This window comes from Phyllostomus hastatus, unplaced genomic scaffold, assembly GCF_019186645.2.
Source record: "Phyllostomus hastatus isolate PE091 unplaced genomic scaffold, TTU_PhHast_1.1 phas_contig_80, whole genome shotgun sequence".
Lineage (NCBI taxonomy): Eukaryota > Metazoa > Chordata > Mammalia > Chiroptera > Phyllostomidae > Phyllostomus > Phyllostomus hastatus.
The window spans coordinates 26,617,192-26,761,370 of record NW_025333960.1 but is presented as its reverse complement, the minus strand read 5'-3'; the positions used below and the strand labels follow the sequence as shown (position 1 = coordinate 26,761,370).

At 40.5% G+C, this 144,179-nt stretch overlaps 3 protein-coding genes and 1 long non-coding RNA gene across 5 annotated transcripts; 1 reads left to right on the top strand and 3 right to left on the bottom strand.

The window, feature by feature from the left end:
• Positions 1–11,198: 11,198 nt before the first annotated feature.
• Positions 11,199–17,669, bottom strand: TTR (transthyretin). The gene is made up of 4 exons (XM_045850120.1): positions 17,517–17,669; positions 16,502–16,626; positions 14,621–14,756; positions 11,199–11,451 (listed from the first exon to the last, which is right to left on the bottom strand). Exons 1-4 carry the CDS (start codon positions 17,583–17,585, stop codon positions 11,344–11,346), a joined length of 438 nt encoding a protein of 145 aa, XP_045706076.1. The 5' UTR covers positions 17,586–17,669; the 3' UTR covers positions 11,199–11,343.
• Positions 17,670–47,402: 29,733 nt separating this feature from the next.
• Positions 47,403–84,489, bottom strand: DSG2 (desmoglein 2). 2 transcript variants are annotated; one of them, XM_045850124.1, is made up of 15 exons: positions 84,038–84,489; positions 74,659–74,694; positions 73,075–73,209; positions 70,044–70,205; positions 69,754–69,898; positions 68,890–69,056; positions 66,591–66,728; positions 66,288–66,473; positions 61,990–62,255; positions 59,067–59,209; positions 58,543–58,770; positions 55,864–56,091; positions 53,260–53,381; positions 51,735–52,082; positions 47,403–50,174 (listed from the first exon to the last, which is right to left on the bottom strand). In XM_045850124.1, the coding sequence occupies exons 1-15, from the start codon at positions 84,074–84,076 to the stop codon at positions 49,122–49,124; spliced, it is 3,396 nt and encodes a 1,131-aa protein (XP_045706080.1). In that variant the 5' UTR covers positions 84,077–84,489; the 3' UTR covers positions 47,403–49,121. The 2 variants fall into 2 exon arrangements, with proteins under 2 accessions (XP_045706080.1, XP_045706078.1); XM_045850122.1 differs by lacking the exon at positions 84,038–84,489 and adding an exon at positions 83,882–84,010.
• LOC123826174 lies at positions 84,489–101,757 on the top strand. Its single transcript, XR_006787010.1, has 5 exons — positions 84,489–84,710; positions 90,875–91,070; positions 91,375–91,493; positions 91,760–91,830; positions 101,657–101,757. It is a non-coding gene; the product is annotated as an uncharacterized LOC123826174 (long non-coding RNA).
• A 669-nt stretch (positions 101,758–102,426) lies between these two features.
• DSG3 (desmoglein 3) lies at positions 102,427–132,517 on the bottom strand. The gene is made up of 16 exons (XM_045850127.1): positions 132,294–132,517; positions 123,605–123,640; positions 122,962–123,093; positions 122,475–122,630; positions 121,887–122,031; positions 121,105–121,271; positions 120,117–120,245; positions 119,639–119,824; positions 116,901–117,172; positions 115,532–115,671; positions 114,228–114,455; positions 112,246–112,497; positions 108,189–108,328; positions 107,833–107,896; positions 106,242–106,501; positions 102,427–105,040 (listed from the first exon to the last, which is right to left on the bottom strand). Exons 1-16 carry the CDS (start codon positions 132,339–132,341, stop codon positions 104,423–104,425), a joined length of 2,973 nt encoding a protein of 990 aa, XP_045706083.1. The 5' UTR covers positions 132,342–132,517; the 3' UTR covers positions 102,427–104,422.
• Between the last annotated feature and the right edge of the window lie 11,662 nt (positions 132,518–144,179).

The window sequence follows — 144,179 nt, the reverse complement described above, 5'->3', positions numbered from 1 at the left end:
ATTAAAGTACTTATGCTCTGTCCCAGAAATCCTTTTTTAGGCTTCTACCCTAAGGACACATCCTACAGATATGAAACAACATATGTACATGTTTATTCATGGAGGCATTAGAGTAGCAAAATGGAAGCACCTGAACATCTGGAGGGAGCTGGTTGAACAGGCTCTGGCCAGCCCCACACTGGAGCACTCCTCGGCCGTGTGAAAAGGAGGCAGGAATTCTATGCTCAGATATGTATTGGTTTCCAGGCTGATGGTGCCCCGTGGGAAAAAAATAAGGTTCACACACTATATAAAGTGCTTGCTTTTTGTGAATGAAAGAAGGGGAAATAAAAACGTGTATATTTGCTTTTTTTTTTTTTTACAAAAGAGTGACTGGCAGGACAAACCAGAAACAAATGCAAATGGTGGTCTTGGGTTGGCAGTTCTCAGGAACTGCACCATGTCCCTGTTTTTCTATAATCAAAAATTAAAATTTAAAAACAAACCCTGATACTGATTTTAAACAGAGACACATTTTTAAAATTATTTGGACAAAAGAGAATGAATGTTTAGTGTGCTATTCTTCATTAATTAAAGATTGACTTTGGCAAGTAGAAAGAAAACAAATCGTATTTGGTCATTGTTCTTGCTGAATTATATGAATGTCACTAATTCTGTGATCACATGTTTTATTGGGTCTTTTTTTCTTCCTATTTTTAGTGTGCTTTGTTGTTGTTGTTGTTCACAGTTTACTTTGCATTGTTAATGTGGGGAAAGTAACAGCTACCCTTTTGTGGCAGCCCTGCCCCTGGTCCTTTCCCAGAGAGCCTGCCTTCACCACCTCCTCAGAGGAGGAGTCCCACACACCCTAGCTTGCCTGGCCACAGCTCGCTGGACAAGGGGTCCACCAGAGCGAGCACAACGGTGGGCAAACAAAGCCAACCAGATTCTCAGCAATTTGGAGGGGCACAGGGACTGAGGCAGTTAATTTGTGAGGGGAGAGCTGAACCCAACTTTTCTTCTTTATGGTTGAGCAGAGAAGCTGGTCTGCAAAGAGAATGAAAAGAGGACTCACATGGGGAGTCAGGCAGCCCAGAGACAGAGAGAGAAAAATGTAGTTACTTCAGCTCCTGACAGCTTTCCAGCCCTGGTCCCTGGGGAGGCCCAGCTGTGTCCCTGCCGTTTGTGTTCTGTGAGATACATATGAATCCTTAAATGAATCCATTGTCATTCAAGCTAACTAGACTGAGAATGTAATCTTAAATCAAATGACCCCTAGTTGAGACACTGCATTTCTCTTTTAGAAAGGTTTTTGACCTCATTAAAACCAATTTTGATTATGCCAATCAAAGTTACCAACTATTTATAATCAAGCGTGTTCAAGCATACATAAAAACAGCCCTACCGGGGTGAGATGTCTTTGAGGACGAGGACCGTTTCTTTTTCATCTTTAGCTGGCACTCTTAATGGGAGTTCAACAAATATTTGTTGAATGAAGCCTTTTTTTAGTTGTAATAGAGTATGGCTTCCACCTTTTTTGTTTTAATTGCTTTTTTCTGAGGCAATAGAAGGTAGAATCTCAGGGGATACATTTTCAGTGTGAATTGGATTTGAGGGGCTACAGGTATTCTGGAACAATTTCCCAGGGATCTGGTACCCATCATTCCCTGTCCAGGAAGTTCTGGGAAGCTGATTCGGGGGCCATGCAGAGCCTGGGAAGTGTTGGATGCATGGTACTCTCAGCTGCTGGGTCCTGGTGCTGACTGACATTTAATCCCTTGGGGAGGTTTTAAAACTATAATCCCACTTGGGCTACACTTCCAGAAAACTGATTTAACTCACCTGGGTATGGGTATTCTTTAAAATATTTCCAACTGACTCTAAAATGCAGCTAAAATTGAAAACTGACAGTAGATACTACCTAAGCCATTCATGTGGGCTTGCAGCTGATGCGAACTCATGGGACTTTTCAAACAGATGTAGATCTTGGCCCAGGCCTGATTATTCGAGATCATGGTCTTCAAAACGTTTTGGGCCATTAGTAGCAGTACATTAATATTAATGTTCACCAGAGGAAGCAAGTACATACAATGTACTAAAGGTAGTTTATTCAATAAATTATGATGGGGAAATTGGACAGATATGTGAAGAAAATGAAACTAGACCACCTTCTTACAGGACACACAAGAATAAATTCAAAATGGGTCAAAGACTTAAGTGTTAGACCCGAAACCATAAAAATCCTAGAAGAAAACATAGGCAACAAAATCTCAGATATTGCTCATAAAAATATTTTATCAGATATATTTCCTCAGGCAAGGGAAACAAAAGAAAAAAAAATAAATGGGACTACATCAAACTAAAAAGTTTTGCACTGCAAAGGAAATCATTAACAAAATGAAAAGACAACCCACAGAATGGGAGAACATATTTACCAATACACCTGATAAGGGGTTAATACCCAAAATTTATAAATAACTTACAAAACTCAACACCAAAAAAAACAACCCAATTAAAAAATGGGCAGAGGGCCTGAATAGATACTGCTCCAAAGAGGGCATACAGATGGCCAGTAGACATATGAAAAGATGCTTGAAGTCACCAATCATCAGAGAAATGCAAATTAAAACCACAATGAGATACCATCTCACACCTGTCAGAATGTTATCATCAAAAATCAACAAACAAATGTGGGCAAGCATGTGGAAAAAGGGGAACCCTTTTGCATTGTTGGTGGGAATGCAGATTGGTGCAGCCACTGTGGAAAGCTGTATGGAGATATCTCAAATAATTTAAAATGGATCTGCCTTTTGACTTGGCAGTTCCAATCTGGGAATATATCTGATGGATCCCAAAACACTAATACAAAAGAACATAAGCACCCTATGTTCATTGAGGCATTATTTACAATCACCAAGATATGGAAGCAGTCCAAGTGTCCATCAGCAGATGATTGGATAAAACAACTATGGGACATTTACACAATGAAATACTACTCAACCATAAAAAGAAGAAAATTTTACCCTTTACAACAGTATGGATAGACCTGGAGAACATTATGCTAAGTGAAAAAAGCCAGTCAGAGAAAGACAAATACTGTATGTTTCACTCATATGCGGAATCTAATGAACAAACTGAACTAACAAGGAGAATGAGGATGGACTCAAAGATAGACAGCAGGATGACCGCTAGTTGAGGAGGGGAGATGTTGGAGGTGGAGGGATTGAGCAAAAAGGAAAAAGGCCTCGTGGACATGGACAACAGCATGGTGATTGCATGGAGAGGCATATAAGAGGACTAAATGGTAATGGGAAAAAATGCAATAAAGATTTTTGAAAAAACCATTTTCTGGAAGTAAATGTATTTTTGTTTTTACTCTAGGCCTCAAAGCTATAGTATTATAATTATCAGCCCCACTGGGAGAATAAATTGAATAAAAATAGCGAAACCACAGAAATTTAGAATAGGAATGGAACTTTAAAATTATATAGTTCATTTCCTTTCCTTTCTGTTTATTTTATTAGATATCAAATTAAAACAAAAATAAATAAAAATAGAATTTCCCACCCTTCCCCTGGAAATTGTAACAGCGTTTAGAATCCTCTGTTCTCCCTGCCTCAGCCCCGTGACTGGGCTGTAGAGAACACTGACCAGGTCATCAGGCTTCTTTACTGTCACTGGCTTCTCCATCACCCATGGATTCTTTAACTTCTTAGCATAACCCTTCAGTCTTATGTCATTCAGTATAAAATATCCTAGTCACGAACTAAATCAAGTTACTTGCCTTTCTCTGCATATTTAATGTACTCCCATCTTTGTCTCTCTGTAATTCAGTCTCCTCTTCAGGAATGGTTTTTTCCTATTTATTTCCCTAGTGCCCCCTACTTAGCTTCAAAGAGCAAGCTTGGGTGCCCCCTCTTTTGCAAGGCCTCCTGGCCCCCAAGATTCAGAACAAGTTTTTTTTTTTTACTATTTATTTATTTTTATTATGCTACCATAACATTTTAAACATTTTATGGTAATGCTTTCTTTCCTTCTTCCTTTCCCTCCCTCCTTCCTTCCTCCCTCCCTCCTTCTTCTTCTTCCTTTCCTCCTGTTTATTTCTCTTCTCTCTCTTTTTTATCTTTCATGTCTGTCTCCAATTTTAAAAACATTTCCTTGAAAAGAGACCCCAGGTCTTAATACATTCTCATCACTCCAGCACCTGATACAGAGTAGATGCTCAACAAATGTGTATAGAATAAAACAAATCCATGTACACTGTCATGGAATGAATAATGCCCCTCCCCCACTCCACCCAAAGACAGCCATGTGCTAATTCCCAGAACCTGTGCAAGGAACTTTGCAAATGTGATTAAATTAAGGATCTTGAGATGGAGAGACAACCTGGGTTATTTGAATGACCCAATGTAATGCATTCTTCAGGAGGCCCCACATTTTCATCTCACCATGAAAGAGAAGTCCTGGGTTTCCCTCTAGTTGGGCCCTGTTAGATCCCCTGAGCCCCTCCCTCTAAAGTATGGACCATGATGAGATTTCACTGACTGATTTAGACCAACAGGCTCCTCCCTCCTCTTCTCCTGGAGCTCAGGGTGAGAGCATTTCCATCACTACTCAGTGTAAGAGGCACGAATGGAAAGGATGTTGGCAATATCGCTAGAATATTCGTCATAGAGTGTACATGGATTTTACTGTGTGTTTGCCTCTAGAAACCCCAGGCAAGAAGGGCCTTGACTCCTAACAAGGCCCCTGCTTCCCACTGGGGGCCCCCTGCTCCCTGTGAAGAACCCGACCCCCCGGAGTGCTGGTTGCAGGGAGAGTCCCGTTCCATGCCAGTTCTCTGGGACAAGGGCTGGGATAGCAGGGGGTCTCTGCCTTTCAAGACGCTGCAGCAAAACCCACTCAGCAGGCTTTAGTTGTCATTTTGAATGACCCTTTTGTTCTTTTGGCCCTGGCCCTAGGCAGAGGACATTTTAAATAGACTTTCTATTTTTAAACATCCTCAGTGACAAAGTTCTTGAAATCAATCCAAAGATGCAGAAGCTGGCACTTGGTATTTGAAGTAGGTTATTTCCGAGAGCTGGTCATCTCTCAGAGTTTCCCAACAAACTGACCCACTTATTGTATGTTGGTAGGTCATGGTGCCATTTCTCACATGTCAGTATGAGGGGACACACCACCCTGGTGAAACCCAAGGGGGCCGTAAAGGCTCAGATGAGAACTCTTTGCCTATTCAGAGCCAAGCCTTTCACTCATACATTAAGAAAATATTTATTGAGCTCTGCTGTGTGCTAGACACTGCCTTCCAGATACTTGGAAATCTGTTCTGATATATTTTCCAAGTGCGCTTTCCCAGGGAAGACCTCTGAGTAGAGTTTGTTCAGCTCAGCATGAGCTTTCATCCAGGGAGCTGCCCAGGGCTCTCCCACCAGCCTCAGCACTCTCTCCCTAAGCCCACCAGGGCCCTTTCCCCATCACGTCTTAGAACCAGTTTCATAACCTTTGGCCTCCCGGGGAGTGACATTAGTGGCAGTGACAGCAGGTGGGTGACTCTGGAGCCAGGAGGGAAGCCCCACACCTCAAGTGTTTCTTCCAGCAGGCTGCCTGTCACCCCTCTCTCCTTGCTGGTTGACAGTGGTTCCAGAACAGACCTCCAGCGTCTCATTGATTGCCAAAGATGAATTACCATCTGCTTTGGCTTTAAATGAACTGGGACAGTTCTAACCTACAGAGAATGGAGAGCTGAGAAGATGGAATTGATTTTAACTTTATTTCCATTATGAAAGGCAGTAAGAGGTAAGAGTACTAGGGGAGGAGGGTGTTCTGTGAACTGTCAAGTGAAAGGAAGGAATAGGCTGTAAAACAGGGTTTGCATGAAATAAAAATTCCTAGGGAGGACTGTCTCCGTGGATAGAATACAGTTTAAGGCATAAATGCCCCAAATGTCATTGTTTGACAGGTGCTGTCCAATGCTAGGATGTATTTTAGTATTAGTGAGTTTTGTTTTCTGCCCGTACATGTACACGCAATGCCAACTGCCAAGGTATAAGATTGAAAATGTGTTTGATTACTTCAAGCTTGGCGTGGCCAAAATTGAGCTCACCATCTCTGACTACAAATCTGCTCTCCTGCCCATGTTCCTGAGCTCAGTTACTGCCTCATCCATCCACTCTGCCAGCCAGGGTGGCAGCCTGAGACTTCACAGCCTCCTCTAAGTCTCTCCCATCCCGCAACAATGCTGTCAATGCTCTCTGCTGATTTCTACTCTGAATTCCTCTATAGACATCGAGGGACCAGGCTGAAAAGCAGCTCCTGATATCTGGAAACTGGCCTCAGTGTTATACAAGCCTATCTGTGACATGTTCAATTGGACACGACAACCTCACAGAACATCAATATCAAACAGGCCCCTCTGAGACCACAGCAAAGTAAGACAAAAGTGAAATCACTGTGAAATCCACAAAATCCCAAACTGCCCCTCTCACCTAAAGGACTAACTGCTTCTACTTTAGCAATTATAGTTTTATCTCTGCTCTGGTTGACCCTTCCTACAGATAAACGGTTGAGATAATGAAAGCATTGTCCCCGGTGTCTGATAGAATCCAGTCTAGAGGGAAGCCCTACTTCCTTAGTCTCCCCCCACCCCAAGTTACCCAACCAAAGCTCAGATCCTATTAATAGATTCTTACTAACCTGTTAGTGAGAGTGTACCCATCCTGGTGGGACGAATAATAAATCCAGCCTATTCAAATATGTGGATGTGTTTCTGATGGATTTTGGCTGGAGAATACTGACACCATTCTCATCTCTCGATTTCTGGTTGAATCCTACTCTTTATCACAACACTGTGGTTTTTTAGGTTCCAGGGTTCTTCCTCTCTATTACTTTCTCACTGCCAGAGATGGCCTTGTGAGCTGTCCACTGTCCATCCCTGCTCTGCCCAGTGTTTTCCAGCAACACGGAATGTTTGACTACACGTTCTCCTTTCCATGCCTTCTTTCCCCACTGTGGGAACTTGTATGACCCTATTCTCTCATCATCTCTTCTGATACTTTCCCTCTTGTTCTCTGGCAGCATCAACCCCCAGACACTCCCTACTAGGCTCCCAAAGCACATCACAGGGCTCTGAGGAGGGAGAGGAGAAGAAGGCTAGACATATGAATGCGATTAGAGGTACATACGAAGTGAGTACTCCATTCTCATTCAATGTTTACATCATGAAAGGTAACATTCATGTGATGAATGTTATGTTACCTAATGTAATCATAGTAATCTTTTCACAATATGTATGTAATCAAATCATCAAGTTTTATACCTTCAACTTTACACAATCTTATATGTCCATTATATTTCATCCAAGTTGGGGAAAAAATGTTAATTGTGTCTAAAAATACCTTCACAGCAACATCTAAACTGGTGTTTCACCATGGGTACAATGGCCCAGCCAAGATGACATAGAAAATTATTCATCACACTTCCCCTCTGCAAATTTATTCATTACAAGGTGACATTTTTAGCCTCACCTTTATTCCTGAGATCACTGAGAAATTGATAAAATGTGATGAAGATCCCTCTCGCTCTAGGGAAGTAAGTGGTGCCTATGTTTCTGATTAGTGTGGAAGGCCCTGAATGGGATTAATTAACATATTTATCTTTTGGGCAAAGAGATTTGGGCTGACAGGAGGCCACCAAGGTTGATGTTGGTTTATTGGCAGGAATTTCTTATTAGCATTCATCACTATTTCAAGGCTTTTGATGAGCAGTACCTCACTGTCTAAACTAATTGGGAGGCCGTGGACTACGTGACAAATCTGTTTATTCTCTGCCTTTCAGTGCTTTCCCAAGCTGTCTGCATGGCTTTGAGCCAGTTACTTAACTTAATGTATCTCAGCTTTCTTATCTCCCGGTCCTGCCCCCACCCTGAAGCCTCCGAAACCCAGCATTCAGGGATTCTTTAACCTGAGCCTCATGTACCCATCCAAAATTTCCCCTCAGGATTTTTCAACTCTCTGTTTCTTACGGCCTAGTTCCCAGCCTCTTCTTTGCAATTATCACACTAACTTCCACCAAGTTATCTTGGCTGATGTGGTTTTCTACAACTTGACTAATTCTCTGTCTATCACATGCACTTTTCAGAGACAACCTGTAATATCTTTAATATACACAAAGCTTTTATAAATCAGTACTAAACTAATGGACCTCCTGTGTAATATAGTTAAATCGTGCAGACATATAGTTCACTAAAGAGGTGCAAATGGCCAATAAATGTAAGACAATATGTTCAGCATCACTAAGGAAAAAAAGAAATAAAAATAGATATTAAATGTAAATTTGACTTTCAGAATGGCAAAGGTTGCAATGAATACAGACCAGGGTAAAATTTGGAAGACTCCAGTAGAAGGCGATATTAGTTTCCCAGGGCTTCAGGGACCAAGTACCACAAGTCAGGTGGCTTAAAGTAACAGGAATGTATTGTCTCACCATTTTGGAGGTGAGGAGTCCAGAATCAAGGTGTCAGCAAAGCCGCATTACCACCAAAACCTGGAGGGGAGAGTCCTTTTGTCAATCTTTGATGTTCTTGGCTTGTAGCTGCATCGCTTCATGCTTTGCCTCAGTCATCACATGATGGTTGCCCCGTGTGCCTGTATTTTGCCCTTTCAAGGACATCAGTCATGTTGGGGTAGCGCCCACCCTGATGACCTCGTGTTTGCTAATTACATTTGCAAAGACTTATTTCCAGGTCATTTCACAATCACAGGTACTGGGTGTTAGGTCTTCAACGTATCTTTTTAGGGGACATAATTCAACTCATACTAGTGGCCATAAAAGGGTGCAAGTCAAGACACTAACATATAACTAGAAAGACTAAAGGAGAAAAGGGTCATTTCAGTGGAGGCAATGCAGACAGAGAACTACAGGGACCAGACGACACATTCTACTTTATCACAAGATGCTACTACATAGCTTCCAGAGGGTAGGCAAAATTTAGAAAGGAAGGAAAAGGCTAAGCATCAAACTGGAAGCTGAATTGATTTCAATGGACGAGATTAAGTTAGCTGACAGCAATAGGAAGTGGGGGCTGGAAAGTTAAATTCAATTCAAATATGTATATGTATAAATATTTGAAGATACATATGTTCAAACTGCTTGGGTAATAAAAATCCATAGCTATTTAATAAGAGCCAAATGGAAATGTAGCATTTTATAAACAGGCAAGTCAGAGACCAATACAATCACTGTAAGTATTAAATTAAATCTCATGAAATTGCCAGTATTTGGCCATTTAATTTACAAAAATGACAACTTGATATGCATTAACCCAATATACATGGAAGAAGAACTTGCTAACCTTATTGAACAGAATCAGACATTGATTTTACTGCCTGTATTTGTGGGAAAGGTCAGTACATGTTAAAGCGTCCAAACTACCTTCCATTCTTTTGCAATGTCTTACTGTCCTTACCTGGTTAACTAGAGCATGGAAAGACTTTAGATTTGAACTTGGAGGAAGATGGGAAGATTGTTTTGTTTATGTGTGTTTAGGCCTATGCCTTGGGTCTGACCCAGCTTTTCTTGCTGCGTCCTGGTTGGAGATTATGCACGGGAGTAATGGGGGATGACAGATGCCAAGCTTCTGTCCTTGGATCCTTACTGCTATCAAATAAATTCTCAGCTCTAACAGGTAGCTGGTAAAGCCCCCTTCACTCCAGGCTCAGTCCCCACCACTCCCAACCCTGCTGTGGCAGAGAGGTGTGTTGGCCTACAGAGATTAGCATTTGTTTTCCAGAATGTAGGGCTGTTCTGAGAAGTGATTGCCAGCCAGGAGCTGCATTGCTCAGTGCATCTAAAATGACGCCATGTAACTATTTCTGGCCAGTGAAATGTCACAGGGAATCACATGTGACATCTCAGCAAGAGGGGCCTAATACCATATGCTTTCTCTTTTCCTCTAGTTTGCTGATTAGATGCCCCCTGAAGGCACAAAGTAAATCAAACTGGGGCCCTGAGCCACCATCTGGAGGAAAGTCACTCTGAGAGTCACCCAGCCAAGAAAGTCTGCATCAGATTTGGCGTGAATGAGAAGTGAGTAAACTGTCTTTGTGGAGCCACAGTGACATGGGGTTGTCTGTTACAGTTGCACAACCTTGCCCACCTTAATCTCCCTTACATTTCAATATTTTGGGTTTTTTTTTAAGATTTTATTTCTTTATTTTTAGAGAGAGGTGAAGGGAGGGAGAAAGAGAGGGAGAGAAACATTGATGTGAGAGAGAAACATAGATCGGTTGCTTCTCTTATGCAACCCAACTTAGGACCGAACCTGCAACCCATACATGTGCCCTGATCAGGAGTCAAACTGGTGACTTTTCTCTTTGTGGGATGATGCCCAGCCAACCAAGCCACAATGGTCAGGGCCACTTCAACGTTCTGAATCCCCATCTGTTGCCTCAACTAATCAAGTGGTTTCATTTGGCCTGGCCTTGCAATTTCTGCTCCCTCTACCCAGAACACCTCCTTGCTTTTCTAAGTGACAAACCGCCAAGATCCAGATTAAGTGACGTTTATTCTGAGTCCTCTTCTTTTTTCAAGCTGTCTGATGCTCCCTTTCTTATTTCTGCCGTGTATTGTGCCAAAGACTCTGTCCAATCCCACCGGCATAGTTATCTTCCCAAAAGAATGTGAGCTCTTTAAATGCAAGCACTCGATCTTATTCTTCGTGTTCAGAGCACCTAAAACAGTGATCTGTAGATAGTTGTCTCTCGATACATGAATATTGGCTTCCTCTAAGTGATGGGGGCAGTGAGGGTTCTCTGATTACACCCCTTGGTCAGCTGACTGGGCGGAGGGCATAGTTAGTCTGAACAGAATCAGAGGGTCTGAGTCCCTTCAGGCCTGTCCTGGTGAAGCTGTGCTACTCTTGAAACCAGGAAAGCACTTAAAGGGGACACACAGAGTAAAGAAGTAGGCCCTTAGAACTTGTCTTTTGCTACTTACTGAAGGCTGTAGGGAAATAAAGCTTTCTCATTTTTGGAATGTGTATTTTCAATGGTTGCAGACCATGTTGAATATGTGTTTAGCTTGAAAGACAATGGAAACTTAGATATTCCTCAGAGTTCACTAGAGACTTTTCTGAGGTCCTTTGTTTCCCTGTAAAACTTGAAAATTGGTTTTTGAGAGGACAATAAGGGAGTGAAGAAAGCACATTCAGATGAAATGGAGAGTGCTTTAATAGGAAGGCTTTATTGTCCCTGCCTGGGTTTCTAACAGAGTTCATAAAGTGAAAACACTGTTGTAACAAAAATGGAATACTATCGGTTACATGAAGTCTTATCTCCCCTCCTTCAAATTGACAGGGGGAGGAGTCCCTCATTCTTTGGGGGTGCTGACGAGGGCTGTGGTGGAGTAGGAGTAGGGGCTGAGCAGAGCAGCGATGGTGTAGTGGCGTGGACCCGAGTCATTAGCTGTGAACACCACCTACAAGAGAACACAGACAGGGTGCGTTTCCAACCGCCCGACAACATGAGTCATGGACAGAACCGCTGGAAGTCCTGTGCCGAAGTCATTATTCTTATTTTATTATTTTGGTTTTGGAAACAGTTAGGACAAAAGGCAGAAATCCAAAGCTGACCAGCTGGAGCACCATGCAGTCCTTAGAATGAGAGTTCCCTCAAGCCTGGATGAGTAGGACTTTGGTTTCTCAGACCTGTGCTGAAAATCAGGTGGCCCTAGCCTGACTGAGGGAGATCACAGAGAGCCTACGTGCTCTTGTCTATTTTCTTGGGTTTAGAAAAGGAGGGGAGAATGTAAAAACTGGCATGCAATGACCTGAAGTCTTGAGAATGGTTTCTGCCAATCCCACTGTAGGCTTAAGAGACCTAGAATGTTAGAACTGAAAGGGAACATTCTTCTCATTTTACGGATAAGCAAACCAGAACTCTGAATTAGAGTGCTTGCTTCAAGTTCATCCAGGGACAGAACTAGACTACAAGTTATGGCCACCGTGTCTGAAGCCAGAGAATTTTATCCCATAATTCCTTTGCATTTTCCACGGTGAATATCAAGTGTATTTTAACATTTATCACAAGCAGTGAAATATGGGGTAAAAGCATTAGAGGGTTCTGTTTATGGTTCAAGCAGAATGTGGAAGATCATGTTGGAATTCTGAAATATACTCACCTATTAGAGTTCATTTAAGCTTTCTAATTGGGTAAATAATGGATTAAAGTGTGTTCTGGTCAGTCACATACTTCAGGCAAATTTAATGGAGCTTCTGGGACTCAGGTATTGGGACAGTTAGGTGTCTGGACTGAGGCAAACAGGAAAAACTTTGGTTTGGGAGATAGAGGACCGTAAGGAGGTGTTTGATTCTATTTATTCTGAGTACAGACCCTGGACTGGGGTTTGGACATGCCCTAGAAAAATAAATTTTGTTCCAAATATGAAAAAAGGAAACCTTGGTTACTTGGGGACAGGAGACAAAAAGATGTGATTGAACTATACCAAAACCAAAAATAGCATCAGGGCAAGAGGTGGTGAGAGTCACTTAAGAGTCAATCTGAAAGAGAAAGGGAATTCCTTAAAGGCCTAGTTTCTGGAATCAAATCGGGAAAACTCATCCCTTAGAGTGGCATTGGCTTCCATTCCCATTTAATTCTTTGTGAAAATTGTAAATGGCATAATTTGTGCTCAAAATTCTATGAAATGAAGAGGACTAATAGCTCTGAAGTAAAATTCTAACCTTCTTTGTAAGTCTAATGTGGCCACTTGGGTCATGGGTCAAGGAGGAGGTGACCGATGCTACAGGACAGCAATGTCCTGGGAGGTCCTGATCGGAAGAAGCTACCGAGAAGGGAACTCGTGGCTGAACTTGGCGTGGACCCACCAGTCACGGAAGTGCAGCAGTGGGGCTCATGCTTGACTATTTGCCCACTGACAGTCCCCACACCCGTTCAGGATCCAGGGTGGCTCATGGTCCGGCCTGATATGTCCCAAAGGGACAGATGTGTTTTCACTTTTGAATATCTAGCAGAATGTTCAACAAAGTTTGTTTTTTTTTTTTAAGATTTTATTTATTTATTTTTGGAGAGAAGGAAGGGAGGGAGAAAGAGGGGGAGAGAAACATCAGTGTGTGGTTGCCTCTTGTGTACCCTCCACCAGCGACTTGACCCACAACCCAGACATGTGCCCTGACTTGGAATTGAACTTGCAACCCTTTGGTTTGCAGGCCAGTGCCCAATCCACTGAGCCACAGCAGCCAGGGCAGGTTTTTATTTTTAAATGTTTGTTGAGTGAATACTAAAAAAGTGAAGAATAGTTTAATGGATAGGAGCAACATCATGGGTAGTAAGGAATCTTCTCAGATCGTCTCATCAGGCTGAGATCTAGGGCAGACCAGCATTGAAGGGAGGCTGATCGGTGCTCTAGGGTAGGGCCTGAGACTCTGGGAGCACATGTTTTGCGGTGGGCGCCATCTAAACCCTGCACCTGACTGTGGCCGGGCTCTGGGTCTTGCTGCCTGGCTGACAAGAAGCCAGAGACTTGCTTCTTGGTAGATTCGGCTATTTTGGTGACTTGTGGCCCCTACAGATTCCCTGACTACACTGTCTACTAAAAGAACTGTTTTATGCTTTTGAAGGTCTAATCCATGACTAAGCCAGAGAGAATGGTTCTCTTTCATGCTGAGCTATTTTTGATGCAATTAGTTGATCTTTAACTTTGAACAACACGTCTGGATTCTATTTCCATGACAGCCATCTGTTTTAAATGACTTAAGAAATTACAAAGAGGAGGCAGGGAGATTGGGCCTATGTATAACTTTGAGGTTCTTTGTAACTCATAAATAGAGGAATAGAGCATGCACTAAGGGTTAGAAATGTGGTATTATTATTATTATTATTAGGTTGGTTTCTCATGAGAAGAAAGCTGAGACACACCTGAGTCTTAATCCAGCCTGGGCCCTGTTGGTAAATATGCTGCTTCTCCCCTCATGACCTTTGACAAGTTAAATAACTTCCCTGAGCCTCATTTTCTTCATCTGTACAATGGGCATAAAGATCAGACTCACTCCAATGGGTTGTTTACAAAGATTAAATAGGTTAAATATAGAAAACACAGCAGTGTCAGGCATGTGTATGCTTGATATATATTATCTGTTGTGTTGCCAGTGTTATTTTGAATTCACTGTCCCTATGAGCATTGCCCCAAAATACTTATCCAGACCTCTGGGCTCCAGATGTATTTGGAATGAAGAATTTTTCAGATTTTAGAGAAGTAAAATAATACATCTACTTTTTGTTATGTAACACCCTAAGTTGGTCTGGAGGGCTGCTTAATAACCACATATTGATAGTTCTTCAGCAAATGACAGTAGAATGAACGCAGACTATAAAGAGAATCATGTAAGCTGAGGTCTTGTAACTAAATGAGTTTTCACCAAACTTAGTGAGAAAGTTTGCTTTTCAGAGTTGCATGCATTTCTGGTTATGGAAATGAGAGAGAATTGTGCTAGAACTGTGCTAGCACAATGACGTGTTTATGGTATGCATTTCCATAGTGTGCAAAGTACAAAATGTGCATTTCCTGAGATTAAAAACGACAGCCAAAAAATTAAAATGAAAAACAGCTTAAATGTCTATATACTCACCTCTGCAGATTCATGGAACGGGGAGATGCCAAGTGCCTTCCAGTAGGATTTGGTGTCCAGCTCCACTTTGTATATCCCTTCTACAAACTTGTCACTGGTTGTGAGCCCGTGGAGCTCCCCAAAGTCACTGGTTTTCCTAAAAGGTGAAAAAGTCCAGGTTAAGTTAGGCAGTAAGGGCAAGTTCACACACACACACACACACACACACACACGCACACACGGGCCATTTGAGTATATGAATATATATTTTCTCAACCAGGTCGGGAGAGAGAAAATTCTACTAAATTCCTGAAATAACTGACAGGAAATTTGTCAGAAATATTTCGAAAGCTTACTGAAGGTATTTTTGTCTTAGGAGAACAAGATAGAGGTATAATGTTTTTCTTCAAAAACAGTCACTGGGATTCAGGGTTGGTGTTGGGTAAGGCTTCCTAACACCCCATGGAAGGGGGCCCTCCATCCCTCGGACTCCCGTCCCCCGTGACACCGGGACCTCACCAGTGATGTGAGGGTACCTTTCAGAAGTGGCAGCAATTGTACACAGAGTGGGGACCCCAAAGTTTGATGAGAAACTTGTACCTGACTCTTCCATTGTTTATATATCTAATTTCTTTGGTAACTTTTTGCCTACAACAAATACTAGGCAACTCCTTTAAGTTTTTTTTTTTTAATTAGGCAATTTCTATTTCCTGATAAGTACAAGCTCAAAAGCTGTGGTTTGAAATCGCTCTCCATCAGACTGCAGAAACTTGGGTAAAAATGGGAATTTCTTCACTGACTCTGACCATTGCCCTTCCACCTTTCTTCCCTAAAAATTTACATAAATTTTTAATTTCCTTTTTTTGTCTTGTCATAAAAAAGCAGATTCACACAAGCATCTGAATGTTTTTGGTGTCCATTCCATCTGTTACTTAGAATAGTCTCTTAACTACTTTCCACATTGCACTTGGCATTTTTATAAACGTAAATGAATTAAGAAATAAAAACTCAGTTGGAACCACACCAAAGAAAATGGTCTGCCCAATGAGGGGTGAAGAAGCATAATGTGGTCCTTGGGGTTCCATTAAAACCCACAGAAATGTTCCTCCCAGGAGACAGAAACACTTAGCAGATTACTTTCAGCAGAGGGTTCCTTTCTTTCAAGTAGCTCGTTTAGGTCCACTCATTGGCATTTTCTTAGAAATTTGTGCCAGTGGAGGTGTAAAACTCCCTAAAAAATGTAAAGGACCTGATGAAGGTGAGAAGTGATTTTTGCCCCTGACAGTGGGTGATCCCAAGCTTGGCCTGTGGCCACACTGTGTGTCATGCATCCTTGTATCCTGTGTCCTTTCTCACCGAGTGGAACAGCCCCCAGCCTCACAGAGTAGGTAGGTGTTCCACAAGGCTTTGCTGGACAAAGGCCCTGGATTCTGGGTGATCCTGATAAACTACAGACAGGTGCCTGGTCAACGCTGCCCCTCAGGTCCTTTCTTCATTAATAAATGGATACAAATTGTATGTCTTCCCTCAAATTCCAAGACAATGACTCAGCTTGAGTGTTATGACAGGGCACCAAGAAAAAACCCCCTGAAATTCCATACGCATTTTTATATGTGTGAATGTGTGTGCATTTTTCTGGGCAGGGAGTCCATAGTTTTCATCACCTTCTTAACGGCTTCTCCTTTTCCCACCGTCTGCCTTAAATGCCGCTCAGGTTCCCCATCGCTCCCAGCTACGCAGACAAGAGAAGGGCATCCTTCTCAGGGCTCACTTGACCTTTGCCCAAATTTTCAATCTATTTGTAGATTTTTAAGTGAATGATGTGAGCCCCCTCTTCAGCACCTGGCAGGCAAATGGGAAAATAAAACAAAGACCCACGTCTGGGTTAGTTGGACAGCTTACCCAGAGGCGAATGGCTCCCAGGTCTCATCATTAGCCTTTTTGAACACTTTCACGGCCACGTTGACAGCAGGGCTGCCTCGGACGGCATCTAGGACCTTGACCATCAGAGGACATTTGGATTCACCCTGGGCGTGGAGAGGACAAGTGAGAAGTCAACAAACCTGGTCTGCATGAAATGGTCCATGCTTCACGGTGTTAGAAATCTGGAGCAAGGCAAGCAGTACACGCTAATCCCATTTCCAGCCTCGAAAGTGCTAGCAGTTAATGAGCTTCCCTTACTCAGTGTAACACAGCCGTGATTGTTTCCAATGCAAGAATGGTTTCTGCCTCCAGGCACACTGCGATCACTGGGGGCATGTGTAATGAATGTAAGGGGGAAAATAGGCCTTCTGAGAACAGTTGCTTTGTTAAACCTCACCATATGAGTGGAATTACTGAAAAGATGTAATGTGCCATCGAAGCAAGTAGTTTTTCCTGCGAGCATGTTAGTCAGTTGTTGCTGTAGTAAATCCCAGTTGTTGTAAATTAATGCCAGGTTACCTCCCGACCCGTTTTATAGCATTAGGTAATTCTTCTAGAGCACTTAAGAATCACATATCTGACTAGAATGTTGTCTGCCAAGCATTTCAGAAAGTAATCAATAAATACATTTTTATTAGCTAAGGGGAAGTAGACTCTATAAGGGGATGTGTTTCTAAAAATTCAATATTAATAGCTTCATCAATACCCTATCTTTATGTCTACCACCCACCTGGGGAAACTGAGGCACCAGACATTGCAACCCCCGAAGCACCAGAGCAGTGGAGGAGGGCACCCAGAATCCAAGCTCCAGTTCAGTGAGCTCTGCAGAACTTCATTCTTTTTGAAGTTTGAATCCATAATGCTTAAAAATAGATGCTGGGTACCCTGACCCTAGTCACAGGAGCCGACTGGCAAAGCTGGAGGAAGTCACTTCGACTTCATTTAGTGTCCATAGGAAATGGATGAAAGGGACTTCACAGACTCAAACACTCACCACAGGGCCAGCCTCAGACGCCAGTACCAGTCCAGCGAGACAGAGGAGCAGCAGACGATGCGAAGCCATCCTGCCAAGAACCAGTGGGTCTCTATGATGGTCGCTCCGAACTTGGGGCTTTTATACTACCTTCTCGCAAGCCAGGCTGCGGATCCCTGCCAACCCGACTCCAAACCTGCTGATTCTGATTATTGACTTAGTCAACAAAAGGAGAATAAGTAACCCACTCAAATATGAACCTTGCCTAGAGAGATTAGCGCATAGCACATTAGCACTATGAAATATTCTTAACAGGCCATTTGACCAGCTGGAAGACCAAACCCATAACAATCTAAAGAAAAAAATATTCTGCACTCTCCTTGGCTGAATGCAGAGACATTCTGGGGATTATTTTTCTCCTTTACCTATTTCTATGCATGTTTTCCATTTTCTATACATTTTATCTTTCATTTTAGATGATAGGTACATGCTGTAATAATTTACTTCACATTGAATGATATTTGGCTGTGCAGGCTTAAATATAGCACATTAGAAAACATCATTGCCCTTGGTATACGTCCATAAGTCAGCAAGAAAATAACTCATTACTGCTTACATTTTAAAAACTCCATGTATTGCCAAAATAAGTTATTTGGAAGCTTTCTTAGTCAACATTTTCTCCTCAATTTGCTCTTCTTCCCAGACAAGGCTCATGTCAACCCAAAGAATAATGACACATTTCATGCTGGCACTGATGAGCCTGAAATACAGAGAACCAAATCCTGTTTATAGCAGGAGCAAGGTTACCCAGTTGGCTTCTGTCCGAATCAAAATTTCTGGCAGGAAGTAGAGATGACAGTGAGAAGTAGAAGCCACAGTGGACGACAGATTCTCTCCCTCCTGGCCAACTTAAAAGTCCAGGAAGGGTAATGATTTTATGATGCAGAGATCAAGGACCAGCTCTTGTGTGTATATGTATGTGCATGCACCTATGTGTCTTTGTTCATAGATTTGCTAAGACAGGTTTTGACCTCGTAGAGACAAAAATGCAAAAGACATAAAGAAGATAGGCCAACATTTTGGACAAATACATGTTAAGGGTGAGTCCAGCTTGGAGCACTGGGAGTTAGAGGAGCATTTCTATGGCCGACAGAGCCAGGTTAAATAAACTCAACCAGAGATCATGAAGGAAAGGGAGTGGGGGGAGGGACAGAAAGGCACTCAGGAATATGGAAATGTGCAGGAGGAGACCTGGGGAGAGTGGGTCGACCACAGGGAGGCAATGAGCAAGGGCAGTTTTGAGCATAGTCAGGCCCGGGATCAGGCCTTGGAGTCCGAGGTAGCACTGGAAAGCACTCTGAATTTAGAGGTAGATGACCTGAGCCATCCAGTTCCTAGTTCTGCTGCCCAGTTTCCCAGATGACCTTCTCTGAGTTATTTAATATTCAGATACTCAGCTTATTCACTTGTAGAATAGAAACCACCTGATGTTTCTACTTGAAGAACTGTTCTAATGACTTTTTAAAAGATTATTTATTTACTTGTTTTTATACAGAGTGGAAAGGAGGGAGAAAGGGAGTGAGAGAAGCACCAATGTGTGGTTGCCTCTCGTGCATCCCTTGCTGGGGACTGGCCCTCAACCCAGGCATGTGCCCTGACTGGGAATTGAACGGGAGACCCTTTGGTTCGCAGGCTGGTGCTCAATCCACTGAGCCACACCAGCCAGGGCTGTTCTAATAACTTTTAATATGATTTGACATAAAAACTCTTTGTAAATTGTAAACTACTTTTCGTGGTGCAAAGTATACGATAATTATAATTGGTTCAACATCTCTGCTAAGGAGAAAGGCCTTTCTCTAACATTGCTCATATATTGTCTTCCAATATTTGCTCGACGATTTCCCATTGCTCAGAACTTGGATGGAAAACCTATTTTCTGTATGAATTCCAAACACTTGCAAATTCTCTTCTCTCTCAGATAAATCTTCCCTGCATGCATCATAAGGTTACATTCTGGTGACACTTAGAAAGGTAGACGTGAACTGGCACTCCCAGGCTGCCACCAGTTCGTAGATATGTTATATTTGGTCTGTGGAATGTTTCTCTAAAACCTGAAATAATTATTAAAAATTAAAAATTGGGGCACATTGTCTAAAATTTTGGATTTCTGACTTCTCTTGAGAGATCAGAAGAGGTGGCAGGGCGAGGCTGCCATTCACACATGAGGATGGCGAGTGGACTCTCGTCCTCAGACCCGAGGACTCTCAGACGTGACAACTCAGCCTCATTTCCAACTCAGAAGCTGAGGCACATTTCCATGGGCACCATCGGGTTCGAGTTTTGTTTTCTTTTTTTTAACCTTAATGTTTCTGTTTCTCTCAACTATGTCATGCCTGCCCTCTTGGAAATTTGGGTTTGCAGTTGCTGATCCTCTCACAGCCACTGAAGCAGTGAATGACAGCTTATGTTTGTTTTTCTTGACAAATAGACATTCTCACTTCTTTGAACGATTCCTCTTTTTTTATTTTTATTTTTTATTTTACTCACCTGCCATCATCCCAGTCCTAAAATTTGCTGGGTTGTGAATTTCAGAGAGCAAGAGGCCCTCCAATCATTTATTTACCCTTTAAAAATATAATTTAAAAAATCCTATTCCCTTATATCCCTCCCTGCTGACAATTAATAGTTTATTCCTTGTATCTATGTGTCTGTTTCTATTTTGTTTTATTTATTTATTTATTTAATTCCACATATAAATGAAATCATACAGCATTTAAATGGCCCCTCTGTAGGTATAGCTCCTGAAACCCTTACCACCCAGGACTTTCTCCTCACATACGCCCACTGGGCAATATTTCTCTTCTGATGGGATGTTCTGAATGGGACACTGAAATGTCCATTGGCAAAGGGACTCTACTGCCACTGACGCACCCTCTCCTACTTGATCCTAACTCTACTCTCTGTGACCTTGGTCACAATGATATAAATTCACCATATTATCAATCATCCTGTGCTTTTCTCATTTATAAATATTATTTATTTTTCAGCTTTATTGAGGTATAATTGACAAATGAAAATGTAAGATTTGATATATGTGTGAAAGGATTCCCATCATCTAGCTGACACATCCAACACCTTATATATTTATTTTTGTGTGACTAATACTATTTAAGCTTTACTATTTTAGCAAACTTCAATTACATAATATAGTATTATCAACTATAGTCATGTTTCACATTAGATCCTCAGGATTTACTCATCTTATAGCTGAAAGTTTGTACCCATTTTCAATGTCTTCCTATTTCCCCCACTCTCCAGTCCCTGGAACCACTTTTCAACTTTCTGTTTTTATGAATTTTTCTTCCATTTTCTTTTAAAGATTCCATATATAAATCATACCATGTAATATTTATTTTTCTCTTGGCATAATGCCCTCAAGGTCTGTCCATGTTGTCACAAGTGGAAGGATTTCCTTCTTTCTTATGACCAAGTAATATATAAATCATCTGTTAGTCACTCACTCATTTGTTGTGGGATATATAGGGTTTCCCCCCATATCTTGGATACTGTAAATAATGCTGCAGTGAACATGGGAGTGCAGATATCTCTTCAATATCTTGTTTGAGTTTCCTTTGGGTAAATACCCAGAAGGGGGATTACTGGATCATGTGGTAGTTCTATTTTTAATTTTTTGAAAAATCTTCATACTGTTTCCATAATGTCTGCACCAATTGATATTCCCTCCAACAGTGCACGAGGGCCCCCGTTTTCCCACATCCTCTCCAACACTTATTTCTTTTCTTTTTAACAATGACCATTTTAACAAGTATGAGGTGATATCTCACTGTGGTTATTCATCACTGATGAACTATAGCCTAAATACGAAATCTTCATTTATGCCTGATGCATCTCATCCTGTTGGTTCCACCTCACCACTCCATCCTATCTATCCACACTGGTTAATAGTTAATTCTGTAATTGACCCCATTAGCATGCCTTCCAAGCCTCATGTGTTGGCCGCTTTGACTTGCTTGCCTTCTGAACTGTCATCGATCTGGAAATCATGAATAAAATTTGAATTTGAACAAGACAAGAAGGCGAAGGGTGAGGCCATTCAGAGTACAGGGAGCATACCAAATCTGATTGTTGAATCACTAATAAACTAACAGAGCTAGAGATTCTTTTTCACCTAAAAAGAAGAGAAAATTTTGGCAGAGTAAAGGTAAGAGAGTTTTAGGAGAAGAAGCTGACAGTGTTTTAGGAGAAAGGAGAAGGCTGACGCAGGAAGGAAGAAGCAGAAAAGAGAGTGGGAATGCATTCCTGGCCAAAGGCATGTTTGAATGGAACAAATGGCAATCACAAGTACAAGAAAAGTCTGATGTTTCCTGCTTGAGCGGCAATTTGTGATGAGAGAGGGTGATGTGGATAAACATAGACTCCCAAAGATAGGGGTTTGCCTTCTTGTGTTTATTTGAGTTTGTGAAAGCTCTTTTAGATAGACAGCTACATGGGATCTGCCAATGAAGGTCAAGGGTCACCGCATTCCTGGAGCCCTAAGTGGTTGCTGCAGAGACTCTTCTAGAGTGAATGTCAGCAGCAGTAAGGATCCAGTGCCAGAAAACAAAAGGAGCATCGGGGAAACATTTACACAATAAATTTATGTCCTTCCCTAGCCACGTACTTTCTTTACATTTTGACCATGAGACTATAGCTTAGATGTTTAATTAAAGAGAAAAAGGCTGATCTGATGATGATGTTCCTTCTCCTACTACAGTATATGCAGTGATTAATGAATTAACTCAGGCCTGTTCTTAGTTTAAGGTTCTGCTTTCTCCCTTATAATGGATAGGCTTATTTGTTAATTTTTAAAATATCATAGATAAATGATTTTTCTTTCATTTATTTTCTGAGGGTACATATCATCTGCTAGCCAGTGATATGTTCACCTTGAAATGCCCACCGAAATTATTTTGAGTAAGCTGATTAGCCAGAGTACAGAGTTCTTGGGTCAAGTACTTGAACTGTGTCTCATGGGGATTGGGACCTTAGATCTTTGCAGGTTAGAGAATTTAATTTTGTTAGCTCCCCTCGGAGTTAATAAGCCCTGGGGGTTTGATTAATGGTAAGCAAATCATAAAAGACTCATTTTAAAACCATAATACCTATTTAATTAATAGTCAGATGGTTGCTGAGTAAGCAAGGAATTAGAGCAAAGGGACTTGGCTAATTTTTGGAATTTTTACTTCACTATAGAGCATGCTTTTCTTGTGCTTGGAATGCTTGTGTCCGCCTTACCCAGCATGTCCTCCCTCCAGGGACTGGTGAATAAAACACTGAAGAGCCCTTTCCCTTGTCTCCCCTTCTTTCATTTTCTACATGGACAACCATCCAAGTAAAGGCAAACGTTCTGTAGACTGTGCTAATTAGATTGCATTTTATTTTTTATTAATTGTAATTTTAGTTTCATGGTTGAATCTTAGTGGCCAACCTAGCTGGGAGCAACAGTTGGAATCTGCCTAGTATAAGAATCTGTGCCAACTTTTATCCTGCAAGCTGCCATATTTGGGGACTTTATAATTAGGAAGAGCCACCTCAGCCCCAACCCAGCTTAACAACACACCTTGTCTCTACCCACGGGACTTTAATTTGCCTTATGTCAGTAGCTCAGATCATTCAAAGTCAAGACACCCATGGTTTGGCCCGAATTTACATCAGCCTCAGCCATCATAAATGTGTTAAGGATTTTTATCTAGAATTAGCCATGAGATGAAGTTAGAGTTTTGGCTTCTAGAGTTACACAAAGCTCACCCACGCATGAAGGAGAGAAATGAAGACAGAAGAAATTCAAGGATCTTTATCTAGTTGGAAGGTTTTCTTTGGGTTTCTCTCTGACTTCCCCTGTAGCTCTCATGCAAGTTATGTGGCAAAGCAGGGCTGAAGTCGGACACCCCTCAGATGTGCCAAGGTGGCCATGCCCTGTGAAGGACAAGCAGGAACCAGGGTGTGGCCTGGTGCAAAGATGATGCGGAACAGACTCTTCTCCTCTCCAAACACATCCTTGTGATCACTTTATAGCTCAGTTCCATTTACCAGGAGACTGCACTGAGGTTTAGGTCAGTTGTACCAGCTAGAATTAAAGAGAACAGATTTGATTGATTTTTATCTCTGTATGGATAACTTAGAATCAGCTTAGAGCCATCATCCAGGACTCATGTTTTGGGCACTTCAATAAATATGACTCATACAAGGATATTTTAAATCATCAACTGAGTAAAAAACAAGCAACTATTGGGCATCTTTCAAAAGTAAGCCAATGTGTTAGCCATCACCATGGGTGATATCAAAGAAGCATGTATCTTAAAGTTTCTCACAATTCAATTACTAAAATATATTTGCTCACTCAATGGGAACAAGTTGAGATGGATATTAATTCAGAGAAGAAGGAAGTCACTTTTGAGCTCAGGGAAAGCTTCTGTAAAGAGGTGCAATTTGAGCTTGATCACCAAGCGTAACTATAGTCTAGATAGGAAAAAAGGAACAGTGTGTGCAATTCCTTTCCCTTGTGTATGAGGAAGCATTCGAGAGCTTCAGTTGGATGGGGTGGAAGGAGAAGTTAGTAGCATGCTTTGTGTCATATAAAACAGAGGAAAATCCAAAACTCAGGATTAGGGACCAATCCATAGAAGAATCCATAGAAGTGCCCATTTTAGAAGGCTAAGAAGAGAGGTTAAGAACAGGCAAGAGCCAATGAAAGAGTAATTGAGACACTGAAGCAAGCACGTTAGTGGGGGGTAAGAATTCTAGAACCTGAGGTCTGATGGAATCTGGACCCTAGAGGGTTCCAGATGCCTTGCCTCCCCAAATTTTCCCCACACATAAAAGAAGGATGAGATATATAATAGTGCTTAAGGGAAATAGAAGGGGCTTTTCAATTTGGAGGTGATGAGCCCAGGGAATCCAGACTTCCCAAGCCCCTCTTGGCAAATCCAAGGGCAGAAGGGACCATCCCTATACATCTTATAGATCCCACTTGTAACACATGGATTGAGAATTTCAGCCATATCACTCTAAACCCTAGTTAAAACTGTTTGGTTATGATATTTATTGTTGTTATCATTGATTTTATTGGGTCCTTGGAACCTCTTTAGTTAAGGATAAGGGATCTACTCTGGGCACTAAGCTCTTAGGACAGGATAATCTTTCCTAATAAGCTGTGAAAACCAGAGAGAGCAAAGATGGAAGAGCACCAAGCATGGCCTGAGAACAGGTGTAGAGCAGTGTCTAGTACATAGATTATATAAGCTTAAGAAGATGAGCTTATTATCTGGAGTTAGGTTGTGCAGGCTCTTCAATGCTCTCCTGAGAAGCTTGAATTTTCTAACAAGCAAGAACATAAACCTTTCTGGTAATTTATGGCAATTCCCCATGGAGTACACTGCCTCATGAAGTGGGTGACCCCATTGCCCCTAGGGTGTCCATGTGAAATCTCACTGACCAGCAGTCAGAGGTGTTGGAGAGGGGGTTGCACAGTGGGTTTGAGATGGGAATTCATGACCTTCAAAGTCCCTTCCAATAACAAGTCTACATAAAGAAGTTATTGAGAGCTCTGAGTGATAGTGACCGGCTAAAAACTAGGAAGATGGAGCCAGGAGAAAGGTGTGCAGTGGAAGAGGAAAATCTACAGGCTGAGAGTCTACCTAGGAAGCTAATATAGTTGTTTATTCCGAAGGGTCAAGGTTACCTGCACCCCTGTCCTTCTGGAGTTATTGCAGATCCTCGAGTCTACATGCACACATGTATTTCTTAACCTGGGGCCCATGAACTAACGGTTGGTATCCATGAGTATAATTTTCAGAAAACCTACGATATTGGATGGAGAAAAATTACACCTTTATTTATATAAATCTCTGATTGAAATTTAGCATTTCCTTAAATCATGAATATGAACAACAAACTAGAGTAGTTATTACCAGTATCTGTGACTTGGTCACCAATAGAAATCATAAATATTTACATATACATCTAGCTGATGGCTGTATTTTCATTTATTTTTAATAGTTTATTTCAATGGTATTTTTTTCCATTACCATTTATTCCCCTTATACTCTCTTCCACCCCCACCCTGTCCCTTCCCCCTCCACAATTGCCACACTGTTGTCTATGTCCATGAGTTCTTTTTCTTTTTTGCTTGATTCCTCCATAAATATCCTTTATGCTCATCACTACTTTGAAATTTGGTGCAAGATTTTGTAATTAATAAGAATGCACACATATTACCATACCACAACTTGAAAAATGTTTTAATAGTTGTTATTTCAATGTAATTCACTTTCTTTGTAATCCTCTGTATTTAATTTTGTGCACAATGAAGTTAAGGACCTGGACAAAGAGACAGAACAGACCCCAGGCCAGTGTGGCTTGGCTGCAATCTAATGGTAGCTACTAGCATACATAGAAATAGAAAATAGCAGCCATCCTTGAGATTGTTTAGCAGTGGGAGGAATTAAAAGGCAAGCTGTAGTCTTGGCTATTTGGGTTGAAGATTTATAGCCCTGTGGACAGGACTTTCCCCAGAGTAGGAAAAGGAGTGCTGCACAGGCTTCCCGTGCAGACAGACAACACATGAGTCATTCCGACCTGTGTGGCTGCTGGATTTCTTATGGAATTCATTACTACACTGAAATTCTTATTTATACTCCAGTGTTTGTGAGTTTGGTTCCTGAGAGTCCATCTCTGAGATTTTAGAGCCTACATAGTTGACTTTGGTCAGCCCATGTGAATTAGCGGCTTCATCTTGGTAGCACCCCCTGGGGTGAGGGCCACCTGGGCTCCACTTAGAGACGCTGACCTCAGCCAAAGCCTCCCCTGCAATGTCAGCACCAGCATTGGGCTGGTGTGGTGTTGCTGGTTTAGTGAAGTTGCCAGTGTGGTGAAGTGAGAGATGGATGCCAGACAGATTGCCATCACTGCCAAGCCTGATGAAAGAGCAGTGGCAAGGCCAAGCACTCTATAGCAGTGATAGGAACCAGATGGGTGGAATCACAGTCAAAGTAGGGGGGCGGGTGTCAACTAGGGTGACATGAACGAATTTTCATGCACAGAGAGAGGAAAAAGGTGGGGGAAAAGTCAATGAAAGTACAATAAAGAGTATCTAGTAAGTAATCTTGGAAGAAGGCATAAATTAAGATTGAGGTCAAAGTAGAAACATTAGTCTAAGAAAAATAGGGGGTAACCTCCCCAAAACAATGAACTTTTTTCTTAATAGGGAGAAGAAAGCACAGCAGGGTTAGAATTAAATAGTTCACAAAAGAAATGAAAGTTAAATATTAAACTTAAGTCTTTAAGAAAAAGCAGAGAAGGAAACAAGGAGTCTATAACATATGAATATGAATATAAAAAATTCAAACTATAATGAACATTATACAATAATTAAATGAATTTTTTGAGGAAAGATTAAGATAATTTTGTTACTTTTTCAAAAAGAAGTAATATAAATTCTATTTCTAAAACACTTCCCCCATTTCTTAGTTTCTGTTTCTACAGCTACCAAATGAATTAAAACTTCATTGCTAATTATGTAGCCTTTTGCAAGTATGTCTTAGCTGGTCTCCTTTTTGTTAATCTATTTTCCATATAATTTTTTTTATAAGCTACTGCCAAATTAATCTTCTTAATGCATACTTCTGATTACATCACATCTCTTTCTTCAGAAGCTTTCCCTTACTCCCCATGGCCAGGCAAATAAAATCAAATGTCCTTTACTTGACATTCAGACATGGCCAAGACTGGGTTCTGCACCATATTTATTTATTGCTATGGTCCTTCAAACTCCAGCTGAGCTTTGGGCTGACCCTCTGACTTGCCACCCCTGGGCCCTTACCCCTTCCTCAAGCATCCTCCCTCATAGTCCTGACGAAGCTCCCCAGATGCCTTTTAGGGTGTGAAAGGCAACATCCCATGGAAGAGTGAGACTTAGGCAGAGGTTACAGAGAGGAGGAAGTTTCAGTAACCTAGTGAAGTGGTGGCAAAGGCAGTGATCACAGAGAGAAAAGGCCAGAGGAGAAACAGTTTGGGAGGTCGTCGTGACATGAGGAATGGAAAGTGAGTGAGAGGGAAGAACCAAGGACAAGTCAAGTATTTCAAGTTGAGAGGCTATTGAATGACAAAATAATTCACTTATACAGTTAGAAAAATGAACAAAAGTGAACCTAGTGTCCAGGTGTCCATGTCTAGATAGTGTTATGGGAGAAACTCCTAGAAACTTGGTTCTTTTTGCCAACACAGTAAAGAATTACAGGCCAGTAAGCCTACTAGCCTGCAAGCCAAGTTTGACAATGCTAAGTTCTAATAGGAAAGCAAAAGTAAGGGTGGCTAGAGCAAGGTGGCCAGAGGCCAGTGACCAGCACCCGGATGGCCAGAGGCCAGGTGGCTAAAAGCCGGGTGGCCAACAGAGAGAGAGAGAGTCCTTTGTTCTGAGGACTTATACAATTGATGGGGTGGGGGTGAAGGTGGTCCCAGCTTTCCCGGGGATATATGACCATAAAAATGTAGGTGTGGGGTCTGTTAGGCTGAGTCCTTATCTTGCTCCAAACTCTATTGTTCATTTTGCAAATGTGACAGGGAGCAGGAAGTTAACCAAATGGGCTAATTGGGCACTGTAGACCCCCTCCCCTTCTCTCTTCCAGGCCTTGGGATGAATACACAGTCTCAAGGTTTTCCTGTTCCCAGCTAGTGGAAATGATACTCATAGACTTTCAAGGGTTCCCCCCTTCCTGCACTATCATAGCTTCCACTTGTTTGAGATGCCTGGCAGCCTTATTGTACGAGGCTCAGGATTACTGGGTCAATGTGTGAGCTTTTGCTTTTAGCCTCCTGTATTAAGTTCTTTGTTAGATTGCAATGGTGAGGGCCCTGCCTTTATTTCCTCTCAGGCTGCTCATTCCACCGTAACAATAGCCATTGGAAATGGTAGCCAGGGAGATGGAGCTTGGGAGAAATCAGGCTGAAGATGAAGATTCCTGGTCTCGAGCATGCAGGTTGGGTGGATTTGAGCATTTGGAGGTCACCAACAGACATTGACAACAACTCTGAGGATAGAACTCTGGGGGAAACTAACATTTACTCAGTGATAAAAGCAAGAGGCAACTTCTCAGGCAGAAGTGACCCTCCCCCTTTTGAAGTGCTCTGTACCTCTCTTAAACATCTATGCTGTTCATCAGAGTTGCTTATACTCCCAATGCTTCTTTCTTGGGGCCTAGTGTTTGAGAGCAGAGGCAATGCCATCTTATTTTTGCGTCCCCAGTCCCTACTACAGGGCCTGGTACAGAGGAATGTCCTAATAAATATTTACTGAATGATTCAATAAATGAGTAAAGAGTCACTTCCAGTTGCAGCTAAGGTTTGCTTTTTCTCAGTGAAACAACTCTTGCATTTTCCTCTACATATGACTCAATGTTTTTGATCACAGCTCAGCAGTCTAACTGCCACTTTATGTTCTTAACTGCATATGTCAGACTAAGCCAGACTGAGTCTGCGCACCAGTGCTCCTTGTTCATCCCCTGCCCAGGACCTTTGTTTTTCTGCCCACAGGCTGGGGCTTACCTTCCATCTTCATCCGGGTTACTTTCCATGGGCCTCTATCTGGCTTCTGTATTTGCCTGTGGATTTATTTCTTTATCTTTGATTGGAGACTGAAACCTAAACTCCTTAACTGTGATTCAGCAGGATGGGCAGAGAAACCTTTTTCTCTGACCTTTAACTGTCTCCAAAACGTGCATTCTAGAAGACAATTTCACCTAACTTACTTGGCCCAGGACAGATTTGGAAATTGGAATGAACTGTTTTATTTGGAATTTTTAGATGAATCTCTTGGATTTTCGGAGTGAGGAACAATTTCTTCTTCCTTCCCACATACTCTAGATCAGCGAGGGGCCCAGACTAAGAGAGCCCACATTCCCTGGGAATGTGTTAGAAGTATAGATCTAGGGCTCCACCTCAGACATACTAAATCTGTAATTCTTGTGGTGGGCCCAATAATCTGTGATTTAACAGGGCCTCCGGGGGATTCTGATGAGCTTTAAGGTCTGAAAACCATCGTCTTAGATACAGCTCGTGCTGTACCTGAGGTTGCGCCATGGAGTCTGGAGCCTGGTTTCTCTAGCAGCTCTGCTGCTTCCTAGCTGAGTAACTTTGGACAAGTGACTTAACCTCCCTGGACCTTACCGTTTTCCTCTGTAAGATAAACTTTTTGAGTCAGTTGATCACAGACAGGAGTCATAGTGTTCTACGGCTCTGCGAGCACCTGCGAGGACAACAACACAAGTCTCCTGGCTTCAGCTCACAGGGCAGAGCTTCAGGGCTGGTGAGGCTGGCTGGTGACCAGGTGACGGCTACCTTTAGTTCCCTCTAACCTTGCTCAGAAGCAGTCCATTTGGCCAGGTGTCCTTAAGGCATATAAGAACCATCTAGCTTCCTTGCCAAAGTTCTGTGTTGAGAGATGATAAGCACATGATCTATGACCTCTGGGTTCTTTTGAATCAGGGTCTCTTGGACCTGTAGAGAAAGAACTATTTGCAGGCGTTAGCAGCTTAGGAAGACTGATGATACACAAACAATGATCAACCCAGAGTTCAACCCAAATAATGGCTTAGTGCTGGTGTGTTTTTAGTTACTTATGAATTCAGCAGAGGAGCTTGTTCATTGTGTTCTCAATTTAAAGAGTTTAAACTACAAGGTCACTCTGAAAATGAGTGCTGATTCTTCTAGAGAAGTAAACCATGTCATTACTGCCTGTACAGACAATACAGTGCCCTCAAAACACAATTCAGCTTCTATTCTTTTAATGTGCATTCATACCAACACTATAATTTCTCCAGTTGGGACATATGTTTGCAACAAAAACAAAATCAATTTATCCCTAGCTTGATTTGAGTCATGCATAGCCCCACTCGGCTTTCTTCCCACTGCTTAGCTCCGAAACTGCTCCAAAGTCACCACGAAGATAGCTGGTGTTGCCGCTGGTTTGCTTGGCAGTTTTCCTCATAGCACAGCTGCAGTCAGCCTACAGCCTTGGCTGTTCCGCCATTCCTAACGCCCATCCTGGTGGGTGCTGTGGGGCCGAAGCCAGCTTCTGAGTCTGGAGCACCGCTTCACCTTGCAGCATGCCCCCCCCCCACCCCCGAGCTCTTCATTGATTTAGCCTCCATCCAGAGACCTCGAGGCCTATTGAAATGGCATATGAACTCAGAGCTCCATAGTGGGGACTCACTGCTAATTTTCTAGAGAACATTACAAATATAAGTCAGTGTGCATGTCTGCTCATATTGGGTTTTTGAAATCTCTTCTTTAGCAGGGACAGATGAGAGAATATTGATTTAAAAACTTAGGCGGGGTCTCTTATCTCAAGGAGAGAATTTGAATTTTTGGTGCCACACTTCTTTAAGCCTTCCAAGCATCTCCTACTCTCTTATATGAGGGGCATAGCCAAATCTGTCTATAGCTGTCCTAGCCGTGAGGGCTCCTACACAGAGAAATAATGTTTACCTTGAGAGACAAGGCAGCATAGTGGAAAATGCATGCACTTGGAGTCAGAAAATCTCTGTGTTGGGTCCAATTTCGTTCAACAGCACTAGCTGTTTTACCTGAGTTTTCTTATACAACCTGGGAGGCTCAATGTCCTTACCTGCTAAACAGCAATAAAACTAGCATCTGCCTGTTAGGGAGTATTTAATGCAATCATGGATAAGAAGCTCAGCACTGTTATTGGCACATAGTAATTCATAAATGTTGGTTTAATTAGTAGCGGTGGATGGAGAGATTGGCAGGCCTGCCTGAAATTTTTGTTTAAGCAACTTAATCTTTGGTTCTGTTTGTTGTGGACACTCTGCAAATAAAGTTGCAAACCCATGGCCATCTCCTTTCATGTCCCAGCTTTTTGGAAAGGGACCCCAGTTTTTTGGATAGGGATCACTACATCACGTCTCAGTTTAAGATCCATTCCATTTTTTTCCCTGAATACAAACATTGTCATCATAAAATATGGAGTCCTGCCAGAATTTGGATATTTATTAGTTAACCTGGTAGCTGCCATTTAGATTATGAAACATGTAGAGGGGTCAGTAATTATCAGGGCATTCACAGGATGTCCATTTAAGTGGGACCCACTATACCAAATGACTATGACATGCCAGACAGTTCATGGAAATACAGGTAGTTAGTGAATTAGATCAAGGAGGGAGAGGAGCCCTATTGTGTCTATTAATGCCGGGAAATATGGTGAAGCTTGGTGGTCTCCTCCTCCTGGCCATGTAGCAATGGGACTCTGAAAAATTTGCATTGTAACAGGGAGGACTGGAACTGGGCTTTGTTTATTGTAAGCTAAAATAGAGCTGTTTGCATTACATTTCTAGGCTGCATCTGGTTGCAGCCCCCAGTAAGTAGGTCAAGGTGATAGTTGCATCAGTAGCATGTAAACTTTGCCCTAGGCTTTTAGCTTCTGTGAATTCATAAATTCATTTTTGGCAGGCTCAGAAAGTACCCGTTCAAAGGAGCTCACTCTGCAGTGGGTTGAGTTCATAAATGGAGACCCTGGACCCTGGGCTCCAGGTAGCAGAGCACTGCCTGACCAAATGGGGAAGGCTTCAGCATTGGGTGTGTAGCTCAGTGGTTCCAACCATTCCTAATATGATGTAGAAATTCTTTTTTTAATGTAAAAAAATTCTTGGAATTTTTCTACATTAAAAAAAGAAAAATTCTTGGACTTCTTTTACATGAAAAAAAGAACTTTTAATATTTGCCCATTTAGAAAAAAAAATCTATGATTAAAAGTTCATAAAAATCAGAAGTGCCTTGAAATGATTTTGTATTTTATAAATCAAGTGTGTGTGTGCATGTTTGAAAAATAGTAACTGGATGAGTAGCTGGATGAATCAATGGTAATGAAATCCTGGATAAAATATCCATTTCAACCACTTTCTACAGCTGGGCCAGGGATTGGCAGGTCCTTGGCCATCTAGCGCAGACGGAGGTCCTGAAGGGGGAGCTCTTGAGTGTTCTTCTGCCACTGCCTACACCTGCGACAGCGTGTTGGCAGGAGGCAGCTTGATCAGTGAGTCAATGAGTGCCCTGCAGAGAAGTGCAGTACTAGGTCTTAGCTGCAAGAAAAGTTTTAAACATAAACTTGTCCTCAAACAACTAAAACCTCTTGCTGGGAGAGTGTGTTAGGCTTACACATTGGAAACCAGAGGTAATAGAGAGCTTAGCAGAAAATGAAGAGAAGCATAGAGCATGTCGCTCTACCACAGTAGGTATATTGGGGTCAGCCACTAAGAGCTCTGGAATTCTCTGGGCGACCAGATGAAGGTGGGATCCTGGGAAGAGGGGTCCTGTGGACCATTCTGGGCCTAAAGTCCCCAGGCACGCTGCTCAGTGTTTAGGACCCTAAGGCACATTTGCTCTGGAAACCAACTCTAGCTCTTTCTTGTAGCTACTTCTTGGTTGTACCCTGCAGTGATTGTGCTGGATGCTTTTTTCCCTGAGCAGCTTTTACAGACAGATCGGAGGTTAGATCCAAACCTCTGGGGCAGGCAGCCTGGGCTCTGACCTGGGCTCATGGGAGGGGGCCACACTGCACCTGCTGCCCTTGTCCAGACTTCCTCTACCCAGAAGTGGCTCCTTGCTTTTTCTGGGTGTGTGTGCGCAGGCCACGACCGTCTGAAGAGAAATGGTGCTGGGAGTTGGGAGCTAGTAGGGAATGAGGGAGGGGGAGACAGGACGTCCTTGGGGCCCAGGCACCATGTTTGGTTGAATTCTTGGCTGAGATTTGACATTTAAACCCTCACCTTGCCAGTTTTTTTCAATTTAGAGCTCTCTGGGAAAGCAGTATTTTTTTTAAGTGGTGCAAATGAGGTTGGGGGATTATCTGGGGATTTCCACACTGGACGATGCCCTATAAGAAGGATAATGTGGCACTGGAATGCATGAGGGTTGCAGGTTTAAGTCTTACACAGGGGACTGACCACCTGCATGAGTGAAAGCCAGTGAATACAAGGGAAGTGAGGCCTACACAAAAAGAGATGAGTCTTACCACCAGAGCTCAGGAAAATGGGCTTCCTCTTAGCTGTAGGGCTGGAGCCGCTGGTTCAGTGTGGAATCAAGGGTGAGAGGCTCTTAAAAACACTGTTCTCAAAAAATAAAAAAAAGACACGCAGACTTGTTCAGTGCTTGCTGTCTTGCTGGTGCGTCATTAGGGCTGTGAACCTGTTTGGATGTTTGTATCTCTATATACCTCTGGGATTCCTCTCGTTCATTAGTAGGATTTATTATGCTCTGTTCTGGCAGAGAAAATCCCCTTTGGCACTCCATCATATTGCTAGGTTGTTCCCACTATTTCCATGCCTCTCCCTGTCCCCAGTGGAAGACAAGCAGGGCTCTCAGAAGTGGATGAGGGTAGCATGAAGTAGAGGAAAGAACATGGGCTGTGGGTCAGACAGACCTGTGTTCAAACCCTTCCCTGACCATCTTTGGGGTGAGTGGAGGAGTTTATACCTCTCTAGTATAAGAGAGACGACAGCACCTGTATCCTGGAGATCAGAGGACACAAGGTTTGGGAAACGCTGGCTTAACCAAGAACCAGCTCTCATTACATGTCTATTCCTTCCTTTCCCCTTTGAATGGCTTTTCATAGCACCTTTCAATGCGTTGACTGACTTCTTTCAGCCAGGCCTTGTTCCCCAGCTGTGGAATTACAGAAACCTAGGATGCCTGGCCTGGAAGGCACCTTAGCCATCCCCAAGCATTAGCTTCCCACTGTACAGATGAAAACACTGTGGTCCAGAGTGGTTCAGCAGCTTGCTTGCCTAGAGTAATATCTAGAAGGCATCTACTGAGGGCTTGCTATGCGCTAGGTGTTGCATATTTAATGCTTACAACAGCCTATGAGAGCTACTCTTTTTTAAAAATAATTTTTTATTTTTCAATTAGTTGACATACAACATTGTATTAGTTTCAGGTGTGTCTGCAGCCCAGCGCTTAGACATTATATAACTTACTACGTGGTCAACTTTACCTTTTACAGCTGAGACATGAAGAAAGATTGGGACAGTTAACCTACGCTATGCCACTCAAGGCCACGCCTGTCTTCAGTGAGGAAACTGCAGCGGTGACTAAAACGGACTCTCCAAGTTTGACCTTTTTTCTATTTGAGGATGCCTTTCCAACGCCCTCCATGGAACAGTTTACCTCAAACTTATTACACATCCTTTGAGACCCAGAAAGGTCCTTAATTAAATTCATGAGAGCATCATTTACAGAGAAACACCCAGAACTTTAAAAATTTTTTTTTAAGAAAATGAAGGGTTTATTTTTTTAGAGCACTTTATTTGCTTGTTGAAGGACATCTTGGTTGCTTCCAAGCAATTATGAACAAAAGCTGTTTTAATCATTTGCGTGCAGGTTTTGTGTGGTAGAAATAATTTTTGTTTGGCAACTAGAATGACTTATCCAGCTTTAGGAATACTCCCAACTTTTCCAATTATGCTCAGTTGCTATGATGTGGTTTGCGTCACCTGCCACGCACAGGGACCCCTTGCTGCCCCAAGCACATACTCCCCTGTTTGAGGAGGAACAATCTACATCACGTTACTGGCAGAACTCTGGAGCCTGGGAACCTCTCAGGGCCTCAGTTTACACAATGCCCCCTGGACGCCCAGACTTGGTTAGACTTAGAACTCATCACTCCCAGGAACAATTAGCAACCATGGAAACTTGACCCAAAGAGGACCTCACACAAAGGATTCTGGAATGCTGCAGGCCATTTGTGGCATTTTGGGCACAGGCAAGATTCTGAGTGACTTTCAATCCCACTGTTCCTTCTTCCAAAGTTGGCTCAGGAAAGAACAATTTCTCAACAGCTACACACACACACACACACACACACACACACACACACACACACGACACTAATGCCATCCACGTCGGTAACCAAACCACACTTGACCTTCCTGTTCCCCAGCTCAGGTCAGCCCACCCAGCCAGGGATCAGGAGGGCTGGGCAGTGGGTTTCTCTGACACTCTCACTCCCCCCTTTGTTTTCCATGTTCCTCCCATAATTGTGGCAGGTCTCTTACTTATACTTAATCTGACCCCATAACCCTCAGGGTGGTTCTACTTTTCTGAACACAACCTGGCTGAGACATATTGTTACTCAAACACACATGAAGTTGGTCTTCATTTATTTCCTATGACCCATGTGGAGCCCCCATTCCTGTCAATGACAGGAGTGGGGTGGGATACTACTTTAACTTGCCAAAGAAAGACAATTCTGTCTCATAGTTTAAAACAGTAATTTCTGGGTTAACTTAAGCTGTTCTGCATTCTCTCCGTCTTTACTTTTTCTGGGTGCAATGCCCCTGGGCCCTGGGGGAAAGGTGCCTGTCTTTCCAGCAGGACAGCCCCTCCCACGTGCTGACTCCGCTGTGGCTCACCCAGACTGTCCCTGGATGCCCTGTGCTGCTCTCCCTTGAGATGTGGCCAAGTCCACACTGTCCTTTGGGTGGATGGCGGAACACCAAGGCCCCTGACATTTGCCTCCAATGATGAGGTGGCCACTGTGCCTGACCTCATTTCCTGACAGCCCACCTGTCCTCTCAGCATCCCCCTCCCCACCCCACCAGGGCACTCTGGGTTCCTGAATTCCATGCCAAGGCTGTGGGGCAATCAGGGTGCTACTTCAGGACCATGTAGAGGGCTCCCACAAGGGTCTGGGGAATCCACATGCAGGGAGGAAAAGGCTTCTAGAAGCCTCCAGAAGGCTGGTGAGCACGTAGTGGGAACGCAGACATGCCCTGGGAAAGCCAGGGTCTGAGATGAGGTTTCTGAGGTGGAACAGTTCTTGGAGTTGACAGGCACGGGGACCATTCCCTGGGAGGGAGGAGCGTAAGTGGAGTACAGGGAGAGTCTACTGATTAGAGAAACCAAACCTGTCCGGTGCGCCTGGGGGAGGGTTCAAGGGGAGCAGCTGGGAATCCTTGGGGTTTAGGGGAAATGTAAAAGGAAGCTTAGGAGAGTGGAACAATCGTGGACTTTATAAGTCAACCTCCTGAGTTTAAATCCTGGGTCTAAGGTCAAAATCAGATCCTTCCTTTGAGCCTCACTTCCCCGGGGTGTTAAATGGGGACAATGCCACCCCTTCTTCAGGACAAGCTGAGGTGTTCAGCATACAGCAGGTACTCGGTACAGTGAAGTCCATCATTAGCTGCACTCGTCTCTCATCATTAGCTGTCAACTGTTAGAAAGGAAAATCATTACACTCTACTGTATTTCCTTAAGAAGCCCCCGCCCCCCACGCCCTGCCTTGGATCCAGAGGATGTACATACTTATTATAGTTATTCCTACTTCTGACATTTTTGTTCTCTTATTAAAGCAATAATGCATCTTATAACTTATGGTACCTTGAATCTGGGAAATGCATGATTTATTTCCAGTTCATGTAGGTGCAAGGCTACGAGATACATTCTGGTGTTCCTTTTTCTCTCGGTTTGCTGCTGGATGGCAGAGAGCAACTGAACTTCACACAACACTCTGAAGTATTTCTTTAAATACTTCACCTGATGAAAACGTAGGCTTCTTGCAGGCCAGGACCATGTAGTAATAATGCTCTCTGTACAGGACATAGCCTAGTGCCAGGTCCAATATATACATATGTTAAGATTTTATTTATTTTTAGAGAGAGGGGGAGGGAGGGAGATAAAGAGGGAGAAAAATATCGATGTGAGAGAGAAACATCTATTGGTAGCCTCTCTTATGTGCCCCGACTGGGGACTGAACATGCAACACAGGCACGTGCCCTCATCAGGAATCGAATCAACGAAATTTTCGCTTTGTGGGTCACCACCCAACAAACTGATCCACACTGGTCAGGGCTGCAGTAGATGTCTTTCTAATAAGGGATTTAAAGATTGAACTTGGAGAAGAGAAAGATGCACTGAATTTATGATGCATGTCAAGTAAATAAAAGACTAAGAAAAATATTAAGAGAGAGAGAGAGATGCCTCTATTATGGAGAGAGTGTGAGAAGGGATTAGCATGAAACAGTAGCACAGAGGATTCCAGTGAGACGTAAGGAACAACTTCCTGATATGGAGGCTGTGAGCATGAGTGGATAAAAAGAATGATAATGGTCCCTTTCCCCACTTTCATGGGTGGGGGAAGTACCTCTGAAGGCAAGGTTAGGGTAGCCGAACTTCCAAGTTTGTTTTCATTCTCATTGAGGACAAATGTGTTTTCCTTATTGCAAATCCTTGTTCTTTTCCCCACGGGTGAGAGTTCGCCTTGACAGGTTGGACTTCAAAGCACGTCACAACTCATCTTGAGCATCACGGGCGGGGGTGAACTTTTGTGTACACAGAAAGCGGAGAAGCGGCAGAGGCTGCGGTCTCTCCAGGCTTCAGACACCGAGCGAGCGAACTGGGGACTCTCCCCACTGTCCACAATCTGGTCTGTTTCAAAACCACCTGAGTTTTTTATAAACCCCCAAAACAAAGAAAACTTGTTTTGCACTAAAGGAAAAAGAAATCAAACCAAGCCAACAACAGCTTTACCTGGCCTTTAAAACCCTGCAAGCCTCGGGGCTGTTGGCTGTGCCAGGTGGTAACTGTGCTCTTTGAGAAGCAGGGCTCCTCCGCCAGGCTTCGCGGGCCTTGTTTGTTGCTCGTTGCTAAGGGACCGCTAAGAAGATTAGTCCATCATAGATCACAGGTGAACGGAAATTTCTGCCCTGTGCTTTTGTTTGCGGTGATGAAAAAATAATTTAGGGTATTTTAGAGGGGGAGCAGAACAATCCTCTTCTGTGTCTTTGGCTCTTGAATTGTGTTTACAGAGCCTCTTCCTGTCCCAACAAATCCAAAGATAGAGGAAATGATAAATGGTTTTCTGCTGTCCTGAAGCACCCCTCACTCTTGGCCTGTCTCTTCTTCCTGCTGTCCTTTCTTTGGCCAGGGCTGCGTGTCTGATGGCGGAGGAGGCACGGGACAGGTCACCGGGCTGGATGTATGGCATACCTGCCATAACCCACAGCTTACTCCCCCATAAAAATGGGAGATAACAATAGGATGTATTTCTAGGATTGGGGTGAAGATAAAGACAGACAATAGGATGACACAAGCTTAGTTAGCATAGTGCCTGACCCTACACGGTGCCCAGGAAACATCACATGCTATTTTTATCACCACCACTATCCTTTCTCTGTTGTATTTTCCTAAAGGGAAATGCATGTTTATTTTCCTCCCTTCCAGACTGATCGCAGTCACAACAGTTTTTGACCAGGGCAGGGACCACTGAGTGAGAAAGGCCACTGTGCCTGAAAGCTGCAGCTGGCAGGGTGTGCCCTGGAACCACACCCCTGTGAGCTCTACCTTTGCTCTTCAGAAAAGTGGGCCATGGAGCCAGCTGTGGCTGATGCAGTCAGGAAGCTCGGACGGATGCACTAGTCCATGTTCCCACGTATCCATGCAATTACTAAAACAGTTCAGGAGTCTTGCCGTCTGGTAACTTGAAAGTGCCTCTTTAACCCACATGTAGCATTGCACAGAGCTGATTTTTAATGAGCTCTATCAGTAACCTGCTGCTTACAATTTTTACATGATAAACAATTCTGTGATGAACAACTATCTGGTCATAATTATAATATTATCTCTTGAGGTGAAATCTTAGTAGCCAAGTTGCAGAGTCTGGTGATCTTTGAGAACCACTCGATTGTCACAGGCTGTATGTGGTAGCAGGCGCTCTTCATTCCCCATGCCCAGGGCCGTGTTAGGGTCGGGGGGATAAGAACTGGAGAATTGGTTTCTCGTGATGTTCCTTCTACTTCTTTTATAGTTTTTCTCAGTTCACCCTGCTTCTCTTTCCTAGCCCCTTGATTGATACTTAAAGCCAGATATTACTGGCGTATGGGAGAGGGGGAAATCCTGTTTGTCTTCATCTCTATTTCATCCCAGATGTTGATGGTGGATCTCTAAACTGAATTTTTAAGACTTTACTCCCTGATATAGCAAGAAAAACATGGATGATACTGTCCTTTCTGAGAATGCTCCAGACTGCATGTGTGTTTTATTTCTATTCATTTGCAAGGGACTCCTCTGGATGAAAAAGCCCATTCCTTGGGAAAACATGAATCCCCGCCTATCTCTAAGCCGTGGATGTAGCTGCTCTCAGAGACATGGGGAGAACGCTTCATGTGTTTTTTCCTTCTGTATCCACTTCCAACTCAATGCTTCTTTCCAGGGCACCATTTCATTGTACATGATTTCATCTCAGAGATACAATGTAAGCGCATCCTAAACTCTAAAGATATGTGCACTGACGTATTTGAGGGGAGAGTGTGTTTCAGGCTATACTTTTATTTGAAATTCATAAAAAGTTAAGATGGATTGATGGACAGATAGACAAATGGGTGGGCAGGTAGACACGTGATAAAGCCATCGCGGTAAAATGACAGTGTTGGAAGGCAGGTGATGGGAGTATGGACGTTCACTGAGAATTTGTTCAGATTTGCTTGTATATGAAGTTTCCCAACAGAACGTGGGGGGAAATGTCCAGTGACACAAGGCATGCCATTCAGTTAATTTCAATAGTTCTGCTTACTTTAAGGGCAGTTCCACGACAACAAAGAGTAATTGAGTACCTGCCACCTATAAAGCGTTGTTTTATGTACTGAGAATAAGGGATGAATTAAGACAATGTTCTTGGTTCAGAAAGCTGGTAATTTCACAAGGGACGCCACAGTGAAATCAAGCTTTCATGGGGGCAAACATATGTTAACAGTTTTCTGAAGTAGTCTAATTTCAAGTACGTTTATTATTTTTAAATGTAAGGGATTCATTGAGCAAGTGACTCAATATTATTTTGATTGCTTGACTTAGTAACACTTTTTATACAAATAAATTCACAGGTCAGAAAAAAAGAATATAGCATTTTGCCAAATGCTATATTCCAATTTTGTTTAGGGAAACATTTTTGCCATAACTGTATCTACTTTTCTGCTGGTTTGGTGTCCTTATTGACATAGCATTTAAAATTTACTTGACAGCAAGGAAAAAGGCACTGGTCCATGCAGAAATCAATGAAGAGCCAGAGGAAAAAAATAAGAGGTTAATATTTAACATTCACAGGGGTTGGAGTTACCTCCCACTTTCTCCTGCTCTCTTCCTTCAGAATTTCCTGCCTGCAGCCCACTCTTCAGGACAGCCTGAGGATTCCTTCCCAAAACCTGATGGTCAGATGGTCCTGCTCGGGATTTTTCAGGGGCTCTCTATTGACTAGACTCTGCTCCCCCAGCGTTAGCCTGTGGTCTGCACCCACCTCCTCATCCATACCCTACACTGCATCCAGGACCCCCACTTTTCAAATACTGGTGCTCTCACCTGTGTGACGTCTCTATCAAGCTGATCCACATTCACGTAGTCTTCACTCTTCATGGAAAGCCCACCTCTCTGACACTTCTTAGATATTCCACATCTGGGACCTCATCTAGAAATTCATCTTCCAAGCAGCCTTGGCATTTTCTCTCTTCAATGTTGTTTATTATCGGTTGTATTGGTTTTCAGACTACCGTGTTTGTAGCTACCGCCTATGCTACTGTGCTGGACCCTGGAGGGCAAGTTTATTCATCTTGGAAGAAATTTGAAGCCACTGAACTGCTCTGCACAAATGTTTGCTTCATTGAATTTAGTTCAGCAGGAAAAGTCAACGTCTGTTCTTAAAATCAGCCCACACCAGGCTGAGTGTGTTATCTGGAAAGCCACAAGCCAGGATCATTTCCACCAAAGTGCAGCATTTCTGACCTTCAGAAAGACGTTTGTATTTTGCTAGGAGAGGAGCAGATTCTATTAAACTTCCATAATTTGGACATCATTTTCCAGGCAGTCCCAAAGCATATTACACTGTGTCTGGGAGAAACTCACTTAGCAAAGGCAGTTGGCAAAGGTAAATATTGCCTTTGTGAGTTTCCCTTGCTTATGAACTTACTTAAATTGCTTCGTTTTTTTCTTTCCTAGCTTTGATACAGGTGGACCTTGCATCTTTTGCTGGGTACACAGTACCATCTGGTGGCCAGAGAGCATATAACACTCACTCCCATGCCCCAGAGTCCATGGTTTGGGGAAGTGCCGAGGTTTAGATACCTGTGCTTCTGTTGTTCCATATATTTCTGTCATTCAGAGGATCTGCATGTGGAGGAACATGAACAGGTCAATGTTCACATAGTTTACTGCTAAAGCAACTCAACTTGGGCTTCAGCTAGCAGGAGCATATTTAGAAGATTTTATGATTGTATTTTGTGCATGTCCCCATTTTTCCATAGCAGTATTCCCAAGGGCTACACCCAATTCACTTCCCCCTATGGTGTGGTATTGAACATGGTATCAATTTGAATCTTGCATAAGCTATGGTGTTTTCCCTGAGAATAAAATCCAGGTACAACTGCAGTGACTGACACACCTCGAGGTTGCTCCAGTAGGGCCCAACTCAAGAGGATTGTGACACCAAACTTTCTGCTAGAAGATGCTGAAAGCAGCAGAGGAGGGGAAGCTGGGCACCCAGGTCCCATCCTAAGGTCAGCCTTGGGCCACAGGACAGGAAAGGTGAGCTGGGGACCTTTGCTGCTGCCAGCAGTCCCCAGGCCCACGATTCAGGGGTCACGCCACCAGCTGTGCTTTCGCTTCGGTCACCTTTGAGGTTCCTCTGAAGGCTCGTTGGAGCTACAGGCTCCTCATTCAGGCTGCTTTCAACCCAGGTTAATTGTCGTTACTGTGAAAAGTAATGTACATTATTAATCAAATAGTTGGACAAAAAATTCATGACTTTCACGGGGAAAAAAGTAGCACAGCTTTTCAAGCTCAGTCTGTGTGTGTACTGGGTATTATTATGGGCTAAGTTGTTTCCTCAAAGTGATGAGTTGAAATTCTAACCACCAAGTACTTTAGAATCTGACTATATATGGGGCTAAGTTGTTTATGGAGGTAATTAAGTTAAAATGAGGTTGTCAGGATGGAGGAGGAAGTTGGGCATAGATGACGCTGGGAGGAAGGCCATGAGAAGGTACTGGGGGAAGAGGGGCATCTGGGAGCCAGACAGAGAGGCCTCAGAAGAAACCAGCTCTGTCAACACCTTACACTTGAAATTCTAGCCTCCAGAATTGTAAGAAAGTGAATGTCTTGTTTGAGCCACCCAGTCGGTGACACTTTGTATGGCAGCCAGAGCAAGTTAACACAACGGGATTTTTAAAAAATTATTTTACTTTTGAGTTTAGAGAGAGGGAAATGTAGGGAGAAAAAGAGGGACAGAATCATCAATTGGTTGCCTTTAGTAGGTGCGGGGACTGAAGCTGCAACGCAGGCATGTGCCCTGATCAGGGATCTAACCTATGACCTTTTGGTTTGTGGGACAATGCCCAACCAGCTGAGCCACACCAACCAGGGGCTAATACAGTGAGATTTTCAGAGGGGGAGTTCTTATGATTTGTACAAATGATTCATTATTTAGAAACTGAATGCTGGTGTCAGTGATGGTCCAGAGGAAGCAGGTAGAAGTGAGGAGTTCAGTGGATCATTTACAAAAGCTGAGCTCAAGGGGTGGTCCTGGTGCTGGACTCAGGCTGGCAGCGGTCGGGGGAGGGGGGCAGCCACCACCAACAGGCCTCCCTGAGCATGGAGAGCTAGGAGGTCCTGGACCTCAGAGAGGGAGCTGCTGTTTAGAGAGTGGCCCGCAGAGAGGGACACGAGAAGAAACAGCCGACCTGATCTGTCTCCTTCTCACCAATCTGCAGCCAATGCCTCCCACTGGCCAAGCCCGACTAGAGGCCCGAGGGCTCTGACACCCGGTGAAGCAACCGATAAAGGACTAGCTCCTGGGGCGTGGAGCGGGGTGCACAGGCGTGGAGCGTGGATAAGAGGAGGCACATGGGAAACCTGGGGCCGAGGGCCTATCTGGATTTTTAGCTGAGGTCCACATTCCTCATATCATATTTCAAGTTGGCTCCTGGGTTGGTGGGGAGTTGGTGGGGGGGGGTCTGTTATCTGACCAATGAGTCCATTTAGACTTAGAACTGGACTTGATACAGGTTTTAGAATATTCATGCCAATAACACACTAAAGCCAGTGGGTGGAGGGTGGGGTGGGACTCTGCTGGAAGGTGTGGGGGAAGGGAGGCGACGCTGGAGGGCCACTTGGTTAGAACATGGGTGTGAGGATCAGGGACCTAATGACAGCAAGGTCCACAAAGCAGATGTTCAAGATTTACGTAGAGTTTTGGTGAAATAGAATACGTAAAGGTAGGCTGTGATATTAAAGTTACATAGTATAATTTCCACAGCTATGTTGCCAAAAATACATCTTTCCATAGTGGTGGAAATGGCCCGTATTTGTGCTGTCCAGCGGGCCACCGCTTACCACACAGAGCGTAGCCCCGGAGCAGCGGTTTTCGGCCGGGTGCTGCGGGAACTTCTACAGCGTGCGGTGCCCCACTGTTTAGTCAGGGACACTGCCCTCTGTTCCCTCAGACTGTCACATACAGGAATGATAACAGCCAGCACAAGAGCCGTCAGTGTGAACAAATCAAAGTTATACCTTTTTTTTGTCAGATTGGCAAAAATATATTTTTTGGTGTGCTACAGAATTTTAATAGTTTATGTATGCTGTGGGATGAAAAAATTTGAAAATCACTGCCGTAGAGTGTAAGAACAAATCTAAAATAGGAAAAATTTTTCTTTTCCTGGTGACAAAGGGAGAATTTCCTTCCCCTCTCCCGTCTTAGTGTTTTGTTAAAAAAAAAAACAAAAAAGCAAAAAAAGCCTTGTAATTGTTCTTTCTCTGCCTCTTTCAGATGGTCCACACACCTTTTTAAAACTGCCAGATTTACAAGATGGAATGTCTTTCTCGAAGGCCTGAGGCTCATCTCTTTGAACATCAAGGGAGATCGCACCCTCTCTCTTCTTCATGGTTGCCTGGACCCAAACTGTGGCCAGCCTCCTGTCACAGAGATACTAGACTGTTGGGAACCGCCCTGACTGGTATCAGAAGCTGAAACCCTCACCTAGGCTAAGGCTAAGGGAATGCCCTTGGAACCGTAAGCCAGCAAGGAGACAAAAGCTTATCTCCCTGGCAGGAATGCTGCTTCTGCTGCTTTATTCATAACTGAACCCCCAAAATCTTGGTCGGTTAGCCAAAGACGGGTAAGATTCCCCAAGAGGGGAATGACCTAAGACAGGCACGATCACTTTGGGAGGCCCCCCAAAAGAAGGACTTGGGGGGCTGCAGCAAAAGGGGGCAATGGACCCTCACTCCTCGGCTTTGACATAGCCTGAGTTCTCATTGTCTGGGAGAAAATCTCCTTATCTCTTGGTTGCCTTAGTTCCCGTGCTCCACCTAAGCCTGAAACAATGACAGGGTGGTACAGCCCTGTGCTGAAAAGGGCGGGTTCCCCGGGTGATCAGGCCTAAGAAAGAATATGTAAATTACTGTGAAACCTTCTTTGTTTAGAATGCTCTCAGTTGAATGAGAGGGGTCCAAGGAGGAAGTTAGTTTGTTCCTCAAAGTCTTACAGCTCTTTGATCCCGACTGAAAATAGACCGGCAGAGTTCCTTGTTTTCTATGGTTCCTTACTTCCCCCTAATGAGTACTGTACTTTACCTGAATTATTATGCAAAATGAGCCCAATAAAAGCAGGTATGGACGGTAAATCGGCGCGTTCCCCACTGCGGGGGGGGGTGGCCATTTCGTCCCTACTTCCCCACAGAAACTAGTTTGTCTCTGTGCATGTTTTTTCTCGCGTGTTTCTCGTCGAGCCATCCACAGCGTTCCATGGTCACTGCTGGCCGGGGACCCACGCATCAGCTGGCGCCCAATGTGGGGCAGCGATTCGGGACCACAGAAGTGTGGGACCCCGTTCGAGACCACTTGGAACCAGCGGCTACGAGCCGTCGCTGTGGACAACGCATCAACTTCGGGTGGATTTGCGCGCTTGTGGATTTGTGCGCTAACAGCCCAGGTAAGGGCCGACAACCCTGTACTCTTTCTCGGGCATGTCGTAGGATGCATTGAATTTTCAGGGAAGTAGGTGTTTACGAGCCATCCACAGTGTTCCGTGATCACTGCTGGCTGGTGACCCACACATTACTAGATGTTTGTTTCATTATCTCTTTGGATAAAGGCAGTCAGCACACACAATAACCTCCCCAACTGCCAGGTGAATTTATGATGAGCTACGGTCCTAGGAAGTCTCGTCTGAGGACAGTTTCTCACGTATCTTGGTGTGAACAGATGTATAATGGCTGTATCTTCCTGGCTATACAAAAATGTGAGATTTTTATCTTTGCCATTTCTGTATGAGGTGTCTGTGATGCATGTATCATTCTGGTTTAATGTGTATTCAATAATAAAATTGTTTTCTCTATGTTTGTGTCATCTTTCTAGGTGGGCAGGAGATTTTGTTCTTGATTACATTTCCGTAACAAGAACCACCAGTTACAGAATGAACACAAGGAGGTAGGGTTAAAAGGTCAGCAGAGCAGTTACAGTGGAACCTAGAAGACACAACACACGGAGGCAGGCAGGACAGGAGCAGAGAAGTGAAAGAACAGATGGGACCGTGAGAGAACACAGACGAAGGTGGTAGGCTTGAACTCACCCACAGGAATAGCTGCTGTTAAGTAGATTAAAACCTTCCGGGAAATATCAGAGATTGTTATAGTGGACCAGAAGGCAAGACCTATCTAGATATTTACAAGGAACACATTCCAAAGGCACAGACTGGTGCAGAGTAAGAAGATCAGAGACACATAAACACTAGGCATGAGAAAGCTGGTGTGGTGATGTTGATTTCAACACCGAGAATATAACCAGAGAGAGACAGAGACATTACACAATGATACAAGGGCCACTTCTGGGGGGAACACACAATAATCCTAAATGTGTTTGTGCCTAATAACACAGGTATAACATGTTTCAAAACACTTAATGGAGCAATGGGCAAAGCCACAATGTTGGAGATTTTAACATCCCTCTTTAATGAAAACAAAGTAGAGAAAACAAGTAGTAATGATGGAGAGGATATGAACTATACTTAACGAAACCAAGAAATTTTGAGATGTTAAAGAGTTAATTATCTGAAAGTTATCTGAAATACATGATTTCTAGGCAATACTTGATAAGCAGTGTTTTCTTGTATAAATTTTGATGTAGCGATGATTGGAATATGGTCGGCAGGTTCATGAAATCAAACGTTGCCCCCATGTGCTACCCGGGGAAGCCCCGGGCTCACAGCAGTGCAGCACTGTCTTAATGCCGGAGGGTGTCTCGGTGTGCCAGTGTCGACATTTATTAACGTGACATCATGGCACAGCCAGGAACTTTGATCTTTGCCCCTGTAAACTATGACAAGCAGCTAAAACAGCCCTTCAACATTGGTTGAATTTCATGATTTTATCTTTTTGGGTCAGACATGCAAGCTCTCTGCAGTCGGTCCTACAGGTACCTCCTGTGTTACATTCTGGACAGGAAGTCAACTTCGGTCTCTTAAGAACAAAGTTGCCAGACTTGGCAAACAGAAATAGAGCACCCAGTTAAATCTGAATTCCAGGCTACAGACAACTCTTTACTAAGGGACATACTTACACTGTAAAAACCTACTCGATATTGACCTGAAACTCAAATTTAACTGGGTCTTCTTATGTTCTACCCTGCTTAGGAAGGGGAATGTGCTCCCCCAAGGGGCTGGCTGAGCTGCACATCAGCAGTTCTAATTAAAATACTCAGGTCCACCCGGCACCTGCCCTCAGGACGTGACCCCTGGCTCTCGAGCACCAGCTACATTCCTTGTAAAACAGGACAGAGCAATAAAAAGATACGGGCAAAGAGTTGCTCTAAAGGTCATTTTTTTTAATTTAAATATTTTGATGACACACAAATATAGTTTTTTCCAGGAATGAATGTAAAAACGAATACAAATCATCTTTTTGGGAACAAAGAAATCATTTAGAAAATGTGATTTCATGAGACACATTTGACAGGCTAGAGTTTTCAAGGCTGCTCCAGGAAGCTTAAGACTACGTTTTGTTCGAAGTACTGTCATTTTTACCTTTCACACAGTGGTGCCATTCCTGCTGCATTCCTGGCAAAGTGCAACTACTAAGTCTACACTGAGAAGAAACTAACAACACTTACTAAGTAGAGAGCACAAAATTTAGATGGAAGAAGGACCTTCACTTTGGCCACGGACTTATGATATCTGAAAATATTTGTCTTTTACTCACAGTCTGTGGGAGCAAAAAGTATCAATATTTTACATTACACAATTCAAGTCAACAATATTTCTATAAATGTGCTATAAAAATAAATTTTTAAAGATTCCATTCCCTAAGCAAAATATTTGGAAAACTCACAAAATTACACAGTATTTAAAATCTATGAAAATTATTTTGTTGTGAAGAATATTTATATAAATTGTTACTCATAGGCACATATACTTTGCAACTTGAAATAAGTTCTTTTTTCAAGGAGCAATAGAAATAAAATCTATTTGGTCAAAACACCCAAATCACTTCAGAAAGGGGCAAGGGTGACATACAAATTCACATTGATTACATATTTGATGTGTTAAGTTTGAGACATAGAGTAAAATCATAATTTCAAACTCATCATTACAGAAGTGATAAGGTCTTTCCATGTTTTGAAATTGTAAATTAAAGAGAATGGCTTCCATCATCCAGTTTAATTCTACAACTACTGCTTTGGCATCCATGTTAGACACTGAGGATTAATAACAGCATTGAAATAAGCATGGTTCTTCTCACAGTGTATATGGTCTAGTGGTCAATTTAGCTGTACAAAATGAGAATATATCCTGAGGTTTTATAAATAGTATAGTATTACTATAAAAAGTGATTTTATATTTATGAATTTTCCCCTGGATTATTCAACTGACTTGGAAATACTCAGTATTCTCATTATTGAGACAAAGGGAGGATATGTTATTTCTAAGGTCACACAACACACACAGTTACATGCACAGAAACATATGTGTTTTTACCAAATCAATGTTCCAAAATTCGATCACCCTCACACAGACCGGAAGGCCTCTGGTCTTGAGGAAAACAAGTGCAGCATCACCCGAACTGTGTCTGTGTCTTTGAATAAATGAGTGCTGACGAGCTGCTGGTGCGGTAACAACGGGCTGAGAAGAGCAACGTGCAACGCTGGCACGGTGCGCCGAGGCCCCGAAGGCTTCGTGATTGCTCTACTGTATGGCTGGGGAACTGGGCGCTCTGTATTGTGCTGGGAAATCCTTAGAAGCCAGGCTTACTCTCTGTTTAACTTGCTTTGTGAATATTGTGTGGCCACAACTCACCGAAAGGCACTTAAGACACAGCGTCATGGTGGCGCCCTCGGGAAGTCCAAGGGTATTTCTGAAGTACTCTCCTGGATGCTGAGCAAGGTCCATGTCTGCCAGTGGCTGAGAAGGTTTTACTTTTGTGTATGTACCTCTTATGTCTGTAAGCAGCAAGGAAAGGCAGGTCCATTGAAAACATGAACTCACTCACTGCTTGTTCAGCTCTGGGTCCGACTGTGGCTGACCATTTAGGAGAAAGAATGCTGCACTGTGCTGTGCTTGGAGACTCTGGTGGACGACGTGGTTACAGTAGAGCTAGAACGCCCAGATTCCTCGAAACTGAAATTTGGCAGAGGGCCAGGGACTCCAGCTCCAGAAACCACGGTCTTTCTGGCCGTCATGGAGGTTTCAGCAGCAGCCGGGTAACTGGATTGCAGGGTGGAAGCGGGTGTTAGCACCCTTTCTGTAACCGTCACGTTTTGCCCTGCTGCTGCACTGGATGTGGCCAGAGTGGGCTGCACACCTGAGCTGGCAGTAAGGAAGCTCTCTCTCTCCCTGACCATAACATAACGCCCATCCGGCAGGTGCGGAGTGCCTTCCAGAGGACCAGACAGGCCCCCATTAGGCTGCACAACCCTCTCAGTAACCATGACATTACCCTCATTAGCATAATGCTGGTCTACCAAGGTAGCAGCTGGGGCATACACCCGCTCCGTCACAATAAGTCCCTGCGGCTGTCTGGGGCCCAGGATCACAGTGCTTGGTGGTGGCACAGTGGAGCCTGTGGCAAAGGTTTCTGTCACTATGACACTACCAGAAGCCAATGAATTAGGGAGCTGTGTAGCTACCTTTTGACCCTGCTTAGAAGACACAGACCTTTCAGTGACTACTTCCTGAGTTATTTGCTCTGCATTAGCTTCATGCAAATGTTTTGGAACTTGGAAGCCACTACCAGAGGAGTAGGTATTCTGTGAATTAACCTTTGTTTGCTCGGAGAGTGTATGTGTTTGCTCAGAGAGTGTATGTGTTTGCTCGGAGAGTGTATGTGAAGCTGTTTCTCTCTCAGGTATTGGCCTCTGCTCCATTTCCACATCCATATCTATTTTTTGACCCAAGCAAACTTCAGCTAGTGTCTTGAACTTAAACCCTAAATCATTCAAGAAGTGGTCATCTAGCTCTCCTTCAATGAAACTGCAACAACCAATGGAACCATGTGGAGACTCAGTTTCTTCCTGAGAATAAACCAGAAGGCAATCTTTGGCTGTGTGATTGTCATCTTCTTCAGTACAACAGGCAGCTTTCTAAAATGGAAATAAAAACAGAGGCATATGATTGGTGACACACCTTCACTGAAGAACAAGGCAATATTCCTGGGCGAAATGCACAGCCTGAGTCTAAATGCAAGGAGACATCAGAGAAACCCAAACTGAAGGACATTCTATGACATGGCTGCCAGCTGCCTTAAAAATATTAATATTGTAAAAGATAAGAAAGGCTGAGAGGAGACTGATCCAGATTAAAAGAGATTAAAATGTCACAACTAAATGAGACGCAGGACGCTGGGCTGGGCCCTGGACAGGAAAAACAAACGCTACGTAAGACGTCATCATGGTTGTCTGGGTACACCGCAGTTTGGATGTGTCACTGCTACATCTCTAAGTTTGCTCACTGTGCTGTGGTCGTGTGAGAGAACATGCGAGTGCCCACGTGCATGTGTGTGTGTGTGTGAGACCAGAGGATGGGGTGGGACAATGTGGCTCTAGGTGCTAATGTTTGGGTCACCTGGGTAAAGAGTACGCGGGAGTTCAAAATTTCTCTTCTTGCCTATTTTCTGATCAGTTTGAAACACTTTCTGAATTAAAAGCCGCACATGCATACATAACCAAGGCTGCCTAGAGCAGGGTTGGAGCAGAGAGGAAAAACGTATCAGGATACAACAAAGAGGGCACCAGAATGGAGCTGTGCAGGGAAACAGAAAGGGGAGGCTAAGTGGTTTCCCCTCCTGACACTGACCTATCCCTTTCTCCTGGTCAAGTTAATACTTAGGGGGCAGGCAGATGACATGAAGAGAAGGACGTAGAAGGAAAGAGAAAGTGGGAAAGCACTCCAGTAATGTGTAACCATTTAGGGGAGAGAGGACAGAAATAAACTGGCCTCCGTGGAAGACATCACCTTACTTCTCTTAAGTATCCTCCAGATGAGTGTCACTCCGACTCTGCCCATGGGACACATGGGCTTTGTTCTCAAGAAAGGCACCCAGTTCTGCTCCTAATTCTTAATTCTGGAAGTGAGCTTCCAGACTGTAACCGATCATCTTTCCTGCAACTTTCCTCCTAATTTTTTATGAACCACCTCCACAGAGAAGCCAAATGCTCTCATTCAGAAGACAACACTTAAATGGACATCACAGACTGTGTTTTTTAGGTCTCATATTTAAAGTCTGGGGAGAGATTATACTTTCTGCCCCACTGTCATCCGGCTTGGTCCATGTGACTTGCTCTGGCCAATGAAATCGGAGTGCAAAAAAGGCAGCGGCTTTAGGAACCACTGCAAGATTCTATGTTGCTATGTTCCCTGCACCCCAAGGATGGTAGCTTCCCAGGTACAGTCTGCTCTCTCTGCCTCTTGGAATGAAGAGCAGAAATGCATTCGGAGGCAAAAACATGAATGTGAAAAAAGCCTTTGTGAGAAGTCAGATTGTGGGGTCATATCTCTCTTCCCTCATTAACTGTAAGCATTCTCATAAACATAAACAAAAAAACCCCAAAGTCCTATCCAGATCTGAGGCCAATGATCACCCTAAAAGTACCACATTAGCATATAAATGTTTTTTCCCCTTGTACCTAAAAACCAACACTTACCTCAATGAAATAACTTCTTAAGAATTCCTCGTTCACTGCAGTAGCAGCTGCTCGAGCTCCGGCCATGTCTCTGAAAGCCCCCGTGGTTCTTGTGGTCCTTATGGTTTCACCGCCTATGACAGCTCCTGCTGTTCCTGTCACTTGGGTGGCACCCCCAGAAAGGTGGCTTCGGTGTTCTTCCCACCTCCCATCCACCTCGGACATGTCATGCTGCACTCTGGTAAAGGAAGCCGAGCTACTCCCTTTCACGGTGGACTCCTTGACTGCTCCAGCCCCTACTCCACCTCTTGCGCCACTGCCCACTGCTACACTCTCTCTGTGATCTGCCGTCAGAAGCGATGGCACCACCTGTGAGGGCAAATACAGTTGAGAACTGAGCTGGAAGGATGAAGGGTCAGCACGTTTGTAGCATCTGAGCTAAGTGGGTATACGATGGGAATAAGCTATTTCCGCAGAAGCAAATTAGGGAAACTGCTTTGGGTTGACTGACTTCTGTTTGTGGCTTCTGAAGAGCCATTCTACCTTCCTGTTTTGTTAGATGATTATCATCCAAAAGGAAAACAAGTTATTTAAATATAGACTTGGCTCATTTATTCTATTGGCACCAATTGTATTTCAACTTTCCTCTGGCGTTTAATGTCTTCTTTTTGGTTATACAATTGTTATTTTTTGTCTAACTGGATGCATGTTCATCCCAAATGTAAACTATACTTTTAAGACTCGATTGCCTCTAGAAATTGCCACCCAACGAAGTTCTAGTTAGTGTGAGTTCAAGCAGAGTAGAAATGGAGAATGCACGTTTTGGGACGTGTTCTTCAAGAGCGGATCTTCACTTTTCTCCTATCGACTTTTTGGAATGTGGGCACAGCAGGCAGTGCCTGTCTGGAGCATGAAGACAGCAGAGAATGGAACTCATCCATGGAGGAACAACGAGGAAAAAGAAGCCTGCGGCCATATGAAATCAGCATGATGGTCTTGGACCGCCCATATATATATTTAAGCCACTGTTATTCTGAGTTCTCTGACACTTGGTGCTGATCACATCCTATGAGATATGATGCTCACTACAGATGGTGATGAGAGACCCAGGGTGAAGATGCAGTAAAGAGACAGTGGGAGGTGGTTGTTATGCAGGTAGAACAGGGGATTTTGTGATCTTTTACAACTGTTATGGGTGGTGGGCATACCTCTGCCAACCCTATGTATTAAGGGAAGTGAAAATGCAGAAATACCTGGTTTTGAAATACTGTTAATAATAAATATTTTCATCCTAAATCTCTACATACTCTTGCTCTTTCTAACTTTTGCTTTGCATTCTCTGCAACATGAGACCTGTCACAGAACAGCAACACCACCTCAACTCTGCCCTGGCAACAAGCACAAAATAGGTTTTACTCAAAGGCATGTGAATGAAATCTGTAAGGCCCACTTGACTCTCTCATGACCTAAAATGTTAGAAACACTTCCCAAGGCCTGTTTAAAATAAGAAAAGGAGACAACTTCCACTGATATCTGATTATCTGACCTTGTCTTCCGGTGGCGCCCCTTCATTATTCCAAGGATGTAGCATCTCTATGGTGCCAGGAATGGGGGCAAAGCCTTTGGCACTCTTTCCACAATGGCACATCAGCAGAAGAAGGGGTACAACTGGAACAAAACAAAATTAAACACAAATAAAAGGTGAGTCCTGAACTTTAAAAAAAAATGTATGTTATATAATTTTGCAATTTGCGTATCACTTCCTAGAGTTCAGCCTTCACTTACTACAGCATTATTTCTATTTTTCTTTTCTTCACCCCGATCCGACCTCACCTGCTTGTCTGGGGGCAGCACACCAAAGTCGACAGGCAGGATGAGGGAGTTGGGCAGGTTCAGAGGCCTTGTCCCTTATTAAGAGGCTGAGCGTGGTTACTGGGTGGGACACCAAGACTGAATTCGATAGTATCCAAACCATCAAAACCAACTTAAAGGTTAAACTTTTTGTCTTTTTAAACCACTTTAATTTTTAATATGAGAATATTCACTATCCAAAATAAAAATATTTATGTGTTAAAAAAATCAAAAGCTCCTCAGGGTAGAAACATTTTCCTATGTTCAAGCGCACTGGAACTTCTATTCTTTACCAGTTAATCCGACAGTAGATTTTGGCAAAAGGCTGACTCACTGAGGTACAAGTTGACTATTTGCTAAAACAATTCTATAGTAAAACCCTTAGAATAGATCTAGAGTTCAGTCCAATCTCAGAGCTCCCTCCTTAAATTTGATTCTACCTCCAGGAGGAAGTGAAGGCCAGTGTTGGCCTCTGGATCCGGGTAGTATAGAATTAACTACACCCTGCAAGCAGTGGGCCCCAAATCACAACAGGTTTTATTGCCACTCCCATTTGGCATCTTCCAGTGACGAAGTGACTACCCCCTAGACTCTTTATGCACAATCGTTGACAACACAGTCACAACTACTGTGAATAATGAAAAGACTAAAATCAGCTTGTGGCAATCCAATATTTACACAAATTCAACAAACATTTATCAAGTGTGTACCACGTGACAAATACCCAAAAGGCCCTGGGGAATGTGCGATGAGAAGGTGGTGTAAGGAATCCCCACATAAAAGATGCAGCCCCAGCTCCAGGACCTCCCTGCAAACTTGGGAAGCTGAGACAAGTAGTTTGCTGTTCTGTGCCTGTATCATAAAGTAGAAAGACGGTATAAAAGTACACTGTACATTGTTGAGTGCTGTGCATTCAACTGCACATCTGCTGATGGCTTTAATCAGCTCTTCCTCTGTCACAGAGAGCTGGGGCTACCTCGAAGATGGTCCTCCGCCCATGCTCAGTGGTCAAGTGGAGTGTTGGCCACGTGACCCCAGGCTGCAGTCCTGTGTTCTTTCATGAAAGGGAACCTGAGGTCTTTGGAGAACATGCAGGGCAGGCAGGACTGGCTGTCACTGTGAGGGGGCATGGATGCACTCAGAGGTCTCACTACTGTTGGCTCAGGTGAAGGGCAAACCCAACAGAGTATATGGGGCGGGGGAGGGTGGCTCTGACAAGTTGAATGTGCAAAGCAAAGATCAATGAACATAAAATAAGTTCATAAAATAACGTTGTATCCATAATCCAAATTCATGCAGCAAACCAGGTCTGAGCGCCTCCTGTGGGCAAGGCTTGTTCTAGGCACTGGACACTAGAGACAACATTCCTCCCTCGCAGAGATTATCGAAATGGGGGCACTGATTAAGTGAAGTAAGTCAGTCAGAGAAAGACAAGTACCACATGATTTCACTTATATGTAGAACCTGAAGAACAATATAAATGAATAAACAAAACAGAAATGGACTCACAGATCCAGAGAACAGACGGATGGTTGCCAGAGGGGAGGAAGGCTGGGGGGATGGGTGAAGAAGGGGGAAGGACTGAAAAGTACAGACTGGGAGTCACAGAATAGTCACGGGGGTGTAACGTGCAGCACAGGAAACAGAGTCAATAATATTGTAATGACTACACTCGGTGCCAGGAGCGTGCTGGAAATATTAGGGGGAACACTTTGTAATGTAAATGATTGTCTAACCACTATGCTCTCCACCTGAAACTAACACAAAATATTATTGAATGTAGACTGTAACTTAAAAAAATGTTTTAATAAAAAAAAAATTTAGCCCTGGCTAGGTAGCTCAGTTGGTTAGAGCATTATCCTGACATGCCAATGTTGCAGGTTTGATCTCTGGTCAAGGCACATACAAGAAGCAATCAATGAATGCATAAACAAATAAGTAGAACAACAAGCTGATGTTTCTCTCTCCTTCTCTCTCTCTAAAATCAATCAATAAAAAGAAAAACAAAAAAAATGGGGACACCAACAAGGTCTGTGTTAAAAGGTGGCGGAAGATCATTCACAATAACCTTGGTTATTTAAATGAGGAAATAACACATTTTTATAACAAAGTTCTGAGGAGCGCTATAACCAACTTCAGTGAATTTATCCGTGATCAATTCTTGTTTCCCTTCTCAGCCTCAAGTGTTCCAGTGGGGTGAGCAGTAACTGTAAAGAAGTCAATAACAGCTAAGGTAACTAAACACTAGTCGAGCCCTTAATTACTAACAGAGCCAAAGACTGGCTTTAAAAATACTTACGTAGCAAGAGCAGAATTGCAAAAATTATTAGGGCGATTGCTGCAGGCCCCAGGCCAAAGTAGCTTTCATGCAGCGCTTCCACACAGCCACTGCCATCCAGGCACTTGCAAACCGTGAGTTTAAGGGTCTGCGCTTCAGGGCAACTGAAACCCTGGTTATCAGAAATCAGGAACTGAATTTCACTTTTCCCAAGCTTTCGTTCACTTTGTTGTAGCAGTACACTGGTACCTATAGTGGTAAGAGGCAAAGAAAAATGAGTGATTACCAAGGTAGAGGCAAGATTAAATTATAAAAACATTAACGGCTCATAATAATTAGCTCCAGTTAGAACATTTCTTCTTTCTTAACTGCTCTCCCTCTCTCTGGGGTTTTTTTTTTTTTTTTTTTGCATGCCACAATGAATTTTAATGTCTCCCCTGCAGGGCAGGTTAAACTACCCAATTTTGGAGACACCCCAAAGGTGGTCTGGCATTTTGGTATGGAAAAGATTTGGTCTGGGGCCCTGGCTGGCGTAGCTCAGTGGATTGAGCGCGGGCTGTGAACCAAAGCATCACAGGTTCGATTCCCAGTCAGGGTACATGCCTGGGTTGCAGGCCATGACCCCCAGCAACCGCACATTGATGTTTCTCTCTATCTCCCTCCCTTCACTCTCTAAAAATAAATAAATAAAATCTTAAAAAAAACTCTTTATATAAAAAAAGATTTGGTCTGTTCTCTTGCTGGCTTAGGATACCAAAAAGCACATAAAGTTGGTTTAGCTGCCCTGGGCCGGGGCAGAAGGGCAGCCTGAGGCTCAGGCTGGGTACAGGCCACGGGGGGCTTCATCTGTCCAATCCACCAGGTCACTGCTCTGGAACCACAGCTGGGTCTCCGTCTGGGCTCCCTCCACGGAGTTGCTGGCAGGAATGCTGTTTCTACTGATGTGGAAGCTGAAGTCTCCCTGGAGGATGGTGCCTGGGGCAGCCTCAGTTGAACCAGTGGGTCCTACATGGCACTTGAGGTGCAGACCACACTGGGGCCTTCCCAGACCCAAAGCGTCTTCATCCCCTCCAGCTTGAAGCCCCTCCTCTCAAAACGCTGGATCACATCCCTAACAAGCTGCCACTGTACCCTGTCTCGCTTCATGGCCACCAGGGTCCACTTCCAGCCCAGGAGGGCCCTCCAGAGTTGGGGTGAGTGAGCAGGCAAGGAACTGTGGCCCGTGGGCCACACCACAGCCCCTGCAGCGCGGGACGGGCTGCTCCTGGCGCCCGGCCAGCCCACAAGCACTGGTTGAACGCTGCTTAGCTGCTCTGTTGAATTCACGCCGTGTGCTGGCTAAAATTGATCCCGACACTCCAAATGTGCGGGTCAACTGCAAAGGATAGGATTTGGACATGCCTTACTTTCATGAGGATTAATCTTAACAAATGTGTGTGGTTTGCCAAATGCTAGGAATTGTTTTATGTACTGGAATACAGTGACAAACAAGTGGCAAGTTAAATGACATTCTACTGCATGTCCTTTATTTTATAATTTCTTAAAAAAGTTATTAAGGTAATTTAAACAGACAATAATAGAGAGAAGAGCATAATTAATCCCCATGGTACCCATCACCAACTTTAACATTATTAAAAGCCATTTAAAGTGATTGCAAAAATTGTTAGACTTAAAATAACAATAAAATCATAAATTAAGAAAAACTTTGAATAAAAAAAGAGAAAAACTTGGGTATTATAAATGAGACTTTTCAGAAATGAACACAAATTGTTTAGAAAAAAATAGCCTTTTGGACAGGTTTTTGTACATTTAAAACCACCCTGAAGGGCACCCAAAGGCCGGCATCAAGAAGGCAGATATGCCCACGAGATGGGTATCTGCACGTGGCCATCTGGCATGGAGGGGTCAGACAGACCCTTCTTAATGCTGTGTCTGTGACACACCAGCCTATGACCTTGAACAAGCTATTTAGCTCTAGTTAAGTCAAGGTTTCCTCAGCCATAAAGAGGGAATGATGTTATGGAGTAAGAATTAAACAAGATAATGCATATGAAGGGGTAGCAGAGTGCCTTGTACATGATAAGTAATCAATAAATGTGATTAGTTTTTTTAAAAGATATTATTTATTTACTTTTAGAGAGAAGGGAAGGTAGGGAGAAAGAGAGGGAGAGAAACATCAATGTTTGAGAGATACAACCATCAGATGACTTTCAATTGGTCGCCTCTCACAAACTCCCAACTGGGGACCCAGCCACAACCCAGGCATGTGCCCTGACTGGGAATCGGACTGACGACCTTTCAGTTCTCAGGCTGGGTGCTCAGTCCATTGAATCACACCAGCTAGGGCAATAAATGTCATTTTTCATGAAATTCTCATCATACTTCAAGATTTTTGTTTTAAAAGGCACCTACTCTTGATTGTTTGCCTGGACAGACAAGGTACTCCTCAGCTTATGGGACACAAACAACATCTTCAAGAGCAATTTAGAAAACACCCAACTATCTTTAAGACATTAGGTTGTTTTTCTTCTCTCTTTTGTTGTTCCAAATGGGCTATTTATGACAGCCAGATACAAGACACTATGCCCAAGCGTTTAAAACCTCATTTTATAATCCCCCTGAAAAACTGTATTGAAAATATAATATAAAGGAATCTATATTATAGAGATTTTAGATATGTAGTCCAATGACTTTGCTTACTTTCTCTGTGTACAATTTTCCATTCTCCTGCCCTCCCGGTGGGATGGTCGACGAGGACGAAAGTCAGAGGGTCACTGTACGGGTAGCCATCCAGGTCCTGCGCGGTCACGTTCACGTACTGCTCATCCTCGCAGACATTCTGCACCGGGTTGACCAGTGTGGGGCAGTTGTCATTGATGTCTTCCACTGTGATGACAACAGTGCCAGTGATGGTTTTTCTAGGAGAGTCTTAAAGATAAGAAAAAATACGTATATTCTGGTTATGTTGCTAGTAACAAACATAGTTTGAATTCTTTTGCCATTTGGGTGAGAAGGGCAGTAATGAATTAGGACCCTTCCTATCCTAGATATGTTTTCATATTCAGATTAAGCGATGTCTTTTAGTCCATTAAATAAGTAGAAATGTGAAGGTTTATCCATTGGACAGATTTGGTTTTTCTGTAAAATCAAAAAGAAGGTCTCTAATGTTGGAAAATAATAGCAAAATACATCCAGTCAAGAAAAATACCTATTTCATAACTTACCTTCTGAAATAGCCAAAATCTTCACAGTGTATGTACCATTTTGGACATATCTGGATTCAAAATCAGGAATTTTTACAAGTTTAATTTCAGATGTGACAGAATCCACGGAGACCCAATTGTCTCTGTCTTCCAATTTGACATATCTGTTATAAAACAAAATTAATTTTGAATTATGGATAAATAGTGAATCTCTAACATTTAAAACTCTTTCAAGTTTAATTTTTGCTTCACTGTATAAATTGTTGTTACCAGTATTAGTTTGGAATGTTTTTAATTTCTTGAAACCAGCCTAAAAGTGCCTCTCTTTAGTGCATATCACTCTTACTTGGGAACCTTCCTTAATCCTGTAACACACTCATGACATCCGTGTCAGGGTGACCATCCCTTGCTTACTAAGCTAGGAGGGCTGCAAGTTACTCTGTGGTCTGTCTTACAGCTTTCAATTTAGTCTCCCTTAAATTTGGGGTAAACCTTTGGAGAATAACTTAGTACTCAACAAGACTCAGTGGATAAAAGTAGTCTTACATTCTGTTGTTTATTGGCATGTTACCAGTATTTTAAAATACCGATTTTAAAAATCAATGGCTGCCTTAAAATGGGAGTACTTGAACATTTTGGAATATTGTTAATTATTGAGAGCAATATTCCTTCAGTTAGAAATGGTTAAATGTAAAAACAATGCTGATGAAGAGATTTCTGGGCTTCTTGCCTCAAAGCAAGAATGATTTGGAAGGAATTAAGTTTGGGAATGGTAAGATAAATATCATGCCTTCAGAAATGTATGTAATTCAATACCATTGAGTTTAAATATCCAAATTATAAGCCAAACATATGAGCAACTGGTTCAATCAACCAGATTGATAATTTATTTTCTATTAAATGACTGTTTAGGTATATTGAGTGGCTAGTTTATAGCAATATTTGTTTATGGTGCTCTTTAAAAAATGCCACTGTACACTTTAACTAAATTTTCTGCCTTTTAATATTTATACCAGTAAGTGATAATACATTTGGATTTTCATGAGTGTTTCTGAACTTCACATTTGGAATTATAAAGCCTGGACTCTGTTGCCATCAGTGGTTCCCACATTCGTACTTATAATAATAGAGGCAAGCCCTGGCTGGTGTAGGTCAGTGGATTGAGCGCGGGCTGTGAACCAAAGTGTCGCAGGTTCGATTCCCAGTCAGGGTACATGTCTGGGTTGCAGACCATGACCCCCAGCAACCGCACATTGATGTTTCTCTCTCTCTCCCTATCTCCCTCCCTTCCCTCTCTAAAAATAAAAATAAAATAAAATCTTTAAAAAATGTTTAAAAAAATAATAGAGGCAGAGTCTTAGTGATAAGGATCACATTTCACATGTGGCCTCATTTAAGGAAGTTTCTGTTCTTCTCTATGATAAAAATAAGATGCCATTCAAAGTCGGATGGCAGCTCATGTATGCCAAATATCTACAAGCAATTGATGCATATGAATAATCAGTAAAATAGTAAGTTATGACAAAGTTAAGGAAATAATTCTTCTGCTGTTCTTGTCAGCATTTCTAAATAGCAACCACTAATTTGTTAGGGAAACATCAGAACATTATTTAACTTGGCTGTGCATCCCATTCCTTATGTGTAACACAGCAGGTTTGAATTGATCTTTGAGATCCTTCTCATTCTAAAGTTCTTCAATGGCCTGGTAAAGAATTAAAAAAGTAAAGAGATGTGGTTCATGATTTTTCCAGGCAGAACATAACTTTTGATATATTCATCACTCTTAATAAAAACAGCATCTAAAATTAAATAGTTAGGTGGGAACAGAAGTTTCAGTAAACAGCCACAGTATCACTACAGGATAATTAATTAGAATGGATAAGCCTCAAAGTAGACGGCAGTGAGAAATAATCCAGCAGTGAGGGACTGCCTTGTTCGGGTTAGAGCCATGAAAGCAAAAACTGGACTGTTAAACGCAGAAGCAGCAGGCTGGTCACTAAGACACTGCAGAAAACAGTGGCGATTGTTTGTTAATGTTATTTTGGGAAAAGGCTACTTGCTACTATTGGAAGATGAATTCCATTAAAAGCAGTCACTAAAAAAAAGGAAAGAGATTGTTGAAAAGCTTCTTCATGTTCACATTCCTATTCTTGCTACAGTCGACACGATGTGAAGTGTTGGCACCCAGGGACACTGTAGTAAGTGTCCTTACCCAGGCGTCAGCACAGATAAGCAACCAAACAACTCTGACTGTGCGTCTGGGTGGCAGGCGGGGCTTCTTTAAATTCAGCCATAATCACTGTAACTGAGTTCAGTAAATAATAGTTCTGTGGGGCTGTTCTTCCATGGCATGCGTGGCTCTGTAATCTAAGATGCAAATTTACTTAGAAAATTTAAACTAAGGTGTCACTAGAGAGAGGGCACAGTCCAGTCCCTTTCAGCATAGTGGTGGCATCTAGTAGGTCCTCAACACCTGTATCTGAGTAGAGGTCACCACGACCAAGACAAGCATAAAAGGTTCATCAGTCCCTGAACCAAATGGCATGGTTTAAATAAGGAGTTATTTCTAAGATTTATGTGCAAATGAAACTAGTTTCTCCATATTAAAACACATTAGGCAACTATTTCTTTTAACCAAACTAGTATCAAGTGGAACTTGCAATAAAATTTGCTACTTTCTTACCTCGAGTACTCTTTTAGGAAATGAAACAGATTTTAGAAAGTTTTTCAGCCTTTGCTAGCCAGAACTTTTTGAGGTGGGGAACCCAGTCTGGCACTCAGGCTGCAGAGGAAATACGGTCTGGGGAAATTTAATCTATAGACCTTTAGGGAAGAAGAATGCTGGGTGAAAAGAAGTGAAATATTCAAATTTCATTACGATTTTTTGAAAACAAGCATTTAAAGTAATTCAGAATGAGGAAATATGGTCATCACTGTTTCTTACTTTGCATGGGCTGGTTTTCCAGTGTCTTCGTCAAAGGCTTGAAATTTTCCGATTATCATGCTTTGGCTTGATCTGTCCATGCTCTCGCTAGTACGAACTGAGATGGTGCTGCTTTTAAAATGGATGCCTTCTTTCACGTCCTTCACCTTGACTTTGATGGGAATGGGTGTTGGCTTATATTTATTCTTAACGGATTTGTGGAAAGGTGCTTTATTTGTGACAATAATGCTAAAGTCAAGATGCTTCATTTTTTCATAATCTAATTCCTAGGAAGGCAAAAATCAAAGGGACCTCTTTCAAAAGAGAAAACAACTAGAACACACACATAGAGCATGTACACATGCGCACACATGTGCTTTTAATGTTAGACATAACAATGTAACAGATGGGGAATGGGGCAGCACTGAGTACTCCAACTCACTGATGACAATTACATGCAATTATGTCTGTCAATTTGATATCGTAACTGTTAAGGATGATTATGAAACATCCCAATTTATTTTTTAAAGGGCAAAACCACTGGAAAAAAAACATTTATTTTAACAACTTGAAGTGATTTCTTTACTTAATGAAAACAAGTTAATGGACATTTAATATAAGTTAATATTCCGTAAAGTGTTTCCTGGGTTTGTTCTGCTGAAAGGGCTGTAGAAACGGTGGTGGCACCGTAGGCTCCGCCCCCGACACATTCACTGCACGTCGGCACACGTAAGATCTGAAGCCTCCCGTGGGAAGGGCATGTTTACCCTTCTTAAGCCGAGGGGTTTTCCACACATTTTAACAAAAAACCTACCCCCCCCCGCCCCCCTGCTTTTTAGCATAATGTCCATTAATATCTGGTTTGCTGTTATGTCTTAAAAGATGGACCTCGCTCCAAATATTGTTCTTTGTGAGTTGTGGTATAAAGTACATTTTATTCACTTTGTCACTGTATAGTGATTTTATGTTATTTATTTTCTTTTAAAAATATTTCTATAGTTTTCTATTATTTAGATATACTTACTTTACCTAGTCATTCTATTGTTAGGCATTCAGGCTATTTGCAATTTAATTTATAGTGCTCTGAACATTTTTATACAAATTATGTTTCCTCTGTTGAGCTATATTTTACTACTAAAAAAGTCAATGTTTATTAAGTTCAGTTACTTTTTACTTCTAGTAGCCCTGGCCATTTAGATGCACTGACTTATTGCTGGTTTCTCTACTAGTATAACATTAACTACATTACATGAGTTTACATGAATTACAGTTCACCTTTGTTTTTAGATGATTTATTATGAAATTTGTGTTCCTCTCAGTAGTGTTATAGATGGGTAATAACTTCCCCCACCCCTCTTTTGTATGGGTCACCATGGTATTGGGACAAGAACAGAGTAGAAAATGACTAAAGAAAACATGCTTTGTGATTATAGAGTCCTTGTGAATTTTTTTTTTTTTAGGATGCTCTTGTACTTAGCATGCTTGTTTTGATGGCATCATGTATACTGGATAAGAAATTAAATCTTCCAGACAAATGTCATTAGCATTCAAAGACCATGGAAGGTCAAGACAACCTTGAAATAAATGAGCCAGGTTCAGGGCCAACCCAAACCATTTCGCAGTTTTCTGTACATAGCCATAATGATCCAAAGAGGGGGGGAACATTTTCATCATCAAAAGCAATGTATAAGGGCATATATGGCTATTTTTTATAATTGTCAACATGTTTATCATGTCCATTTTGCCATTTTTAGCAGTACCGAAGATCTTAAACTCATTTGTTAACAAAGCTGAGACTGTTTTTCATGTGATGATTTACTATCTCTATTTCCACAGCTCAAAGTATCTATTCTCCTTTACTTTTTATTGAAGTATAATTTACCTTCAGTGAAATTTCTCCATGCAAAGTGTACAGCATGGTGATTTCCAGTAACCCTATGTAGTTTTGCAAACATCATTACCTTCCAGTTTTAGAGTATTTCCCCTCACCCCTAAAGTCCCTTTGTGCCTGTTTGCAGTCAATCACTATTGACACCCTCAGCTCTCAGTAATCCCTGGTCTGCTTTCTATTATCTACTGTTTTGCCTTTTCTAGAAATTTTGCATAAATGAAAGCATACAGTATGTAGAATTTTGGTCTTGCTTCTTACACAAAATGTTTTAGCGGTTCATCCATGTTGTAGCATGTACTAGTACTTCACCCCTTTTTATTGCTCAATAGTATTCCATTTTATGGATCCACAACATTTTATCTACTTCTCAGTTGATGGACATTGGATTGTTATTTCAGTTTTTAACTAGTATAAATAGCTGCTATGAACATCTGCATACAAGTTTTTGTGCTATTTTTCTTGGGTGGATACTTAGTATTAAATAGTTTGGTCACTAACTGTTTACGCTTAATATTTAAGAAAACAGCGACTTTAGCTATACCATTTTGTTTCCATGAGCAATATGTAAGAATTCTAGTCTCTCCATATCCTTGCTGATACTTCGTGTTGTCAATTTTTTGATTAGAGCCATTCTAACAGGTGTGCTGTGGCATCTCATGAAATTTTAATTTTAATTTTTTCTAATGACTAATCATGTTGGGTATCTTTTTAGATCTGTATTAGCTCTTTGTATTTCTTCTTTGTCTAACTTTTCAAAGGGACCTGATTATTGCCCTTATAATTTGGTAAATTTTTTTTTATATAATCGAGACAGTAAATTTGAAATTCTCAATTCTTGTGGCTGCTGTTTTAATACTAATTTTACTGCTTTTTAAGAAATTTTTGTTTTTGATTTGGAGGGTGGGGAGGGAGGGAGAAAGAGAAGGAGAGAAACATCAAATGGTTGCCTTCTGTATTCATCCCAGCTGGGGACTGAACCTGCAAACCAGGCATGTGCGGTGACTGGGAATCAAACCTGCAATCTTTCAGTTTGTGGTACCAACCAATTAAGCCACACCAGCCAAGGTCCTGATTTTACTGTTTTGTTATTTGTTTGTTTGTTTGTTTGTTTGTTTTTGGTCCACATCCCCTTAGGTTGAAAAAACTATATCCTTTTTTGTGCCTCCCGGTACAGAGAATACGTCAACACTTCTATCTCTTCAAGTGACTGTCTCTCCTTGTGTGTGTAATAAATAGACTTTTTAACTCAGGCATCTAGCATGATTGCAACTATAACTGATGACTAAAAGTATGCTTACTTCCCCATGAGCAGATAGATCAATTTCCTCTCCAATGCCACTATCCATTTCTTTAATAATTACAACACGTGTCTTCCCTTTAAACATGAGGTACTCTTACTGTTTTCCCCTGCTTTACTACCATGAAACCTGAAGTTAACTTTTCTCTATTCTCTTACACATTTATAGTATCTTTATTCCTTTTCCCACTGGTAGCTCTTTTTCTGCTCTGTCATTTACTATGTATTTGTAACAATTTGGAAACTTCTATAATCAATTTTTGTCTGTGTGTGATTCATGAAATAGTTTTTGGATGCTGTAGCTTTGCATTTTATTCCAAAATCTGATAAAGCAATTCTATCAAAAACCATTTAAAAACACATTGATATTCTTCCTTACTCACTCTGTTAGATAAAAAAAAATCTATCCTGTAATTTTTGTTTAAAAAATCCTGTGTGGGTAATGAGTTTCAGATGCATAAGACCTATATGTTTAACGACCATTTAACTTCTCCTTTATTGCTTCAAGTAAGTACACGAGGTTAGAACATTATGTTTCATAATAGTCGTACTATTTACATTAGAATCACAAGTGGATTTCTGTTATAAAGACCAGTTCCTGAGCCTGACCCAATCCCAGATTACTGACGTCGGGGCACAGGAGCCTGCATGCTGGGCATGAAGGTTTACTAAGCAATTCTCAGGCACTCTGGAAGCATTAGGGGGACAACTGGTTTAGAGCTTTACCAAGTCATTACGGCTTTTGTGTTTAGACATTATTGATAAGACTGGCTTTATTGTTAAGTTGTTCAAGTAAGAAATGGTTGGTTGAGAGACACTGAGTAGAGGCAAGAGGTCATGACATAGGAATTGTAGTCAGGCACAGGCTGCGAGACCAGAAGTGTGCTCAGCAGTAATGATGCTGGTGGCATCATGCTGTCAGGCTAGGGTTAGAGTCCCCCTGATTGAAATTAACTGTAGTGTGAGCACATACTGACCACAGGCTTGGGCTAATAGGGATGGCTTCTATCTCAAAAAGTCATGCTGCCAGTTAATTGAGTATACAAACACTTACAGGTGTTTTGGGGGCTCAAAACATGGCAGTAATCTTATCTGCACAACTTCTCCCATTCTTGAACACTAAGTACTTACCTTGATAAGGGTCACAATTCCTTCATTAGTTTGGGTATCAGTTTCTATTCGGAAGTAACCCATTTCATTTCCTGATGCAAATGTAAAATTTGCTAACCAATTATCAGAGCCTATTTCATCTGCATCAAACACTTTTATGCGCATAACTTCTACATTGGCTTGATTTTCTTCAACTATCCCTTCATACTGCAAAACATGAACACAAGACATTTATTTTAATGTAATGCAAATTTAAGTGATATATATTTAGATAAAACTAAAATATGAACAAGTAGATACACTGGTCATAAAAATAATACTTACTACTTGACTTTTCACTTCAGGTAAATTGTCATTGACATCCAAAATACGAATCTGAACTTGAGCTTGTTTTGCCGGTCTATCCGTTATTTGTCCATTGCCGTCTCTTGCTTCTACAGTCAGAGTATAGCTGCTGTGTTTCTGCAGGGCAATGAAAAATACCCAACTGGGGTGAAAATAAATCGCTCCCAAATCTGTCTTTCTAGCTTACTGTATCATCAACAAAATAAACAGTATAATTTATTCATAAATAATTTTCATGACCTGTTACTATTTGTGTGAAGATGTCTATTTGCTCTCAGAGCTTTTCTAGAAGGACAGAAAAGCCTGGAGCAGTTGTTGACAGTCAAATTCTTGACTATGTCCTTGGTGGTGTTAGTCAAATTCTGAAACAGTCATTAGAGATATTATCAGGACATAAGTCTCTCCCTACAACAGTCTGTACCCAAGAGTGCTGTTCAAAATGTAGTCCGCTCCACCATGGAGGTGATGGTGGGGCCACAGGAAATTTTGGTCCCACACTTCATTTTCAGCTAACAGTTCAGCAAAGATGGCCCTGTTCCCAAGAAAACTTGTCCAGACTTCCAGAGAGAGATGACTCTAAGACAGTGTGTCCTAGAGAATGACACCTCAGATGTTACGACAAAGTGAACGCTTCTCTTCCTCATGGTACTCGATGGGTCTTCACTCAGGGTGGCAGGATGCAGTTTGAGGGAGAGTGGAGCAGCCAGTGCCAGCGCATGGGGCTGCTGTGCGGGGCAGAGCTACTCAGGGAAAGCAGGATGGCAGAGGCTCCGGAGCCAGCTTCCTGGGCTCCAGTTCTGGCTGTGCCACTAACTAGCTGTGCTGGATGCACTTACTCCCTTTGACCCTTGGTTTCCTCTTGCATAAAATGAGGATGATATATGGATCTGCCTCACGGGGTTTCTTGGTGGATGAAATGGGTTAATCTATGTCAATGCCCAATAAGTGACAGCCATTGTTAGTGGCTAAACTCTCCATACTTCAGAAACAGCAGCCCATGGAAAAAAAATCACATGACTTCAAAAATAATACTTTCTCCATTCTAATTGCATGTGAAAAGGTATGAAGTAGAGTTTTAAGAGCAATGACATTCTTTATTTTACAAAGATCTCGAGAGAAAAGTTGGGCACAACCCTCTCCCTCGCTGGGTGGAGTGAAATCATTTTTCCAAGCAATACAAAACACACTGGCTGCACTGGGCTGATGATTTATGTTTGATGACAACACAGTGTTCTTAGGATCGTCATGCACGTTGTTAAAATCTTTGTATTTTGTGAAGTACCTTACAAAGGAATTCGTAAAGTATGTAGCATTACAAAGTAGGAATCTGTGAAGCATGTAGCATTTGTAAAATCTTCTATCTCCCTTCTTTCTTCTAAAATTTTCCCTTTGAGTTAGAAATAAAAATGTGAAATGTCTGACAGAACAGCCTTTAAGCGGGAGTGTCCAACCTGCAGCCCAGGCTGGCTAGGAATGCGGCCCAACACAAAATCGTAAGTTTACTTAAAACATTTTGAGATTTTTTTGTGATTACGTGTTGCAATATATTTAATGTGTGGCCCAAGACAACTCTTCTTTCAGTGTGGCCTGGAGGCACCAAAAGGCTGGACACCATTGCAAGGACACTTATTGAAATTTTCCTCCAATTTGGGATTTACAATAATTTTTTCCTTTACGAACAGTTCTATTAACCCAAACAGGGCTGCTGTTTGTACCTCTGGCCTCCCGCGGCGTGTCTGTTACCAGTAGAAGAGACTCCTGGCGCTTCACCACAGAACCACAGGTCAGAACTCTCTAGCAAACAGAATCTTGACTGAAGGGGCCCCACAACAGTGCTATCCTTACAGAATTTTAAATTTTCTAGCAGCCACATTTAAAAAAGTACCAAGAAACTGGTGAGGTTAATTTTTAAAATAAATGTTATTTAACTCACAGTATACCAAATATTATTTCAACATATAATCAACAAAAAAGTGTTAAGATGGCATTTTACATTCTCTCTTTTTTTTTTTTATACTAAGCCTTCCCAATCTGCTAGATTTTACATTTATAGCACATCTCACTTTGGACTAGTCCCATTTCAGGTGTTCGATGGCCACCAACGACTAGTAGCTGCCATAGTGGACAGCACATCCCTAGAAGGAGATAGTTCCAAGAGTTATCACATCCCAGCAACGAGAAATACACATCAAAGCAGGAACACTGAAAAAGAAATGGAGGACAACCTGAAAGAATGAAGGAGAGTTTAAAAGATAAGCACCATAAAATATTAATTTACCTCTCTGTCCAAGGTAATACTGGTTGTATAAACTTCTCCTGTGTCTTTATTTAGGTAGAACACTGGAGAACTGGCAGGCTCCTGGGATATGATTCTGTAGGAAATTTTAGAATTCAGAGAACTGGGATCATCTGCATCTATTGCGGTGACCTTCACCACGAGTGTATCTGGTGTTAGAAACAAAGGCATTCAAAATGAAACTCACATGTTATTTTCCATATCATTTCAGCTTGCTGCAAAAAAGAATTTCAGGTGCTTTTCAAAATCATAGTTTACCAAGATCAAAAAGTTGGACGGATGAGGAAATAAGTGCAAATGGACTACAGGAGTGGGAAAAACAAGACGAGGGCAAGGTCAAGGTTAAAACAAGGTTAGGGTGAAGTCCTGAACATTTGCTACAAGAGCGCCACAAATGTGTTTATAACGGTTATAAATACCGAATACAAAGAAAGAACAAACAGATACAAATAAGTGCTTACTGACATATCAACAGTTTGGCAGAAGCACAGCTATTCTTTACACTACGATTGAAGAGAAATCTCTCCTGCTAATGTTCATGTGGAACACTGCGTTGAATATTGTCATTGAACCTGACTGTAGAAATAATATTAAGTCAAATGTAGCACACTACTGCCAGTGGGCCAAAGCCAGCTAGCCACCATATCTGTACTGAGAGTAAGAAAAAAAGTCATGTGAATTGTTTTGAACTTATCACACACACAAAAAATTTCCAAACCTAGAGCAACAAGTTTTTTGCCCTGTGGTTAATTCTTAGCCTCCACGAAGACATAGGATTCCGTGTTCTGTTACACAATGGGGTGAAATGCCTCTGGGCACTCATTTACAAAAATAGCAGACTCTTACGTGCTGCACTCAGCTCTTCCACCGACCCGACAAAGACGTCCTGTGTGAACACTGGCTCGTTGTCATTGATGTCGAGAACTTTTATGCGGAGTTCCAACGGTTTCTCTAGATTGTTTCCTTCTTTATCCAAAGCATAACCAGTTAGCTGAAATCAGGGCATAAATAATAGAGGAGGTTAGAGTTAAGCTAAGGTAATTAAACTACCATAATTATCAAAAATTAGGAAGACAAATGATGACTGTTACCAAAGAAAAACTACAAACTAATAAATATAAAATTGTTCTTCTTACCAGGAAAAAAGGTGTTTCTTCTCGGTCGAGAATGCTGGTAACGTTCAATTCTCCAGTGTCTTTATTAAAGGCGAAGATACCAAAGGGTGGCTCTGTGATGCCTTTCCCAGTGTATCTGTATGTAATTTTTATTCCTTTTTCTTCTGCAATATCAGAATGTATCTAACATAACAATAACAGGAATGGCTCAAGTTAAACTCTATAGCTAACATGCGGCTATTTTAAAAACAAGATTTCTTTCTGAAGTTGTGTTGACAGGAGGGAGGTGGGAAGACACAAGCGCTCAGCAGCAGGGTGCTGGTGCCGAGAACCCTGACAGTTCCTCAGCCTCTCTGCGCCTCAGCGTTCTCGTCTGTGAAGTGGGGATCCTACCGCCTGCTTCTTTGGGCTGTCGTAAAGTGAAGCATATTCTCAGGGATACATCTTGGGGGGCGGGCCTAGATTTTAAATTTAGCACAGAAGGTGAAAAAAGACCTTCATACATCCACTTGATCCTCTGAAAAGTATGAAGAAGGCACACTTCCATAGAAGGAGGAAGCTGGTTGCCCCCTTTCCTCCTTCAGACATCACTGAACCCGCCACACCCATCTGCCTGGTCAGTTCGCCCTGAGACTTGGGGATTACACTTTCTGCCCACAGGCTTCCCAACATGCACTGGGGCTGGGAGGTTGCTGCTGAGAACAGCCCAGGGCACAGCAGACGGTTTCTAACCTGCTACAGCAGCTCTGCTCCTGGAGCAAAAAGGTGAGCAGAATAGTCCCAGGGTCCTTTTCACTCGACTTCTGTTTTCTGTCCATCTACCTGTTTGTCTTTCTCTATCTTTGTGCTTCTGTTTTTTTTTGCCAAGCATATACATATACACACACACATTATAAAGAATATTCTAGCTCTTTATGCACTGATTATATGTTGCTGGAAAATGGAAATGGTTGCCTTCTGGCTACCTTGCTGCTCTTTCTTTGAGGGAACTCTTCAAGTACGACGTTTGTAACATTGGGAAGAGGAAGTAAAGCTGGGATATGACTGTGCCACAAACCAAGCTGACACAGTGATGGGACAGAGAGAGATGGGTGAGGCAGGGAAGGGAACTCAGGAGGTGACACTGTGGCAGAGGCTAGAAGCAAAGAGATATGGTGAGTACCTGTGGGAGGGGATTCGAGGCAGAAGAAGCAAGCAGGAGGGCAAACCGGGAGGGCTGGAATGAGATTGTATCAGCTAGGATGTAGCAGGGTGGCGGATGGGGGCTAACAGAGGCCGAGGCCTGAGAGGAGGAGGTCAAGGCTGATAAAGCCCAAGGGCTCTGGAGGCTGGGGTAAAGAGTTTATTCCTTCCAGGGCAGCAGGAAGTTGTTAAAAGGGTCTCACTAAGGGGTGAGGGGCTTTGATTTATCTTCTCAAATGATCACTCTGGCTGCTTTCCAGAGGGTGAGCTATGGCAGAGTGGGGGTGGGGTGCTGGGGTGGGGGTGGCAAGAGCTACAGCTCCGACACAAGGTCAGGGCCTTTTGGTAACACAGATCAGAGATGATGCTGCCTTGATCAGGGGATGGCAGTGGAGAGAAGCTGGCAGACCTGTAATATGTCTTGGGGGTAAAATGGGTAACACTTCCTACATTTTTGAAAAACAGGATGGAATTACAGTGCCATTTACTGAAATGGGTAGAATTTATGGAGAACGCTTACAGGGGAGAAGTCCAAGGTTTAGGTCTGCACAGGAGATACTGCCATATAACTGATAAGAACAGGACCCTTTGAGAGTGAAAAAAGAATGATCAATTAAATTTTAAGCCAGGATAATGGGCATAAATCAAGACTATCTCAAGCGGGCTATGTGGTCACCCTATCCATCAGGTATCAGTTCTTTTCATTTTGAAAATGACTTTTCATGTGCAGAGTGGCAGAATTCGCCACATCGAAACGTGCCACGTTGGTGTAGGTTTATTCTGAGGTGAAGGTAAACTGAGAAGCAGCAGATAGAGAAGATGTTCTCTGCCCCTCCCCCTCTTTGTCTAAAAGCAGGACCTAAATCTGTGAAGGTGATCTCTCTCCCCTCTCCACCAAGAGGGACAAAAGTTAATCATCACCAACAACTTCAGACCCTTATCAGTTTGGAGATGGTACAAGAAATCTACAGAACAAACTTTACTCACCAGCCTTTTTCTGCCATTAGTTTGCCATGTCTTTGCCTTTCCACAATTTGCTACCTTTACAAATTCAAGGTCCTTTTTCTTTGCCTGTCATTTTCCTAAAAATGTATTGCTCCTTTCCTAAAATGCTATATAAGCCCAAATTCTAACCAAACCTTTGAGTCACTTATCTCGGGATACTCCCATGGGTTACGTGCATAATATACATGTTAATAAACTTGTTTTTTCCCCTCTTGTTAATATTTTTTCAGTTCAACAGGGCCCCAGTCACAGAGAGTGGGATGGTAGCAGGAAAAAGAATTTTCCATCCCCTACATTTGAGAGTATCTTCTTTTGGTTATTGTAGCACTTTGTTACACAAAGATTCAGCTGGTGCCAGATGCCTTAACTCTTAGTGGAATCGAAGCCCCAAATTATATACATCTTTACCACTGATGTTGCATCTTAAAAAATGGGAAAGGAGATCTTAGCACTGGAAGTTTTCCGCTAAAAATTAAGCTTTGCTAGTTCTCAGCTACATCTGCAATATATAGGGTCCGCTAGAAGGCAGGCCTGCTTGGGTGTGGTTGGTAGGGTACGTGAATGTCTCGCATGAGATAGACAGCAATTTGGACATTTCACCTAAAATGTCACATGGTGTGCTTGAGTGTGACATTGTTATGTTACAGAATTACATGCTTATCATTCTGTAATCAAAGAGTTTGTAATAAAGAAAGGGCGCTATCTGTGCTGGGCCCTGTGTGTGTGTGTGCATGTGTGTGTGTGTGTGTGTGTACTTGTTAAGTACACTATATAATTATCCTTAAATTTAAGAGTGAACATAAAAGTCTTTTCCCACCACATATTAGTAATATACATATATTTTCTGTTCCTCTTTAGAAGGTACCTTGGCAATTGGATTCTTTTTAGACAGATCCTCCCCTTCCCGAAGAGCCACAGGCGCAGTGATCCAGGCACGCTTTTGCCGCACTAAGTGGGTGTGTTTAGGATGCAGCTTATCTTCATGTCTTGTGTTTAAGGCCTACGATGATACAATATTGCCATGAAATTATTAAGTACTTTAAGACATTAATATGGTATCCTGTAATTTACTAAAACTCTGAAGATAGCTGTGTAAAGTTCAAGGTATTAATTTCCCATTTCTTAACAGGCTTCATTTTCAAAGAGACAATGTACACACTCCAGCACATTCTGCAGGAGTTCAACAGATCGTCTCCAAACCAGTATAGCAGCCGGGCTCAGGTTCTATCAGTAAGAAAAGATTTTCCCAGATTGAAGAGTTTAAAAGGTAAAGAATAATTTAGAGACCATACAAATGAACAAATTAAAATTCAGGTAAGAATTCTTTTCTTACTAGCTGAAAATAAAGTTTAATTTTTCTGTGGTGGCTTATATTTTAAAAGTGAATTACTAAATGTTTTAAGACTAAATCTTAGTAACTTAATAACATCAAATTTGACTAAAACTGGTGAAAATGTCAGTTAATGAATTTATTTTTTTTAAGATTTTATTTTTAGAGAAAGGGTAAGGTAAGGAGAAACAGAAGGAGAGAAACATCACTGTGTGGTTGCCTCTCACGCACCCCCCACCGGGGACTTGGCCCAAAACCCAGGTTTGTGCCCTGACTAGGAACTGAACCAGCGACCCCTTGGTTCACAAGCTGGCACTCAATCCACTGAGCCACACCAGCAAGGGCTGAATTTATTGTTTTAATGATGGGGCAAAGAATTAAATTGCCCATCTTCAGTTTTTAGAACCTTTAAGTGGAAATGATTCTATAAATTTTCAATTTGGTTTTAATAGATAATATATATATATTATCCAAGGAAAATTTCAACACATGTGACCTAGTTTCTTAAGATCAGAAATGATTACTAGGTTTATCATTTTACTCATTTTATAGCTCTCTATACCCTGTGTTTTATTTAGAGATATTTACATTGGTCATCACTAGGTCATAGATTTTCTTCTTGGTTTTTAGTTGAAAGATTATTCTATAACTTAAAAAAAAACACTAAGTAACAAAACATTAAATAACATTAACGTTTATGATGTAAAACTTCCTTCTACATTTTCATACTTAAGAGTATTCACTGTTAACAACCTGACAAATGAATATCTTTTATGATCTTTTCTCATGACCGCACAGTTGTACATGTATAAAGGTTTTTTCCTATACAAATAGAATATACTATAGTTCTCATTCTGCCCCATGATTTTGCACTCAGTACTTTCTCAGACATTGTTGAATGTACCATAAATTGTTACATCGTTCTCTTATTGGTGGACAGATCACTCCCCAAATGGTGCATTAACATCCCTCGATGTATGTTCCTGCACACTCGTTTGAGGGGGCAGATCTGGGTCTAGGGGAGTGTGCGTTTCTAATCCGGCCGAGGCACGGCCTCACCATCTTCCACAAAATGAAGCCTGAGTCCAAAAGATAGAAATAATTCCCTTGGTCCCTTACCTCTAAATGGAGTGCATTTCCAAAGTAAAAGCAGATCTGAAAAATAAAATTATTTATTGTTAAGTACAATTTATCATTCATTTCAGTTTAAATATTTTGACATTGAATAACCTAGGATAGTACAGATATTAAAAACAACAAAGAAAAGGTTTAACCACTACCATTCTCCTTTGTCCAAAGGAAACAAATTTTAAATTTCCCCCTTGCCTCCTTGCCATGACCAGGACTAACGAGAGGAATCTGCCCTCTTTTGGATTCCTAATGCCTTCTCCAGGAAACCTGGAATGCAGGCAATATCTGAAAGCCCGAAATTCTCCTGTTGAAATCTCTGCCAATCCCTTGTGCTTTTCTCTTTACCTTGTGGTTTTCATTTCATGTTCTTGGGGGACCCACTTACTTTTCCTCAAGGTCTTTAGTGTGAGATGCCTCCCACCACCCTGTCGCCCATCACCCCCACGGGTTGGTCATGCCCACGACTACCCACACCCAGACTTCATTCTTCACCATCCTAGGTCCCACCAGCTCTTTCCTTTGGTTCTTATAAAGCACTGTCACATTTGGGACTTCCTCACTACACAGAACTAAATACAGTTATGTTTACTCCAAAATCGGTATAATAAACCCCTATCCTGACTTTTGATTTTTTGCTTCACTTTTCTCTTGGCTTAATCCAAACTAGCACTTTCTAATATGGTGGCTGAAAGTGGCTCGTGACATTGCAGACGATGCTATTGCACAATGCTGGTATTAGATTATCGCCAGCCACTCAAAGATATTGTCGGTCACTCAGAGATCCCTCATTCTTTCGACCTTCTAATACTCCTGCCTCACTTTCCGCCAACTTTGTATGCCTAGCTATTAGTTATTCTCTTTGATTCTGACCCTGTAGTGACAACATCGCTGGAGAGGATTCATCACCACCCATGCTCTCCAATAGCGGCTCCCTCCACAGGGTTGGTGTTGGTTTCTAGGGTGACCATCCATTTCCGCTTTCCCAGGAGAATCCAGATGACACCTGAGGTGCAGGTACATCCTCTGTTAGCAACCCTCTTATTCTCAAAAGTGTGCTCATTCAGATCATAAATTACACAATTGTCTTATCTTTGTCTCTCTTATTGCATCCCTATCACACATACTATTCCAAACTTCCCAACTGCATCTAAATCTAATTACCTCCCAAAGGCCCCACCTCTAAATACTATCAAATTGAGACTTAAGACTTCTACATATGAATTTGGAAAGAACACAAACATTTAGTCCAGAATAATGTATAACAGAATTTTGCCCAATGAAATATCAGGGGAGTCTGGAAAAAGTCATCCTCACTGATAAGAAGAGAAGTGTGTGCAAAGCTCCTCTCCACCTGCCCTGGACACTGTTCAGCAAGGATGTGCCTTTTGGAATGGCTACAGCCATCTGTGAGCACAAGGACAAGGCTAATGAAATGGCAGAGAAGCCAAACTGAAACTCTAACATCTCTGAGTTGCAGAAGTGGTTAATCTGGAGCCACTCCACCTCTCATCCATTTCTTTGGATATTCAATATTCTTTTTATTTAATCCACTTTTAGTTGGGTTTTGTTCCTTATATCTGAAAGAGACTTAACTGATATGTCCACTTGGCATGGTTATTATGCAAATTAAAAGAAATAATGTGTGTTTTTATTGCAAATGTCTGGGACATAGTAGGCACTCAGTAAATAGAATTATGATGGTGTATCCTCAATTCCAAGACTTGCATTTTCCTCATCTTAAAATTTCTGAAATTTGGATTTATTCATTTCACTCATGCCTTCCTATGACACAATATGCTAAGTTATAGAATGTTCTGAGATGTTGGGGAGATAGACAATAGATTGTGATAATAGTTGTAAAGAAAATTGAGGCGGGGGCAGGGTGGGAGGGAGTAATTTAGGATTCTGGGGAGTCTCTTAGAAGAGGTGTGTCTGCAGAGACCTGAATGGAAGGAGGCAGCAAGTCAGAGAGAGCCCTGTGAAGGGAACAGCCAGGCCGTGGAGTGGGGACCACTGTGGGGTGATCAAGGTTGGTGCTGACAGAGGAAAGTGAGTCAATGTCATAGCTTGTGGGGTGACAGTAATCTTGTTTATTTAGTTGCTGGTTATGGGGTGTTCAGTTTGTGAAAATCCAGTAATTCAGCACACTTGTGATATGTGTACTTTTCTGTATGTTATACTAAAAAGTTACAAAAATCTATGTGCATCTTAAAGCTGAGGGCATCTCGGAATCTATGTAATGGTGCTATTTGTTTTTTCAAAGCACCTACTGCAGTAGTTTGTTTTCACAGTCACTTAATAAGGCAGGATGGACTGAAATATATGCTCTACATCCACTGCACAAAAAACCCAAAAGAATTGTACTAACATTCTGTCAATTGTGGAATTATTTATTTGATTTGAAAAAGTTAAAAACTTAACTACTTTTTTCTAAAGTACGTAACTTGGATATTCCCTTGGGACTCTGTATCATGTAACACACATTGCTAATTTAGAAAAGTGGTTCTCAGTTAGAGATTTTGCATACTCCCAGCCCCTCACTAGAGATATTTGGTCATGTCTAGAGACGTTTTTGGTTGTCTAATAAAGGGTGGGGATGGGGATGGGGAGGTGAGAGCCACTGGCATCTAGTGGGTAGAGCCAGAGATGCTGCAGGTCTACAATGCATGAGGCAGTCCTCCCCACACCGCTCCTCTCCCCAAAGCATTATCCGGTTCCAGAGGGCAAAGTGCCAAGGCTGAGAAATCCTGATTTAGACCACGTTTCTCTGATTGGAAATTACTGTAATAACTAGGGTCACGAAGGTACTACAACTGCCACAGGACCATGAGGATTTATGTAAATTTCCAAACTGGAAATCTGCAGGCAATATAAGTGAAACCAGCGACACCCTCTGTCTCTGTCTTCCATTCCCTCTCCTCCCCACTTCCCTTGGAGGATTTCCGTCTCTGTACATTTGAGTGGCCTCCTCTGGGTTGCTGTAAATGAGTTTCAGCAAGATAATCACTAAGGTTTTTCCAAGTATGAAATCTGTAGCTCTTTTTTTCTCACAAGGAACTTGGTGATAGAAAACTTCATGTGCAATATTACTTTAAGACTGAAGAGGCAAAGTAAGCTTTTAGTCTCTATCCAAAGACTGGAAGATGGACTGGATAAATCCTTCAAAAGCATTCCCAATTTACCAAAGTTTTCAAAATTAAAAAAAAATTCTATCCTTGAATCCCACGCATCTTGTAACCACTGGCCTTCCTGGTACCTGGCAAGAAAATAACCTGGTTTTGGAGGAGGCATGAGGGAAGGTCAAAGGTCACTGCAAAAATACAATCAATCAATGCACTCTTTGTTCTCAAGGTCAGCACCTTTAATAATTACTTCCTGTTCCGAAGTCACCTACACATGTTTAAAAAGCAGAATCCAGGAGGTCATATAAGGCAGTGGATGACAGCTCCTCCTGGCTGATGTGTCCTTGAAGAGAGAGTCTACAAAACTTCTTATTTTATGCTTAATGTTGTAACTTATTTAGAAAATCTCAACTTAACAAATCCACCTTATAAGATGATTCACACATAGGTATGATTCATAGAGATGCCACACTCAATAGCCAATTTAAACAAATGCATTTTTGTTTTCACAGCTGCTACTTTAGAAAAAAATTCAACCAAGAAAAGCAGCATTTTGAACTTTGCTTTGAACTCTGAATTTGAAGTATAGATAGCAAAACTATATACTTTTTAATCTAACTGCAATACATTATATGATTTATCAAAATCTTTCACCTGCTCTTCCGATGTCTGGGCTAATCTTAATGCAAAAGATATGATTTTGGGGGAGTCATACTGAAATTAGATTTAAAGAGGAAGATATTTCTTTGAAAGCATTTACTGCCTCAATGAGTTTTAAAATTCGGATTTAGCAATGCTGTGCTACAGATGAGTAGTTAGATCATGTACTTCTAACTTCAGGTTGAGTTTTGTGCAATCACGGACAGCTTCTATTTTGTCCTTTGGTAGAATACACAAAGGAAAATAAACTGAAAGCCCGGAAAAGTCAGCATTACTTTATTTAGTGTCGATTTCTTTGGCCCCTAAAACATTTTTTAAAAAAAATCAGGTAAGTAGTTAATCGGACTTTTAACAAGGAGTTAAAAGTAAGCTTTTCAATACCAAATCTTCTTTTCTACTCCCAATTAATTTCTAATAGGGATGTTAACAGAGGTGCTCAAGCTTAAGTGGCATTAACCTGGTTAAAATCCAGGTGGCTGGCCCGACCCGGGAGTTTCCGACTCAGCAATTCTGGGGTGACGTAGAAGAATCTGTATTTCTAACAAGCTTCCTGGTAATGCTGATGCTGCTGGTCCGGGATCACTTTTGAAAACCAAAGTGTAAAATCACAGAGTAGGAAGAAAGGAAGGAAAGGAGAGAGAATGGCTAATTCACACACTGAATAAGAAACACTTAATCAGAGAAATGTGTGAAACAACGGATTCTAGATCAGGAAATCCAGTAACTGAGTTATTCCCAACCATTACAAGATTTTTCTACCTTACCAATGATAATCAACTACAGCAGAATTGCTTTAAATAGTGTTTTCACTTGGTTCATATTGCTTCTTCTAGCTTGTTTTTCTTGATCCTGAGCATTAAATGATTTTTTTTTCATTTATTGATTTTGGGTCAGGCATCAATTTTGTTGCTCCACTTACTTACACATTCATTGGTTGCTTCTTGTATGTGCCTTGACTGGGGATTGAACCCCCAAACTTGGCATATCTGGATGACGACCTAACCAACTGAGCTACCCCACCATGGCTGATCCAGAGCATTTTTGGGGAAAATATTTTACCATTTTATTAGTATTTTTTTTAATTCAGGAAAAATATAAGTAAATCTCTATAATTTATCTCATACAATTTGATAGACAAAAGTGATGGGCTGTTTCCACATTTTTGCTGCAATATACTCCTGGAAATTATACTAAACAAAAAATAGAATGAAGAAAAACAGACCCTCCAATTTAAGAAACGAAGAGCTTTGGATGGTCCTTTTTCACCGTTAGATGGCACTGGTTTGTCCATACCATAGACTGTGTTATAAATCCTGGTGTTCCAGCTCCCTTCATCTTATCACCAAACTTTGCATGTGATAAAAATCTAAATAAATTTTTAAAATAACTTGAAATAAACAAAAATAGTGCAATGTCATCTGTGCTATTCATCTGATACTTTAAGATAAACTTCACTAAGAAAATAATCTTTCATTATATATAAAGCATATGTCTGAAAGTGTTATAAGCTTTTAAAATTTGTGGCACATTAACACATAGGAAAAAAGCTGTGATTAAGAAATGCTCAAGTTGATTTAAAGCTCCTTAATAATTTTAACTAAGGTTTCTGATTTTTAGTACAATTTGACAGTTTTAAAAATACCAATTCCTATTTAATATACAATTTCTTTCCATGTTAATATCTGCATACTTCATTCATGAATAAACTGTTTTTGCAAAATTTCAGTGGGTAATGGTCATTCTTAGACTGTCTCATAATGAGATTAATGGGAAGTTTCTATCAATACATATTTCTGGATCTCATACTTGGGTATTTAAATTTAGCTTACCAGGTACTTCTAACAATTGGGGAGCATTCAGAACAAAAATGCTCATGTCTTTTTGTAAACTACTTTCTCTAAGTTCGTAATTATAGAAACTTGCATTAAGACTTGCCATTTTCAGATTACCTATTAATTTTTAAAAATAAAAACAAATGTGAAATTGTGCATTCTAAAATTCCTGGATATAACTGATTATTCTTATAGGCCTCAATATTTATCATCTAATTTATACTTGAATTTATTCTAAAATCTGTCATCAGGCTGCATATTAGAACATTGTATAACTCCGATTTTATTGTTGATTTCTGAGTTGAACTATGGCTTTCTCCAAAAAGATAAGTTGGAGTCTGAACCCCCAGTGCTCAGTGTGTGACCTTATTAGGAAACTGGGTTCTTGCAGAGTCGATCAAACTGAGGTCATTAGTGTGAGCCCAGTGTGGTCAGTGTCTTTACGAAAAGGGGATACTGGACACAGACTCGGACTTGCACAGAGGGAAGACGATAGGAAGAGACACAGGGAGAATGCCATGCAAAGACAGAGGGCTGGAGTGATGCAACTGCAAGGCAAGGAACACCAGAGAATGCTGGAAAACCACCGAACACTAGGAAGAGACAAGGAAGGGAACCTACATGTATTGGAGGGAGAATGGCCCTGCCAACACCTTGGTTTCAGCCTTCTAGCATCTAGAACTATAAAACAACACATTTCTGCTGCTTTAAGCTATTCAATTCTTGGTACTATGTTTCAGCAGCCCTAGCAAACTAACACACTAGTAGATGTCACTGTTCACAATACAATCTGCTCTCATTGAATCCTTAAAACATGGTTTGATTTTAAAGGACAAGCTTCATTAGTCCTAGGCAAAATTGAGAGAAGCATTAAAAAAAACTCTCCTTTGAGTGCCCTCTTTAGCAGCCTGGTGAAGCTTATGGACCCTTTCTCAGAATGTTTTTAAATTTATAAAATAATATTTAAGAAGCCACTGGATTATGAATGAATCCAATTATGTTGAAATACTTCTCAGAATTTAAAAAAAAACACCATAGTTGTGATACAGTGATATCATGCACTTCATTAGCAACATATTATCTCATGAGATCTAGTGGAAAGTCTATTAGTGACAAGAATAAATGGTATTTTGAGATAACTATAGTATGATGTGAATTCTATTGTGACAAAGTCACAGGTACTATTAATGCTATTGCAGTATCTTTCCTACACTTATAATTGAAAGAAATACTAGTTTTAGTTACAGGTTAGTGAAAATAGACATGTAATTTAATCCCAGCCCTGTCTATGGATGCTCTGAATTTTATCTGTGGACCATTTAGGAGTTGGTAGATCCCAAGTAAAGAACTCTTGAAAAGATTCTCTACCTTCATTCACAAAATTATCTTTTTTCCATTTCGATGGAATTAGTCTATATGGCTGTGGTAGGTATGTGCGTATCACTCAACAGCTCCTTCTGGTGTGTTTTTCTGAACTGCAGAAGGAAGCTGAACCACACATCAGATTCCTTTGCAGCTAAGGTTCTGAACATGATTTGGGTTTAGCCAATCAGTACTTGCGTGAGCGTGAAAGGAGGAAGCAAAGCAGAAGCCCTGTGTCTGCTGTTTTTGCTAGCAAGCTTGGATGTGGATGTAGCTGGATTTTTGAGGCAGTCTTATTATGGCACTTGTGTCCACCACTAGATTCATGGGTGCCAAGAGGCAGGGTACAGGTATATTTAGTTGGTATGGTTCCTGGCAGTTGTGGCATGGTTCTGGGAGCTGGCAGCAACAGTATCCTAATTCACGACAGGTCCAGTACTGTGACAGTGGCAGTGTTTCCGGTTCAAAGGAGACGCAGCCCCTCCCTGAGTACTTGGGTCCTGCTGGGCGGCTTTGAGGTCATTACTGATAGCACACACCACAGTCTGTTTCCTCTATCCTCCCTACACTTATGTAATCAACATAATGTCCTGAAATAAATCTCTTGCTTCAACTAGCTAGAGAGAATTGTTATCTGCAACTGAACTCTGACCCATAGAGACTACAATTTATATTCCCCTCTACAAAAGACCTGTTTCCTTAAGAAGCAGTTCTATCAGATGAGTTGACTATACATATGGCCCCTGACTTAACAATGGTTCAACTTGACGATGGTGCGAATGTGATAAACATTCAGTAGACACCATCCTTCAAATTTTGAATTTTGATCTTTTCCCAGGCTAGCAATATGTGATAGATATTCTCTTGTGATGCTGGGCAGCAGCCGTGATAAGCCATGCCATTTCAAAGGCAAACAACCAATACTCTGCAGTATATAGTCATGCCCACATATCGATGTTTTGGTCCGCAATGAACCACATATATATGATGGCAGTTTTATGCAATTATAATGGGTTATAGGCAAAAAAGTTTGTTTGCAACGTTGAAAGAAAAGGCTGATGATGATATTGAATCTATTGCGAGCTCTGGGTGGTTTAAACAGAAGAGGCTCAGCATGCTGTCCACCTGCAATGTGCCCCCACACATGCAAGCACACGCACTTGTGCACAGACTCACTTCCCTTCCCTCCATTTCCCTTTCTTTCTTTCCTCCCAGTCCTGTTCCTCCCAGTCCTGTTCCTCTCTCCTCCCCAATCCCTTCCTTTATAATTTCTCATCTCAGGCTTAGTTTTCTGGGTCTCTTTGGATCTCTGCTCTCCTGGTCTCTCCTCTTCTTCTTCCTCCCTACCCATCCTGATGTCCACTTCCTGTCCAGAGTCATCTCCCTAGCAGCACTCTTGATGCCTAAAGCACACATACACATACTTTTTTTTTTATACTGTACCCCCTTAGATATACAAAAACCATTCTGTTCAGAATTCTGCTCTGCTTCGGCTAATTATAATCACTTTTTTAAGGAGCAATCATTGCCAGATTACAATAAAAATATTAAATTGCTAAAGTGAAAAATATGCTTATTTTAGCCCTAGCTGGTGTGGCTCAGTGGATTGAGCACCCACCTGCAAACCAAAGGGTCTCCAGTTCTATTCCCAGTCAAGGCATATGCCTGGCTTTCAGGCCTTGGTCCCCAGTTCGGGGAACGTGAGGGGCAACCACACATTGCTGTTTCTCTCCCTCTCTTTCTCCCTCCCTTCCCCTCTCTCTAAATAAAATCTTTTAAAAAGTATGCTTATTTCAAAACACCAACATTGTGAACTTTAAGTGAAAACTATCTTTGTGTGGGTGATTTTAAAAACGTTGCTTGAACAAAAAGTTTATTAAACAAAAAAAGTACATTTAAGACTTTTTTTGCAGTCTAATAATACAAGTATTTCTGCGGTTTCTCTGGTTCAGTGACGTGCAGCGGTGCACCTGGGGAAGCGTGGAAAACATGAGAGAACCTGGAAGGAGGCATGCCTGCTGCCTCTATTTGCCTCCATGTTTCCGCACAGAACTCCAAACAAAGCCACAGATCTCCAGGGAAGGGGTTCCCCGCTCCTGGGTCCGCTACACCCGCAGATCATTGATAGAAAAAGGCGTAGGGCTTTGGGTATGGCAAGAACTGAAATGTGGAAAGGTTCCAATCCACCCAACTCAGCCCCAGCAGTTTTCCCGAAGCCCCAGGGTTCGAGCTTACCATTGCCTGCCCATCCCTTTCCCACCTCCAGGCACAAAGGAGGAAAGCCGAGCGGGTGGGGATGGCTCCAGCGGCAGCGGGCGGGTCGGGACGCGAGCCCGGCGCCCGCCGATGCCCTGACCTGCCCGGGCTCCGTGTTCCGGTTGGCACACTTACCAGAAGCAGCAGCAGGACGCCCTCCGCGTTCCATGCCATCGCGCCCCGGTCCCCGCCGCGCCCTCGCCTCCGGCCGCCCGTTCCGCTCCACGACACCGCCCAGGCTGGGTCCGGGCGAGCACGCGCCCGGCTCCTCCCCAGCGCCTGCAGCCCCCTCCCCGCCCCGCCTCCCCTCGCCCGCGGCGCCCGCGCGGCCGCCCGGAGGCCGGGTTCCCAGTGCGTGTGCCCCAGGAAAGCCGAGCCTGGGTCGTGGGAGCTGCTGGCGCTGGGGTGGGGAATTAGCAGAGGAAGGAGGCTCGAGGCGCCTCCCGCCCCTGTCGCACACGCACCTGGGACCGTGACGTCGCCGTTTGGGGACTTTGCGTGTAGGCCCCGCCCCGCCCTACTCTCCTTCCCGATCCCCTCCTCCCAGGAGAGTGGACAGAACTCTGGGCGCGCAGGCAGGGCTCGGCCCCGGGGCAGACCTCACTTTCTGCGGTGGAGAGCTGCGGTGTCCCGTGAGCTGGCCTGGCCGCCCGTGGCCGCGAAAGGCCCAGGGCTTTGTGAATGGGCTCGGGCCCAGAACTCAGGTGGCGCGAAGAAAGACGCGTGACGTGGGAACCCGCGTCCTCACTGAATACGTGGCGCGTGGGGCCCACCTCCTGGGAGCAGAAATTCTGGAGCAGGATTTCAGGTGGCTATCTCCGCTGAGGTTTCTCATCTGTTCCGCAAGGACCCTTAACTGTACCCGACCGGTTTGCAGTTTCTTTGGCCGAGGGGGAAATTTATTAGAAAAATTACAGAGGATCTAAACGGACAGTTCCGTGACCCCTTTAAACTAGACTCGATTAGGACAAAACTGTAAAGGTGTTAAGGGGAAAGGTACACTCTTCGATATGATTTACAAAATCTCTTACACAAAGCATAAGTAGAGGTCAAAATCCTCGCTCCAATAGTTACTAGCTGTGTGACCTGGGCAATCTTTCTGTGGCCCGCTTTCCAGATCTGTCAAATTGGATTAATAGCTCTCAACACGGGGCTCTTCTAAAAATCGAATCAGAAAATCTCTGTGAAGCATTCTGCAGTGTGTAGTGCATAAGGGTGTTAGTATAACGATACTTGTTATTGCAAAAGTATATGTTAATTTGAACTCTTCTTAAAAATCAAAAACACTAGCATTAGCACCAGATTAGGAAATTTATAAGAAAGGTTAACTATTGGTGTTGGAGTAATGGAACAACCTATAAAAGTTTAAAGGGTTGATTTGCTACTAGAAAAATTTAGCAAAAATAGCAGAATTCCTTCTGTGGTCAAAAGTGCCTTCATCTCCCCTCCCCCAGGATCTTCTACCCTTCTCTCTCTAGTCCAGGTCTTTCCCAGCCATCAAGGACCAGCCCCTCTTTGAGTTGAGAGGGCCGCATTCTTCTCTGTTTGTTTAGGGCTTAACTCCTGAGTGGCTGCGTTGGTGGTGAAGTTAGCTGAGGAGTTAGTGTCTAGGAAGAGTGTGTGCTTAGCTTACTATTCTGTTTCCAGTGCCTAGAACAGTGCTGAGTGTCAAGGGTATGGAGTTCAATCTGGAGGGAAGTATGTCTTCTAGTTTCCCTTCCTCCCTCCCGAGCCAGACATGGGTGGTAGCACACTTTGGTGATAATTCTCCTTCCCCACCATGCTGGGAAAGCTAATTTAACCAGGCAGGCTTTTTTCTGAACACTTTCACAAGTCATTCCAGGAAACTATACATAAGTCCTATCCAAAGTTAGTGCTCTTACAAGTGAGTCTTATAGACAAGTATTTATGCCTCATTATCAAGACTTTGGCTTCTGTTTAACAATGAGGATAATTGCAGGTTCCAGAACGAGAAATAGGTAATAAGAATTTTATTTTTGTTGGGCTATTCAACTTCCTTAGAGGCTGTCAAAGTCAGTTTTGGGATAGCATACCTTCTATAAGACATTTATCCCAAGGCTTTGAGAGAAGGTGTCACTATATGCACCATCCAGTGCCATAGTGTGTCATTCTGGAATTAGTTCCTCTTTAAAAATTCTGAAACTTCTGACACAGTGAGTTGAAGAGACTTGTGGAAGGTCAAATGATACACAGCTAGTTCTCTGGCTCATAACGTTTCTGCTCGGATGAGAGTAAATCTGGTTCATAAATCCCTGTGCACAAAAACATATGTGGCCGTTACCAACAAAGGATTAATTATTGCTTTAAAACAAATGGAAGTGTTAGCAAGATATGAAAGGTTTAACTTATAGGTTTTCCCTTTAAATTACATAAACATTATGGTAAATGTACTTTTCTTAAGAAACATAATGCATGAGTTCAAAATATATTTTGCGCAAACAGTTGGCTTTAATATCTACACGTATTGAAAATATCTACCTGCGTTATATTTCCTAGAATACTTTGCTGAATTCATACATATACATGGGTGAGAATAAGTTTCGAGTGATTAGCTTGTTAGTACCATCCCTGAATATTATCTCAAACATAAAAATGTAAAAAAGTTTTCGCAAAGACTAACAAAAATTAATGTGTCTCTTATCTACTATCATGGCCTCCTTACTCCCAATTCCAGCATTTATAAGTCAACATTTCTTGGCTAATGATTTGATAGATGGCTGATATTTGATTCCACTGAAAATCCCAGTAAGTATAGGAACTAAATCTGGTTGCTACCCTATGAAACACCCTAGAAGCAAATGATAGAAATGTGTGACTGTTAAAATATAAAAAAAAATTGTTTATTGTGTCCTGGAGGCTTACTCATAGAAAGCTGATTAATAAAGCAGGTGTGGACACAGAATGAACATGAACTATCCCTAGGTGATGTGAGAAATGCACGGAAAGGAGGAATCTGTTTTCACTCATGTATTCCTTCATTTATTCAACATTAAGTTTGTTCCTGCTCAATAAATATTTCATTTTTGTTTTGTTGGGGATACAAAGATAAATGTTTCTTAATTCAAAGAAACAAAAATAGATCTTTATGAAATAGATCTTACATTATGAAATAATATATCTTTAGCTACTTGTAAACTATTATAAATGCAGTGGTAGAAATATATGTGGGATATAATGTAATCATGAGGAAGGGGGTCCCAGACCCACACTTTGAACCGTGAGATTAGAGGAAGTGTTTTGGGGGGCCAAGGGAGTGGGGTGGCGTGGTGAGCTGATTCTTCAGAGAAGAGTAATTGTGAAGGAGACATTGAACTTGCCAGGGCAGAGTAAATCAAAGCATAGACACTGTTGGCCAAGAGTCAGGGGTTTCAGATGTCATGAAAAAGTTTTTTTTTAAAAAGCATTATTTTCACCTTACTGACACTGAAAGGGAAGTCAGAAGTAAAAGTGTTCCTGTGTGTATGTGTGTGACAATTGAATTTGAGGTATTACAGCAATTTTAATGAGAAAAGTCTAGTAAGTAGTTTGAAATGAGAAGAACACAGTTGCAGATTGAGGTAGGAGGCACAAACAGTCACCTAATTTTCTGTTTTTCTGGCTGTTCTTTCTGAAGTCGTTTCTTATTGTCTGCCTACCTGTTAAATGCACATGCCTTTTGAGTTTTTCCTTATTTTCTTCTTACTTGGCACCAAGCATGAATCTGTAGTCACTCCTATTGGGCAAATCTATCACCGCTTTCTCTCTCAATCCTCAAACATGTAACATTACCATTCCGGAATTTCATAGGGACCTCAAATGACCATTATAATTTCATAGGGATATCAAACTCATCATACTGACAGAAAAGATTTCTTTACCCCTCCACACCTCTCCAGTGCAATCTTCTTACTTCCTCATAGGCCTTGTCAATTCTGTCACCCAAGCCAGGAGACTGAGCAGCACCTTCAATTCTTTTTTTCCCACACTCTCCATACCCAGTCACCTGCCCTTTCCTCTATTCCCTGCTCCCTGCGGCCCTGTCAGGGTGACTCACACACCTGTCTACTAGCAATCACACTGTGGCATGTGGTTCTTTCTTCTGTGTCTGCTACTCCACCCATCCCTCTTTCTCAAGAGTGTTAATACTTTGAAAGCAGAGGTCATATCACATTCATAGTGGGTCCAGCCCCTTATATCAAACACATATTAGATGTCCAATAAACATTTGTTGAAACAAGCCCACATACTGGAAGGAATTAGATATAAATAAGAAGTAGTATTGTAAGGAAAGGTGTTTGGCATATCCACTGTGGATGGCATGTTAGAGGTGGGTCTGGTCAGAAAATGTGGGTCTGGGCTTGTGTGTATGTGTACATGCCTATATGCACACATGAGTGTACATGTGTCAGTTTGTACATGTGTGCTTTCTCCAACCACATTGAAGCCAGGAGCAGGAGAAGAATAATGGTTAGTGGGTGTGAGTCAGGGTTGGGGAGTGTTAAAGGTGTAAGTTCCAGGATGTATGTGGACTTGAGTGTGGCAGAAGAAATGGACAGGGCAATGCTGGAGGAGTTCAGGGGCCAGCTAAGAAGATAGTGTATTATATCAGGTATGGAGAAGTGGAAGATGATTTTTCTTCCCTTTAATCTGGAGAAGGAGCATGGTTCCTTTTCACAGAAACCAAGGCAAGAATGACATCACAGACTAGGAGTCAGGATGTTGAGATTCTCATGGAGTCTCCAGTTAGATGAACCAAGAGTCGCCTCCACCTTAGGCAGTGAGAGAGGAGCCTCAGCCAACTTGGGGCTGGGGGATGTCCTCTTGTGATAACAGGGTGGAAAAAACTTTGTTGCCTTTCTGAGCTAGAACTTACAGAGTAATAATGGAAGTCCAGTAGACTGTAAGCCCTATGGTCTATCACAGAAAAGCCAGCATATTTTTAATGAACAGTCACACACTTTGGGGACAACCGTAGTCAGCCATGAGATCATAGCCACAGACCAGCACCCTGCAAGCATGAGGAAGCCTTGTGCAGTGAGTCAGGTGTCTGCCTGAGCCATTCCCCATGGGCTCCTCGTGAGTCACTGTGAGAACTGGTCGCTTGGATGCAAAGTCCCTGAACCAAAATGGCTTAAGGAGATTGTTAACTTTGTTCATGGAACAGAAGAAAATTAGGAGAAGATACTATAGGTGCAAAATAGAATTTGGCTCAGCAAAGAAAAGAGTTGTCTGTTCTTGGTTCTAAGTAGAGTGCTGAACACATCTTAAGAGATTTTTAAAAAATAAATCATACTGGTTTTAAAAGGTGATAAGACTGTAGTAATGCTGGATTGAGATGTATACAAAGTAGCAATTATCTTGATTATCTTGGAAACTTTAGTGAGACTTTGATGTCCCTACTGACTAATGCCTAAAATTCTTTAGCTGGAGGCTCTCACATTGCTTGCATATTACTGGAAGTAACTGACTAACATTGCAGGTTATCAGTTACTTATATCACAGCATGACACAGCTAATGTTCCAGGCACACTCCACCTCAGAGCATTTGCACTCCCTGTTTCTTTCCCCTAGGAGGTTCTGCTCCAGACAAATACAAAGTTTACTCCCTCGCTCTTAACTCCCCCCCCAGATACTACTTTATCAGTGAGGCCTTCTCTGACCACCCATTTAACCATTGTGACGACTCCCACCCCCATAGCGCTCCCCACCCTCTTTCCCTGCTTCATTTTTTCTTCGTGGCACATCACGATCTACAAGACTGGGTGGTTACTTATTTATTATCTGTTGCCATTCACTAGAACATAAACTGCATGAGGGCTGGGGTTTTTCTCTGTGGGCTGCTATGTATCTAGCACCTAAAACAGTGCCTGATTCATTGAAGGTCTTCAGTAGATATTATTTGAATGTGTGAATAAATGAGTATAAGTGAATACTTTTATACATTTTCAAGGTTATTTTGGAGGATAGGTTGTGTGTGTGTGTGTGTGTAAAATGAGGATAAAGGGGAAAAGGGCAAGATAATATTATATTCCTGGAAGGACGAGAGTAAATGTCACCGCACCGGGGCGGGGTGTGCTGGGAGGCCTGGTTCACTATGGGTAGCATCCCCTCTCTTACCATTGCCTGAACAGAATAAAGTGCAGGAGTTCAGAGGCCTATGGAGAACATTTCTGTGTTCTTCCTCTTCATTAAGGCTCTTTTCTTTACAGGGGGAACAAGTGTGAAACCATAAACTCTATGAAAAATCCCCATTCCCTCCGGAGTTGAACAAAGGAAGCATTCATTAGGGGAGCGTGACTCTTGGGAATGTCAATTTTATCTACCCAACACCATTTTCAGAACGAATCCCTGGCTTTGGTTTCAGCCTAGGACTTGTTATGGGAATTCTTGGAAAGATAAGGGAAATAGCAGTGGCTGGGGAGGAGATGTTGGGAGTGTTTGGTTGCTAACAGCAGCCCCAAGCTGGAATTTGGTGCTGGCAGGACAGGATTCGCAGGTTTACAGCAGACACAGGAGTGTTTACTCAGGGTGTCAGAGAAACCATCACGCAGCCCCATGTGACTAATGACGTGGGGAGATACACAGAAAAAAACCCCTTAGAAGACAGTAAAGAGTGCTGGTTTCTTAGCAGTTCTTTTGCATGAAGACAAGTGACATTCTTAGGAATAACAAGGGAATAAAATAGAAGCAATGTGATAGCTTTGGAGAGCAATCGTGGAAGCAAAATACTGGAAGCAAAATACTGGCATTAAAGATCTTTTCAGAATGATTTGAAATAATGACTTTAGCAGAGAGAAGTATCATCTCAAAAGTAAATAACATTTTCCATTTCAAAGTAAAAACAAGGATTTAATGATATTCAGGTACTCATTTTAATTTACTTTCAGAATCTGTCTTGGTTTTTTATTTCAGTACCATACCAGTCAATGTAGTAATTTGTTAATCAATTTGTGAATTATTTACTTGTTACAGTGATTAGAGCACATTTAAAGTTATTCAGTGATGATGACGCTCACTCACATGTTTGGCATCCACTTTGGACGGAGACAGAGGGTGGGTTCCAGCCCAGCGAACAGAGCCTGTGTGGGAACTTGTCCACCAGCCCGCGGTCTGTCACCGGTGTCCCGCACACAAAATATCGGGGATCACTACTCTGGAGGACAAACTTGTAAGAGCCCTGCTGACCAAAAGTCACAATGTTGTTATTTTTGAATCCCAAATTAGATATTTTGAATGGCAAATAATTTCTATGTGGTGACTTTACTTTTATATCGAAAGTAATGGAAAATCTTTGAATATGATGAATAGTAATTTAACTCACTTTCATTCATACACACTCAGGGAACTGGGTGCTGAAGTAGTTTTCAGATGTAAAGAAGAAAATCAAAATGTCTCTAGTGATTGAGCATTTCAGGAAAATGTTTGTTTCTAAACCTGTTTTGTTTGAGCTGTAATTTTTTTTCTTTTTGCAGTGGGCCTTTCATAACTTCATCTAGTTTCCACTGAAAATACAGATTTTTACTGGACAGAAATATGTCCAAATATTAGGCAAACCAGTGAAGCAGAATTTTGAAACAATGAAGGTTATGGGGTAAGAAAAATACAGTATTTTTCTTTTCAGCCTTTTAAGGTGGAAATTATTTTTCTTCCTACCTAAAACAAAGAGAAGAAAATTGCTCCTAATCATTTAGTTCTAACCATCACAGTGACCCCTACCAGCTTGTTTGAGGATAGTTGGCTTTAAAGATTTTTAAAAAATGATAATATTCATTCTGAACATTACTATATTTCTGAAAGCAGACCTCTTATTTCTCTATGCAGTTGTCTGTTAATTTACTGTAACTTTTTTTTTCCCAGCTGAACCTGAATAACATCATATCTTTGGAGAGTCACACCCGTTTCATGCAGAATCAGCTATTACCATACAGGTCAGTCAGCAGTGACTTCTTGTGACTAATTCTCCCATGGGTGTGAAAGAGGAAGGGAGTGTATCACTGTACTTTTTTCTTAACTTTGGGATTAGAAAATTCATCTGAAATAATCAGTAAATTTGATGACAACAGGTTAAGCAGAGCAGTATTACCAGGAGCTTACTTTGTTCAACTCTGTAAGCTCCATGTGAAGGCTCATGTGAAGAATTGCTCTATGGCTCAGAAGTGTCCTTGTGAGTTTCCATTGTGTGGCACTGTGAGGGAGTCAGTCTAAGCCTCAGAATTTTCAATAATTGGAATCTTAAGTTCACAGAGTGTGATTTATTGTTATTTATACTTTGGGTTTTCACTCTAGAGGTATGTATGAATAAGCCATCTAAAACAAACAAAAAATAGAGGAAGATCGGGGCTTCTTGGTTGTCAGGAATAACAAGAGGATGGAAGTTCTATAGAATATGTTGCTTTACTTTTATTTCTTAGAGACTAGATGCATTCGGTCGTTTGGTCAGAATGGGAAACCCGAGTCCCTGGTGTGCTCTGTGGTCCTGCAGGGACAGAGGCCAGATATGGGATGTGAGCGACCCTGGGAAGTGTCAGTGTGCCAAACGCTCCGCCTCCTGACCAGCGACCTAGTGATAGAAAAATGTCACTTTGCTTTCTGAGTCAGCAGATATTTACTCCAAGGAGGAGTAACAAAGTGCTTTGTGTGATTTATACTTTATTATGAGTGAATTTATCAAATAATGAAAACATTTATCTAGTTATGGTCACATTTTTAAAGGAAGCAGGACATAGTGATTATGAAAACATTAGGCAGATCATGTCCTAGAAATAAGGTAAAAATACCTGCAAAGATAAAGACAAACTTCACTTCCTTTCACTTTATATTGGATTAAGTAGCTTTTGCAACTAAATCTCTTTTCACTTTGCCAGAAACTTGGCACTACAGATCATGTAAAAACTGAACATAAAGCGTGGTCATTTTTTTCTGTGGTGCAGTAATTGCTATTTTAGTAATATCACCTAATATTTGTGTCCTACTGGAGGTTGGGACAATAGCATAATTTCTGTCATGCTTATTTTCAAGTAAATTTCCCCTCCCCCCAAAGCCACCCCACTGCTCTAGTCTACTTGGTGGAAATAACATGATCAGAACTCATGGGGGGAAAAAGCCTCCCACTCTGCCCTTTTCCAAGGAAGCTCAGCTGAAAATTGCAGATTCTCATCAGTGTGGCTGTTTATCTCTATTTGCGTGTGAATTCTGAGGAATTTTCAGTGCAGAATAGACTAGACAGAACAAGTCTGTGGCTAAAGCAGAAGATTAGTGAAAAAGAAAAATCACAGTTGCAGTCTGGAGTTGCAGAAAGAGAATTAGCCTAGTCAGTTGCTAACTCTGCCTTTGATCAAGTCACTTTTTAGCCTGTTTTCTCAGCTTCTGTAAAACAAGTCTTTGGATCAGGTAATATAGGTGTTTTGAGTTTGTGTGATTTCAGTTGTTTGGAGGTCAGTACTCTTAACTTTGAGTTGAGTTCATTTTGCAAATTTAAATTATAAATTATGAAGAGGTACAAAGAGGTTAAGTAACTTGCCCAAAGACACACAGCTAGTGAGAGGTGGAGGTGAGATTTGAACTCAAGTACTTTGTCTCCAAAGACTGAACTCTTAACCATTAACTTAAAACACAGAATTAAAAAAATAAACCAAACAAAAGACATTTAAAGTTTATCTTTTGTTAATCATTAAAATGTGTTTATCATACCATTCTTTTGTCACTTTTCATTATTTTTTATTTAATCTTTATTGTATTTTTTCATTACCATTTAGTTCCCTTATAACCCAGAAATCACTATACCATTGTTCATGTCCCTGAGTCCTTTTTCCTTTTTGTTCAATCACTCTACTCCCTAATCTCCCCACCCCCTAGCTGTTATCTGCTCTCCATCTATGAGATTGCCACATTTTTCCTTGTTAGTTCAGTTTGTTCATTAGATTCCACAGTGAGTGAAATCATATGGTATTTGCCTTTCTCTGACTGGCTAAATGTTCTCCAGGTCCTTCCATACTGTTGCAAAAGGTAAAATTTTCTTCTCTTTTATGGCCAGGTAGTAGTTGTTTTATCCACTCATCTACTGATGGACACTTGGGCTGCTTCCATATCTTGGCAATTCTAAATAACCCTACAACTAACATAGGGTCGCTTATGTTCTTTTGCATTAATGTTTTGGGTTCCTTTGGATATATTCCCAGAAGTGGGGTAGCTGGGTTAAAAGGCAGATCCATTTTAAATTTTTTGAGGTATCTCAATACTGCTTTCCACAGTATATGCATCAATCTGTATTTCTACCAACAGTGCAAACATGTTTCCCTTTCTCCACATGCTCTCCATCACTTGTTTGTTGACTTATTGATAATGGCCATTCTGACAAGTGTGAGATGATATCTTGTGGTTTTAGCTTGCATTTTTCTGATGATTAGTGATATTGAGCATCTTTTCATATGTCTATTGGCCATTGTATGTCCTCTTTGGAGAAGTGTCTATTCAGGACCTTTGCCCATTATTTAATTAGGTTGTTCATTTTTCTTGGTGTCAAGTTTTGTAAGTTCTTTATAAATTTTGGATATTAACCCCTTATTAGATTTATTGATGAATATGTTCTCCTATTCCATGGGTTGTCTTTTTTTGTTGTTGATGATTTCCTTTGCTGCGCAAAAACTTTTAAGTTTGATGAAGTCCCATTTGTTTATTTGTCCTTTTGTTTGCCTTGCCTGGGGAGATATGCCCCCAAAATTTTGCTGTGAGCAGTGTCTGAGATTTGGCTGCTTATGTTTTCTTTTAGGATTTTATGGTTTTGGGTTTAACACTTAAGGCTTTGATCTATTTTGAATTTGTTCTTGTGTGTAGTGTAAAAAGTTGGTCTAGTTTCATTTTTCTGCAGGTATCTGTCCAGCTTTCTCAAACCATTTATTGATAAACTGTCTTCATCCCATTGTTTGTGTTTGCTTCCTGTCTAATATTAATTAACTATAAAGGTGCGGATTTATTTCTGGGCTATTTTGTTCCATTGATCTATATGTCTGTTTTTATGCCAGTACCATGCTGTTTTGATTACTATGGCCTTATAGTATAGTTCGATACTAGGTAGTATGATTTCTCCACCTTTGTTCTTCTTTCTCAGGATTGCTATTGCTATGTGGGGCCTTTTGTGGTTCCATATAAATATTTGAAATATTTGTTCTAGTTCTGTGAAATACAGCATTGAAATCTGTAGAAAAATTACATTGAATCTATAGATTGCTTTGTGTAGTATGGACATTTTAGTACACTGGAAGGGATAAATAATAGTTTAGATGAAGCAGAGGACTGAATCAGTGATTTGGAAGACAGGGTAGGAAAAAAAAACACCCAGGAAGAGCAGCTAAAGGAAAGAAGAGCTAAAAAGTGAGGAGAGCTTAAGAAACATTTTAGACAACATGAAACATTATAATATCTGCATTATGGGAATACCAGAAGGAGAAGAGAGCAAGCAAGGAATTGAGAACCTATCTGAAGAAATATTTACCAAAAACTTTCCTAATCTGGTGAAGAAAAAGTCACACAAGTCTAGGAAACTCAGAGAGTCCCAAACAAGTTGGACCCAAACAAGCCTACACTGAGACACATCATAATTAAAAATCCACAAGAGAAAAGTAGGCAGTTACCTACAAGGGAGCACAAATTGGACCATCATATGATTTCTCAATAGAAGCATTTCAGTTCAGAAGTTTGTGGTGAGAAATATTCAAGGTGATGAAAAACAGGACCTACAATCAAGGCTACTATACCCAACAAGGCTATCATTTAAAATGGAAGGAGAAATAGGGAGGTTCCCAGATAAGAAAAGGCTAAGGAAGTTTGTTAACACCAAACCAATATTGCGACAAATATTAAAGGTCTTGCTTTAAGAAGAAGAAGAAAAAGAGAAAGAAAAAAGACAGAGGAAAGTAGTCTAACAATAAAATAGCACTAAATACGTATCTATCAATAATCACCTTAAATGTAAATGACTTAAATGCTCCAACCAAAAGACATAGGGTAGCTGAATGGATAAGAATATAAGACCCATGTATATATACTGCCTCCAAGAGACACATATGAGATTGAAAGATACACACAGACTAAAAATAAAGGGTTGGAAAAAGATATTTCATGTAAATGGAAAGGAAAATAAAGTTTGGGTAGCAGTACTTATATGTAACACAATAGACTTTAAAACCAAGGCTATATAGTAAGAGACAAAGAAAGACACTACATAATGAGAAAGGGAACAACCCAACAACAGGACATAACCCTAGTAAGCATGCATGCACCCAATATAGGAGCATCTAAATATGTGAAGCAAATCTTGGTGGACATAAAGAGAGGGATCAACAGAAATACAGTTATAGTTGGGGATTTTAACACCCCATTGACTTTAATGGATAGATCTTCCAGACAGAAAATCAACAAGGAGATAGTGGCCTTAAATGAAACAGTAGATCAAACGGATTTGATTGATAGCTTCACAGAATTTCACCCCAAAACAGCAGTGTATATGTACCTTTCTAGTGCACATGAAACATTTTCTGGGATAGATCATGTGTTAGGACACAAAACAAGTCTCAATAAATTTAAGAAGATTGAAATCATGTCAAGCATCTTCTCTGATCATAGTGCTATCAAACTAGAAATCAATCACAAGAAGAACTGAAAAACACACAAAGACATGGAAGCTAAATAAAATGTTATTAAACAAAGAGATCAAGAAAGAATGAAAAGATACCTTAAAAAATGAAAATGAGGATGCAACAATGCAAAATCTATGGGACACTGGGAAAGCAATCAGATGAGGGAAATTCATAGCATTACAGGCCTATCTCAAAAAACAAGAAAAAGATCAAATAAAGAATCTAACTGTACATTTAAAGAACTTGAAAAAGAACAACAAACAAGGCCCAAAGTGAGTAGAAGGAAGGAAATAATAAAGATCAGAGCAGAAATAAATGAAACAGAGTCTAAAAAATGATACAAAAGATCAATGAATTTAAGAGCTGGTTCTTTGAAAGGCTAAACAAGATTGACAAACTAACCAGACTCATTAAGAAAAAAAGAGAGAGGACCCAAATAAATAAAATCAGAAATGAAAGAGGAGAAATAACAATGGGCACCAAAGAAATATAAAGAATTGTAAGAATATATTTTGAACAACTATATGCCAACAAACTGAACAACCTGGATGAAATGGATGTATTCCTAGAAAAATACAATCTTCCAAAACTAAATCAGGAAGAACCAGAGAATCTGAGTAGACAGATTACACCTAGTGGAATTGAAGCAGTAAAAAAAAAATACAAAAAACTCCCAACAAACAAAAGCCCTGGACCAGAAGGCTTCATAGGTGAATTTTACCAAACATTCAAAGAAGAAGTAGCACCTCTTCTTCTCAAACTATTTCATAAAATTCAATAGTAGGGAAGTCTCCCAAACTCATTTTACAAGACCAGCATTATCCTAATTTCCAAACCAGATAAAGACACTACAAAGAAAGAAAATTATATGCCAACATCCGTAATGAACATAGACACTAAAATCCTCAGCAAAATATTAGCAACCCAGCAATGCATCAAAAAGATCATACACCATGATCAAATGTGATTTCTTCCAGAAATGCAAGGTTGGTATGACATTTACAAATCAATAAATGTGATTCACCATATGAACAAGATGAAGGATAAAAACCATGTGATCATTTCAATAGATGCAGAGGAAGCATTTGATAAAATCCAGCACACATTTGTGATAAAAATCTCAGCAAAGTGGGATGAGAGGAAACATATCTAAACATCATAAAGGCCATATATGACAAACCCAATGCCAGCATCATACTCAATGGGCAAAATCTACAAGTGTTCCCCTTAAGATTGGGAACAAGACAAGGATGCCCACTTTTACCTCTGTAATTCAACATAGTACTGGAAGTCCTAGCCATGGCAATTAGACAAGAAGAAGAAATAAAAGGTGTCCAAATTGGAAGGGAAGAAGCAAAACTCATTATCTGCAGATGACATGATACTCTATATAGAGAACCCTATAGATTCCACTAAGAAACTACTAGAACTGATAAGTGAATTCAGCAAGGTAGCAGGATACAAAATTAATTTCTAGAAACCAGTTGCATTTTTATATGCCTATAATGAACCAACGGAAAGGGAAATTAAGAAAACAATCCCCTTAACAATTGCTAAAAAGAATAAAATACTTAGGAATACACCTAACCAAGGATATAAAAGATCTATACTTGGAAAATTATGAGACACTGAAGAAAGAAATTGAAGAAGATACAAATAAGGAGAAGCACATACCGTGTTCATGAATAGGAAGAATTAACACCATTATTTTTGATTGACTAATAGTTGGAATGAAATTTTAAAATTTCCTCTTAGGCTCTCCTGTAGTAGTTTTGATTTTCTGCAAACATTAGCATGTTTTCTTTGCCTGACAACTGTGTTTCCTATCAAAATATTCAACAGCATCTCCTGGCTTGTTCTTTCATGGAGACAGTCTACTCTACCCAGATTTGGTTGGCTAAGTTAGCAGTAGCATGCATTGGCTTGTCCGGGAGGCCCTGACAGAGTCTTTGTTTTGCTGAGGAGAAGGTCCTCTGTCATCTTGACAGCATATGCCTTTGTTGTTAGTTTGCATCTTTAAAAGAATATTTAAAGGCTAGCACAAAAAAATGACAGTTCCATGGTCCAAAAAAATGTATATAGAAAGAGCGTCTAGGTAGAAAATCAACTTAGAGTACAACTATTAGCAGCCATAGTGATTTATAAGAGTTGAGAGGCAGAGGGAAGATGCAGGAAAATAAATATTATGAGAACTTATTAGACTAAGGGTTTATTACACATTAATTTTTGGACATACAAAAATTGTACATAGTTAATGTATACAAGTTGGTGAGTTAGAAGACAAATATATACCCCTGAAATCTTCACCACAGTTGAAGCCATAAACCTATCTATCACCTCTAAAAGTTTCCTTATTGCATCTTATTGATTGCTATTATTATTCGTTTTTTGTGGCAAGAACACTTACCCTAAATTTTACACTCTGAGCAAAATTTTAAGTGTATAACACAACGTTGTTAACTGAGGCCTTGTGCTGTTCAGTAGATCTTTAGGTCTTACTCTTCTTGTATGACTGAAACTTTGTACCTTTTGACTAATACCTCCATTTCCTGGTACACTTTTTTTCACTAATCAAAAGTTGTGGATGTCAGCCCTGGATGAGATTAAGTAAAAGATTGGTCAAACAAGACCTCTTCATATTGTTTTACACAAAGAGGGGATTCTCCCTTCCCCCTTTCTTTAGATAAGAAAGAACTTCTTGCATGTAAAAACTTTGTATCTAAAACACACACACACTATTAGTGTCTGGTCCACGGAGTTGAAGATGGAAAGACACTGCTTCAGCCACATCAGCTACATGGTTACCCAAGGCAGAGAGTGTGCATGTGTGTTTGTGTGTGCTTCACCTCCTAGTTAGGAGCGTATAAATCTTATTATCAGTGCTAGTCAGTTGGACATGGGGAGACATGACTGAAGTTAATCCAAACACATTTTGTGTTTGGATACTCATTTTTGGCTTAGTGAAAATGCCTCCTTGCAAGAGTGAAAACCATGTCATTATGCCATTTAAATAAACACAGGATTATCTGATTCTGTACTGCTTTATAATTAAGAAAGCCTTTTGGAATCCTCTCTTGATTATGAAACAATATAAATACTTCCTGTGCCTTCTGAGAAAATGAGGACATAAATATTCTCTCAATATTAATGTTTTGCTTATATTATGATAATTTGATGTTCTGTGTTTTCACATGAAATTTACTGCTTCCTAATTTAATAATGAAAATTCAGCACACAGAAAACATCAGAGATGTTCTGAGACATAAAATTAAAAATACAACGTCCCCATGTACTTCAGGTATATAAAGGAGGAATGGAGATGCCTTTAAAATAGTAAAATAGTTCTTGTAGTTGTAAAAATGTGTTGTTTTTCACAAATAATCATGGAGACACTAAGATGAATGAACCCATTTAATGCTATTTTCTTTATAAAACAAAACAAAAACTAAACTCATAGATACAGAGAACAAATTGATGGTTGCCAGAGGCCAGGGGTGAGGGGCTGGGGGTAGGAAAATGGGTGAAGGGGGTCAAAAGGTACAAACTTCTGCTTATCAAATAGATCAGCTCTGGGGATGCAATGTACAGCATGGTCACTATAGCTAATGATACTGAGTTGCATATTTCAAAGTTGCTAAGAGAATAGATCTTAAAAGTTCTCATCATAGGAAAAAATATTTTCTTATAACCATGAAAGGTGACGGATGCTAATGGCACTTATTGTGGTGATTGTTTCACAACACATGCAAATAACACATTTTTTTAAAAGTTATTTTTATAGCTAGACACCTATCACAAAACCTCCTCTAAAAAGTACACTGTCAGAGTAATTCTTAAGGAGTTTATTGAAAAAGAGATTCTATGACTTCTATATAGCTTGTTTTTGTTATTAAATGTGGAAGAGGACTGGTCTTTGTGCTCTGAAAAATAACTTCACATATACTTCAAAATAGCAAATCATCTATTTGCATTCTGTTAATCAATCTCTCTACCTCTTTACCTCTCTATTTCTATCTCTCAGTGTTAGATGCATAGAAAGATATGTAGAACTCTTTGTTCTGTATGTGTATATATGTGTGTGTGTATAAGAATTGGCAAAAGTAGGTTTACAATTGTTCATATGGAAATAATACAATAATTAGTAAATAATAATGCAAGAATAAGCCTACTTTTGACCACCCCAGTGTGTGTGTGTGTGTGTGTCTACATTATAGTGATTCTTTAATCGTTAGAATTGTATCTAGATTTCCAATCTTTTTAATTTTTTTAAAAAATAATTTTCATTGTTCTCTTTGTGTTCTTTTTAAATTTTCATGTTCTATTCAGTTTTAGAGCTGAAAATAAACAGATTATTCTGAGAGTAATCATTTTTAGCAGTGCTGAATAATTATAGATTAAACCTTTACACTTGTGTCAAATTACTGTACAACCTTGAGGAAGTTACTTTGCTTTTCCTGTGTTCTGTTTTCATGACTCTAATTTAACAGTTCCTTTAAGAATTAAATTAGAATATGTATATCTGGCCACCTGGTAGGTAGCCCTCACCCATTTCTCATTCCTACTCTGGTAACTGCATTCATTTACATTTGCTCTCTTAGATCATCTTTCTTCTGAGTTTTAACTACATCTGTGCTGTGTTTAGATAGTTTGGTTTATATTGGAAAAAAAAGTCACTGTATAAACAAAAAAGAAAGTAAAGACACCAACCTAGAATGGCCAATGTCTTGATGTCTTGTCATGGAGAGAATCCTGTGCAGTCTGGGTCAGGAAGAAGAGAGGGAGTCTCAGTATTCATCATGGAAAATGTGTCCTTTCTGTTACCTGGAATTTAAATGATAGTTTGTCTTGTTTTCTGACCACTTGTTCCCCCTACATGAAACAGTCTGACACTCTGTTGAACAAGTGTGAGACCATATAATCTGTGGTTCAGAATTACTCTTTGTACACCCAGTAAAGGAGTTGAGAACATGCTGAATTGCCAAGAACAAGAAGGAAAGATCCTGAACTTTTACTTTTTAAATCAGTGAGTTGCATTGAAGCTAGTCAGTTGAGTGTATTCCTTTTACACTCTTGATTTCTAAAAGTCGAGATTTTTATTCCTTGAATTTTCTATGAATAGGAGAAACTGGTGACATTTTTGGAATTACCTACATGGCTTTCATTTTCCTGAAATTGAGTTGCAACATCCAAGGTAAGCCATCCACTTTTCTTCACTCAACATCCACTCTAATCCAGCTTCTGCTTCCCATACCCCAGGTCCAAGTCTGCATTGAAAAATGAGGAAGGTCAGTCAAAAGCGAGATCTGAAGTTCTGAAGGGACTGAGTTCGTGGCATCTCTTTAAAAAAGACATAATAACAGGCATTTCCTGGGGGGCAAACCCACCGCTGTGGCTACTGGCTGTCACCAGAGCCATGGTCCATTTTTTTCATCACGGTAGGCTAGAAACCTTACCTTTCTTTATTCCAACTTTTCTCTCTGAGTCATCATAGAATGATGAAACTTCTGCCTGAAAGATGATTCTAAATTACCAAACAAATAAACGAGTTAAAGCACCCAGTTAGTAAAAGTTTGCCCTGACCTCATCCAGCACCATCTAGATCTACCTGAAGAAGAGATCTGGAGTCTTCAGGCATTTCCATCCTGCCTGGAAGGATGCAGAGTAGATATCAGCTAGGAAAAAAAATGCAATAACTGATAAAAGCATATAGGTAAGGCACCTTCTTATATCAAATTTTTGAAGTAATTACAAAGAGTAGTTCACCTTTTAGTGAATAGTTAAGGAAGTACTCTTAAATTTGTCATCAGTTTTTTAAAAACAATGTTACATGGTTAAAGTTTTACTATATACTGTTTAAAATTGATGATACATCAAGTAAACAGACAGTTAAATTTTTTAATTTGCTTCAGTTTTTATTTTTGAAAATATACACATACATTTTTTTTTTGCTTTGAATTCAATTTTACATGACAAATCAATTTTAGGTCCCCCTAGACAAGATTGATCTATTTTTGTTTCAAAACACATTTCATTTCAATTATTTCATTATATAACCTTTGTTACAATGGCATAGTTTCCTCTGCCATCTGACAATGCAGCAAAATTCCCATTTTTGATAAGCTGAGTTTTTAAGAGGCAAAGTTAAAATGCTTTGAGGATCTTGAGTACACTTTTGACCTTGGTATAAGAGTTATTATGACTATTGACTTTACTTTTGTGTACAAACAGAGGCACAGATCAACTGTGTGTATGCTAGATCCTACAGAAAGCATCTTTTGAAAAGACAGACAAGAGGTGCCCAGTGATACTAGCAAGGAAACTTCCTCAGGACCCAGCAGACTGCTCCATAGGGTCAAGTCTCCTTCACCTCAAGACAAGTGCACTGCAAGCCTTATTGCAGCAACAGCCTTGTCTTGGAAGAACAGGCTGCCCATGTCTCAGGCTATGCTAGCATAGGCCTTCCTGGTAGTCAAGGCATCTGGGCCAGGGAAGAATCTTAGATGTAAGAAATTTTAGGGGGTCTCTTTCCGACAAGGTATCCTCCAGACTCTACCCTTCTCGGTTAAAACACAAGTACTTTATTAGTTTGCATTCCATCTGGAAAAACAAGTATCAGTTTTGAATAAGGCCAAAAAATGGAAGGAAAGTTTTACATGCAATTAAAGAAAATAGGGCTGGCCAGTGACCTTTTAAAGACTCAGCTAAAACAATAATGTCGTTAAGAAGTTAGGGTGCTTTTTACGGGTTAAAGGCTGAAGATCGTGAAGGACCACAAATGATCTGAAGAACTGCATTTTCATCATGGTAACATGCATGAAATAACACGTCCTAAACCTTCACTAACCTAACAATGTTATGCTCAAGAATTAAATTGCTGTAGCTGTTTAATGTAAAAGGACGGAGGCTTAAAAAAAAAGAGGTTCCTGCTAATCCTTTTTCATATCCTATTTGACCTGAAATTCTGTTTATAAATACATATTTACAAATTTTATCTTGTGTTATTCTAGTCAGCAGCCCCTTCTGCTTATGAGAAAAGCCATGGTTTGAATTTCCACAAGTCTGTAAACATTGTTAACATAATAAACATCATGCTTGTCATATGAAAGTTACATTGGCCCGCTGACATTTAAAAAATAAGGAACACTTTTAACTATTAACATAGGATTTGTTACTGAGAAGTATGTCGGAAGGAGTACATTTTCTTTGGCTAGATCATTTCAAGATGATTACAGAAACCCAAAATACTATTTACACTATACTAAACTTTCTTAAATGTTCTATGATAAAATTGTCTTATTGTTAGAATATGAGGCATATAGATGTAGCAAGTTTAATGCATAAGCCAATAGCCTTAGCTTGAGCAAAAGATTCAGGTAGGGTCTCCCAGCACCAAGAAGATGGAAAAAGTTCAACTGTGACTTACCCTTTTTTTTCTTTCTGGAGCAACTCAAAATGCTTTAGCAAACACCCAAGACTCTTACATCATTATTAGTGATATAAGAGAAGGTGAGAGAGACAAGAACTGGGATTCTTGACTCCAAGTGCTTAATCTACTAAAAGTTCATTGCATTTTAAAGGGATGAGCACCGTTCTTTGACACTGCAAAAGTAGATGTTTAAAAATTGTTGGGATATTTTTGTACTGAATATGTTAAGATTTAAAAAAAAACATTAAAATTTAATACCACTTGAATAGTATTTGAGAATTAAGAATGGCAACATATTCACTTTGGGGATATGAACTAGAAACCTGTAATTATGATCACTTTATCAGAGTAGCAAGTAAGTGCCAAATTAGACCGATGCTGTGAGACTTGCTATGCTATTCTGGATGATTTGGTCCAGATATCCTTATGCAGCCAGTCTGTGGTTCCTGTTCATTCTGGTCATATCAGACGGGAACAAGGATCTTCTGTACAAATCATATTACTCGACCCTTGTATCTCAATTGGACCACATAGGTTGCCAGGACTACTAGAAATGGGACATATCACTCGCTCTGTCACTATAACATTTTGCGTGAGAAGTGGATCAAAGGCTGCAGTAGAAGGCTGCATGAGGGAGCCAGAAGCTGAGTAAGTCTCCGTCACCAAACAGCTATGCTGCTGCAGAGGGTCAGGGATGGGAATGGCGGGTTGGAAGACAGAGCAAGAGGTAGATAAAGCAGAAGCTCCTTGACTGTCTAGTGAAATCTGGCACCTAGAACATCCTGATTGCTGGATTTCTACAGAGTGGTCACAGGATCCAATCCCAGAACCACTGTTTTTGTTGTGTGTCTGAGATTGTTTGGCTTTGTCATCAAACCCGAGGCTTATCTCTGCAAGTTGTTTAAATTTCGGGCCCAGTGAATCCAAAAAGCTTTCATCCAGGTCATCCACAATAAAGCTGCAGCAACCCAGGGACCCCACAGGAGAACCAGGGGCACCCAATCCTTCGTTGTCATAGATCAGCAAGCAGTCATTTGCTTCCTGACCATCCTCTTCCTCTGCACAGTCAAATGCTTTCTAAAGGTGCAAAAAAGTAGAAAAATGAATTTTATAAGAAATTCAGCTGAACAATATAATACCATTCATAGGACTCAAGGTTTGCTCATGATTGTGTAGTTTAGGTACTCCATAGATAGAAAGACATACTCTTCATACCAACAATATTCTTATAGAAATCATTTGGAGACTAGTGTACTTGACATTCCCTCAAAATTGAGTTTGGCCTAGGGTCATAGTTTAATTCTTGATTCTGAAGGCACTTACATAGATTTAGGCCTTCCAACCAATTGTGTATGAAGCCTGCAGGTTACTCCCTGTGTCAAGTGTAAGGGTCCTATGTATACTTGCGTTAACGTGTGTCTTTGGGTGTAGGAAGGAGGCATCCCACTGTGTACCATCTGATGTAGCTCTCACCCAGACTGGAGACTTTGCCGAGACCCTGCAGGTCTTGCAGGAGCCTGTCCCATAACTAGAACCCACACCACCTCAGAATTTCCCAAGGACCCTCATCCCAATCAAGCACTCCCTGCCAGTCTACCCTCAAACACAGTGTTAGCCTTCATCTGCTCATACGAGGACAAGATCCTGGCACCTACCACCAGTTCTGATACCGAATCTATATGTGAAGTCTATCCTAATGACAGCCCCCCAACCAGGAGGCAAGCAACCTGCCTCCCACAGTCCTCTCCATTTTTGCACCCTTGTCCCTCTTTGGTTCCATGCTCATCTGATCTTCGATCACACTCCTCCCTCCCCCTTTTATTTTTGGGTCATTGATTCAGTGGTTCTCCAACTTTTTTTGGACATGGACTCCTTTGAAAATGTGGAAAATACCATAACCCTTTCTCATACAAATATATTCACATGTGTTCTGACATCCTTTATGGTACAGGAAATGCAAAATAAGCTGCTTTGTATTTCTAAGGAGGATGCTGCTGATCCTGAAATGCAAAAGATTTTGCTGTCCGTTGCTATTCCAGTTGGAAGAATACGGTGCCACTTGCTATGTTCTCTTACTTTGTGTCTATCTACCTATTATTCCTTTTGACCAGTAGCCCAATTTGGGCAGCCATCCTAGATTATCTGCAAAGAGCCCTTATTTTTTCTTACATTTTCACAAGCTGCGAAAATAATGAGCCGTAAAACTGAAATATAGTCAAGTGAAAAGATCTGTAATGTAAATAAGGTATCAGAGCCACAAAGTTTTTCACCAAATTACCTGAGAAAAGTAGGACTCCAAGAAATTCATGTTTATTTCTCCTTCACCACATTCCCTCTGGGCCCCCCCAGTGGAATGCCTTGTCCGCATTGTTCCTGACTGTTCTGCAGAACAGAAGCCGAGCCCCGTGGTGTTTCTGAATCCCGCAGCAGCTACCATATCTGCTCCAGATCCTGCAGCCGTTTCGAGCTTGGTGGTATGCTCCATTCCCAAATTTTCTTCCACCACCCTTCTTCTGGTGCATGTGTTTGTACAAACTTCTAAAAAGGAGGGAGAAAATTCTGTAACATCTCATGCTGTGATTTTTCTTGTTACTGATCTTTGATATGCATGATATCAAGTAAAGCAAATCAGTGGGAGAAAACACAATTATGTGACTAGAGGTGATAAGAACACCCCACAGTCTGTTATGTGAGTAACAGAGGAGGTGAGAGTGTAACAGGGGATATTAGCAGATGAAGTAGCTCTGAAAACATACTAATTGAAAAATATCGAAAGGTAGTGGATTTTCAGTGACAATATCCTGAAATGGAAAAGTAAAAACAAGATATTCAACATACAGTTATGGAAAGCTTCTAATGCAGTGCTTGTCTGTTTTCAGGGAAAAAAATTGTAATTAAGTTTGTGGTGTTGGCTCAATAGGAAAACCAAAGAGGAGACATGCAAATTAGCAGATGCTAATTTGATGCCTTGGTGCTTAAGGACAATTTACTGAGTTGTGACTCTTCTGCCTGTTACCTTTACATTACACTTTCATGGAAAGTTCTTTTTTCCTAGTGAATTCTGAATATAGTTTTTGCTATGTAATTATAGTGGGACAGCAGGTAAGGATTGGGGTCACAGATGAAAACAGAGTTGCATTTTGGGGGACATCTCATGCAGATTTGCAGGCTGCATATTTAAAAACAATCTATTGCTAAGTATGGAATTAAGAAAAATTTTAATATTAGGCAGGTCTTATGTGTTTCTCTAGTGTATGCCTTAGTTGTGGCATGGAGATGCTATGAGCAAAATAGTCTTTAGTAAACCAAAGAAATAGTTTCACCTATATGACAACATAAGCGATCTAGTCCCATTATGATTGAAATAAAAATTGGTCATTCAGCCTGAATCAGGATACTGTTAGTTCTGGGGGATGAAGACGCAACAGGATTGAGGATGCGTACACAAGAGGCCTTGACTGCAAATAATACCAATGTTACCAGTAGTCAAAGTTGGGTGGTTGGGTATGTAGTGTTTGTTTGGTTTTCCTTTACATTTTTCTAGATGTGTGATATCTTTTCTAATTAAAAAATTCATAATTGACTGCCTGAGCGCTGAGTTTACTAAAGTTTGAAAAAAGAATAACAAATTTTTAGAGACTAAAAATGGTGGCATCAGTGGGCAAATGAGCTTATTGAAGCCAGAGCTAGGTCATGGACTTGACTAAAAAACTAATAATAAACCATTTCATGGAAACCCCATTTCAATGATACCATCTCTCAGCATGTACACATATGTGCAATTTGTTCAGAAAAAAATTTAGAATACTTATTGTTTTTCAATATTTCTTATTTAACTCACTATTACTTTCAATTTGATGTCCACTTACCAGAATTTTCCATGAAATCAGTTCCATTGGAGTTTACAAATGGCACACAAATATTTGTGATTTCCTGCAAACCATATTAAAAAAATACATTAAAAAATGAACTAGATTTTGTGGCCCTTTACAAATGGCAACATTATAAGAAACCCAAATTCTTGCAGGAATAACCATTTTTATGACTTGACATTTAAAGAACTAAGACCTTAAAAGGCTCTGTTCATTTCAGCCCTTACTCAAAAGGGGCCTTGAAGGTCAAGGAGTCTCTTTTTTTGTACCCCATTACCCCTTTTCGTGCCTGAATATAAATAGAATTTTGCTCTAGATAATTGAACTAAATGTCTTACAAACTGGATCCTCACCTTGTCTTTAGGTTGGGCTCCTTCGATTCCCCATTGATGAATTGTTCCTTCTGAACCATCAGGAACTGGGATGAATCCAGCCGTTGCTCCCCCTAGGGGACCTGTCCCACAGTCACAGGTCAGCAGCAGAAGGGGGGCCACTAGCATAAAGGAAAACATAGCATAGTATCAAAACATTTGAATCACTTGGAAATGATCTGACGTGACACTTGTCAGAAATGTCACAAAGAAAATGCAATATTTTTTAATATAATACATATGGCAAATCTAATAGAAAGCACAGTTAGTTTCTATAAAATAAAATTTGGTATATTAGGCATACTAGTATTTCATGATTATGAAAGGAAGGAGACAGGTCAGATTATTCTTGTGATATGTATATTGTCTTAAAATAGGCACTGTTTGATGACTGATAAAGATGGTTTAGTTCCTCCATCCATTTTTATAATCTATTTTTATTATTGCATTTATTTGTACATGCTGAGGCTGTGTGTACATGGTGTCAAGGGAATACACATCTGGATGGTCAAGATTTTTGGTGGGCATGATGTTTTAATAATCTGGTCTTTAATGATCCCTTAGTAAACAGCAATCAAACCAGCAAACTCCCTCTGTAAGCAGGAGTGAGGATCTAATATCAGTACACTCTTCATTCTGATTTAACAGCCCCTAGATTGGAGAGGCCTTCCTGCCAAGGTAATTATCCTTCTTTCAGTGCCTCTGGTCACCTCTTGGCAATAAAGGTGAACGCCATTCTCATGCTAGTGAAGGAAGTGCTTCAGGGACCACACTCCTGCCTCTGGCCTGTGAAGGCCTCTTGAGTCTAACGTTTGAACTCAGTTCCCTCAGTTCCCTCAGCTCCCTCTCTAAGAGAGGCAGCTTAGTGAGGTGTTTCTCTAAGAGCACAGCTGTGGGAGTCAGACTTCTAGGGTTTCAATTTTTGTCTCCACCAGTCACCAGCTGGAAGCTGTGTCATCTTCTCTTGCCTCCATTAACTCATCCAAAGAATGGGAGAATAATGAACACTCCAGCATTAATTATGGTCGGAATAATGACTTTATCCATGAGTGAGACACTTTTTAAAATGTCTTTGCCATATTCAATTCTCATGAGATTCTAAAATAAAAAGAAGACCTTGGACAAATGAATTATAGATTGTTTTAAAGATTACATGAGTTAGTATGGGTAAAGGATTTGGTAGAGAGCTCTATAAGGATTTGCTGGTATTGTTTGGATGGGCCACATTAATTGTGTAAATTATTCAGTCATATATATGTAAAATTAGACTGAGTGTATAAAATAAAGTAGGTTGGATGTAATTACTATATTTTCTCAAAATTTAATGTTACATTTATATAAATGATAATTCTAAAAGCTTTGTTTATTGACATTTTCTATTACATAACTCAATAAATGTTTGGGAAGGGTTGAATATGGTGAGTTGATGAATTAGTTTTGAAAGGTCATGTCCATCTGTATGGTCAGTATTATTAAGTGGGCACTATAATTATAATCTTAGGAAACTTATTTATTTATCACTATATATGCGATGTATGGTTTTTATGTGTATCCACAGAAAATTTTTCAAAGTGTTGAGTGTATTTCTACATACTGAAAAATGTATGTTCTATTCTATACAAAATTAAAAACATGGCACTTTGCAAATTCCAGGATCACATGAAACAAGTATGATGGTGGGAATAACACAATATTTTTCTCTGACTTCCACCTGAGTCACAATCCAAAGGTTCAATGGCCTGCAGGACATAGCCACACCTCAGGATTTAACATTTTGAAATCACACTCATTCTGGCCACCGCACACATCTGCACCTTTTCTGACATTCTAAATTCCATTTAATGGTTTCAGCAACAACTAAATTAAATGGCTCGCTTGGACATGCTTCCCCTTTTTCTGTCTGTTACTCTCCAGCTCCTCTCCACGTACCCCTGTTATGCCTCTTTCGGGTCTGACATCAAGGCTCTAAAGTTGGCCTCTCTCTCTTCTGAACTATATTACAAAAACCTCCTAACTGTTCCTTTCTTTCTAATTTGCAGTATGCATGGCTGCCTGTGTTATCTTTCTTACATATAAATACGATCATGCTTGTCTTTTATTCAACTGTGTTTAGCAACTCCCCTTTCTCAGATCTCAAAGTGCAAATACCATGTGTTCGGAAGCCCTTTCAAATTAGCCCCAAAACATTCTCCAGTTTCCTCTTCACTCCATAGTTTTCCCATGCGTTGGTTTCCCAAGGCTGTTCGATCCTAAAACATGCTAAGTGTCTTCTGGCTTTGGCTCACGCTGTTACTCTCTGGAAACACCTTTCCTTCTCCTCATACTTACTTACTATGTCTTACACATTTTCCAAGGCTCAAGGTTTTGCAAAGCTTATTCAGTATTTTTGCTATTCCCTTCCATTATAGCTCTTATCATGGCATAAGTTTTTCCCATATAGTTAGACATGCATAAATCTGTGAACAGCATGAAAACCAGAATCAAGTTCCTGTTTCGTTTGGGAGCTAGAATAAAGACTCACATATAGGCACTTGAAAAATCTTTGTTGAAAGTAATATGATATTGAAAAACTGAAACTCTGATTGTCAATATCAGCTAGTAAACTAAATGCTGCACAATAATTTCAGAATAGTAAACACTTTTGGGGAAAGAAGAAGAATATATGGCATGTATAGTAGGCCACTAGATGTATGTATAACAATTTCTTTTTTTAAAAAGGAAACTTGAGGAAATACAAAAATATTAGTATCTATTAAGTCTAGGTAGTGATTCTACTTACAAGGTTATATATGTGCAAATATTAATATCTGTTAATGATATTAATAATTATTATGATTATATAATTTGTTATGATTATATTTGTGCCTGTCTTAATTTTCTGTACTTCTATGTGGTTTAAAAATATTATATAAATTAAAATTTAAGTTAATGGGTTAAAGTGGATTTGATCATTATGAAAAATCATTTTAACTCTAAAAGTCTATGGTTTTATAATAAATTAGGGAAGTGATTGTGAATTTATCAAGGATTTCTCTTGTTTATACAAGAATTTACCAAAAGTTCTTAAATTAAAAATATGATTTGATTCACAAGATTTTGATTTAAATGCAACTATTTAGAAACCCTCTACTGAATCAATATATTTTACTTTTATCAAAAATAATATAAGCCCTGGCTGGCGTAGCTCAGTGGATTGAGCGCAGGCTGTGAACCAAAGTGTCACAGGTTCGATTCCCAGCCAGGGTACATGCCTGGGTTGCAGGCCATAACCCCCAGCAACCGCACATTGATGTTTCTCTCTCTCTATCTCCCTCCCTTCCCTCTCTAAAAATAAAAATAAAATCTTTAAAAAAATAATATATGTGTGTAGTTTTCCCAAATGTGTCCAATAAAATAAATCATATTATGTATAGAAACTTTAAAGGAGGTATGTATTCAGGTGGTAAGCTATTTTGAGGAAATGTTGAATTAAACAATAATGTCTTAGAGCCTATGATAAATTAATATATATCATGAAGTTCAAAGCCTATGATAACCCATATATTTTTCCTAAATTTATTTGTCCAAAATTCTCTTTTTACTTTAGAAACTCATGAAACTTGAATATGGCGAAGACATTTTAGAAGGTGTCTCGCTTATGGATAAAGTCATTATTTTGACCATGAATGTTACTGGAGTGTGTAGAGAGTGTTCATGCTTTCTTTTTTCCCTCTTGATTGATTCTCTTGTGCTGTTTTCTAAATGTCTAACATTTATGACTTGCTTATTTCTTATACTAATGCCTAACACTTATGACTATAGGTTATGACTATCATATATGACCTGCTTCGCTGTGCATGAATATAGATTGTTGGCAAGTGACACGTTAACTTTTAACATTGAAGGTCCTTCCTGAAAATCCCATTTCTCCCTAGCTTTGCCTATAAAACAACCAGGGGACCTTCCTTCTGCTTGCAGAGTACATCACCCATGTACTGTGAAGGCCTCTGCAGATGCTGACACCCCGTGAAAAAAAAGAATGAAGCTTTGGAATACTCACACAGCAACATTAAAAGACCAAGGAATATCAGGCCAATGGCAGCAGGCCCCAGCTTCCAAGACGACTCCTCATCTTCATACCTGGGCCCAGGCACTGGGGCTGTACAGACGTCTCTGTTGTTGCACTGACAGACCTCCAGAGTCAGACTCTCTGGAGTCTCACACTGCCTGTCTTCTCTGTCTGAAATGATGAGGGAGACTCTGTGCACTCCAGGGGGTACCTGCTGCTGGGCCCTTAGGAGTGCAGAGGTAGCTGTAGAGAAACAATTGTACAAATCAACAGTAGGATAAGGTGCCTTTTGCTCTTAAAACTACTTATTTTTGTTAACAGAACCAGAGTTGCCATAGACATCACTGTCACAAACAGTGAAGCTAATAGTAGAGTGAGATTTGAGCAGCTGTGAGGGCTTTAAGGGATTTAGTTGGGTAAATCGGGCTGTATTTCTTCCTTGTCCCAGATGGGCCCATTACTCTCTCCCGTGAAGACTCAGTCCTACCTTGAATTTCCCCACAAAGCGGGGAGGTGGGGGGTGGAGGGGGTTAGACATCATTTAAATCCTAGACGTTTCTTTCCCGGGACTTATCTACTCTTCTGTACGTCTGTACCAAACCCTTGGCTCTTGTGTGGCCCTCTGAAAGTATCCCCTGTGTCTAACTCCATATTTTTGTGCCTGGCTTAGTAAAACTGAATTTCTTCTTTGGCTGATGCTACCTCTACTGCTCCTGTCAGTCCTGATCCCATGAGCCTGACGCTGGTCATACTGGATTCCCAGAGGTGCAGGCCTGTGGTCTCTCTGACTCACGAGCATTGATTGCTCTCTGTTCTCCATTGCTTTCTGAGTGGGCTGGAGCAACAGCTCTTGGTGGCTGCAGGGCTGTGTTGCTTGAATTAGTTTTATTTGGATAGTTAGCTTACATTTCATATTAATTTGTATTAGTTTCGGGTGTACAGCCTAGTGTTGAATCAGTCTGGACTCCACCAAGCCCTTTGCCATTACGCCTGATCCAGCTGGTCCCACCACAGTTGCCTGGCTCAGCCTCGCCTGAGCAGGTGTGTCTAGTGCAGGGTCCTGTCTCTCTCTGATATTTCTTTTGCAGCCTTTTCATTGGCTATGTGTCTAGTAAAACCTGGAGCTAAATGTTACACGCATAATTTGGAGCTAAAACCTTACACCAGGATCGGTAAGGCCCCAGGAAAGAAGGCCATGGAGAACAAGATCCCTTTGGTGGCACTAGCAGTGACTGATACCTGTGGCTAGGATACCACAGAGCACATTTATAAAAGCGAGCAAGACTGGTTCAGAGAAGAGTTAGAAAAAAATGAGTTCATTTACAAGGGATTTGAGGTGGCCTGATGGTCACCATAAAATTTAGAAAGGGAGGAGAGTCTTATTAAGTCTAATGGCTGTTTCTGTGAGACTCCTGGAAAAGACGGGAAATGTGAAATTAGCATGATAAAGGCTAAGAGAAAAGGGAGGATGGATTAGCTCTTCCCCACTGCCTGATGGGTTGACAGAGTTCTGCTCCCCATTTGTGCTAAAGATTCCTGACTAGGGACACGCTAAGGAGCATTTCCTGTGAGCTTTGAACAGGCCGACACTTCACGTGTTTTCTGTCTGTTCACAGCCTGCCCAGTAAGAAAAGTTTATGTATTTAGAAATCTAAAGAGCTCTACAATAAAAATAGATGCCTGACTTTAACGTTATTTTGGTGTGCTCTGGAGATAGAAATAACACATAAAAAATAAAAACAATTTGGAGTCCATGTGAAAACCAGAACATATTAAATCATGCTAACATTATATCATATCATTTCTTTCCTCTTGTGAAAAGAGAAGGAATTCATGAGGCTCTGAGCACATCTTCATTGCAGAGAATTTTTTCAATTGCTCTTGGAAAGAACTTGCTCCCACATGAGCCCTTATCCTTCTGAAACTACAAAGAAGCAGCAACTTTCATTTATGGATGTGACTTTATTACTCACCATTAAGAGTTGTGATGCTCCACACAACTGGCAATTTCAGAGACTGATCCGCCAGTGAAAATGTGTAGGGGCCAGAATATTTACTCCTGTCCTGTACTCGAGTTGAGACAGTCACGGAAGGTGATGAGCTGCAAATTGTTTCCCTTTCGAGGACAATTGTTGGACAATTTTCATTAAAACCAGGTACTTTCACATGGACGGTGCCTGTCGATGTTTTACCTGTGTTTTCTGCATGAATGACATTTTATGGTTAAAAAGTTAGACGAAACAAGTTGTCCAAAAAGTTAATCGTTTAAATTTCTCTTTCACATAGCCAAGTTAGTGTGTCTTCTCAGGAGAGATTATATTTGTTATTCTCACAAGTGAAAGTGTCCTACAATTTCCATGTCTTGTAAAAAGTAAATTTAAATTCTTCATCTTGGCTGGCATCTCTAATTCATAGCCTTGGCTATTAATTTAATGTGCTTGGGACGAAGGCCTGTAAAGTGATGAATGCACTGACTACAAATGAAATCGACATAAAAATAATGGTTTTCTTCAATGTGTCCCACTTCATGATCCCAGCACTGTGTGAAAGATTTTTCTTCTAAACTTTGAGTCAAGGTGTTTGGAATAAGAAATGATTTATTTTTGTTGTCCAAGATATAAAAGCTTATTGAAGAAAAATTTAAATACATTGACAATCAAAAACAATAAAAGTAAATCTCTCAGTGGTGGGATTGAATCATTTTCTGTATTTTCCCTTTATACTTTTTTGCTGTTTTCCCAGATGATATGACTTTTGGTGTTTATTCTTTTATTTTTAGGTGTGCTTATTGCCTTGAGCACAAATTAATATTATACGTGGAGAAACACGTACACTTAATGAATAGTATTCTTAAAACATCCCAGGAGATTTTATTGTTTAATAATATGAGCACATGAGGTCTCTATAAACAACTCATTTTATAAGTAACTCACAAAGGCACCTCAGTTTGGGTGGAGCTTCCTTGATAGGCTTTCAGTACCAGTATTTACCCCTCCTTCCCAAACCCAGAAATTCCGGCGGGTCTGTAGATTCCTGTCCCACTTGTGACAAACCGTCCATGGATAGGACACAGAATTCACTGGTACCACAAACTCCACTGAGATGGTGGAGTGCCCAGTGTTCTAGATTTGGCTGCCTCAGACTTGAGACCCACAGCCCTAACATCTTTTATCTAGTGATAAAGGTGATTTATTAAATAATCATAATCATCTATTCATAAATAAATGCAATTGGGGTAACATTTCTTTAAATATGATTGAAAAATAGTTTTTCTTACCATCGATGGCCAGAATCTCAGCTATGATTGTTTTGTTAACAATGAAGGCAGAATCCCGATCAAGGTTTTTGACAAATTTGATTTGAGCTGTTTTTGAATCAATAATTAGCAAACCACCATCATTACGTCCCATGAGATATCTGTTTTATAATAAAAAAGTAATAGTTTTCTATCAAATATAGAATGTCATCTATTTAATGAAAATGACTCATTTTATATTTAATGTATTCCATTGAATATAAGACATTGAAATATGCTTTTATAAAGAGTAGCAGAAAATTAACATATTAGCATGCACAAATATTATTTTATAATCCTTAAGTGTGTACTAGCCTGGTTTTTCAAATTTATGCTCTGTATAACAACTGTGTCCTTGCTCTTTACACTACAGTAACTACTTCTGCATGGTGGTCTTAGATTTCAGGCATAGACAACGGGGCACCCCTGAAAAACCAGAATTATCTTGTGGAGGGCAGGCCCCTTATAATACAGGCTTCCCCCTCTGGGTGAGTGTTCTAGGAGCCCATTTGTAGCAGTGTACCAGCTGGCATTGTTGTGAGAGGCTGCCTTCTGTTTCAGTGAATTTCTTTTGAAGACTTTCTATGCTATTGCCCATTTCTTGGTGGGTGATTTACCAGCTCACGTGCCTACACTGCGCTGAGTGTTCAGAAGTTTTTGACCAAAAATAGCATGATCCCCACACTCTACCCTCCCTATTCACCTGATCTTGCCCTGAGTGACTTTTTTTTGTTTGTTTCCCCAGATGAAAAAAGTCCTCAAAGGGAAACGTTTTACTGATGTGGAAGAGGTGAAACAAAAATGGCAGAAGCACTAAAGGGCATCAAAATCAACGAGTTCAAAACTGTTTTGAGCAGTGGAAAAAACGTCTTGATAGTTATATTGCAGCAAATGGAGAGTACTTTGAAGGTGACTGAAGTTTAAACATGAAAGAATAAGTACCTGATTTTTTATAAATACCATTTTTTTGGTTTCCTGGGGGTCCTCCTTCGCATGTCTTTGTGTAGACTATTCTATCTTATTGTATCATAATCTTCTAAGGAACCTCTACCTTTAAGACTCAATTGAAAGTTTTGCAAAACTTTCCCCTGACCTCTCTAGACAGTTTACAGCATTTTTCTTTTAGTTTACACTTTACACTTTAGTTTATACTTAATGCAATCTTTGCTTATAGTATAATATCACCTAATGATTTAGCTATATATCTCTTCTCCAGTCATCCAGTTCCTTGAGTTGGCCACTTTGTATATCTTTGTATTCTTGCCATATAATACTTTGGGTGTTATTTTGTAATAATTTATAGATTACAACTTCATCAAGGAATAGTAAAATGTTATTAAAATAATTTTACCTGACATTCGAGGCAGCTTTGCCAGTGTCCTCATCAATGGCTTGGTATGATCCCAGAACATAATTGATCAACCTTCTGCTACTTATGCCTTTCGGGACAATAAACGTCTTGGAAGCAGGACGGAATGCAATCCCTTCTTGCACATTTATCACTTGAACTGTGACTTCAGTTGACTTGACTCGGTATTGAGAGATTATCGATCGGTGAAATTCAGCTTTGTTTTTAACAGCAATACTAAATCGTGCATTTTGTAGTTGTTCATAATCTAGGGGCTAGGGTAAGAATAAAATTAGAAGAAGTGTCACAGAAATATGGTCTGGCAAACCCAGAAGAGGACAAGAAAACTCTACCTTATGTGCTATGAATGAATGCTTTTATAAGTAGACACAGAAATAGCAAAATTGTTTCAGAAATCATTGTAATGTTGGGATAGAGAAATCTTTAGAATTCTTAACTCATGAAACTTCAGTTTGCTAATGCTACAAAGCAGGGTACATCTTGTTAGACTAGCAAAACATCATCATAGTTTATGCAGGCTGTGTGGTGCAGTGGAAAGAACCCCAGATTTGTTATGGCTGCATGGTTTGAACCCTGGTTCTTCTACTTACAATCTGTGTGACTCAGGGCAAAATACTTAATGTTTTTGATCCTCAACTTTCCACGTCTGAAAAAAAATCCCTTACCTCATCAGATGATTGTAAGACTGAACACATTAAGGCCCATAATACATTCCTATAAATAGCAGCTCTGGCCATTCACAGAGTAGTCATTGGGTTCATGTATAATAATGTCTTAAAAGTTCCTAGACGGCCAACACAAACTATCTGCATAAACTTTGTTGACACAGAGGCTTCTGCAAAGCAGTGAGTGGGTGGTCCATTGGCTTTTTGTAGAACTGTTTGCAGATGGTCTTGCATGAAAACTATTTGTTCGACCCTCTGATGGAGATGGCCCAAACCAAGGCCTGAGGAACCCGAGGATAGGTTTTTCTATTCACTAGTAAATTTTCTGAGGTTGATGAGTTAAGGGAAATGATCATTTGGTTACATTTGTGTATTACTGAAAAGAACTTTGCAATAACTGGCTCTATGGGCTCAAGCATTTCCTAGTGGAGAGGAGGAGAAATGTGTGTAAATAGATCGTTATAACACAAGAGGTAAGTGACAACAGGGCTTATAGAGTCTGTGTGTGAAAGCAAGTGAATATTTGTCCTTGAGAGAGTTAGGAAAGTTTTCTGAGAGGTTTTCATGTGAGCTGAGTGTTGAGGGGTGAGGAGAAGTTATTCAGGCAGAGGTAGGTGAGAGCACCTGCCAACGCCAGAGGTACAGAAAGTGGTGGGGAGTCCGTGGGCTGGCTGCCAATGATGAGAAGCCTCACACGAGGAGGTGAACCTCATCTTAAAGGTGAGCATGTGGTCTTTAACCCTGGATGCATATTATAGTCTCCTAAGGAGCCTTTAAGAATCTCCACAGGGGCTTCCCACAGACCAAGGAAACCAGCTGTTCTTATGGTCCCACTGGCTAGGAAAAGTGGGTGGTTCAAATGAGCAGTGAGACTTGAGGGCTATTTTTATAGCCAGTGGAGAAGGAGAAAAAGCTTTAAAGGGGAGAGTGACTGGTTCCAATTGGTTTTAAGAAAAACGTGGTAATGGACTGGTTTGGTAGCAGAACAAAGGGAGGTAGCAACAGGGAGGTGGAGACATCTATGGGGGGGATCGCAGTCACATGGGGGGAGAAGGCAAGGCCACGCTATGGCACAGGCCAGAAGAAGGGAGACAGGGCCATATTTTGTGGGCAGGTTCTAGGGCAGAATTTGATGACTGGCTGTAAGTTGTGAGGAAATGCCACAATGTAAGGATAAAGCCCAGGTTTGTAGTTTAGGAAACTGGATGACAAAGAACGTAGGAGACAGGGAATATCTCACTCGCAGGCACTCCTAGGAATTTGTGACAAAATTCTTGCAACTGAAGTTGGCTGTAGCCTACTCTTCCATGACTTCTGGGAATCCGGTATTCCAGCAATCTCCTTGTTAAGGGAATATTTCAGTTCTCTTACTCTGCTGGACTCCAGAAATTAAAGAAAGAAGCTTCCACATAGTCCAAGATCCTGTGCCAGCGAATTGCCCATGTAGTGGTTATTTTTTCTAGCCTATACAATATCCAGGCAGAAATATCCTTGTCTATTCCAGTTCGTGGTGTGTGTATGTGTGTGAGTGTGAATGTGGGGTGTTTACTGTAGCCAAGCATGTTAAATGGGAACTTTACTCAATGACTCATTTTCTGTCTTGTAGGTTTAGTTATCCATTCCCATTTTCTAGAAAAACTTGCCTCTTTGCTCTCTTGATGACTGTAGCTAATCCATTTAAAATATGTTGACATGTTCAAAGGTCACAATTCTAAGTATTTATATCAGTTCCTAACTTCAAATGTAAAGAGGAAATGAGATGGTCAATAAACCTATTTTACTTTCTTGTGCTTAAATCAGGCATACCTATAAATATATGTATGTTAGTGTGTTTGTGTTAACTGAAGACAGAATGAGCTTAGAAGGAAAAGAATCAACTTGTTAAAAAAGCTGCCTTTAAATAACGGAGCTATGTGTGTGTTTTTAAAAATTTGATCTACTTTTATGTGATCTTTAAAAATGCTATTTTTAAAAAGTGCATAAGGTTTACTTATAGAAATAATAGTTTTGGCTAATAGAGAATATTTTTGCCACTGAAGGGAAATCAGACTTTACCTTAACCACCTTCAGGATGCCTTCGTTTGTTCTGGGATCAGTTTCTATTTCAAACCAATTCCCTTCATTTCCAGAGGTGAAAAAATACACCGCAAGCCAATTATCTGTGAACTCTTCATCCAAATCTATTACTTGAAATCGAAGCAACTCAGAACTTAAAGTGTTTTCCTCAATACGTGCTGTATACTGAAAAGGAGAGAAGCGGAACTTAAGATGCCATGTCAAAAATACCCCAACCTGATAAAACATCAGGTTTTATCAAAAAGAATTATATTTATTCTGAATGGTATTAATTATAACATTCTCACATTTTGTATTGCTTCCTTACCAGTTACTAAATTTTTATTTCACAAAGACTTTTTTTTTAAGAAAAGTGAGGAAATTTATATAGAAGCCAACAAGCAGGCACATGCTGAATTAGGGTGGAAAAGTAGATAATAAAAATATATAATTATTCCTGAAGTAGTAAAGGGTGTACCTGAAATTCTCTGAACATCGGGAAATTATCATTGACATCTTTCACTTTGATGCTACTTTCACACTGACTTGACAGTCCTTCTCCATCTCGGTCTGCACCACTCACAATTAGACGATAGCTGCTAACTTGCTAAATTTGGAATAAAGAAAGAAAAATAATTAATCTCCAGTGCCAAGAGTATGAATGACAACTACTTGTTTCCCATGAGTAAGGAGAGGGAAATATTCAAGTTCATGGTTTACTGGATTTCGTGCACTGTTTACTCTTCACCATAGAGGAGGTGTGTGGGGCTCTGGATGGTTGGGTAGAAGTTTCTAAGGGGATAGAACAGGTTTTATCTTGTGAGATTCTTAGGGAAAGAAAGTACACTTAGAACAAAAATGGGTGACGATGATGGTGGAATGCTTGTCTGAGAGAAGTTCACTTACAGAGTTTTCCTGTTGGTCTATTCAGAGAATCATTTTTATGAAAAGTAACATGGAGTATGATGGGGGGAGAGTACGGTGATGGAGATGTGGCAGTAGGATGACAGGGAAGAGAGAGGAAGGAGATTCTTTGTGTTCTGGGTGTGGGGGGTAAAATGAAAAGAAGTCAGAAGAACAACTGTGACATCAGAGATGTCTTTTTTCCAGATGGAAATGTCTCCCTTCCGTTATGAAATCTCCTTTCCTCCCCATCATATGAGGAATTAGTCCCAGCTGGTCTTTGTCCACGCATGCCATTACCTTCTGTTACTCTCCCACTTTAACGCCCACTGGTATACTGATGCTTGTGTATTGAGGGTACAATTGATTATGCAGGTGCTCGGTACACAAACCACCCCGCTGGAATCACCTTAGAATGCAAACAATCTCCCTAGATTGCCCACTTGAATACTGGGGACAACTCTTTCTTTCTCCTTTTATTCTCAAATAAAACAGAGGCACCTTTTTTGGCTTTCTTAAATAACATCCTTTACTGTTAAATGCTCCCAAGAGCCTAGCTTTACCTCTCGATCAAGAGAATTGGTCAAAGTTCGGACTTCCCCAGAGTGTCTGCTGAGGAGGAACATGGGATTGCCTGCAGGTTCTTGAGAGACGATTTTGAAGGCAATTATAGAGTTCAAATTGTTTGGCTCATCCGCATCTGTGGCATTTAGTATCATCACCAGTGAGTCTAAGAATACAGAAGTTCATTAAAGAATATTATGTTTCCATTAAATATCCAACACAGTTTCAAATTAATCTTTGTGTTTTAAGATCTTATGTAAGCTCGACAAATATTACATTTCGCTTACTGTCTGTTTCCATCAGGTACAACTGCATTACCTTCCATTAAAATCCTCTAGTTCTCCTTAAGCCTTGGCTTTGCTGGTGTTGAAAGTATTTCCTGTGTTTGTTTCTTCCCTTGTTGGATGACCTTGTGATTCTCCCTTTTCCTCAAATTATTCAAATAATGGGAGTGTGTCTCTGACCCTTATAATCTGAAAAGGCCCTGCTGATGAATCCAGACTACCTAAGACTTTAGCTTTGTGACTGCTGGATACCCATGGTACTTGTATGTATAGAATAAAATACTTTGAACTCATAACAGAACCACACCTATAAAGGCAATGGCAGTGAATAATTTACTGCAAACATTAGAAAGAAGATTCAGGTTATCTTGATGTGTTTTTCTGGAAAGCTGATGAAACTAAGAACACATTAGCTTATAAAAATGATGTACTGTAGTGATACCTGTATATGAAAAACAAAAGTAATCTGTAGTCCTAGGTTCTGTAAAAGGACTTACTTGCAGGGCTATTTTCTTCAATTTCACCCATGAATATACTTTGTGAAAACACTGGAGGGTTGTCGTTGATATCTAGAATTTTGACTGTTAATATAAGTGGTTTCTCTACTTCTTTTCCTTGGGCAGTTAGAGCATGACATATGATCTAGAAAAAAAGGGAAAGTGTTAATTGCCACTCAGCAAACTTAATTTTTATACTTTGGGCCTTTCATGGCATGTATAGAACCTTTATGCAAAAGAGAAAACTATTTCCCCAAAGAGTAGACAGAGGAGGGAAAAGTACGCGCTCTGGGCAGATCCACTGGGCTAGTTGCCCCTTCCTCCAGGCTGATACTGACTCAAGGCAGGGCAAAGCTCTTGGCACGCTGTGTGCTTGAGTTTGGCGCTCACTCACATACCTCCTGGTGTATTCCTTCAGGGGCATGACCGTAAGTGGAGGCTCTTTGTCAAGAGACTCTTTTTGTTTTTAGTTGGTAAACTGATGTATGTACTGATCTCTCCTCTAAATTAACCACTACGAGAGTATGATCTTTGAAAACCATGGTGCATGAGGGGGGAAAGGGTGCCAGTGTTGAAAGCATTACTTACGTTGAAGCTTGGGGTTTTCTCACGATCAACTATGGATGTTATGTTAATTTCTCCAGTATTTCGGTTAACAACAAAGATTCCCAAAGGGGGCTGATCAATTCCTTTTCCAGAAATTCGATAGAATATGGTTTGATGTGCTTGGAAATCTGAAGTAATCTGCAGCCAAAAATACCCAAAATGTTGAGGTGATCATCACCCAGGCCTTTTCCTTCCCCTCTTTTCCTCCACCTCTATAGTCTTCAGTCATCTGGTCATTTGAAATTGGTCCATGTGTCTTTTAATTATTTTGTATTACTCTAGGACTATAGTTCCTTCATCTTTCTATCTTTATTATTATTATTGAGCTTTTTTTGGTTGTAGATATAAGGTTATTTGTTCTGTAGATTCTCCAGTCTGCATTTTGCTAATTGGAATTGCCATATTATTTTAATTTATGTCTAATATATTTATTCTAAAAACTCACACTGCCCCTGCTCATAAGACTTACTGTGGCAATTGGGTTTCTTTTTGAGTTGTCTTCTTCTTCTCTGCAGGGTCTTGCAAATTTCACCCATTCACGTTTATATCTCCTTTTGGCCTGTTGTATTGCTGTTCCGTTTTCTTCATGTTGCCCTTTTGTCTTATGTAAAAAGGGATTCCATTTTACTGTGTACATTGTTGGACATTTTTGCTTTGCGAATTGATTATAGACACATACGTTAAGGAGCCCCTATGTTCCAAGACATCTAAGACTTTTAGGTGTCTAAGTTGATCTACCTCATACTTTGTCAAAGAAGAAACATTAAATAACTAAAGCAATTACAAAACTATTTGATTTTTAACATAGCATTTAATCATATTTCATATTTTCTTTATATATTTCAGAGTATCTAATTATACTGGGCACATAGGGCCTTTTTAATTAAAGCTTGTTGACTTAAGATATGAAGAAACAATGCACGAGGTAAACTACATTAATAACATTTATCACTGCTGGTATTTAAATATTATTGGGTTAGTTGTTAGAATTTTAATTTATTTCCACAATTAAGTTATTAATTTAAAACATTTAATATTTATTTTCCTGAGCACAGTTTTAATTTTTAAACAAAACTATTATTTTAATTACAAAAAAACTTTTCATACTTTACCTTTATTCTCAATTCTCCATGAACCAATACAACCACCTGCAGACATTTAAATAAAGTCAAATTAATGTGGATATTTGTAATAAGCATTAACTATATAAGGTAATAATACTGATATTCACATTCTGCTGTTCATATTATAGTTTCTATTTGGGAAAAAAGTAGATTTGGAAAAACAATATTCAAAGGGAAAAATCCTCAGAGTAAAAAGAAAATGCTCTCAATATAAACAAGGTTCTTCCAGTTCTTTAGTCTGATGACAGAATTTTAAAGATATACAGAAGAATATATTGGATTTTGAAAATCTATTCCTAACAGCCTGTTGCAGCAAACCAGACATTTCAAGCCTGGCTGTTCTATAAATACTTCCCAGGAGATATGGAAATTATTGCTTTGGCAAACAATGGCAATCATCACTGTGATAAACTCCAGCAAGTTCTGTAGACGATTATTAAAAGCCATGACCTACCAAACTGACTTGTACAAAGGCAATCCTGTAGTACTTAGCTGCAGGGTACAGCTTTTTTTTTTTTTTTTAGTTGTTCAAGAGTGGTCATATGGAGTGGAACTAGCGTGGTTTAGAGAATGGAACATTAAAGGTGAGAGTATGCTATTTCAGTCCCAAGTACTGTGCAGTGGGACACAGATCTGCTCATCACTGCTCTGTTTAGTTTAAATATTGAGCTTAATTTGCTTACTCATCTGAAAAAATTAAGTGAGAACAAAATGTGAGGATAGGCAGGCTAGGGTCTTTACTTTCTCAAGAGCACACGGGATTTTCATCCTTGCCACATTCCATCTTGTTTTCTGCCTAGAATGCATTCCTCATCCCCCTTCCCCCACTTCCATGTCACTCATCCTTTAAGGTCAGTTCTTTAGGTTCCAACAACATCCATGAAACTGTCCTTACTGATGTCTCTTTTCCTAAGTGTGTGCAACACATACTCTGAACCATGCAATTTGGCCCATAGGGCTTGCCATAATTTACTGTTTTTTACTGTTTTATGTGCATTATGCTGCTAAACCAAGAGAACTGTAAACTTTCCAGATAAGTGCTTCTATATTATTATTTTTTTTGCAACCCTTTCTGTATCTGTCCCTCAGCAGATGTGTCACAATTATTTGCTGATCCACTGATCACCTGATCTGAAGAAAATCTGCTAGGCAAAAGACTGTGAAAAATAAATCAGAAAAAAAATGACAGTAATAACAGTAGCTAGTGTTTATTATGGTTCTGTGTCATCTGAGCTTTATATTTCTTATCTCATTCAATACTTAGAGCGGCCTTTGGAAGGAGGGTCTTTTGTTATAATCCCTGTTTTATGGACAAAGTGAATGAATCCTTTGCCCCAGCTGACGAACCTAGTAGAGCCAGGATTTGAACCTTGGCAACCAGACTCCCTACTGCATTGGATTCTAACCAAAGAGGGCATAAATGAACAAATAAAATACTTGTGGTAGACAGAAAGTTTTATAATAGTCAATTAAGATTTTTTTCCTGGCAAAGGCTAGGGTTACTCCTAAAACAATATAGATTAATTACATTGTTTATTTTGGAAAATTATAATAAAGAGGTAAGTCCCAGTCTGAACCAAAGGAGTAATTATATCAGACATAGGATACCAGGACTTTTCCATCCTAAAAATTTCATTGAAAACTTTATTTCCAAAGATGCATATTCAAATTGTCATGAATAAGAACCATTACAGATTGTTATAACAGGTCTCAAAATGATTTTATAGCTTTGATGATCTTTATTAAACATTCACTATCATGAGTTTTGTGGGCGAGAAGACCAGAGCAATGTAGTAATTGCACTACTCCTTTCTCAGGGAAGGGATCGTTGACCAGACATGCTTCTTTTTCAGAAAACTGGGAAGAGTCATTCAGAAAATATGAATCATGTTGGTACTAGCCCCACAGAGAGTGGTTCTTCTCACAGACACTGCGGTACAATGTCTGTTTCCCTGGGAGGCATAGGAAGGACAAGCCTGAAATTATGGAGGATGAACATTGCAGACGGTTGTTTCTTGTTTGTTCAACCTTTGCAGAGACTGCGAGTTCCTAGAGAAGTTATTTAGTCTGAAACTTTTTCTCATTCTCTATTTTAAAATCAAGAATATTCCCTAATTTTAGAAAGTATTGTGAAAATGTGGTTATTTTTGCTCTTCTAGGAATATGGGGTAGTTAATAAGAAACACTTCTAGCTCTTGCTGGTATAGCTGAGTGGATTGAGTGTGGGCTGTGAACCAAAGTGGCTGCTGGTTCAGTTTCCAGTCAGGGCACATGCTTGGGTTTCAGGCTGGGTCCCTGGTGGGGGCCACGTGAGAGGCAGCCACACATTGATGTTTCCCTCCTTTCCCCTTTTTCCAAAATTAAGTAAATAAAATCTTTAAAAAAACTTCTAAATTTTGAGATGCTCTTTATTTTTTTATTTTTTTAAAGATTTTATTTATTTTTATTTTTAGAGAGGGAAGGGAGGGAGATAGAGAGAGAGAGAGAGAAACATCAATGTGCGGTTGCTGGGGGTTCTGGCCTGCAACCCAGGAATATACCCTGGCTGGGAATCGAACCTGGGACACTTTGGTTCCCAGCCCACGCTCAATCCACTGAGCTACGCCAGCCAGGGCGAGATGTTCTTTAGACATTAAGAAATATAACTGTAGGCTTACATTGTTTAGAATAGTGTTTTTTAAAACTTAATTATTTCAGTCAATACTTATCTGTGGCTACTTAATTATTATAGTTAGTTTGTTAATATAAGCATTTTCAACATTTAATAACTATTTCAGTAGTTCCCTGACTCTATACATCAACTACGTTGTCTCGTGGTGGCCTGGATTGGAAATACCAATGTGGCAAAAGCACTTTTCATCTTGAGAATTCCTATACGTTTCTTTCTTCCTCTTGTTTCCTGGTTATTTTAATATTTTTGATTATATGGCTTTTAAAGTATTGAATGGCATAAATTCCTTGGTGTAGTTGAGAATCAGAAATATTTTATTAAAATCAAATCAGATTATTACATTAACGAAATAATACCAAATAAACTTATTTGCTATCCATATGCCCTATTTGCTAGTTAAAAAGTATATAGTTATACCATAAAGGTTTGTACTGAATATGGTAGATACACAATAAATAATTTCTAAGGATATGGGTGACTATATTTTTAAAATGCACTTATAATAACAACAGCTACTTAGTTTGGCTTTAATTTTGTTTGGAGTTCAAGCTTCAGTGTGGGGAGGGGTAGACTGTTGGACTATGCATTGGATTCACGGAGCTGGTCCCTGCTGGCCTCGGGCACAGCATCTCTTCTCATTACTGAGATGGGTATAAGAGAGGACCTCACCCACTTCTCTCTGGGAGATTTGAAGAATGAATTAGGTAATTCAAAGAAATCATTCCAATTTTTAAGCATGATTTTGTATTTAATTTTTTTTTGGAAAATAAGTTATGCAATCTGTATAGGCTGGTGATAGCATTTTTTTGGCAATTGGTTAGATGGAGTGATTATTCATGTGTCAGGTCATAGAGGTCATTCAATACATCTTTGATTAATAAATTACATAGGTACAGTTCAGAAGAAATGAATGATTTCTTTGATAATATCTAATTATCCATCTATCCTTCTTAAAATGAAAATTTAACCCCCTCCTCAAAACCCTAATAAACTTTGTATTCATCAAAGCAAATTTTTTACTGGAAGAAAAAATGATATGTTTATTTCCTTGGAAATTCTTATTTAATTTAGAAAAATTCAATTTCACTAACTGAATTTCAGAGTGCACTCAATTAATTTAGAAAGTTAGAGCCTGGCTGGCGTAGCTCAGTGGACTGAGTGCGGGCTGTGAACCAAAGCATCACAGGTTCGATTCCCAGTCAGGGCACATGCCTGGGTTGCTGGCCACAGCCCCCAGCAACCACACATTGATGTTTCTCTCTCTCTCTCTTTCCCCCTCCCTTCCCTCTCTAAAAATAAATAAATAAAATCTTAAAAAAAGAAAGTTAAACCTTGTGTTCTGATAAAGATGCTAGTGAAAACAGATACTTGTGGATATTCTCAAATGCTTATTTTAAATTCGGTATAAGTTTCAGTGAAGTATAGTAATACGCAATTGGACACTGGAGCCTGAATCCCTGAATTACATCCCAGTCTCACGATGGACCATCTGTGTAACCTGGAAACATTACTTAATCTTTCAGGTTCTTCATCTCTAAAATAGGGATAATAGTTCTATTTACTTTGCAGTTTTTTGGGAGGATTCATGAATTAATAGGTGTGAAGCTCATAGATGAGTCCTAGCCCACAGTATGTGCTTAATAAATGTTAATCACCTCTGTCACCAAACTTTAAAAAAAGATATAAAAGAGCCACTTCGGTGTGAAGTGATCTCTTATTACCATTTGCATCAAGGCACAAAAGAACTTTCCCTTTCTGGAACACCGGAAGAGATAAGAACCAGTTCTCCTCTCTACAATTGTGTGGTTTGTTCCTTGCACAACCCCAGGAAGAACTGTTCACATTGTCATTTATGTGACTGCCTCTCCGGCAGTGTATGGCCTGGCCAACTGCATAGTTGCAGTGCAAGAAAAATGTGCACATTAGACAGACTCAATTATTCAGAGTATTCTTATAGATACTGACAAATTGCCTCTGTACTTTTCTTGTGATGAACTTCCCAAAGCAAGCCCTCACCTTGGGCAATCAGATTGACTCTTAACTGGAAAGATGAACCAAAGGCTAGAGGTTTATGAGAAGCCTAGTGGGTACTGAGTGTTCCAGTTACAAATGAAAATCAGTTTCAGATCTTAGGTAAGTGGGGGGTGGTTCCTGGTAGAAGTAATTACATCTTTTCTGACTTCTGCTCAAGTTCGGCAGGATTGGCCAGTATTGCTTGGCAAGGTTATTCCGGTTCTGGCTCTTACTTAGCTTTGAGAGAGGATCAGGAGGAGATTGATCTTCTTACATTTACTGGCATTAGAGACCAGATTGTTTCAGCCATCAAGAAAAGGAAAGACACTGCAAAGATTTTCCTTCTGTTAAAAATTTGGGCCATTTAGCCTACATTTTTTTTCCTAAAAGTTTTCTTTTTGTGTCTTCCATAGAAGATGGTGGTTGAAGATAGTTTCGCTGTATTTAGAGCACATTCTGCGAAAATTTGATATTTAAACTACTTCTCCCCCTTTTTTCCCAGCCCTACTACTGACTTTAAAAAATTGTGCTTTGGAGATATTTGGATCCCAGACATGTCCATTAGTTTCGTAATGAGCACATTTTATATAATACAGAAACATAAACTGAAAAAGCTTATTGTCCAGATGGTAACAGGAGTGCTGTGTGACAAATTGTGTTCCATATTTTGTGGACTATGAACACTGAACAATGTGTCCTTTGAAGACAAACATTGTTTTCAAAAGGTTAAATCTCTGAAGATAAGCATTTTTCAATCACAAATCCTTTCCCCCAAATGTATATTTCATATTGCGCAAAATAGATCAAACTAGCACAAGAAACTGATAAAAATAGTAAGGCAAAATATTAAGATGTTATCAAGAATCATCTTAATTACTAAAATATTACAAATGATAACTATTAGAGTCTTAGCAGGCACTATATTTTTCAAAGCACATTTTTGTGCACTGTTTTATTCTCACTGCTGCCACTTCAACCCCCTGTCTAGGGGGTTATGATTATTCTCATCTGACAGTTGCAGAAATAAGGTCTGGAGTGAGTCAGCAGTACAGGTGTAGACAGAAGCCTGTGACTTTGTTATTATATCTCACCTCTCTGGCCAACCCTTGTGTGGTCATAAGATGGTGGGATTAGTTCAAACCCTCCGAACACGTCTTCCAACTTTCAGACTCCACCCTTCCACAACAAAAGATGTGCATTCTCACTAGACAATGCTTTTAAAAACATTGATTTTTTCCCATCACCACACTATTTCGAAACTCTGGGTGGATCTCCACTTCTGAAAGGATTCCATCAGCCTTCACAGAATGCACTTTCAGTATGACCTTCATCTGCTGTTCTAACTCATGTCCAGATTCCTCAGTGCTAACTCTCATTGCAGCCAAACCAGTGTGTCCATTTCCCCTAGCAAATGTCATAGTCGCATCTACCTTTGCTCCTGTTGGTTTGACAAGGGAAGATGCCTCCTGTTGGCCCATCTATACTTATCAAATCTTACTTAGTCCCTGGAGCCTTGTCTGTTTACATCATTCCTGACTGATACTACCTTCCACTAACAGCGTTAAAGTAGACCAGCATCGTCTAATGGAAATATAATGAGAATCACATATATAGTTTCTAATAGTTATATTAAAAAGATTTAAAAAGGTAAAATTAATTTTAACATACATCTCATCTAATAGACACAAAATACTGTCATTTCAATGTCAGTAATGTAAAAATTATTAATAACATATTTTCCATTCTTTTTTTTCATACAAAGTCCTCAAAATATGATGCGTATTTTACATTTAACAGCACATCTCAATTCAAACCAATCTCATTTCAAGTGATTAATAACCACACATAGCTAGTGGCTGCCATTTTGTACAGAGCAGGTCCAGACCACTCAGTTTGACAATTCTGTGTAAAGTTATATTGTGTGTTAAAATAGCTTATGTACATGTTTGCATGTAAAATTTTCTCGAGGGAAAGGAGTTATCGTTTAGAGAGGCATTATTCAATTACTCATTTATCCATTCTGCCAACGATTGAGTGTTACTGTAAGGTAGACATTATAGTAGACACTGGGGGTACAAACATGAATGAAACAGCCTTCAGTATGAGGATCTCACAGTCACTCTAGAACCAGAGGGATAATTAGAATGATATACCTCAAAGCAGAGAAAAAGCTCCCCTAAGCTTGTGGGGGTCCAATTTTATGTTGTTATGATGATACTATTCTGATACCCACTGCCTCTTATCTCCTAGCTTCCCAAATTGGTCATTCGCTTGGATGTGTAGGTTATTAAGTGACCTGTGGTTTGGTCCGGGAATGACCATCTGAAAACATGGGAAGTCATACAACTGTCACATTTCTGTTACAATTCTTTTGGGTCAAATAAATACATCAGAGAATCAAAACAATTACAGTTGACCCTTGAACAACATGGAAATTCTTTTCAGTAAACACTGTAAATGTATTTTCTCTTCTTTATGATTTCTTAATAATATTTTCTTTTCTTTAACTTTATTGTAAAAATACAGTTGATAGTATATTACATACAAAGTATGTGCTAATTGACTGTTTATGTTATTAGTAAGGCTATGAGTAGTTAAGTTTGGGGGGAGTCAAAAGTTATAAATGGGACTCTGGCTAGTGTGGTTCAGTGGATTGGGCACTGTCCTGAAAACCAAAGGGTCGCCGGTTTGATTCCCAGTCAGGGCACATGCCTGGGTTGTGGGCCAGGTCCCCAGCAGGGGGTGCACAAGAGGCAACTACACAAGGATGTTTTTCTCCCTCTCTTTCTCCTTCCGTTCCACTCTCTAAAAATAACTAAATAAAATTTTTTAAAAAAAGCTATACATGGGTTTTTGACTGTGTGGGGATCAATGTCCCCCTAACCTATTACCATGTTGTTCGAGGGTCAACTATAGTTATATTGTCAGAATAGAAACAGACTCCAACAGAAAATATAACACTAATTTTCTGTTTGAATATCATCATGAGGGGGATGTCTGGGAATTTCTCTGGCTCACAAGGAAGCTGATTCTAATTTTAGACACATTTAAATTTTAGAAAGTTCTTTCTTGAGATCTATCTGCCTGTAACTTTTTGAAGTCCAAATATCTCAATTTAATTGAGAGGTGAGGGAAACTGATGTCTCGGCTAACCTAATTTATTATTGCTAAAGTAGGGAGTCAGTATTAGAAATTTAAAAAAATTTTCACTCATGGTATTTTTCAGTACTTTGATATCTTCATGTAACTGGTAATGTTGTGACTCTTTTTCCTTCACTGAAATGACACCATTAAAGAACAAACTAGTTTGTAACATCCAGACTGTGCTTTGCTTTCTGGATTCCACTTTCTCTTTTAGATAAAAAGAGTTCTACCCAATGGGTATCACTTCCTCAGAAAAATACCTTATAAAATGTTGTATGTATTTCCCCCCCAAAGGCTGGATATGTTTTGCACATAATGACTAAACATAAGCCCTTTTCTTAATAACCCTCTCAACTTCTCTAGAGTCAAACATTGCTTTGATTTTAATTCAACAGTACTTGACTATTTTAAAAACATGCCAGGTATCAAGACGAGGCATGTATAATTCTTAGCCATATGCTTAACAGATACGTAACCTTGGAAAAAAGACCTGGTTTTCTTTTATGTGTTTTGGCTTGTATATTAAAAAGATGAATAAAAACTTACTTTGAAGAACGTGAAGGTATTGTGAAAAATAGATCTAAGGTCAGGGCTATTTGATTCAGTAACTAAGGAAATGCTAAATAGCGACTTTCAAATTAATTTTTCTCTGGTTTATTTTTGTATGTAAAATACATTAAAAAAAACGAAAGGAAGAGATTGGTAATCTTTACAATTGCATTTTAAAATGTTTATTTCCACTGCACTCTTTTAGACTTACAAGAAGGATTCAGCAATCAAATATGATGCTCTCTCTCAGGAAAGAAACAGGGAAAGCTTGTGATTACTAGAAGAAAAAGTAGGACTTACCATTAAAATGGCCAGAGCCCCTGTGGTTCTGAAAAGCAGCGAAGTCATTGTCTCTGTCTCCCGCTGAGCAAATCCCTGGGAGCTGCTGCCTCAGTCCTTCCACCCCTCTGCACAGTCTCTGCCGTCTTCACGAGCCTACAGATGGCCTGTTATGCGGTTCCTCCCCACCCTAACCCAAGGATTGGTCTCACCAGCAACGCTTGAATCACTTTTGCTTCCAGGTAAAAATTTAGACACACCTCAATTCCTAAAGCAATGAAATCCTTTGTTGGAAGCTGAAGGAGTTCACAGGCTAAAGACCATGTTTAATGGGAAGGTACCAGATGAATAATAAACTAATCACGGTGTGGCTGTGCACAAGCTAGCCCTGACTACACTGAAAAAGAATCCACTTGGCTTCTTCTCAGGGTTTCAATTAAAACTGAAAAGCAGAACAAAACACAAAAATCCCCCAAAACCTAACTGGTGGAAGAGCATTACTTCTGGCCTGTCTGTATGTGGGTAGATCTAAAGTGAAGCAAGAGGTAGGTATTAAGTCATAATACATTTTATTGAAAATAACTACAAATTTGAAGAAAAAACACCACATCAAGCAACTATTAATGTAGGTTTTAAACAAAAACAATTAGAAATACAATTGGAGTAAAGAGTTACATTGTTGGTGCCTTTGGTATTTGAACTATATAAATAATGCATTGCAAAATCAAATCTCTGATAATAATCACATGACATCTTTTCTGTTGTATTTCATTTAATTTATGTTTTTTAAAAAGGTAGGTCGCCTAGTAAAGGAGGTTATCTTTGTGCACTTTTAATTACTTAAGACATTTCCCCCAAAGAAGACCACCTGCCCACTGCTCCACACCTGCGTTCTTCTAAACGTTTGGGCTCCAGCCTGAGTTAGGGGATAGGGAAAAACTACTAGCACCATCCATTCCAGTTTGCTTTTCACACTGAGTTTGCTTATCACACTAGAATTAGAAGCACTTTTAAATATTCCAGAATATTTAAAGAAAGGTTTAATGGAAGAGCAATTTTATCTTTATAAGTATTTATGCACTGGGTTTTGGAAGCTTTTTAGTTTCAGGGAAACCATTTAATCACAGAATATTTTAGGCAGAAAAGATTTTGTTGTCTATGAGCTGGAAAAGAACACTGTAGGCAAAAATCTAGGGGGAACAGTTGGCATGTTTTTAATTGTGGTCAAATGTACATAACAAAATTTACTATTTCATGTACTTTGAAGTGTCCAGCTGAGTGGCATTAAGTGCATTCATATTGTTGTACAAACATCACCATCATTTGTCTCCAGAAAAATCTTGTTTTTGTAATATGGTTTTTGTAAATAAAGTTTAATTGAAACACAGATGTGCCCATTTGTTTATGTATGATACTGTGAATGGTTGCTTTTGTGGTACAAGGGGAAGCTGAGCAGAGCTGAGCAGTTGGACAGAGACTGTATGGTCACAAAGCCAAAATTATTTACTAACTTCCAGAAAATGTTTGCTTTATTTATTTACATTTGGAAAATATTTGCTGACCCACGGTTGCCACCATACACCTTAATAGTAGTATCTGTGACAATTCTGGTGGGCATTGACTCCAATAGAGAAATAATTAGTAAATATTTTAAATCTGCTTTCACTTGGAAAGAAAATTTCTGAAGATCAGGTTTATTTTTTTTAGATGTCCTTCTAAATTTCCAGGTGCATATTTTATGCAGGTTTTTATTAAAATCAGAAAGTGAACAACTACTGAATCCTTTCCCACAGGGAAAGATGGAAGCGTAGGGAAAAGTCTTTTCTGAATTAGGAAATAGTTTCTCGTGACTGGACTAATTAACAAATATGAGGAATACAAGCTGGATGAACATTATTAAATGTATTAGTGATTAATATAATGCAGAATTCAGTGATCATAATGTTGATTACTTTCTGACTTTAGTATTTGAATTTGTTTAAGAGTGGTGAGAATTTTGGATTTGTATGTTTACATATTAGCCTTTTTGCTTATAACATAATGAGAGGAAATGCATATGCACAGGCAAAAGCTAGGAGGTACCACCGTAATATAATAGAACTTGTTTTTTTGAATGAGGTGATTATAGATACTGTAGGGGAACTCACTTTTGAGATGCAATATGGCTCCAGCAGCAAAGGCATGTGGGAAATGTCGAACTCTCTGTGATTGTTAACTATGTTAGCGTTTGACTCTCTGTAACCTCAGGCTCGGCTGACTACCCAGAGAACCAGAATGCCAACCAGAGACAAATGTCATGCCCCCAGGAAGGAGGTTAGTGAATGTACACAGTGTAACAACTGCCTGATGTTATCTGTTAACTTAGGAATGCACTGTTCTTTCTGGTGGTCTACGTGACCACCCACCATGTGATTTTACTATTAGCCCCCTATAAAAAGAGCCTCTCTCCTGGGTGCAGTGTGGATGCTTCCTGGCCCGCCAGCACTGGAAGCAGTTGCTTTGCCTGTGTGGGTAAGTTTCTCCTATGAAAGTTCATGAGTTTGAATTTGGTCATGTGTTAGTTCTTCAGAATTGATCCTGAATTTAGACTTTTGGGGTTTTCCTCCAACAGTTGTACTGAATTTATTTTTTAAATTATGCCTGTATATACTTTCTGAATTTTGTTGGTAATGAGAATGTATTAGTTTTATAATTAAGTTATTTAAAAAATAATGTGAGCATAGCAAGCCTTTATAAATAACATAAACTTTAGGTCAGGGAAGAGGATAAAAATGTAATGAATTTTTAATTCCTTCCTTTCCCATTATTTAAAATCTTGCAACTCTTCAGAGTGTTATTGTGTTAAAGACAAAAGAGATTTTAAAAAACAACAACAGTGAATTATGATACTCCTAGGCATATCCACATGTCGCTTTATGGACTAAATTCTAGATGTGGCTTACTTTCCTTTGATGTGTCTTTCCTAAAACTCCAGTTCTTTGACAATTTTAATTATTTAGGGCCTACAAATGTTCATTGTCATTCCACTTTTTCCTTACCTGAACATAGGTTAAGGATTTAACTGGTATTTCCCTATTGTATTTTGAAATACCACCTGAGGATTCTTGGTTGGGTGCTGTATCAAGGATGGGGTGCCCCTGTAGGAGAGCAGACACAGTTCTTGGTCTGATGCAGGCTGGCTTCATCTACTTGCCCCAGTCAAGGAGGCCTGTAGAGAGTGATGACAAATCCCATTGTGCACTCCATAGACAGACGGGACTCTCTCCTGCGTGCTCTTGATAGTGCTTTAAGCTAAACACTTCCTTTCCTTTGGAGGACTGGGGACCTTGGTCGGGTAACAAAGCATCCTGGTGCTGGGGCCACATGCACATGGTTGTAGGAAAGTAATCTGGAAGGCACTGCAGTACTTCCACTTGTTATTTTGTGAAAAGAAAAGAAGGGAGAATTATCTGTTGAATGGTTATCTTATTGTGCTCCGGATAACAATGGCTTTGGAAATCTAAGCACAACCTGAAACTGGCTCTTACTCAAGAGGCTGCAATAAAAATGAGGATCATCATCATAATAATAACCATAATCATTGAAAGGGAGCTTCATTGTATGTGTATGTTGTGCTTCTCCTCATGGACCACATTGAAAGTATAATAGGTGGACAGCAGCCACAACACATCACACGTTTAAAAAGCTAAAGAAACCACTCTTCAATTTGCTAGAAATTGAAGCAGGGCGTATGGAGCGAAGCAGTAAGAAGGAACATTTATTCAAGTGCACGGTGGCTTCAGAGGTTTCTGTGACATTTCGAGTGCTCATTATCTGTGGCAGTTCCAGTATTCATCAGGTAGAGAATGTTAATAAGACTTCGCTTTCACTGGCAAGCCCTTACTCGTCTTCATTTGTTTTGACTGGAAGCATATATTTAATATGTTTTGTATGTCAGACATTAGTACTTTTGATATGTAAGTGTTTTTGAATGCCTCCACATTCATGAATAAAGATATTGGTCCCACAAATTATCTATTAACAAAATTATTCATATACCCTGAAATGGCCTCAGAAGTTGTGATCATCACTTTCGGTTATTTAAGATAATGGAAATCATACACCTCTTCTATTAGGATCCTGAAGACACCCTTTCTGGTTGTCAGATTATGTAATGGCTGTGCACCTGAAGAGAACAGTCTGCACTTTATAATTAGTGAATGTAGAGCTGGTAATTCAATTTCCCAGTAGATGATAGTGTGTAGCAAGATTCACCATCGTCCTATGATTCCTGGAATTATTTACTTAAAAATTTATGTATTTTTTATCATATATTAAATCAAGCTTGAACTTCAGAAAGGTACATATGGGTGAACGCACATTATATTTTGTTTTACTTAAGCTGTGGACCCAGGTCAATATCTTTTTGCTTTGACTTGGTTTAATTAAGCAGTTGCTTATTTGTGAGAATATTTGTGTAAGGTAGTAAACAGAGTAAAGAAGGAATTTTTGAAATGCACTTCATTCAACAAAGTATTTCTTTAGGAAAAGCTTTTCTTTGGTTCTTGTGGTTTGTTGCAGATAAAATTGACAAGGTGGGATCTACTGACATAATGTATTTAGAATCCATGCAGTTTCTTTTCCCTGGGCTTCCTCCACACTATCCACATTCTTGACATCTCTCATGTAGCTCAGGCAATGGGTCTATGACTGAACTCTTACTCTTTTCTTGCCTTGTTCAATCCACCCCTCACTCAGCAACCTGAGTGCTATTTTTAAAAGGTTGTAGCTTCCAATGTACTTGGAACAGAATCAAAACTGCCAGTCATGGCATACTGGGAACTAGCCTGATCCATTCCCTGTTTTCTCTTCCAACCACAACACGTAATCCCTCCCTCTCACATGCACCTTCTTTTGTTCTTCAAAACCCCTAAACTCTTTTTCTGCCTCTAGTCTTCACTTAGTTTCTCTCGCTCCCTCCTCGCTGGCTTCTCATTCATTAGACGGTAGTTTATGTGACCTTCTCAGAGAGGTCTTCTTGCTACCCACACATGAACACCCTTATCAGCATTATTATTATTTTTTGCTTTTAAAAATATTTATTTATTTTTAGAGTGAGGAGAAAGAGAGGGAGAGAAACATCAATGTGTGGTTGCCTCTCACATTGCACCCCCCAGGGGGGACCTGGCCTGCAAACCAGGCATGTGCCCTGACTGGGAACTGAACTGGCGACCCTTTAGTTCATAGGCTGGCACTCAATCCACTGAGCCATTCCAGTCAGGGCTCCATTATTATTCTTTTTATCAGTTCTTCCAAATTGCTTCCTGGGGCTAAGTTATGTGTAAGGTTGTTATTTCCTGGTAGGATTGCTTATATTGCCTTTCTCCACTACTTGACTGTGAGCTCTATCAGTGAGGAATCATGTCTGTCTCATTTAGTAGTATAGTTCCAGGGCTTTGCAGAGTGAATAAATGAATACGTCTTTGAACATTTTGTGCAAGTATAACTGCTGGATCAAAGGGCAACATATAGTTTTGGTTTTTCGTGATCGTGGTATCTCCCCTGCCAGGCAAGTATTAGTTTTAGTTCTTAATAGATTTTCTTCTAAAACGCTTTATACCAATTTACATTCCCCCAATAGTATAAGAAAATGCCCGTTCCTCCTCCCTGTCAGGCATAAAGTTTGTTATAGGCAATTCTTTTCTGCTTTTTCTTGAGAACAGTACTGTTGTGAGAAAACAATATTTTAGTGCTATGGAAAGATTTGAGTGTTGTTCATTTGAATGCTAATAGTTTATTCTATTATAAAAATAAAATTAAGATCTGAGTATAGCAGTCTAAGAAACTGGACTCAGAACAGAGTAAGTTCTGGACCTCAATTAGTTCCAAAGGACCTACATCCCTCTTGGATCCAGCATCATCCTGGCCTTTCCACTATCTCAAGTGATATGATGTGACAAGGTATGATAATCAAATATGCAAAGTCAAATATTAATTTTCTATGCCCTGTAGTTATTGTTATGATCCTTTTATTTATACTTTTTTTATCTTCACCCCAAGACATTTTTTTTTCATTGCCGAGAGAGAGAGAGAGAGAGAGAGAGAAACATGAAACATTGATTAGTTGCCTCTTGTTTGCTCCCTGACCTGGGACCAAACCCACAACCAAGGCATGTGCCCTGACCTGGAATTGAACTGGTAATCCTTTGATTTATGGGATGATGCTCCAACCAACTGAGCCACACTGGCTGGGGGTATTTATACATTTTTAATCTTCGTTTTGATGATAAAGAGAATGTTTTCGGTATATGTTGCAGCTGAGCCAGAGAACAGTCCTCATGTATTTTTAAGTATCATGGGGGCCAATACTTATGTCTTTCTAGCACTCAAATTGTACCAGTGTTATTGTTAATCATTCCTGAGGAAGGAAATTTTTTGATAATTGTTTTAATTTAAATCTCAACCCACTATTCCACCCATGGGAAGAAATATGTAGAATGCTTCACCAGCTTCTCAAACCACTCGGCACAGGGCGTGGCTGCCAGTGGACATGCATGAAGCAGTGTCTATGCCCCCTGCTGGGCTGCAGACTGGTCTGTAGAGAGATGAACTCTGAAAACACCATGGCACATTAAAAACTGATCTGAAGATTTCAGGAATGACTGCAGTTGAAAACTACTACCTGCAATGTGGTAAGGAAAGGGGATGCTTCTCGTAAATGAGTAGCCCATCATTCATTATTATTCAGGGTCAGTGCATTTCTCTACCAAAGACTCATGTGTTGCTGGCTTTTTACCTGGTGAGGATTCATATGCTAATGCTTTCTTGATTAGTAAGTTCCACGTAAGTTTGGCAAACCTGTAAAACTTGCACAGCTTATTGTACTATGCATTTCATTACTGATGTCCTGACTAGGAGTTACAAAACCTCCTGAAAAGACAGAGAGAACAGAAATTTAAAGTGTGTTTTGTTTCTGCCCTTTTCAGGGGGCAGAATACCCTCCATATCATGTGGATCTGTTTTGTACTCACGTAGTTACTTAGGAATGCACCGAACTTTGCGTCCAAACACATGAACATGTTCTTTTCCTCCCTTGTAGTTGGGACATGTCTGATTGGCCTCCCTTTGAACAAACACCATTGTTTTATTCATTGTCATTAAGAAGAGGATCAGAATCCATTATCTGCCTGAACTGATAAAAAATCCAGGTTGTACAGCAAAATGTCGTTTAGCCTATAGAATTTTTTTGTAGGTTGTTTCACTTCACTTTTTTGAACATCATTTCAATTTACTTTCCTCTGTTGAAACTTCTGAAGATTCCTATGGGTGTATTAAACCTAAACATTTCTCAAAGCACAATGTTCGCAGTGTGAATTTACGTATGTTTTCTGATCTAGTGCTGGCTCGGCTGCAAAATATCCCACCTCTTTCTGGAAGGACACATCTAAAGACAAATGACAGGTAGAGAAAACTCTGCCTCTATTCTTTCTTGTTAGCACAGCACATTCATGAGTCAGTGTGGACTTAGTTTCTGATGCGTAAGACACAGGCTGATTTTATGGACGTGTGCATGCTGCTAACTTGTGCAACACGGTGACTTAATGCTACTCTGCAGTTCTGCATGTGAAGTCAGGGTTGACAGATTCTCAGAACACCCTTTTCACTTTGAGGTGATGCAATTAATACTAATTTGGGTCGACCAGCCTACGTTTACAGAAAGTGCTTTGATCTTAAGAAATTTATCTGTAGTTACTCTAAATTTCACTACACTGAAGGTTTTCCATTTTGGGGGGAACTTATTTTAATAATTTATATTTTGAGGGGAAATTATTTATATCTTCCAGTGGTTTCAAATGTATCATCATACATTTGCACATAGACTTTCTAAAAGAAACTTTGAGGTAGATTTTATAGTATAATTCAAGAATTTTTCTTTATCCTAATAATGAAAATCAAGAGAGTAAAATGAGAAAAATATTCTATTCAGCCTTAGTTAAAAACTGTAAAATATTTGGAAGTAACTTAAGAATATATAGAAAAATATTAATGAAGGACATAAGACAAGATCTAAAAAAACAAAGATATTATGTTCTTGGGTGAGAAGAATTTCTACTTTAAAATGTCAATTCCTCAAAGAAAAAAAAATAATGCAGTTCTTAATCTTGACCCACAGTCTATATGAGGGATGGAAGTGGAGGAGGATAAAAAAATCTAAAAATCTATATGGTAGAAAAAAAATGTCCTCAACAGCTAATAAATGCAGGATTAAGAAGAGTGATGAAGTGTTCTTCCCTTACCAAGTAGTCAAATTCACTACAATACTGTTATGATTCAAAAAGCAACTGTTCACTATCACTGTTGCTTCTGGACTCTTGTTTCTGCATGAGGGGGATTCAGCTACAGTAAAGCAGACTTCATTCCCACCCCTCCTGTGCTCTGGTGCCTGGATGGAGGACAAGTCATCTGACTGGTGAGTGTGGGGGCAGGACTTGTACATGTTGCGTTTAGCCCACTGCCCCTTCCCAGTCCTCACCACTTTTTACCTTGTCCACTCCTTGGCTCTCCAAGGCTACTTGCTGAGTAAATAAGTGGGTGGCTGAATCATTGGATGAGGGGGTAGGGATGAAGAGAACTGAATTGTAATTCTTCACTGAGCTCCAGATTGAATAGAAAAGTCAAATAAAAGCTAGGAGTGAGAGGCGGAGCCAAAGACCCATAGGGATCCCGATGACTTGCAGTGGGGCTTCCTTAAGGCATATAGTTTGTTAACAATAAAAACATCTTTTTGTTATGATGTAGTCAGTAAACATGCAGCATAGAAAGTTAGAAAATACAAGCAGGCAAAAAAGAAAAGGTCACCAAATTCTGACCATCCAGAGATCACTTCTCTTAACCTTTAAAGTAGTACAGGTCTTGTTTGGAAGATGAGGCTAATTACCTTTTTTTTGCAGGGTGCTTGGGAGAATTAAATAATTCAATAAGTGATGTGAAAGAAATGCATAGCATAACATTTAAATACATGGAAGGTAAACATTTGTTTCATTTCCTGCTTGAAATTCTTCCCCTTATTTTCCTATTCACACAAATGTGACTTTTTGTTTTAGCCAAAATGAGAGTCTACTGTACGTGCTTGTCACTTGTTTTTTTATAAGAGTGATCTTTACCTTTCCAATGCAGTAAATATGTATCTTCTTAAATACTTAGTTCATATTCAAATTTCCTCAAATAATAACAAAAAGCGTTTAAAGCTCATTTATCCTGTCCAAATTAGAATCTAATTCAGAACCACAATTCCATCTTAAATTTATTTTAATCCGGTTTTATTTTTGTTTTATTATTTAAAAAATGACCCCAGCTTGTGGTAGAGACTGAGCCGGTTGGTTATCTTACAGAATGTCCCACTACTGGACTGGTCTCGTGGTGGTTAACTTATTCCCTCTATCTCTGCTATAAGCCCTTGTATTTTCTGAAAGGTTTTCTCAGACTCTGCTGAGGAATAAATGCTAATTAGCCACAAAATTAGGCAGTATAGAGCTTTACTGGGGTTTGAGTCCCCAGGCGAGGTTTTTCCGTTCACACAGTTGGGCTGAGAAAGCCGAGAGCAAACAGGGAATGTGGCGGGGTTTTATTTTGGTTGGCCCTCTTCATGGGGGCTGGGGATTGGTCCCCTTTGAACAAAGCGGCAACATATTATTGGCGGGTCTCCTCGCGCCCTGGTTTGACGTCAGCCGTCTTTTTCGGGTTGTAGTTCAGCCGCCATGTTTGTAGTTCAGCCACCATTTTGTCCTACCCCGCCCATCCTGACATTTTCCTTATCCCAGTTAAAGGTTTTTCAGGTTAAAATCAAGCGTTTTTGTCCAGAATGCATCCTATGTCCTTCATTTTGCAGCTCACCAGAAGACAGGATAAATCTGAGTGACCCACTTGTTTCTTATTTGTTTGCTTTAACACTGCTGATTAATATTCAGGTTATGCAGACTTCAAGGAAGATTCAAGTGATCTGAAGTATTGGTCTTTTTAGCCTGTGAGACAAGTTCCAAAATATGGCTGGGTAGTTCAGTTGGTTAGAGCATCGTCCTGATACACCAAGGTTACAGTCTCAATCCCACTCAGGGCACATACAAGAATCAATCAATGAATGAATAAATAAGTGGAACAACAACTCTATGTTTCTCTGTCTCTCTCTCAAATCAATTAATAAAAATGAAAAAAAGTTTTTAGAAGTCCCCCAACATTTAAACTGCTAAAGCCTACTGCTGCAAAAATATATTACATATTAAACCGGCTCCTTGGTAATATCCTTCAATGTCAAAAGACAAAGCAGTTTGTGAAGCTGGCAGGAGTCGTGCCCAATTGGTCACAGACTGTCACAGAGGGAGGCAGCCTTGGAGTTCAGAACTGAGAGCTGGGTCAGCCCAGTTCCCTCCCTTCAGCAAGTTACTCCACAGGAATTCAGCAGCACAGAGGCACTGAAGAGATTCATGTGAAATGCAGATCCGAGCATGTGTTTTCCTTGGTTACATCCCTCCAGCATCTCCTCAGCTCCCGTACGATAAACTTTCAGCTCTTTAACATGGATGCATGTTTTCTATGATGTGGTCCAATGGACGCTTAAGACTCATGGCCTCCCATTCCCTGGCATGTACTTGATGCTTTTTAGGCTGTGTCACACCAGACTGCAGATTGCTGGGATTCCCCCACCCCCTAGATCCCCTCTCCCCACCTATTTGCTGGCTGCTTCCTTACCACTAAGCTCAGGATTCACGTTCTCCAGGTTGTAGCTCTGGTCTTCCAGACTAGCCTGTGCAGTGCCTCATGCCTATAGACAGCCTCTTGGGTGAAGCCTGCTCAAAGATTATACTGAAATATTTGCTTAGAAGTTGATCGCTCTTACAAGTGTATCACTTTCCCACGGATGAGACTTTGTCTTATTCCTTTGTAGCACCAGTGCCTAGCCTGTTCATGTCAGATACTCAGTAAATATTTGTTGAAATGAAATGAAGTCAATGGATTGAAAATCTGAGAAAATTGTGGGCTAGGAATTGTGCCTCTGGAGCCTTACATTGAATGAGCAGGTTTGGGAGGCCCGGGAGAAAATCTAAGATCAGCATCAGAGATACTAGGTCAGACTTTAGAGAGTGGGTAAGTATCAGTGTCTGAAAAGTCTTGTTATGTTAGCATCAGAAGTCCAAGTCAGGTAGGAGGGAGAAGCAGTCAGAATCAAAATCAAGAGTTAGGTGTTTAGAGCTAGCAGGAGAAAAACCAACAAAAATGGGAATAGAGTATGAACTAGGAACAATCCTTCAGAAATCACAACAAGCAACCAGTCAGTTGCCTTGCTCCAACCCGGGACAGGAATGTCTACTTTAGGACGGGACTAAGTCTGCTCTTTGTCATGCAGGCTTCCTGGTGAGGTCAGAGCAGGCGGGGCGGGTGTGGCTGGTTCCGGAGTGAGGCAGACTCCAGAGGGGCTGGGGAGCCCAGACTCCCAAGCACCCTCAGCGTGCTTCCCTCCTCTGGTCTGTCTTGCGGGATGCTGCCCTCCTCCTTCCTGCTGCTTCAGGATTTTTCCTTCTCCCTGCCTACCAATTTTCTGTTTTTCCTTTCTCTTTCACACTACTTCTGAGCAAAACGTACACCTGAAGTTTGTACTAATCTCTTTATCAGGAGATTTTCTGTCCTGTATTTTCACTAGAAATGTGTCACCCCCAATCTATTTTTACTCTTAAAAGAAGACCCCAGATTGCTCGATACGTATTTGGATTTAACTAAACCCCACTCTGCTAGAGCTTGAAGGAAAGCAAGCTGCTGTGTGTGGGGAAGTGGATGCACAGATTCCAACACCTCCCCCCATACCACCGCACCCAGCGCATCCAGAAGGGCAGCATGGGGGAAGGTGTGGGGTAACTCAAACCCTGGAGGAGTTCT

Coding starts and splice junctions, on each gene's coding strand:
- TTR (XM_045850120.1), bottom strand. CDS start 17,585: ATGGCTTCGCATCGTCTGCTGCTCCTCTGTCTCGCTGGACTGGTACTG. Junction 16,627..17,516: donor CGTCTGAGGCTGGCCCTGTG/GTGAGTGTTTGA, acceptor CTCCACGCCCAG/GGTGAATCCAAATGTCCTCT. Junction 14,757..16,501: donor TGGGAGCCATTCGCCTCTGG/GTAAGCTGTCCA, acceptor TTCACCTTTTAG/GAAAACCAGTGACTTTGGGG.
- DSG2 (XM_045850124.1), bottom strand. CDS start 84,076: ATGGCATGGAACGCGGAGGGCGTCCTGCTGCTGCTTCTG. Junction 70,206..73,074: donor AAAAGAATCCAATTGCCAAG/GTACCTTCTAAA, acceptor TTGTTATGTTAG/ATACATTCTGATATTGCAGA. Junction 58,771..59,066: donor GATTTTGGCTATTTCAGAAG/GTAAGTTATGAA, acceptor CTTATCTTTAAG/ACTCTCCTAGAAAAACCATC.
- DSG3 (XM_045850127.1), bottom strand. CDS start 132,341: ATGACTTCGCTGCTTTTCAGAACCACAGGGGCTCTGGCCATTTTAATG. Junction 122,032..122,474: donor AGAAAACCCCAAGCTTCAAC/GTAAGTAATGCT, acceptor CTTTTTTTCTAG/ATCATATGTCATGCTCTAAC. Junction 120,246..121,104: donor CCAATTCTCTTGATCGAGAG/GTAAAGCTAGGC, acceptor TTCCAAATTTAG/CAAGTTAGCAGCTATCGTCT.